Below are 144,179 nucleotides of genomic sequence, written 5' to 3'. Positions count from 1 at the left end.
GTAAAAAAAAAAAGTTCAGAAGTTATAATTTGAGCAGAGGTGGGCAAAGACACAAACCCTGTAAGAATAAAAGTAGAGATCCAGAGGGATAATTGCAGTTCTCCATTTACAGATCCACTCGAGTAAAAGAACAAAAATGCAGGGCTTGTTATTATTAGCTCACAGGAGGCTTTTTACAGTAAAAGTAGGTTCACAACAGACGTGTAGTTAAGTTAACGATGTTTGTTGTAGTTTTAAAAATTAAAAGTAAAGTACAGAGAAGTGAGATATTATCTTAAGTCCAGTTATAATGTAAATGTACTCAGTTGTTTCCCATCTATGAATTTCATTTTGTTATTTCTTACACGAGGTGGCATCAAAAAGTTTCAAGATTAGCTCTGTTTACAAGGAAGTACTTCATTTATCTATGTTCACCAACTATCACCCTCAAAATAGTCTCCTAGCACAGCAACACAGTTCCTCCAGCGTTCTGGAATAATGTCCTGGAGGTCTTCTTTCTGAAGCAGGTCAAGCACCGTCTGTGATTTGCCCTGGATCTCCTCAGTGGTGTCAAAACGACAACTTCTGAGCTGAATCTTCATCTTTAGGAAGAGAAAGTCTGCAGGAGGGAAACCTGACGAGTAGGATGGGTGTGGAAGTGAGATCATGTTGTTTCCAGTGAGAATCTCATGTGTGAGGAATGCATCATGATCTCGGTGACAGAATGCATTGACATCATGGAGAATCTAACGTTGTGGTTTGTTCTCTGACGGTCATCACACACAAGTTGCAGAATAGTTTCGACATTTTCAGGGGTTGAGCCCAGTTTTATGAAGAATTTTACATTTGCTCTTTGCTCTAACTTGCTGTACATAATGTGATAACGCACATTTTCAGAATAGCACGCTGACTTATGAAGGTCGGTGCTCCCTGTGACTGTGTGTGCAGCCTTGTGCTGCCATCTGTTGGCGTGTTACAAAACTAGTCTCGAAACTTTTTGATACGACCTCGTACATCGACAAACTGCCAATAATGGCAATTTTATTAATGAATCAAAGATTATTCAGCAAGAAGCCTAACATTATTTAAGATCGTCATACAGAATACATCATATGCTATACAGAAAACATAATTGATCGAGAGTATCAAACTTTATTCATGTTGTTAAATGTCCACTAAGACAGAGTCTGACCGCATTACATCTGTAATTACTGAAGTTTATAACAGAGTGCAGAAATCCTGAGTCAAGAACATGGCAAGAACAACATCACATGCCTCTCGTGTGTTTACTACACAGAGTAATTGTACAGTATGTCTCTTAGGTGATGTAGCGTTCGTGATATGAGCAGCAGCAGCGGAGAATGAGGAGCGATGTGAAAGTGAACAAAAGGTTGAAAACCAGTGAGTGCCAGTGCACAGGATTGAGGCATGTCACACTGTGCTGCTACATTCATAGTGCTGCTACATTCATATGGTACTGCTAAGTATCTACAAAACTGTAGTGTCATGGTGCACTATGTCTGGTGTCACAGGATGGATCACACTATTAAGGATTTTCCCCCTTTTGGCTGCTTACAAATTGAATGTTTTGGCAAATTCCATCCATCCATCCATCCTAGCCCTTAGTCTACTTCACGGTTGTAGTGGTAGCAGGAGAAGCAGAGATACCCAGACATCCCTCTTTTCAGGAAATGATTAAAGCTCCTCCTAGGGGACCCCTACCTCCTCCCAGGCTGGACCCCAGGGTCTGTCTGGCCCTGCCTGGAACACCTTCAATGGACGCCCTTATCAGCCTCAGCTGGCTCCTCTCAATGTAGAACTGTAGCAGGAACTTCTCACCTGGTCTCTGAGAGTAAGGCTGCATTTGCATGACGAGCTCCATCGCTCAATTCAGATTTTCTGGTCAGATCTGATTCGCATGTCATGATGTTACACATTTATAAGTGACTTTTATCTGACTCAATGTGGACACGTCTGTCCCCTAAAACGGATATGCACACATTGATACGTCTTTGCTCGGCCTATCCGGGCTAAAACATAATCATTTGTGTGATTGCTTATTAATTTTAAACACCAGATGTGATTTTAGGAAAGAACATGCGTTTCGTTTTGCTCTGGAGGACGGTGAGCAGTTAGTCGGCTGTAAGAGTTAAAGTCCAGACGAAGGAAGAGAGTCAGACGCCTCGCTGTAGCTGTTTTAGCAGCTGTTGCTAGCGCTGCTATGAAATACCTACAGTCGGTGTGAGCGTCAGTGAGCGCTCTATGCATTCGCTGAGGAATAAAGTTGCTTAAATTCTGATAAATAAAGTGTGAGGAGATCTCGTGGTACGAGATCTCGCGAGATCAGATTTGTCCCACAAGATGCGTCTGGTCTCGCGAGAACGTGACGATATCGTTGTGTTATTGGCATAATGGAGTGTAAGGGAGAAGTAAGGATCGCGCGCGACATTTAAATCGTTGTGGCAACATTTTGGATTCCTTGTGGAAATAAGACACGGCGAAAAAATGACAGACAAGACAAAGACAATTTGCAAACACTGTAGGAAATTAATACTGTACATCCCTGCTAACACAAGCACTATGCAAAAGCTTTTAGAAAACAACCACAGCTCGTTACTTAAAGCTGCGCCTGTGAAGAAAACGGAAAGCAGTTCAGTTCATTGTTTTGCACTCTGAGTTTTAAGACAGCACTACATTGATAGTTACACTAATTATGGTTAATTGCACATAAAGGGATATTTGTGTTGTTTATTATTTATTTTTATTTATACTATTTAATTTTATTGTGCAATTAATTGCCTGTCAGTTTGTTGCAAGATATTTAGCAGTGTTTACATGTTATTACTGCACACCATTCATCAAAATAGAAGTTTTATTTCAAAAAGTTGATTTCAAAATAGACATGCATTTTTTTGCATTTTGTGTTTTTTAGTTAAATAAATGCTATTTTTGCTATACAGTATATTTAAACATTGAAGATTTCTTTACAAAAAATGTCTAAAAGTCTCGTCTCGCCTCGTTCTCGTGAATCCAGTCTTGTGTCTCGTCTCGTCTCGTGGGGAAAGCGTCTCGTCACACCCCTATTAAATTCTGATCGGCCTGCTCTCATTCAAGTCACATGACCACATATTGGATGTGTGCTAGGACCATTTACGAAAGTGACTCTGATCTGATCTCAAACATCAGACTTAAAAAATACCAGTCTGTAGTGTAAAAAAAAATCTGAATTGAGTAACTTCAGGCTGGTGATGTTAACGTAGCCTTAACACATCAGCCCTACAAAAGGAAACTCATTTAGCTGCTTGTATTTGTGTCCTTGTCCTGAAAGCTCATGACCATAGGAGAGGGTATGGACGTGGAACAAATGATAAATTGCAGATGCCTTTTCTTTTTTCATATAATTGGAAAGGATTTTTGTAGTGCTGGTCAGTATACAGTACAGTATGTGCATTGACGAGCCTAGCAGCGGGTTCCCTGGTGGACCAGAGGTTAGCATTCAGCGCTTGCACTGCTGAGACTGGGGTCTGAATCTCGCTCGGGGCATCAGTTACAGAATGAAATAAAACAAAACCTGTTCTGGTTGAGTGCTTAAGATAAATATATAAAATAATAATAATCTGTTCAACAGTATCCCAACCTGATGTTGGTCCAACGTCTGTAATGCTGCAAAATCAACACTGTCACAATGTGTTGACAATCAAAAATTCCTACTGGGAATACTTTATTATTTTTATTATTATTATTATTATATTTTTAGATAAGGCTCTAAACCATTAAGGGCTTCAGCTCTGTTGCCCATTCTGAATCATTTGCTTCCCCAAAACAGATTCCCAAATTTAGGACCAGTGTAACATTAGATTTTAGCTTTAACATGATGGAAATATACTATAGATATACGTGACATGCTGTGAATAACTAAAAAACCTAAGGCCTTTTAAATGAAATAATCTAGAAGAATTGTCTCTTAGTCTCTTATCGTGTCTCTTAGATTTCCAAGTGAAACTGTAAAAAGTTTGGAGATTTCACACACAGTGATGTTACACACACTCAGGTACGCTCGGGTACGCTATTAAAAAGTTCCACTGTCATCGTGATCGTTGTCACAAGCTGTGACTCAAGATCAAAGACTTACAATTTACATTCAAAAGGATTTATTAATCTATAAAATCCAGAAGACGTGAAGCCAAAGCAGAGTTTTCAGTAAATGTAACGGTGGCGTGAGATGGTTTTGCAGGACTATAAGTTAACGCACGCTGTAGTACATGATGTGTTTCAAGACACAGCGCTGTTTCATGAAGGACAGGTTTGAAAAAAACAACAACAAAACCAACATTTTATTCCTGAGAACACTAGTGCAACATGTCAGGATAGTGAGAAGTCTAAAATAACATGAACACAGACATGCAAGAAGTAAATACACCCCCATGGTTTTATAATAAGCTGGATGCACCAAAAAGTGGTTTCCTTCTTTTCTCATGTCTAGAAGTAACAATTCCAAAGAAATATCTGATTTTCAAAGAGACCGGATCATTGATCAGGCTGAAGGCAGACTGTCCCAGACACAAAATCGCTAGGAAATCCTTCCTCCTGACCATCAACTGGAATAAAGTTCAGTTTAAAGAAACCAGCTAAACATCAGCAATCTACCCAAGCTGCTTGACTTTGGCCTTCTGAATGATGACATCATGCTGTTCTGAGGTCTGCTGAGGACGACGTCACTCTCATTCTTGTCTCTCTTACACCAGCTAAGGAAAACTCACAAAGTGTTAATCATGTATTAAAATCTAAACCTTACCCGCTCAACACCAGCGTTGGGAGACGTTACTTTTTAAAGTAACTAATTACGTTACAAAATTACTGCACAAAAAGTAATCAGTTACATTACAGCGTTACTTTCTGATAAAAGTAACTAGTTTGAGTACTTTTTCACTGCAGATAATGAAAACACCCCTTTGTGATTTCTTCCATGGAGTTGATGATGTAAGATTCATCATCTTTGTAATGTTTGTAATGCTATCCTTGCCTGATGATCTTTAACAATTTGCCTCTTAGATTTTTTCGTGGCAAGTCAGTGTATAAAAAGAAAAAAAAAAAAACTCTTCTCTCCTGAAGATCCTGAAGAAAAAACTCAAATCTATATCATCATCTATGACTGTTACGATGCACTGACACTGGAGACTCCTTCCCTAAACATTTAATGAATCCACCGTGAAAGTCTCCCTGAATGAGGGGTAACTATAATGAACTCATATCAATTTATGCTTGAAATGTAAATCCCACCTGATGTTTAGATGAATATCACATCCTGAGTAATAAACGTGAATCTGTGCATTGTAGGATGAATAGAGCTGAATAACTATAAAGCTTAAAGCACGGTTATACGCAGGGTTTTAGGAGTGAAAGAGGCTTCTCATGACTGAATCCTGGCCAAGGACAGAAAAATCTGTGAAATCTGTGAACGTGTGAAGTCTCGCATTTTTAACACTGATTCGGATTCCAGAAATGTTGAAGGTATGGAGCAAGTACCAGGAACCGGAGTGTACAGAGCGAGCTAACGAGACACAGGAGTGTGTTATTATCAACAACCAGGGACAGAGAGAGGTGAGTCAGTGTGGACCAGTCAGGAGCTGCGAGACATGCCGAACAAAAAGACAGGGCACAAACACAAACACAAACAAATGAACAAACAAAAACAATGACTAGTTTAAAAAGTTTACAATTTCACTACTGTATAGAGTTGAGTACAAAAATTTTAAAAGAAATTCAAAGCAATCAAAAAGACAAGAACAAAACATCAATTTAAAAAGTGTGTTTTAAAATTTCCTTCCTTTCTATCTATCTATCTATCTATCTATCTATCTATCTATCTATCTATCGATCTATCTATCGATCTATCTTAATATTCAGTTTCATTCATATTTCAAGCTTTAAATTTAGTTTTCACCTACATTGACACGTTCACATGGACCACACTGGAAGTTCAACAGGAGGTTAAATCATCTGGATTTCCTGAAGCCCTTAAAGAAGGAAAGTGAAATATTTTCTTATTATTTCTCGCAGTTTATTTTCTGGATTTTTGACATTTTCATATCGACTCGTGAGGTCCCTTTGAAATCACAGCACTGTTACCCAAATTACCGACTGCAAAGACATGATTAATTACAAAATAATGTTTTATACAATTATGTAAATCATTAAAGCATCCTGATAACATTAGCATGCATGTCTAGTTAATCAAATTTAATGTATTTAAGAATTTTATGATCAAAATCTTAATCCTGTTACTAAATTAAAATCTCTTGTCAGCGAATAAACCTCGGCCACGAGCCGACACGGGCAAAGCATGATAAATGGATAAATGATTAGATGATTTTTTTTCTCTCTCATTAGCCTCACGGACAGATTTTTTTCTTCTTGTTTGCTTCTTAACATTCCAGAGACACTTTGTGCTGTTCATCTTCAGCCCATGCTGTCTGGGGGACTTTTGTCATTTACACTCTCTCTCTCTCTCTCTCTCTCCATGTCTGTCTCTCAGGGAGCGTCTCCTGTTCCTCCTCCAGCTGTCCTCTCTGAATATTTAACATTCTGTTCCTTCTGCTCGCTCTGCACGCACAGCCAATGACACGACTCCGCCGCGGGAGGACGGGGAAGGAGACGGAGTAAGTGCTTATCCCGCGAGGTGACGGGTTTACTTAATGATTCATTAGTCTTCATTGTGTAGAGTTAAGGTCGTGGACATCAGGGACAGAAGGTGCTTGCTGATGTATGAGTGTCGGCATTAGAGACCTCGCTGCTCTCAGGGGGAAGAAAACTCCTGCTGAGGTTTTGACTTTAAACAACCAGGTCACATTTGAAACCTCACCTCCTGTTTGGGCAGAAACCGCCCTCTTTTTCTAAAATGATGCGATGTTGAGCGTTTGTTTTAGGACCAGGATCGATTCATTTTCTCAGACTAATACAGAAAATCAGAATTAGTCATGACTGTACACAACTTCACTACATCAGTAAACAAATCTAATTATGCAATTAAAGATCTCCGCATGGTGGACAAATGTGACATATTATACTGTAGTTGATTTGAAAAGCAGACTAGTATTAGATACAGTGGTACCTCGGCATACAAACACCCGTCTCACAAAATGTTTGCCTTAAGAACTGAAAATTTGCATCGGCATATGAAGCGTTTTCAGCATACGAGCGACCGAACCGAGCCAAAATGATCGCCGGCTAAGGGAGCGGTTTAAAACTTGTTCATGTCAGTGGAAAGCCAAGTGAAGCGAGTTTACATAATTTTTTTTATTTACCATTTTGTGTAAGATTTTGTGAAGATGTAGCACCACATGGGGTCCTGAGAATTTCATCAAGGACGGTAGCAAGAAGAAAAGGGAGCCGCTTTCAGTTTGGTTTTTAAAGCCGTCAGTGCCGAGAGGAATCATAGATTACAGTAAGGTTCAGTGAGGTTTAATGTCTATTTATTTCATATTTTACTTCATTTTCATGTCTTTTTTAAATGTTCTGTTTGTTTTTATATGCACAAATATGATTACTGATGGAACCTGGTAACATTGGTCATATTTTTGGGTGACTGAAACGGATAGTCTAAATTTACATTATTTTAATTTAATTTAATTTTATTTGTATAGCGCTTTTAACAGTTGTCATTGACAAAAAGATGTGAATAGAAAGAAACCTTTGACAGGTACTGTATATATATATATATATATATACTTTTTAAAGCAACTTATTACAGTACAAAATTACTGTCTTTAAAAAAAAGTAATCAGTTACATTACAGCGTTACTTTCTGATAAAAGTAACTAGTTCGAGTACTTTTTCACTGCAGAAAATAAAAAAAAACTCCTTTGTGATTCCTCATGCATGTTGTTTTAGTCAAGACCTTTATAATTATTCTACCATCCTCACTCAGTGAAGTTCGGCCCATAATCTGTTAACTACTAATACCCCTATCTCACACGCAAAAATAACGGATTGGGAATGACTGCTGTCTGGCTTATGGATTACATAAATTGTTTGAATAATGGATTAAATAAAAAAAACTAAATAACTGAGTACTTAAATGGTGACCGAACGCGTTAGATTACTCGTTACATCAAAAGAGTAATCCAAGTACTCTAACGTTACTTTGTAACACCTTACAGTACATCCAACACTGGTGACTGGTGTGTGAACTTAATACCCTTAATACCCAACTAAACCAGTTTGTGCCAACTTGTATGTCATCAGACCAAACATTAAAGGGTATGTAAGGGATTTTGAGTGATTTTAATTAGTGGTATGATTTATATGATAAATGGCTTCCCCTCAGCATAAAAAGAAATATATATATACAGTGGTGTGAAAAACTATTTGTCCCCTTCCTGATTTCTTATTCTTTTGCATGTTTGTCACACTTAAATGTTTCTGCAAAAACGGCCTGCATGGCAGATTTCCAAGGCGCAAACCACTTTTAAGCAAAAAGAACATTAAGGCTAGTCTTAATTTTGCTAAAAAACGTCTCAATGATTGCCAAGACTTTTGTGAAAATACCTTGTGGACCGACGAGACAAAAGTTGAATTTTTTGGAAAGTGCGTGTCCCGTTACATCTGGCGTAAAAGTAACACAGCATTTCAGAAAAAGAACATCACACCAACAGTAAAATATGGTGGTGGTAGTGTGATGGTCTGGGGTTGTTTTGCTGCTTCAGGACCTGGAAGGCTTGCTGTGATAGATGGAACCATGAATTCTACTGTCTACCAAAAAATCCTGAAGGAGAATGTCCGGCCATCTGTTCGTCAACTCAAGCTGAAGCGATCTTGAGTGCTGCAGCAGGACAATGACCCATAACACACCAGCAAATCCACCTCTGAATGGCTGAAGAAAAACAAAATGAAGACTTTGGAGTGGCCTAGTCAAAGTCCTGACCTAAATCCTATTGAGATGTTGTGGCATGACCTTAAAAAGGCGGTTCATGCTAGAAAACCCTCAAATAAAGCTGAATTACAACAATTCTGCAAAGATGAGTGGGCCAAAATTCCTCCAGAGCGCTGTAAAAGACTCGTTGAAAGTTATCGCAAACGCTTGATTGCAGTTATTGCTGCTAAGGGTGGCCCAACCAGTTATTAGGTTCAGGGGGCAATTACTTTTTCACACAGGGCCATGTAGGTTTGGATTCTTTTTCTCCCTAAATAATAAAAACCATTATTTAAAAACTGCATTTTGTGTTTACTTGTGTTATCTTTGACTAATAGTTAAATGTGTTTGATGATCAGAAACATTTTGTGTGACAAACATGCAAAAGAATAAGAAATCAGGAAAGGGAGCAAATAGTTTTTCACACCACTGTATATATACTTTCTTCATGAGTTGCTTAATATTTGACAAAATCTGCCAGGGTGTGTAAACTTATGACATTACAGTATTATGACATTCGAAATCAGGATTAATAGCATATTTATAAATATCCTTTAATTTCGTTAAAGTTAAATTTGACTGAACATAAAACCCAAACATTTCTGCAGTTCTTCCAGACCACTCTGTGATGTAACACACATTAGGACTCGTATGTGACCTCCAGCTGAAACACTTTCTCTGTCCTGCTTGAAAATAAACACGGTCTCTCTTGTTACTTTGCTGATGAACCCTTTTTCACCTCTGCGGGGGTGCTCACACATAGTAGTGTTTTTATTTTGCGTCTCAGAAAAAGACCACTTTGTTATTTTATTTATTTATCGCAACCAACAATTAGCAACAATGTTCCTGGTGTGGTGGATGAGTGATGGGCGGCGCTGCATTTCTGTCTGATGTACGGGACTTACGGCTGTGCGTGACATCTGCCTTTAACTGCACCCTAAGCTGTTTTTCTGGAATGGATAGTTTTCATTTACGTTGGTGCTTGGCTCGAACCGGGCACTTGTCGTGCTGATGTATGCGCTGGAATGGAACCCATCACGTATTCGTATCAGTCAGCGATGGTCGACTGCACATCAAGAAATATACAACAAAGGCAGTGCTTTAACACCGGGACGCATCAGAAATTCATCCTCCTGATGGTGCTATTTACTGGAAATGGATACATGCCAATGTAAGCCTAATGCGCGTCCCGAGACAAGAGATGTAAGTGTTTCCTTTGGATTTATTGGTGCAAATGCAGCAGTGTTCCAAACAACACGGGTGAAAAATAGTGATAGCTATCGAACAGGCTCTGGATTACTGAGTTCTGCACCAAGTGACCTTGTTTGAAGACATCTGTGAAAAGTGAAGGTTTGCTTTAGAATGTAGTCCCAGAGAACTGACTGCCAAGTTTCTTCACTACTGGTTGACCTTGTCTGAGGACACTCCAACAAATGGATTTTTTTAAAGATTACTAGAAGAGTTTAAATAGATAAGGATAAAGAATATGATGGATAAATAAAGGATATGAAGACAAAGTGACTTTGTTTGTGAAATGTACAAGTAAATTTCTTTCTTTCGCTCATCACCTAAACCACTTTATCCTGTATTTAGGGTGGCATGGGGCCGGGAGCCTATCCCAGGAGACTTAGGGCATAAGGTGGGGTACATCCTGGATGGGGTGCCAGTCCATCGCAGGGTACACACACACTATAGGCAATTTAGGAAAGCCAATTAGCCTAATCTGCATGTCTTTGCACTGTTGGAGGAAACCGGAGTACCCTGAGAAAACCTGCTGCTTGAATAGCTCGAGATGTAACAATGACATTAATCACTGGTTAACTGATAAAACGCTTCCACACTCATTATTTTTCAGCACAGAGAATAGCCATGAGTCTCTCTCTCTCTCTCTCTCTCTATATATATATATATATATATATATATATATATATATATATATATACAGTACAGGCCAAAAGTTTGGACACACCTTCTCATTCAATGTATTTTCTTTATTTTCATGACCATTTACATTGGTAGATTCTCACTGAAGGCATCAAAACTATGAAATGAAGTTATGTACTTTACAAAAAAAGGTGAAATAACTGAAAACATGTTTAATATTCTAGTTTCTTCAAAATAGCCACGCTTGAAAGCTGATTACTGCTTTGCACACTCTTGGCATTCTCTCGATGAACTTCAAGAGGTAGTCACCTGAAATGGTTTTCCAACAGTCTTAAAGGAGTTCCCAGAGGTGTTTAGCACTTGTTGGCCCCTTTGCCTTCACTCTGTGGTCCAGCTCACCCCAAACCATCTCGATTGGGTTCAGGTCCGGTGACTGTGGAGGCCAGGTCATCTGCCACAGCACTCCATCACTCTCCTACTTGGTCAAATAGCCCTTACACAGCCTGGAGGTGTGTTTGGGGTCATTGTCCTGTTGAAAAATAAATGATCGTCCAACTAAACGCAAACCGGATGGGATGGCATGTCGCTGCAGGATGCTGTGGTAGCCATGCTGGTTCAGTGTGCCTTCAATTTTGAATAAATCCCCAACAGTGTCACCAGCAAAACACCCCCACACCACCACACCTCCTCCTCCATGCTTTACAGTGGGAACCAGGCATGTGGAATCCATCCGTTCACCTTTTCTGTGTCTTACACAGACACGGTGGTTTGAACCAAGGATCTCAAATCCAAATTTGTCTATTCCTTGTGTTTCTTTGCCCAAAAGAAAGAGAAATCTCTTCTGCTTGTTGCCTCTCCTTAGCAGTGGTTTTCTGGCAGATATTTGACCATGAAGGCCTGATTCGCGCAGTCTCCTCTTAACAGTTGTTCTAGAGATGGGTCTGCTGCTAGAACTCTGTGTGCGGAGATTAGTGTGTGTATTTTTAAATAAATGCCTTCAATATTGTTTTACAGTCTTCCTTGTCTTCCGGCTGTTTCCTTTCAGGGGTCATCTAACCCTATCCTCTGCTTCCTCATCTCTCACCCCAGCTAACTTCATGTCCTCTCTCACTGCATCTATAAATCTTGATCTTCCTCTAGACCTCCTGCCTGGCAGTTTCAACCTCAGCTTCTTTCATTTTTTTTCTAATTTTTTTTTTCATGTTTGTGAAGCTGCTTTGAGACAATTACCATCTTTAAAAGCACTATATAAATAAAATTGAATTAAATTAATATGCTCACAATTTCTCCTGTGAACATGTCCAAACCACCTCAATCTGGCCTCTCTAACTTTATCTCCAAAACATCTATCATGGGTTGTCCCTCTGATGATCTCATTCTTGATCCTATCCATCCTGGTCACTCCCACAGAGAACCTCAACATCTTCAGCTCTGCTACCTCCAACTTTGCCTCCTGTCTTTTCTTCGGTGCCACTGTCTCTAAGCCGTAGAGGATCGCTGGTCTCACCACTGTCCTGAACTTTCCTTTCACTTTCGCTGATACCTCTTTACCTCTACTCCCTGTAGCCTTACCATTCCACTTAGGTTCCTCTCATTTACACACATGTATTCTGTCTTGCTACAGCTAACCTTCATTCCTCTGCTTTCCAGAGCGTATTGTTCTAGATTTTCCTCCATCTGTTTCCTGCTCTCGCTACAAAGCACAATGTCATCTGCAAACATCATAGTCCATGAGACTCCTGTCTAACCTCATCTGTCATCCTGTCCATCACCATAGTAAACAAGAAGAGGCTCAGAGACGATCCTTGATGCAGACCCACCTCCACCTTGAACTCTTCCGTCACCACTGTCTTAGCGCTCTTATACATGTCCTGCACCACTCTAACATACTTCTCTTCCACTCCAGACTTCCTCATACAACACCACAGCTGCTCTCCTGGCACCCTGTCGTACACCTTCTCTAAATCTACAAAGACACAATGCAAATCTTAATTACCTTCTCTGTACTTCTCCACCTGCATCCTCAAAGCAAATACTGCATCTGATGTACTCTTTCTAGGCATGAAACCATATTACTGCTCACAAATGCTCTTCTCTGTCCTTAACCTAGCTTCCACTACTCTTTTTCCAAAGCTTCATTGTATAGCTTATCAACTTTAGCAACGTAGTTGCCACAGCTCTGCACATCCTTCACTTAATCTTCTTTAACATCACTTTAACATGCTGCACATCCTTCCCATCTCTATCTCTCTGCCTTGCCAACCTATACAGATCCACCTCTTCCTCCTTACTGTCCAATCTAGCATACAAAGTCCTCATATGCTCTTTGTTTGGCCTTTGCCACCTCTACCTTCACCTTACGCTGCATCTCCCTGTACTCCTTTCTACTCTTTTCAGTCCTCTCAGTGTCCCACTTCTTCTTAGCTAGCCTCTTACCCTGTATATACTCCTGGACTTCCTCATTCCACCACCAAGTCTCCTTGTCCACTTTTCCCTTTCCTGATGTACCCTCCTACCTGTCTCACTGATCACCTTAGCTGTAGTTGTCCAGTCAACTGAAAGCACCTCCTGACAACCCAGGGCCCGTCTTAACTCTGCCCTGAAAACTTCAAAACATTCTTCTTTTATCAACTTCCACCACTTTGTTCTCTGCTCCGCCTTTGTTCTCTTCACCTTCCTCACCATTAGAGTTATTTTACACACAACCATTCTGTGTTGTCTGGCTACACTCTCCCCTACCAACACTTTGCAGTCACTGATCTCCTTCAGATTACAACATCGACACAAGATGTAGTCTATCTGGGTGCTTCTGCCTCCACTCTTATAGGTCACCCTATGTTCCTGCCTCTTCTGAAAGAAAGTCTTCACTACTGCCATTTCCATCCTCTTTGCAAAGTCCACCACCATCTGTCCTTCTACATTCCTGTCCTGAAGACCAAACCTACCCATCATGTTTTTATCACCTCTGTTCCCTTCCAAAACATGTCCATTACAATCTGTACCAATCACCACTCTCTCACCTCTGGGGATGCTCTACATCACTTCATCTAACTCACTCCAGAATTTCTCCTTCTCTTCTAACTCACATCCTACCTGTGGGGCATAAACACTAACAACATTGCACATCACACCATCAATTTCCAGCTTCAGACTCATCACCCTATCTGATACTCTCTTCACCTCTAGAACATTCCTTACAAACTCCTCTTTCAGAATAACTCCTACTCCATTTCTTTTCTTATCCACACCATGGTAAAACAATTTAAACCCTGCTCCTAAGCTTCTGGCCTTGCTACCTTTCCACCTGGTCTCCTGGACACAAAGTATATCCACCTTCCTTCTCTGCATCATATCAACTAACTCTCTTGCCTTCCCTGTCATGGTCCCAACATTCAAGGTCCTTACTGTCCCTACTTGCCTTTCCTCTTCTCTTTCTTTACGAACACGACTTGCTCCTCTTCTTTTGTCGACCAACAGTAGCCCAATTTTCACCAGCACCCTGTAGGTCAACGTAAGTGTGTATATCTTTTCATCACAACTTAATGATATCACTAGATAGTAAATGGCTCTTATGGGAAAAAAAAGCAGTGATAAAGTTATGTGTGTGCAAAATGTAGGTGTTTTTTTTCTTCTAATTTTTAATTGACTATTAATTAACAAGTTGCTGATGTAAGTTTAATGTGCTCTTGTAAAGGAAACATCATCAAGGTTTGAAGGATAATCAGATTGCTTATGCTCACAGGCACACTTTCAGTCCAATCATAACTTTCATTAAAAAATAATAAGCAACAGCTCTGATGTCCTTACTGCAGAACAAATCATTCCACTGACTTTTAAAGTAAGAAAATGACTAAATACGTCGTAGACGTATATTTCTACCTTGAATGTTGCTCACTGTTTATTTTTTTTTCGGGACAAAAACATACATACATATACTGTACATTTCATCATGACATTATTATTGTGTCAAGCTGTCAGTCAGCGGTTCTTCTTCTCACGTGAGTCGATATCACGCACGCAAAATTTCCAAAGTTGAGCGTTGCTGAGACACGCCCCAAGTCTAGACAAACTACATGTATCAATATCTCTAACGTCTGATTATAGCCCAATGTAAAAGCTATACATTGTAAAAAACAACACTAAACCACACATTTCAATCATAACATGTGAAGGGACCAAAGACCACATGTGCACAAATTCCCATCAGCATCAATCCTTCTTTAACTGTGTTTCACATTTCGGATTTAGAGCCGTGTTTATTGCTCGCTCTTGAGTTTGAAAAAAAAAAAAATCACATCCATCATTGTCCAGTGCTGGGATTAATCGTTCATAATACAGTAAAAGTCAGTGATCCAGGCAGAAGGAATGTGATTTAAATGATTCCCGGCATTGCAGCTTTGGGCGAGGTCGCCACTATTTATCGATCATTTACGCATCAGCGTTAACTCTAAGTGTTTCTGTAACTGCTACAAAACCCCAGCGGCAGCCATGAAGCAGAAATCTTCTCCGGTACTCGATGGAGGATCGTAGTGTTTTATAATAATGTCCGCTCTGCATTCTGGAGATGCAGGTTCACGACCTCGCGCTCTAATATAGATTGCTTGAATCTGCAATAAGCTCCAGGCTGCAGGTTGAACCAATAGCGATGTTGGTTTTTTTCCCCTTCCTCACCAGCTTCCTCTCTCTGCGATTAGTTATCCTTGGCTCCTGAGCCTCGGTGGGAGTCGGCTGACAGCATCCATTCATCCTAACAGCAGAAAGCGAGAAGTGTGCAGTTTTTCGCCACGTGCGCGACTGTACACCGAGCTCCCTGCAGGCGGCTCAACGGGTTTTTCATGAGAATGAGGATGGGTTTAAAATATGTGTCTGCCTCGTGGAAATATTTTTAAGCTGCTTTTTTAAGTTTTCTCTCAAAGCTAAACAAACATCGGCTCTCCACATGTGGGAAAGTTTTTTTACACGTCGCAGACAGAAGCACAAAAAAACATTTCTCGAATGCACTGCTCTCCTTCTTCTTTTTTTTAGTTAAAACAAGATTCGCATGATTCTCCAAAATAATTCACATCTCTTTTTGCTCCATTTTTTCACTTGACATTTCACTTTTCACATGATTTTTAAATGATAAATTGTTAAATACGTACAATTCTTTTAAAATATTTCCTCTTATGCATTTTTTCATGAATCATTGATATTTCTTTTTTTTTTCTAATATGAATGATTTAAACTTTCTACACAGGATTCTTCCACCAGGTGGCGCGGTGGTGAAATCATTACCACTGTGGCCTTTCACCTCCAGGGTCAGGGGTTCGATTCCCACCTGGGTTTGTATGTGTATGTGTGTGTGTGTGTAAAGTTTGGATGTCTTGGTCAGTTTCCTCTCACAGTCCAAGGACATGCACAGGTTTTTCCAGGTTGCCCAGGTGTGTGTGTGTGTGTGTGTGTGTGTGTGTGCCCTGTGATAGACTGGCAGCCTGTCCAGTGTGTCCTGTGTACCCTGCCTCGTGCCCGAGGCCTCCCGCAACCCTGTACAGGATAAAAGCTCTAGAGAATGAGTGAGTGTGAGTGATTTTCCCACATGATTAATTTACTCTGGCGTGTTAATTTTTCATGATGAATTATTTCTTTTCACAAGGTCATTTTTTCCTCCACATGATTTATTAAAGCTCATATATAGTTTTCTTATTGATTCGCGGTGCACACGATTTTATTTGTCTATGTGCACATTTTTTTTATTGATTCATTTATTTTTGTTCCATATGTTTCACTTTTTATTAACAGTAACTTTTCTCTTGTACTGTTCATTCATCTTCATCATGGTCTCAGGAGGCCTGGAGTCTGTCCCGGGAGACTTTTGGCACAAGGCGGGGCACACCCTGGACGGAGTGCCAATACATTGCTTGGCACATACACACACTACATGCAATTTGAGAATGCCAATTAACCTAATCTGCATGTGTTTGGACTGTGGGAGGAAACTGGAGAACCCAGAGGAAACCCACCAAGCACCGGGAGAACATGCAACCCCCCCCCCCACACACACAAACAAGGTTATTGTGTAATAGACTATGATGTTTTTATCTCATTTGTGATTTTTTTTTTACATTGATTTATTTTCACGTCATGTCTCTCAAAATTTTCCCTGTAAGTGATTTTTTCACAGTTTTATTTTAATTTACATTTTCATGTTAATTTTACACACTGGTCAGTTTTGTCAGACGCAAATTTCTCACCCACATGCGTCATTTTACAAAACGCAATATTACTTGGATATAAAATGGCAGGTTTAATTTTTTCCTTGATGGAATGAATACCGTATTCACTTTTGTTCATGCAGCGTTTCTCATCTTAGCAAGCGCTCGCGGTTTTTGCTAACTCAAGCCCTTTTGCTCGTCTTTGATGTACTTTTCTAACACAGCGTTCTCTCTCATACCCTCGGGACGTGTCCAGTTTTAGGTGACACCGTTTGTAGACTTGTGCGTCCATACAGCAGATTTGACTTCCTCACATCCTGAGACAGAATGTTAGACGGAAATGCTTTAGCGCTGAAACTTGCTGAGTAAGACCTCCGCCACGCTCACGTTTCACAGCTTTATTATTTTCTACTCAGGATGTGAGGAGAAGCTGAAGAAATCCTCAGATGGAATATTTTTCACAAGTTTCCTCACCTAAACGATCTATTATTCAGTATCACATCACAGTACGATGGTGCGATTGGAATGTGATTGGTCAGGAACTGTTGATTGATTTTCTAGATTTGCTAGAAATCACAGGTTTATATTAATGCACTTCTAATATATGATTGTTTTTTTTTCTGTAAGGAGGAAAGTGCTTACGTAGCATTTACAGTATGGAAGGAGTCTCCAGTGTCGGAGCTTTGAAACAGTCAGAGGTGAAGCTGCAGCTTTTCCAACATCTTCAGGAGAGAAGTTGTTTTTAAGAGAGAGAAAAAGAGAAATTGGTAAGGGAATGAGTGTTTATAGCTTTTATAACACAAGTAAGAACAATGTTTAACATAACTAGAACCCGACAAGATAATTTTTGGTTTTGTAAAGAGTTAAAAATAGAACCGTTTGATGAAGTGCATCTGACTTCCATAAACAATGTGATGTACTTATTAAGTCCATGGAGGATCACACAACACTGCTGAGGCTGTGATTGGACCGTATCCAACAAACATCTAATCTAAACTCTCTGCAGAACTCTTGAAGAGGATGTACTACTTCTGCTCTATTTCTTATAAATTACCATCTTTTCAGGCTAGGTGCAGTAGTATACATCATTAGTATACATACATACATCTGTATAAATGTTTTTTTCTTTTTGGTAAAGCATAGCATGAATTACTATATGCTATTAAAAAAATGTGTTGAACTTTACCTGATTGAGACATCTCTACCAGTTGGTTGAGGTAGGATATTCTAAAAAAATCCACACGATGTCACTGTCTTTCAATAGCATGCCTTTCAAATTGCTTTGTAGCATACCATAGCAAATACAGTGGAGATAATAATAATAATAATAATAATAATGTTTTTTGGATAAATATATTTGACAGTTTTACCATATTATGAAATTTCAACCATTCAATCTACATTAGGTTTAGAAATAGAATGATTGTTGCTTATAATGCAAATAAATATTGTTCTTTTTTTGTGAGGATGTTAAAGAGTTTATTAATTTGTTTTTAATTTGTTACTCATTTATTTACACTTGAACACATACAAGAACAAACAACACCTAAACAAAGATTATTCAAATATTGAATATACACCTGTTTTCTGCAGTGATTATTGTCCTATTTGTGTCAATATTTTGTTTTGCACCTCATTCCAGATGATTTGAATTTCTTTTTTTTTTGTCATATTTATGAAATAATATTCTACAGAAGAGTTTTAACAGATTGTTTCCAGACTTTAGTGTTTTTTTCACATTAGTGGTGTAAGACCAATTAATTTGTCTACAGATAGATTTTCAATATCTATTTGATATCCCGCAGCTCAAAATAATTGCTTTAAATGTTGAAGAGAGAACAACGCTCTCTGGCTGCAGGCCTTCATCTCTCAAAAAGTGATAATGAGGCAAGAGCTGATGAGCAAATGAAGCATCTCTGGAAACAAACACACAACACTATGAATAAATCAGCAAGCAATTATATACACCCTCTATCATTTGTAATGTTTTCTTTGATGCAGTTTTTTTTTCCAGCCAAGTCTTGATGCAGCATTTTAGCATGTGGCTAAGCCCTATGAGAGGGCTATCAGAAGTCTTGTGAGTGAAGATGCAGATACTGTAGATGTGTGCTGCTCATGGAGAAGGTTGATACTGTACCTGAAACTACAGATTTGGCACAATTGTGACTTTAGGGTTAATTAATGTCAAGTGGCTGTCATAGACAACCGGTACAACAGACAACGTTCATCCAGAACCTCCATCCAACATAAAACAACCCAATCCTACATGGAAGTGGCATTGTGGATGAGGTGTGTGGTGCAAAAATCCATGAGATACACCATGCTGGTTTTCTTCCTGATCCACTTTAAGGTCTTGCAACTCAATTTCCAATCCAAGCACTGATTTAGATGCTCAGGATGCTCTCGATAGTTCCTCGTGCTAAGTGATTAAGATAATGTGGAGGAATGTGGTGTGTTTGCTATAATGCCTCTGTTGAAGGACCAGCTGAGGTTCTTACCAGGTAAACACCTTGGAATTTATCCAGTAAGCTCAGCCGATGTTCAATGCAGAGTGGATGTCGTGTGCTCTCCTTAAACAAAGAACCATCTTTTAGTTTTAGTCCATGTTTAAAGATAGGTTGTTTGCTTTACATCAGTCATTATTCTCCGTATGCTTCCTTGTTCTTGCTTGGTGGGACACACCACAATTATTTTATCAATAATCTTTGCTGATGTACTCCGAGCTGTGCATTGCTACACAGTCAAGTGTCAGTAGAGTGACCAGAAGTGGACTGAACACACACCGTGGGTGTTGTGGTCCGCGAGATGCTGCTCCTGATCTGGACTGACTGTGGTCTACCAGTCTGGAGGTCTACAATGCAGTTGGGATGGTGCTCCAGCTTATCAGGCTAAGCTTTCCAAGCAGATGCTGAGAAATGATAGTGGTAAAAGCTAAGCTGACCTCATCAGTGCACTTCAAACATATGTGTCCTGTTTGTCCAGGTGAGTGAGTGTGAGATGGAGAGTTGTGGCCAGTTCAGGCCAAGCCAATTCCCTCGTGTCTTTAGGGCAGATGCTACCTCCATATCTTTTGAAACCCATGTGATGTTAATGGGTGGTGTAATATCCTCAGACGAAATCTTTATCTATGCCATTACATTTGTGTGAGCCCCAGATGCTTGGAGAGCTTGGAGCTCAGCCAAACTGCTCCTCAGACTCCTGGAATCAAACGGTTATAAAATCACCCTGTAGTCAAACCCATAGTTTTCGGGTGATATGAGGAAGACTTAGGAGCCTAAGTATTTATTAATAAATTAAACATTTTAATTAACTGCAATTTGCTGCTATATAACCAAAATAACAGCTATGTGCCACATCACCATCGAGGGTTGTTCATTGTTTCTGTATAATTGCATAAAAGTTGCTAATTCACCCTTATAACTTTTCAAATGCATAAACTGTTGTTAAAGTCAGTTCTTCTGTTTAGTAGCATATTTATTTAATAAATATTGTACTCAGGTTTTATTTATTCAGAATTTTAAACCAGGGTCAGATATAAAGGGGGCAAAAGATGAGCAAAGGTTCAGAAATCAGAACACAGTATGGATATTATAAATAACTCACAACACAATTGTGAATAAATAATCCATTATATACTCAGCAAAAAAAGAAACGTCCCTTTTTCAGGACTGTGTATTTCCACAATAATGTTGTAAAAATCCAAATAACTTTACAGATCTTCATTGTAAAGGGTTTAAACAATGTTTTCCATGAATGTTTAATTAACCATAATCAATTAATTAACATGCACCTGTGGAATGGTCGTTAAGACCTTAACAGCTTACAGAAAGTAGGCATTTAAGGTCACAGTTCTAAAGACGCAGGACACTTAAGAGACTTGTCTACCGACTGTGAAAAACACCCAAAGAAAGATGCCCAGGGTCCCTGCTCATCTGCGTGAACGTGCATTAGGCATGCTGCAGGGAGGCATGAGGACTGCTGATGTGGCTAGGGCGATAAATCGCCATGTCCGCACTGTGAGACGCCTAAGACGGCGCTACAGAGAGACAAGAAGGACGGCTGATCATCCTCGCGGTGGAAGACCACGTGTAACAACACCTGCACAGGATGGGTACATCCGAATATCACACCTGCGTGACAGGTACAGGATGGCCACAACAACTGACCGAGTCACACCAGGAACACACAATCCCTCCATCAGTGCTCAGACTGTCCGCAATAGGCAGTCCATGAGGAGGAGATGCACTGCAGTACTTCAAGCAGCTGGTGGCCACACCAGATACTGACTGGTACTTTTGATTTTGAGCCTCCCTTCATTCAGGGACACATTGGGAAACATTTTTAGTTTATGTCTTATGGTGTTGACTCTTTTAGTGTTCATACAAATATTTACACATTAAGTTTACTGAAAGTAAAAACAGTTGAAAGTCAGAGGATGTTTCTTTTTTTGCTGAGTATATAATCCATAAAAAAAGAAATCGAACAGGAAGTGTAAGTGCATGTTGCAGTCCAGTGTTCAGGGTAAAAGGACCCCTGCTGGTGTCAGGGTGATATGACATCTTGATTTTCCATCAGTGAAATTGTCAGGGCTGCACAGTGGCGTAGTGGTTAGCACTGTCGCCTTCACCTACAGGGTCCGGGCTCGATTCCCGTCTTGAGGTCTGTGTGCATGGAGTTTGCATGTTCTTCTCCTGCATGGTGGGTTTCATCCCAAAGACTGCTGTTCCCAAATTGCCTGGTGTTTAGTGGCTTGCGAGAGGGCGTGTTTTCTGTTTTTACATTCACATTTTGCTCAAATTTGTAATTGGATTAAAATGCTATTTTCTTTGACAAGATATTTAATTTCAATTAAAAAATCTATTTAATTATTAATTTTAAAAAATATATAGTTTTATTCCTTGATTGCTAATTCAAATCATGTGTTGTGTTTAAGCTACAAAGGATGACAATCAGATATGAGCGTTTAGATTTAGGACAAATAATCAGATTTTTTTTAGATTTAAAACATTTGAATGCTGATCTTAAATGTTAAATAATCTGATATGATTTGTACAACAATATCAATTCTAAAAAACAAACAGAAATAATTATGTCACAATTCGCAGGATTCTTCAGTTGCTAGTTTGTGAGTCCAACCCTAGCAATAACGAGGTGTAATCCAAAGTATTCTGAGGAGTGTATGGTTCATATCTGTGATGTAAATGGATGCGGAAAGGCATCAGATGATAAAGGTAAAAAATTCTCTGTCATAGCTGTCTGACTCACAGGAGCTAAAAGAACAGAGGAGCCATGAATGACATGAAAGGAAGAACTTTTAGATTTTATTTGGATCACTCTGGAACAGGTTGTTGTTTCTATTTCATTTAAATCCTTATTGTATTATATATTTTATTCATTACTCCATCATCTACAGCGTTTATCTTGTTTATAGCCCTGCACCCATATTAAGTCCCATCCCAGAAACTTAGGGCACAAGGCGGGGTACACCCTGGATGGGGCACCAATTTATATCAAGGGCAGAAGCACACACTCACACACCACAGGAAACCCCAATCCCTCTGTACGACTGTGGAAGCAGTCAATAAACGCAGTGAGAGCAGAAAATCTCCAAAGTGGTGAGCTGACAGTGCTAACCACTGAACCACTTTGACCCCCATGTTGTATACTTTTAATTCTTTATTAATCTTGTCTGGTGGGGCAGGGGTAGCTCAGTGGTTAAGCTGTTTTACTGCTGATACGCTACTGTGCAGTGAATTTCTTCCTTTGAAAGCCCAGCTTGATGTCTGGGGTCCGACTTCAGGGTTAGCCATGATATGGCATTCCTGGGGCAGACAGGTTTAAGGGCTTTGCTTGCCCTGTTGGAGCTGTAGCTTGAATGACCAACCTTCTGATCAGTAACCCGGAGCGTTAATCAGTTGAGCTACAGGGTGCAAGATCCGACCCCATCTTCTGAGCAACCACAGCCTTTGCTTAATCCACTCTTAACTACTCAGATATAATTATGCATCAAGCTCTCAACCTGACCGTGCCACTATAATAAGAAATAGCTCACCTTTTCTCACCTGGGGAGCATCTACAGTATCTTTTGACATGCCCGATAGCACGTGGATGGACGTAGATCTTACCCCTAAATCTCCTTATTACCTGGTTAAAATGCTCACCTACAGCCTGGCTACCTAATCTACAAACCTTAAAACCTCATCCTAAGCTACCATAAGGGAGCCTAATGTAAGCAATGAGCAAAGGCATGAACAATTACACAGTACTTGGACTTGGAAATCCATCTATTGATTAACCCAAAGGATGGCGGTGCCAAAGGGAATAACAACGGTCCATTGTGCCAACGTTAAAAAATGGCTTAATCACTGCATTCAATAACTTGATTTATGATTAATATGTTTTCAATACTGATAGCGCTGTTGCTCAGTAAAGCTGCAGAGATGTTCGAAAGTTGTCCTTCATTATGATATAATATACTGAATTTGGAAAGTCCTAGGTTCAAATCCTTGAGCAAGGCCCTTAACTCTCAACTGCTGAGACAGACTATAAGTTTTGCGTCTGGCAAAAGCGGTAATGTCACTTTACTGTATACAGTGTTTTCATGAGTGTTGCTGCAATCGTGAATTATGGAGTGGAGAAGAGTTTAAACCCTGTGATCTTAAAACAAGTCTGGATTGGTGAATCTGTGGCCTGAGTCGAGTCCACTGGAAGCTCGCTCTTGATGGTTTGAGGTTTGATTGAGACAGATCAGCGATAACGACAGTATTGTACTCGCATTCGTCACACCCGTCGCTGGGCATAAAAATAGAACTGTGAAAAAAATCCTGCAGAGAAGCGGACAGGCAATCGACTCCGAAACGGCAAGATGGAATGCATTCATCATGCTTTTATTGCATGACCTCCGTCTCTTGCACATTCTTCCATCATTCTTCAGTGTTCAGATCACACGGCGCTGAGGAGTGGACGACCTCAAACCGCCTTGTTACGCCACCGTTCCTCCATATCGTTTATTCTCTTTGTAGACAAAAGGAGTGGGTGAGAGACAGGAGGAATTTGAGATCAGTGCCTGGGAAAGAATAATGTCCTTCAGAGATATCATCTGTTCATCTGTTCATCTATTCACATTCAGTTTATTTCATGACCTGAAGGGAAAGATGGGGATGAAACTACAAAAGGAAGCTTGCAATATTATTAACGATGTAGAAGAACTCAGAGACACAGAAGGCGAATTGCTCTGAGAACAGATGTCACGACAGGAACCTTGCCTGAAAACACAAACGCCGAGCTTCTGAACCTGTGCATGTGTTTTCCTTCCATCTGCATTTCGTTAGTTCTGCATTATTTCAATGGAATTAAAGTGAGATTGTATGCAGTTTAGTTTTTACAAGTTGAAAATTCTGAAAAAGGCTAACCAGTAAATGAAATAATAAATATAAAAATATATAATGCCAGCATCTAGACAATAGCATCTAGTCTGGGGGAAAAGATGATGACTTCAGTGATACACAAAAACATGACCAACGTAGCATCAGTGGCACTCTTTGGTCAGTTCTTTAGGCAGATAAACATCAAGTTCCAGATAGAATTCCAATGGGAGATGAGGGAGGAAACAGCAGCTTCTCGCGAACACAGCATGTGTATCTCATGACACGCATCTCTTAGTATTCTAATGTCACCTCTCTGTTTCATTTTTTTCAGAAATATTACTGTAAAGTGCATCTTACCTTCCAAATTACTGTAATATGGTGTTTGTACAGCATCTAGAGTGCATCACATCTGCTTTTTTTCACATCACTCAGACCTTAAGCAGGCCTTCTTTACTCTTTTGGCTGCTTTCCAATGGGATTTTTTGTGGATCTTGTTGTTATGTATTGACTGAGTGCCAATGATTAGTTGGGTAGTTTTCACCTCCCTTTGAAGGCCTTGATGCTCCTAAGCAGTGCAGTTGCTGTACCACACTGAGATGCAGGTTGTAAGGATGCTCTCAGTGGCACAATGGTAAAGGTTCTCCAGTATCCTCAAGCACAGGTAGTACTTTTCATGTTTTCTTAGAAAGTACAGACGCTTTTGTGCCTTTCTGATTAGGAAAGAAAATTTCAGAGATCAGGTGAGGTCCTCAGAGATGTGGACTCCAAAGCTGAGTACACGCACTACAACTCCAGTGATGTAAATGGGAGCGCGAGGCTAAAATCCACAATGACCTTGTTCATCTTCTTGGTGATGAGTTTCAGGTTGTTGTCTCCTCCCTGTAAGTTGTCTGATTGTTACCTCTAATCAGGTCCACTACCATGGTGTCGTCTGCGAACATAATAATGCTGTTGGGGGCCAGGGGTTCCGCATTGAACTACGGTTCGGAAGATCCCAGGTTCAAACCCCACAACCACCAATTTGCCACTGTTGGGCCCTTGAGCGCGGCCCTTAACCCTCAACTGCTCAGAGGTACAATAAGATAAAAATGTAAGTCACTCTGGATAAGAGCGTCTGACAAATGTAGATGTAAATGTTGGAGGCATATTTACAGTATGTATGCAGTCATGGGTGCGAGGGGGCAATACTTATCTGTGAGGAACTGAGAGTGAGACTGTCCAGTTAAACAGACTGTGGTCTGTCTTTAAGAAAATCCATGGTGCAGTTACAGAGTGCTGATCAGAAGCCTAGCTGTTTCAGCTTTAAGACTAGCCCTGAAGGACTAACAGTATTAAGAGCTGAAGTGTGTTTGCCTTCTCACCTGGTAATAGCTCTGCTTTGAGCCTGGGCTCTATGTAATGTTGAATTCTTCATTCTCAGTTCTGATTGAGCTAAATTTTGCTGTGTAAATATACTTCTGGTGGCACAGTGGTGTAGTGGTTAGCACTATGGCCTCACACCTGCAGGGTTGAGGGTTTGGTTCCTGCTTTCTGATTTACTCCCACAGTCTAAAGATGTGTAGATGAGGCTTATTGGCATTTCCAAATTACCCATAGTGTATGATTGATTGTGTGTGTGTGTGTGTGTGGACGTGCTCTGCAATGGTTTAGCACCCTGTCCAAGCCTAAAGGCCCCTGGGATAGTATCCAGGCTTCCACAACCCAGTACAGGATAAGCTCTATAGTGGATGGATGAACTAATAAAAATACAGTAAGTCCAGTAAGTATACAGTAAGTATGAACAAGTTTAATTCCGAGAGCTCGTTCATAAGTCCAATTTGTTTGTAAGTCCAACAAACATCGTCTAGGTACTAGGATACTAACAATCGGCAATACACAGTATCTTGATCTTGTCCTTGTTCTTTGGAATCATGCCGATAGTTGAACGGTCCATATTAAAAAGACAAGCGATGTCTGCCATCTTTTCACCTCGCTCCATTCTCTAAATTATTTTGTCTCTATGGTTATTGCTTGGTGCTTGTTAGCAGTACCAGTTTCATTGCTGCTGCTTTTAGTCTCGCTTTTGGACGTTTTGAGATGCCATGCTACATGCACAGGGGACAATGTGTGCTGGACATGTGATCTAACTACTGTGATTGAACACGCACGAGTGCATATTCGTATCTTTAAAAGTTCATAACCTGAATGTTCATATGAAGTTATTTCTATTAATAATTTATTATCTCATGATGTAATAATGTAGGTTTATATGATACATAATAAATAATAAGACAATTGGAATTAAATAGAAACAAATTCAAAACAACAAATGATTGTAATAAGTTTAAAGTAAGAGGTAAAAAAAAAAACATCATTTCATTTAAAAAAAATAAGTTTCTATTTAGTGCTTTTATTATACTCATAGGGAAAAACATAAAATACAGCCTTTTTGATCTATTTTAATGATTATTTTTATATTTATTATTTAATTTGGGTTTGTTTCTGTTTAAACCCTTACAATTTTGTTAACATGGTGAGACTTTGTTGCTGCTTTACTCTTGAACACATTTATATTTTAGCTCTGCTTTGAAAGATTGGAAGGAAATTGTGTCCAAAATAATGTGTGTGTGTGTGTGTGTGTGTGTGCAATCTGCTTCTCAACCTACAGGTGGCAGCGACTTATTGTTTAAAGAGAGGAGTGGGTGAGAAGTGCTGGTTATTACATTTATTATCAGGTTTAATGATTTAATTACACAACAGGAGCGAGGACGCAACGCAGATCAGCTGCACAGAAAATAAAACCTCAGACTCATAACCACCAGCAAAGGTTCCGTCCTGTTGGAGTGATTATTTCCTTATTGTGGGATTCGATTTTTAAATCTTTCCTGATGTTTTTTTAGGTTCTCCAGCTTGCAGTATCAACCTGTTTCAGTCATGTGACCTTTTTCTCAGAGCCACAATGTTTATGATGTTTATGACCAACAGCAGAAAAGCAGTGGTGGAACATCTGGAGCCGTATCAGTCCTGTGAGTTCTCATCAAACTGTGTGTGTATAGAAATGCTCTTACTTTCACTATTAAACACAGCTCCGATTCCTCCTGGACTTAAATTATGACTTTTGTTTTTTCCAGGTGGTCTTCAGGTCCCTCTGCATATGAACGCTTTGCTTTATGAATTTTTTACTTAAAAACTTAAATTTTGCAATAAATTTGGCACATGAAGCATTTTCAACAAAATGTTGATTTATTTCATATTTTACCTTATTTATTATGTAATTACAATCATTCTGTCGAAGAAAGACGACCTGTTTAACCAATGACTGAAAGTTCACTACTGGTATGACATCATGTACATGGTGAGTTTACAGTATGTACATTTCTGAGACCACACTGAAAATCTGGAAATGTATTCATTTGTTTTTATTGCTATTTTATTTAATAAATTGATTTTTTAAATCATTTTTAACAACAAAAAGAAAACTGCTAAATGGTTTAAATAGTGAGATTTCTGCACTTGTTCTGGTTCTCTATTTTAAGATTGTAATTCAGTGGTGTCCAATCTTCTCCTTTGTGTGTGTGTGTGTGTGTGCGCGCAAGGTTTTATCCCATCCAAGCAGAAGCCACACCTGATTCCTCATGTTTAATTAGCTGTTCTTGGCTTTGAATGGACTATCAGGTGTGTCTTCTGCACCTACACACACACACACACACACACACACAGAGCCTGTTTCTGGCGAAGTTTAAACATTGCTGCTGTAATATAATATCAGACATCCCCAAGTCTTCTCCTTTTTACTGAAACACACATTCAGTCGCCCCTGATCTAAAGTCCACGCCAGACTGAGTGAAAGCTGTTGTTAAAGAGAGATGTTCTCAGAACATGTTCTCAAAAAGCGCCCCAGACCGTTGCCCAAAACGGTGTTAGAGTGTGATCCAAAATGTTCCCAGATAATTGAACAGTTTAACTTTTTAGGAAGCAGAAACCAGCACGTTGTAAGCCTCATTTCTAAAGATTTTCTTTTCACTCACAGTTTTGCTGACTGTCAGGAAACGGAGGCGACGGGACGCAGGTGCAGCCTTCTTCTTATTAAAGTACAAAACACACACACACACACACACACAGCGTCAGGGACTAAACTAAGCTAGGGCTGGGAACTTGAGCTTGAGCTAAACACAGCATAAAACAGAAGCCTGGAACTAAAATAGAGAGTAATGAGAGCACACAGAGGAACAAACACAAACCAGGTGTATGGTTATCATGGGGGCGGAGTCTAATCAATGTGACATGTAGTGCATGCTGGGAATTGTAGTCCAGCTCCATCTTTGGCTCGCTGCAGCGTTACTGTACCTGAGGATATCATTTGGTTTGAATTGAATATTAAAATGTTAAACACTGTAGTACCAGTAAAGTCCTCGGGTTCTCTGATTGTTAACATTTCAAATGAACCACCGGACCCATGACTCGTACAGTGAGGTTCACAGATAATAAACTGATCACTGAGGTTAATAAAGCGGCTGTGTATGGTCACGCCAAAGAGACTGTGAGTTACGTCTAAATGAAAACTGTTTGTTTCTTTACGTAAAATAGTTCACTTTCTTAGTGGGATGCTGGGAAATATTTCCTCTTTTACTCTACAGAGTGTTTGTATTGTTCAGTGTTTGTTGTGTCTTAAACCTGGATCAGTGTTAATAAGGAGGTTAGAAGTCATGAGAGGGCGCTCTGGCTAGGAGAGTGAGCGGGTTTGGCTGAATGATTGAATATTAATGACTTTTATTCCACTTTTAAATGTAATATTTTATATATCAGCGATATAAGATATAATCTGGATGTTGTAGACGTCCTGGGGTTTAGTGCGCATTAAGTCGTCGGTCTTCACTGCAACAACATCGCGCGCTGCGCTTTGTCTTCTGCATGGAAATCGATAAACTTTAATTTCTAAAATCAGGTTTGTTCCCAACCCCGAGGGGAAATCCAATCCCTCGACAGCACGCTCCTAATGTTAATTTGGATGATGTAACTTTAATTAAAGCCACCGGACACATTAAAGGAGGCACACAGACGGTGGGGTTCTTCAGCAGCATTCTAAAGGATGAGATGTTTACAGTCAAACACACATGCTCTAACAGCACCATCTGTTCGTTTCGTTTGAGTTCATGATGTTTTTTTTTTGCATCTCAGGAAAATCACACTGACCCCGGGTCAGCCGCGCTCTCCGAGCGAGACGCTGTCGAATGTGCTACAATCACAATTCCGTTATTTTGAGATGAGATGTGTATAATAACGCAATCTGAGCAGCGCTGATCTGCTGCACGTCCGAAAAAAATGTTTTCCTCAACAGATTTTTGTAACCTGCAGAAAAAAAATGAGTTTTTTTTTTTTGCTTTTAAAAAGGTTCTCTTCGATATCTTTTCTAACATTTTCTTTTGCATTTTTTCATTGGTTTCGGCTCTCAATGCTCTCACTGCTTAGAGACTAAAGAAGACCACGATCCACTGCAAACATCAGTCCTTGTCCTCCAGGACCTACACCAAGGCTGCTTTCTCACCAGGGACTCGGGCATGGATCAGAAGACACTTGACCCCACATTCCGGTACATTTGTGGAGTGTCAACGCTTCATTAGGCGCCTGGGTTTGGATCTGTCTACAGTCCTGAAGTTTACTCGAAAAGACGATCTCGGGTACAGTACGGTGCACTCGGGCACGGGTCACATCAAATATAAAAGCTGTTTAGAACGCAACGTCATCAACTCCACCAGTGTTGTGTGAAACATGACTGATTGTGTTTGCAGCCTGCACTGATCTCATCTTCTGAACCTCATGGACACCCCTGATAAAACATAGGGCTCCTGACCTTGCCTGCAAAACATCATTAATATTAGGCTTGGCATGAAGGGTGATGTCCTTGTCCTTGTCCTTGTCCTCTTCTCCTCTTTCTTTCTGTGTATAAGCAGATTGCAATCCAACTAGGTGCATACTGCCATCTACTGTATTGGAAAGTGTAAACTCCATAGACTGCGCAAAAAGAACTGGACAAACCCTCCCCCACTGGGGAACTGAACAAATAACCCACAGGTTTTCCGAAGAACAGTTTTAAAGCTCCACTGTGGGAGCTCTGGTCATCACCATCCTCCCAGGACCGGGTAGGAGGTGGTATCCAAATGTTTTGAGGTTAGCTCTGTTTACAATGTAAAATACAGCTAATGTCAAAAAAGACGATGAGCATGCGCTCGGTCGAGTTGTGAACCTGCCTCGCCTTTTTCAGTTGTGGAGATGAAAGGCACTTGCACTGTAAAAACCTTTGTCTTACCTTAGGGTCTTAGGGTCGGACGACGCAAGTTTCATCACTGGTAATAATTCTCGACATGAAGGGCGGGTCATTCACAGCACGCTGGTGGAGTTTTTGGCAGACTTCGACATGATGCTCCTCGGCCAGCAGCCTGGGGATGAACTTGGCAGCAACATGGTGCATGTTCAAATCCCACATGAGGATCGCCTGGACTGTTTCGTGTGACACACCGACAATGGGAGCAATGTTGTGGATTGATGGTTGTCAGAATGGTTTCAACATTTTCAAGGGTTGAGCTTGTTAAAGCTCTTCCTTATCTCTCGTCGTCTACCAGTGACGTTCCTCCACTCTTGAAGCACACATGTCACTCCAAAGACAGCGGACGACTCGTTGCAGCATCGCGTAAACTTCTTAAATCATGTCAAATGTCTCTGTGGCAGATTTGCCCAGTTTCACACGGAATGTCATGTCTCGCAGCTGCCTGTCTTTTGGCTCTCTGACTTATGAAGGTCGATGCTCCCTGTGACTGTGCGTCCAGACTTGTGCTGCCATCTCTTGGCAACTTACAAAACTAGTCTCCAAACTTTTTGATACCACCTCGTCTAATTTTAACTTACTCAGCCCCTGTACAAGTGAAATCTAGCTAGCTGGTTTTTGTACCAGAATGTAATCATGTTCATTTCTGTTCTGGGAATTTTTTAATAAGAAGCTCTATGGGGGTTGACCCCCCCCAGGGGTCATTTGAGGAACTGCACTTTCATGTAAGATTGTTTTTCAGAACTGGAGGTTGCCCCTTGGTAATTGCTCTGGTATAAAACAGTATTACTGATGTAAAAGCTTTAAAAATTAAATAATCAAATACATTAATTACCTTACTAATTAAAAGGTAAACATAAAAGGTAAAACCCAGTATTGTGGAAATTAGCATTATGGAGTGTTACTGAAACATTGTTGGAAAATGTTTAGATTTTGAAAGATCTCATTTGGTACTTGGCTCCTGTCAGGGAGCTGTCACACACACACACACACACACACACACACACGCACACGCACACACACACACACACACCCCAGAATGCTGTACAGACATTAAACCTTTATTTGTCACATATACATTACTGCAGGTCGGGTTAACGACTTTGCTCACGGGTCCAACAAAGGCAACCTGGTGTCTGACTCGTGCCTGTTCCTCGACTCTGACTCACTTGATTTCGCTGTTTATTTTTCTACCAAATCTTATAAAAGTTGTTGAAGCCACATATAAACTAGAATCATCATTTAACCAATATCGAAATATCATAGTCATAAACCATGGAGTTGATGGGCAGCATGTTGGTGGGTTTCCTCCGGGTTCTCCGGTTTCCTCCCACAGTCCAAAGACATGCAGATTAGACTGATTGGCGTTCCTAAATTACCCGTAGCGTATGAATGAGTGTGTGAGGATGTGTGAGCGTGTGTGTATGTGTGTGTGCCCTGTTCAGGGTGTACCCCACCTCGTACCCCACTTTGTCCCGTGTGATAGGCTCCAGTCCCCCCGCGACCCTGAATACAGGATAAAGCGATACAGACGATGAGAGAGAGAGAGTCATAACCTTCTAAGTTAGCTGCTAAATTAGCAATATAGCACCCCCTTGTGGATTACCAGGAGTTATGAGAACAAGACCACGAGGTGCTTCATGAATGATTAGAGCCGATCGCAGCTGCATTGGCGATGACATCATTCATCATTCCTCCTTTCTGTCCATCTCTTTCTGTGTGTCTCTGAAAAACACCGCCTCACTTTTATTGTTTTTTAAACCTGCCAAACCTCACACTCACACACACTCACACACACACACACACACACACACTGATCGAAGCTGTAGAGCGCCTGCGTCGAGAGCAAGCAAGCGAGAGAAGGCGAGATAGCCGAGGACGAGAGGGAGGAGGGAGAGAGAGAGAGAGAGAGAGAGAGAGACGAGGAGACGGAGGAGAACAGAAGAGAAAGCAGAAACACACACACAGGGAGAGAGAAAGCACACGGAGAGCAAAAGAGCGAGAGATGAAATTCCTCGGGGCCGTCTGCGTCCTTCTCTTCCTGACGGATTTCAGCCTCAACAGCAGGTCGGTGCAGATTTAAAGCTTCTTTGTGATTTCTTTTTATTCTTTTGTTGCGTTCCTCGCTTTCCAGATCTCTGTCTGGGGTTATTTTTTTTCATACACACACACACACACACACATACGGACACACACACACACACACACACCAGCTTTGTGCTGGATGATGATGATGATGATGATGATGATGATGTTTGATTCCATTCATCTCTGAGCTGTTGTGGAATCGGACTCCCAGAGAGACGAGCGATGATCAGCGTCTCAACTTTTCCTTCCGGATTTTATTCAGACTGACAGATTGAAACTGTTTGTTGTTTTTGGGTTTTGTGTTGTAAGTTTTGTTCTTCTTTGTGGTTTGCGGCACTAATCGATGGCTCTGTGTTACAGTGTGTGTGTGTGTGTGTGTGTGTGTGCATGGATATGCGCCTGTCCTCCGATAGAACACAGACAAGGGTACATCCAGAGCGAATATCTTTCCCCTCTTTGCTTTCACAGCCTGATGAGTAGCGATTAATTAAAGCGTTCTTCTTCTCCGCTTCTCCAGAGGATGATTTATCGAGACGAGGCCGCTAATTAGACAACCGGAGAAGACTTTAACGTTGACTTCGGTCCTCTGGGACGCGCCGTGTCCTTTACTGGGACGAACCCGAACGAGTGAAAGACTGAAACGCTGCCTGTGAACGCGTTCTGACCGGTGTGAGGGAGGGGTCGGGAATAAAGACGATTTATTAAAGTGGAAACGCGTCTCGGCCAGCGATCTCAGCTTGTTTGTCTTTATTATTTTTTTTATCTGAAATATGAGTAATGTGGAGGCAGCGGTGCTGTCCGAATCTCTCACACAGTACTTATTAATCACCTCCATGATGCAGTGCAATTCTCCCCAGTGGTTCTGCACTCAAGTGCAGGCTTTTATTCAACTGAAATATTTAGGATGTGTTTAATTTTTTTCAGAAAACCTGAAGAAATGCTAAAACAGATTATGATATCTTTTAAGGGGGTAAAATGTATAAATAAAAATAAACTCTTCGAAAAATATTCTAATTATTTATTAAGAAGCAGAAAGAGAAATGGTGACCTATTGTATAATAATAATAATAATAATAATAATAATAATAATAATAATAATAATAATAATAATAATGCAAAATATAAAATAATAAATAAATATGTTTTTGAGACATGGGCTCAATGTAAAGTGTTGTACCTTGTTTTATAAATTCAATATTTTTTTCACCTAAAAATGCTTATTAATATTATTATTATTATCATCATCATCATTATTATTATTATTATTATTATTATTATTATTATTATTAAGTTCAAACATAAGCAAATAAATAAATAAATAAATAGATAGATAGATAGATAGATAGATAGATAAAGCATATAAATAAATAGCACATAAGCAAATAAATGAATAAATAAAAAATAAGTACTGTATGTAAATGCATTATTGAGAACCGAATAATAATAATAATAATAATAATAATAATAATAATAATAAAGTTCAAACATAAGAAAATAAATAAATAAATAAATGAATAGATAGATAGATAGATAGATAGATAGATAGATAGATAGATAGATAAAGCATATAAATAAATAGCACATAAGCAAATAAATGAATAAATAAAAAATAAGTACTGTATGTAAATGCATTATTGAGAACCGAATAATAATAATAATAATAATAATAATAATAATAATAAAGTTCAAACATAAGCAAATAAATAAATAAATAAATAGATAGATAAATAGATAGATAAAGCAGATAAATTAATGGCACATAAGCAGATAAATGAATAAAATAAACAAATAAGTGCTGTATGTAGACGCAATATTGAGAAACAAATAATAATAATAATAATAATAATAATAATAATAATAATAATGTGCAAGTTCAGAAGCTTCTTCTCACAAAAGGACAAATTATATTTCCTTATGAATAATAAATTATATTTATTATCTAATGAATTAACCCTTGAGTTTCTTTGATCTCAGCTCATTCTCAGACGTTCTACTGAAACAGACACAACAAAAGGTTTATTTATCTGATTAAGTTATCAGACTCTCGAGCGAGACAAGCGCCCGGTTGCTGCTGTAACGTAAGAGAGATGAGGAACTCCCTCGTTTCACCGACATAATGGGAATAAAACACTTCAGCACTTCCTCTCATACAAAACTAATTTGGTGTTTTATCGCTTGATGGGCGCTCACACACGCTCTGTTAATCCTTTATGGAGCAATCCTTTATTGATATTTTAGTAGAAGATGAGCTCAGGAATGCTGAAGTGTGTTGGGGGGATTGGTGTGACTGCTGGCACCGAGCCAGAGCTGTGACTTTAACTCTGTGATGTCCGTAACGGAGAGCGACACGTCCTGTACATGCACGCTTTATAACAACCGTTAGAGTCGTTAGAGTTGTTAGAGTTGTTATAACATCACCGTAAATGTGGTCAGGAAAAATAACATGAGTTTATAATTGAAGCCTGGTTATAAAGCTTTTATACATTAGTAATAAAGCAGTAGTAATCCATTTACAAAACAAATATAAAGTCATTTAATAAAGACGTACAATTAAAGTTTAAAAAGGATAAAACTTGAACCCTGAAGTGTTTCCTTCAACCAGCAGCGTGTCACGTTATTAATAAAGTGCAAAAACCTTAAGATTAAAACAGATCTCCCTCTTTAATCAGGAGATTAATCTCTCCCTGCCTGTGTCTCACATGGTTATTATACAGAGCAGCAGGTTGAGTTTCAGCTCAGATGTTTGCCTGTGGTTTACTCACGGTCATGGCCTCACCTGCACAAACACATTCTTTTTCAATCTTTTTCCTCTCTGTCATTTATCAGTGTTTGCTTTTGCTGTGTCCGTACCTCCTTCACCACCGGCACCGCTGTTATTTATCAATTTCTTCAGTTTAACAGCAGAATGCGGCGACTGTGCACACCCTGTAGTGGATTATTTCCCTCTAACAGCATGTCCCCAAGTGTTTGAGTCCTTTTACACAACAGCAATTTATCACATATGACACATTTTTCTTCATTAAAGACTGAAACAGCATGCTTTTTGTCTGAAAATAATAAGATACAAATAAACACATTTAAAAATCCTGGCTTAGAAACGGTGCTGAAGGTGTCATAAACTTTAAAGGTCCCATATTTTACACTTTCAAAAAACTAATTTTACAGCTCTAATAACCCTTAGATTTGTTTATTTGTTCTTTGAATGAATCATTTCACTGTTTATGTAAATGAGTGACTGCTAGGCCACGCCCCTGAAGAGAACAGCATCGCTTAACAACATATCAAGGAAGGGGTTCTTCTTCTATGAGGTCACTAAAGTACCCCACAAAGAATGCATTTATTATCTACTGAAGAGAACGGCAGAGCTGAGGAACTTGCCAAGGATTCTTCTTCTATGAGGTCACAAAAGCAGACAGAGTCTAATCTAATTGGCTTGTTTAAGTCCCGACTAATAAAATATGACAGCAAGCGGATACCGATTCTGGTCCTGATGTTTATTTCTTGTGTACACACACTGAAGACTCATCTCAATGTCTAAACATGGGTAAGAAGTCAGTTTTGAATAAAAGGTCCCCTTTAAAGTTGCAGCTTTATCTCTGGCTGTAAGGAAAGCGCTGACACTGGAGACTCCTTTAATTAATGTTACTGTACATAAACGCATCGCAAACAAACACATTTAATCCGCTTTTTATTAGCGAACACATAGTAACCACTTTTTCCATGTGAAAGAGTGGTTACTATGGAAACCGTAGTATTAAAACGAGCGCATCAGAGGTGTGGTTAACCACTTGTGCCAATCAGAATGCAGAATCCGATGGTCTGAAGTTCTCATGTAGAGCAATGACACTGAGTAACCTCTGTCCCGCGGTGATGATCCGTCCAGGTCAGAACTTTTTTTTTTTCCTTTTTATTCAAATATCTCAGGCTTGTCATCGGCATTGTTCGCCCTTTCCTCCACTTCACCGTTTCACCTGTCACCACTTTTTTATTTCCACTCGCTCGCACGCCCGCAGCGCCTCCCGTGGGATCTCGCGTTCTCTGTGATGACTCAAGCTTTGATGTAGAAGAAAACTTGGCAGCTTCCTCTGGCAAAAACCTCCCGCTTCAGTGGATCGCTTGTCAAAATTGAAATGGAATATGAAGCGATATAGATGTAGAAGGCTACAAACTCAAAAGATGAACAAGAGATGCTACTTCATGGGGATCCATTCCGTTGATCTGATTTCCAGCACAGGTGTCCAGAGACGCAGGAATGCACGTCCTCGGTGGTGGGAATGAGCCGGAGCGCCCGTCATCGCTACGCAGACGGGTGACGTTGCGCTCGAGGTCACATGTCACTTCTTTATAACATTGGGACGTCTTAATTGTCTCAATATTAACAATAACGTCTTTAAAGTTTGACGAATTGCTTTGCTTTGGCTTCCGACAAACATTGACCTTGGTGCGAAGTTTTATAGTGGTGGTAGAAAAGGCGTGTAAATGTCTGATTAGAGCGGCGAGTACCAGCGAGTGCCGCTTCAGCAGGAGCGTTCGCTTCGCCAAAAGCATCCAAAAGCTGAGCGAAGGGACTTTTTTAGCGTTTCTAAGATAATTAAAACCTGGCACGGACTCGTGTTCAGCGCTCCTTTGAGGAATCGCTTTGCGTACCTTACCTGCTCAGGCGCTGTTTACACACTTCCACACTAAATTTATCCCATTTTTCTTTCTTTATTGGATTCTTCTTTATTTTCTCATCAAACATTTCTTATACATTTTTGTCACTTTTGTGTCAAAATAAAAAAAAATAACTTCTTGAGATGAAATTAAGCTCTACAGCATGGAGCACGTCCTGAAAGACATTTTCTATAAAATATTGCTCAGTATTTCATACAGAACAATTCAACCAAGCAGTTCTCTATTGGAAAAACACGTTTTTATACTTGAAGACCTCTTACAGTTTGGACTGAAATAAAGAGGAGGAAAAGGTCCCTGCAAGAAGTAAAACTTTTTCTGGAAGTTTTAGAATCGTTAATTATCTACTGATCTAAAGAAACACAGCAGAAAGGGAAAAAAAAAGATTTTTCCACTTTCTTTTTTACTTTTTTACTTCATGGTAGTTGACACACTCTTGGAAATAAAAATGTTTAAATGTTTAAGAGTTACTTAAGAGTTTGTTGTCTCACTACTGGGTGTTCTACTTCTCATAGGAACCTTTTCTGATAAGAGAACATCCTGATCCAGGGTTTTTCATAAAACCATTAAAACAGGAAGTCCAGTTCATAATATTCATAATTCTTAATAATAAACATTCCATCTCTTAATCGGTTAGGTCTAGGACTTACCCACAGCAGGTCACCTGATTATTCCTTTGGTTGACCCAAAATGTCTCCCGTCCCCCTCTACTGGCTGGGAGCAGTACTCTGAGTGACCCCGCCCATTTTTTAATCCTAACTGCTGGGAAAACTTTAATTAGAATCATTTCTTACCCACAAATTTGGCCTGCAAAATTAAAGTCACGTTATCAGACATTTACAGAGTATCGGTCTCTATGAGGTTGTTATAGGAGAAGTCAGGACACGGACATGTTTGGGTTTCTGTGTGTGTATAGAGTATCGCCATGACCGTGTTTAGGTTCTGTGAGCAGAGAAATGGGGTGAGATGCAATTGTGCGCCCCCTACTGGGTGAATAATTCCCACCGCTCCAGAATAACACTACTACAGGGATTAAACAGCTGGGATCATTAATATAATTAATATAATTAAAATCATTTTGTTTGATAATAAAACATTGCATGCAAATAGCACAAAAAAATATTTTATTTAATACCTAGTAAACTTGGATAATAAGAAAATACCAAGAATTCCAATTATTTTTGTCCTCTTGTGAGGAGGTAATTTTCATCTCCAGGAATAAATGTCATGAATAGTGATGTGACATTTCTATAATTTCTAAACTTAGACTTTGTGGCGTCTATATTTTGGACTTTCCTTTCCACAGTAATTGTACTTCTGATTATTGTAAGTTAATTGGCGATTAATAAAAGGGCGTGGCTGATGCTGTAAGCGGTTCTATCAGCAGGGGATTTTCTGCAGTTTTTCTGGGATGTTGCCCTCATGGTGTCTAAGCTGTAGCTCATCCTACTGATAACACAAGTGAGAAAAGGGCATGGCGGCACAGACCAAGGCACTAGCTACATTTCATAACACTGCAGGACCTTTAGCAAGCATTCTCTTTATTTTTTTTACCCAAAGGCTCTGATGGAACAAGTGGCGCATAAAAGATGTGTATCTCACCGCAGGTGTCAGAGAGAGAGAGAGAGAGAGAGAGAAAGATTGTTATCAGTGTGTTAAATGTGAAGACTGACTGCTGGGTGATGTCACAGGTGATGTGGCTGATGTTTCAGGACGTCAACAAAACAATTAAATAGTATAAAAAAGTGCACCTTCATAATAATTGGCACCATTCAAGTGGAGAAACTTTCTGCTTTTTGCCCAAGGCAATTACATTTTGCCCGTAATGTGACCTCATAGGAGTTAAACCCCTCCCCCAGCTTGTTGATCAGCTCTGCTGTTGTCCCTGGGGGCGTGGCTCAGCCATAGCTTATTTAGCATTAAGATTTAATTACATGTCTAATGTGAAATGAATTTTTTCTTGTTTTTTTTTTTTTTTTCATTAACTGTTTATTCCAGTTAGGAAGCTGAGTTGTGGTCAGGGCACAGGGTCAGGCAGGATACGGCGCCCCCTAGAGCAGATAGGGTTAAAGGTCCTCATAAAGAGATCGATAGTGTCAGCTTAAACCTCTGACCTTCTGATCAGTAACTTAGAGCCTTAACTCTTTAAGCCAACATGGCTCCTTTACATACAGTAGACATTACAGGAGGAGTGAAACAGAGCGATTTAAAGAGAGTTAGAGGTATAAAAATATTGATCATCTGAGGCTCCGTTAAAGAAATAGTTGAATGACTATGAGCTCATGCAAGCGAGTGTATCCCCTGAGTGTGATACGCTTCTTCCATCTGTGCGTAAGCGAGCAGTTCGAAAAGATGTGGTCGGCTGGTTCAAAGGAAACTGACTGACGACTGAGTGGTAGTAGAGGCCTTAATGTTGGAGCGCCCCTAGTGACAGGGAGGATTTGACTAAATTAGGGAGAAAATCGGGGAAAAATCCAAATAAAAAAACGGGGAAAAATTCAAATGGTAATAAAAAATGGTAAAACAAGCAACCGATGGCTGAAAGCAGACACCCATAATGCCCCGCCACCTAGTGGACATAGACCGAACTGCTACTATGGACCATTCAGAAGGCGGGCTTATACAACCTCTCCACATTGCCGATTTAGGAGGAGGACGAGCTGGAGGAACTCGTCCTCTAGTTCTTTTAGGAGACAGCAATGTCTGGGCATCTCCGCTCCTACTGATAGCACCTCCTCTGGCCTAAACTGTATTGATAATGGATTGGTACAAACAATAACAAAAAGAAAAATCATATTTTTTCCTTTATGGTAATGAATGACAAAGAGGTTTGTTTGCGTTTATTGAAAATGTTCTTTAAGAATTTTGGTACATGAAAAAAAAAGTGGTGCGTCTCATCTGGTCTGGTTACCATCATTTGATGTTAATGTTGTGCTAATTATCTCAAGATCACTTTCAACATGTGAGACGTTCTTACAAGCTGCCTGCTGCTAAGATCCAGGGATTAGTACAGTATGAGATCATGATTTACTGAAATTTTCTTTAAAAAGAAAAAGGGAATTCCTTTTCTATTCAGCCCACAAATACATCAGTAAGTCTGAGTTGGTACTTTATAAGGAATAGCATATAGAATAATATAGAACATTTATACACATGAGCGAGTGTGTTCATTACATGTTTAGGCTTCACACTTATCTAGGAGGATAATTGTTTTTTCTTTTTAATAATGGTTTGACACTGGAGTATCATATTCAGTCAGGATGTCTGTTTCCTCATCAAATATATATTTTTTTCACTTATGTGTTCTTTTAGTCCATGCGTTGGTGCTCTGATAAAGTGACTGTTACAATCATGAAGTTGATTATTTTCCTGTAACATTCGTCCCCAACGTCCCCAAATGTCTCCAAGTGTTTTATTTCTCTTAAATACACAATAACGCAAATTTCTTATTATTACAATATTTTAATTATTTATTAAAAACCAACAAACGATTTTATCATTTTTAAAAAATATATTAAAAAAATAAAAATATGAAGCTATTTTTTTTCTCACTTAGATTATAGCAGCTAACTGTTAAAACACATTAGCACTGGAGACTCCTTCCACGAACGTTACGATAAGGTGAATAACTGCATACAGTTTTTAATCTGTTTATTCCTTCAAGTCTCTTAGAATACGCTGTTATTGTAGAATCGATAATGTTTCAGAACGAGCATGTTAACTTTCTACAAAACCCGCGATTGGACCAATCAGAATCCAGAACTCTCAGCCCGTCCTGCTTCTGTTTTCTACAGTTTCGTTGCTCTGTATTTATGAGAACAGCATCATCTAGAAATGTTATTGTGAGATTATATGAAATCATATGGTTTATATTTCTACCCATATTAACTCAGTACCCCTGGGTGAGACTTAGCGGGGGACCGGAGGACTCGGTGTCATTACCTCCCCATGGTCCTGATCATTAACATTCAGAGGACAGGCTGTAATTAGAGAACCATGGCAACACTGTGGAGCGACACAGTCACGTAGCGAATTAACAATAAACAGAACCTTGAGTTTGACAAAATACAAAACTAATTATAGACCTTGGAGATTTGCGATGACAATAACAGGCGAGCGTCTGCTAATGCAGTTCCATCCGAGCGAAATGTCAATATTTCCACTAGTCCTTTTAATTAATTAAGCCTTTCTGCATGCCAGGGCGCACATTTCTCTCCTCATTCATGCTCGCAGAGAACGTTCCCCGTTTTTTCTCCTCCCGTCTCATGCTTTAAAATGCAGCAACTATTTAACACACATCATCTCTTCCTCTCATCGAATTCATCACGCCGCTCACGTCGATCACGTCACGCAAAAAATATGACCGGGTGGCGCGCGAAATCACCCGCGTGATATTTATAGCTCCGAGCCTTAAGCCAGATCGATATACATTATAGTGTGGGATTGTGTTCTGTTTGCTGCTCTGTATAATAAAGTCTCTAATAGGATTTCGATGGAATTGCATGAACAGAGAAATAAATAGACCACAAGAGAATGAGGATCACTAGAGCAAAGTGAGGTGGGGGGGGACTTGCGGAGGAAAAAAAAAAAAGGAAATTTCACTTTTCGGTTTCGGATGTTTGTTTATAGTGATGAATTGAAAAGTTTGTGCACCCTTATTTCCTAATGCGAAATGCTGGTGAATGTTATGTTTTGGTTTGTTTTACTTTTTTTTCACTTGTATGGTTTTAACTACACATAAAATAATTTTATTAGATATTAAAAATATTGTTAGAATGACACTTAAAATTTACAAGGATGATGTACGAGGTAGATGTGTTCTCTACAGTGTGCTTCGGTGGGAAGAATTTTAGAATCTTTTCTGAGGCTTAGAGGAACTTTTATTCACCTTTTGGTTCTAGGTGCTTTTAGGAGAATTTGAGCAGTTGATGGACTGAACATTGTTCTTAAAACACTCAAAAAAAAATAAGATGGGATATGTAAAGAATAAAAATTAAAATTTACTGTGCAGAAATGAATATGTGATGTACAGTATAAAGACTAAACTTGAAAAAAAAAACTTAAAAGATATTTCTACAACGATAGTTTTTAATTATCATGGTCCTATAATCTTTAAGAAGTTTTATTATAATGTTTTTTAAAAAAAACATTAAAAGTGAAGAAACTTTCAGTAGAACATATGTTTCTGGACATTATGTTTCTTATGAATTTTAGGAAAAAAGGTTCTAAATGTCACAGTTTTAGGTCATTTAAGAATAACTTTAGAAGAAGTGTTAAAGGTCTATAAAAATTGAGAGAAAAATCATAAAACCCTTGTATTTCTCAGTGTAAGTTAAGAAGGTGGTTATCTGAACATCATGCTTATGGTGACATCTACTGTAGCAGAACTTTCAGGGGTTTTATTCATGAAATGTTTTGTTCAGGGAACTCTTAAATGTATTTTAAGGGCACAATTTCCAAATGTCATCATCATGTCAGAACTTTGAAAGTTGGAATGTTTGGACTGTAATTTTCTAGAAGCTTTTTGAAAACTTCAAGAAAAATGTTTCTGAATGTCTAAACCTTTTTTATTTATAAAATTAATCTAAATATAGATAAATATCATTTCATTGTTCCTCCACACTTTGCCGTTCTGTTTCTGAGCTCAATCAGTTACTTTTCCCCTCTTTGTAAATGTTCTCCTGAAGCACTTTGACATTTTGTCTTTTCTCTCCAGCTCTGCTGAAGGATGTTATCTTCAGGTTTGCAGCGTGCGAGAGCTGCTCTGTGAATTCCCTTTGACTTTAAACTCAGCGGCTTGAGACTTCATTATTAGAAGCCTTAATCAGGCGCATTTCACTTTCTTTACAGTGAGCTACATTTAGGATTAATTATACAGTATATATTTCTAGTGTTCAGTTCCCATCCAACAGCTCCGTGTGCATCCCAGTTGCTAGGTAACCGACGTGACAAATGATTAATGACTAGTTTAGGATGGGATGTGTAAGGAATAAAGAGCAAACCAAAGAACAGAAATGTATGGCTTAAAGAGTTTTTTTCCTCTTATACAAGACAACGATTAAAAAAAAGGCATTTGTTAAACAATGTATAATCACTTTTAATGTGAAGCGTCGCTTGTGTCCCGAAGATATCAGAAAACTTAAACCTATTTACAGATTGTCTGACTGTTTTAATGCACTGACACTGGAGACTCCTTCCTCTAAACAATCACATGAACACATCACAAAAGAAAAAAAAATAAACAAAATGAGTTCATCCTGTCATCCAGAGAACCCAAGATCAAATCTCAGGAGCCTAGAGAGAGCTGACCAGCTGAGCTCTTTTAGAGAAGAGGGATGGGAGTCAGTTCACGTGGTCGTCCGTGAGCTCAAACAAGCACAAGGGGCGGATAACGCTGTCCTCCGAGTTTGTTACGCCGCTCCCAAAGGTGCATGAGCAGTCAGTTCAAAAAGACGCATCATGCGGCTCAGAGGAAACACGTGATAGTCTTCGTCCTTCCTGATGGAAGGTGGGAATTGAACATGACTAAATAAGGGAGAAATTCATAAAAGGGAAAAATAAAAACGTGATTGTTTTTAATTAGTTTTTGCGGAGCGTCCATTAAACACATCCTTATGAACGAGCTGTTACTATGGAATTCAAAAGATACTGTATGAGCTGGTTGGGGAAGTTGTCAAGAACTTTCTTTTATCAAACATGAAATTAAAAACCTTTTGAACTTGTCCTAAATGACTGCAAATGAAACTTTATATTCAGGTTGAACCTGGCAAAAAGGCAATTTGCAGCAAATGTGGAGCTGATTAACCTCATCATCAAAACCTCTTTCTGGCTGATGATTTTTCAGTTCTTTTTTTTTTTTTTATCAACCTGAAAAATGTTCCAGCAGCAAAGAGCTTTGTTGGAGTGACGGAGTCCTGATTTATCATTCAGCACACAACAGGTTCTTATTTTCATGGGCAGGACACAAGGACGGGGTTTTCTTGGTACTTTCATGAACAGAGGAGGAATACATTATCAAGCGGCCCAGGAGTATTTTAGGAGAAGGTTTTCTGAATGGTGCGACTCTTGTAACCTTGAGAAGAACATTATTTAAACAACACAGTGGCATGATCTCAGGTCTGATATCAGATCTTCTTTTATTTATTTTTATTTATTTATTTATTTTTTGCTGTTGACATAAATGTCTTAACACAAGGTCAAAATTTTGTATCCTATTTAAACAACTTGAGTAAACGTGGCTTATACAGTTAAAACCTTTGCATTACGTTCTCATTTACCGCATTTCACTAAGTTTTTTTGTTGTTGCATTGGCCACGCCCCTAGTTTAAATTCTGGGTAGTTAGCTTGGTTGAGAAACGTCTAAGCCAGTTTGATGGACGATACCAAAACAGTTGTACATGCAGTACAGTAAGGACACCTGAAAGAACCTCACTGGTGTAGTGGGTCAAAGGTTAAGGCTCTGTATTGCTAATCAGAAGGTCAGTGGTTCAAGTCTCACCCCTGCTGAGCTGCCACTAGTGAAATTCTTCTTTCCCCCCACATATCACAGGACAGGTGGGGTCAGAGTGCAGGGTCAACATACATCATACATCTGGAGTACCCTGGGGTTAATGGCCTCGCTCAAGGGCCCAAAAGTGGCAACCTGGCGGAGCTGGGGCTCGAACCGCTGACCTTCCGATCAGTAAGCCTCTGAACCACCACCGCCCCTAGCGTGATTGAACCACTGTTATTAATCCACCAAGTCCCCTAACGCTGTCTGCTCCAGGGTCACTGTATCATCCCTGACCCTGAGTCCTAACCAGCTTGGAAAGGTATAAAAATAACTTTAATGTGCTGTAATAAGTGCCTGTGAAATAAATTATAGTGGAAACAACGCTGGCTTTAAGTAGCAACTCCTCAGGCGGAGTCCATTTTATTTAAATTTGTGCATGTCCCCAATATAATATAAAATTACAACAAAATTCCTCAATGCTTTAAAAAATGCTGCTTGTCAGGGTTTACAGTATTAGATTGTTGTTGAATTGAATTTTGTTGAAGCAACAACAACAAAAAATGTTTTTTCGAAGATACATTTTCTTAAATATGTTTAAAAATATAATCAGTTTTTTAATTTTTTTATTTTTTAAGGCATTTAAAGGAATAAGTGAGAAAATAAACAAAATGTAAAATGTAACGGATTAAACATGCTGGTGTTTGTCACCTCCTAATGCCATCATGAAGAATGCCAAAGGCACGTCCTTGAGCAGAGCTGGCCGAGATTGAGTCGAGATTGAGTCATGAGGGGGGTGAGGCCGGGTCAAGACCGAGTCCAAATGAAAGTGAGAACACCTTAAGATTGAGGCCAGAAACCACCAAATCCTCTTTGATCCTTTACTTTAACTAGTCACATTTATTCATGTTTTGCTTCAGTCATGAGACCGTTCTCCAGGAGAAGGAATTGTGAATGCAAACTGAAAGAAAAGGCAATAATAATAATAATAATAATAATAATAATAATAATAATAAGAAACAACATTGATAATAATAATAATAAACAACAACAACAACAACAATAATAATAATCATAATAATATTAATAATAATAATAATTGTTATTATTATTATTGTTATCTCAAACATTTGTTTGAGACAAATATCATACATACAGTGAATACATGCAAATGCTGTATCAACCAACCAACCAACACACAGTTAAAAAACAACAACAACATATTGAACATTTTTTTAGATAAATATCCTTAAACTCATAACCTTCACATGCTCTTATCCGCTTCTTGAAACGTTTTGTTTATAAAATGTTCTCGTAAAAGTTCTTCATCTTAGTGCTTAAAAGAAGAAGTAGTGGGAAGCACAGATTTAGTTTATTAAAACTAAACACCACAAAACACAAAGACCAAGAAACAGTAGAAGGAGAAGTGCATTCAAAAGACACAAGACAATTTGGCTCCATGGTTCGGCTCCTCTGGATCGTTGGTCTGTATCAATTTTGTTAAACGTTTCCTTATAGTTTGTGCAGCCATGAAACATTCTCCTAAAAGCTTAAAGCTTTAAAATGACTACTGTTCAGGAAATGGTTCTTCCAAAAAGGTCGACATGGTTTATAAAATGGTCTCCTGAAAGTTCCTAGAAGCATGACGTTTAGTAAAACTTCCCCTACAATGTTTATGTTTACACACTGATGATATTCATGATATTTGCTTTGAAAAAGTTTTCGTAACAGTTTCTAGATTTACACAGATATGAAACTTTCTCCTCTAAAAGTTCTTACTCTTTATTAAACAGGTCTCCTAAACTTCTGCTCAAAGTTTCTAAATTAACACGGTCCATAAGTTCTCCTAAATGTTCCTAGAAGCCAGAAGCAAAGATTCTGCTAAAAGTGCTTACAGCCATACAGACACGTGTGAAAGTTTCTCTGAACGTTCTTGGAAAGTTTTTGGAAATTAAGGTGTTCAAGATTCCTAGATCAGTGTGGTCCATGAAAGGTTCTCCTGAAAGTTCCTTTGCCTCTTAGTCAATGATGGTGTAACAGGAAGAAGAAACCACCTTCTCCACTTTACCTCTAGTTTCAGTGAGGACTCCAACACAAGATCACGTCACACACAAAGAGATCTTTAACATTTCTCTGCATGATTTTCACTCTGAAGACGTTTTCTCGTTGCTACAGCAATATTTCTCGCAGAAGTTCATGTGAACACACACACACACACACACACACACACACACACACTTACACATATAAACCATATGGAACACAATTTGAGATCAAAATAAAATATATAAATATGACGTTATGTAATAAATCCTTATACGAGTCGCCCACACTGATGTTCGCGCTTCCTCTCAGCAGCCGCTCTCACATCTTCACCCCCAACTCCTCATGCTAATCTGTACACCATTAAAATATCATTTCCAGCAGAAACATGTGACCTGTGTAGATTATTCTATCGTAATTCCCGTGTATCCAGGTAAAGCCAGGCATGGTGGCAGGATACGAGACAAAATAAAGAAATAAAAAAAGGAGCGATCTGCTTTATGAGTCTATTTTTTCCATCACCAAATGATTCCTTTCTAGTCTGCAGGGTGTACTCCAGTTTGAAAGGAAATCACAGAAAAACTTGGCAACCGCAGTGGTGTGAAAAGCACGCCGAACACGCCGCTCTGAAACACAAGTTAATTACCTGCATGATTCTCGAACTTAAGATGCGAAGCTCGGACTCGGCTCACAGCGAGGTGCGAATCAGGAGAAGCTGCGAATAATGTAGAGGATAATACGCCTGCGCATTTAATCCATTCACAGATTAGATTTTGGCACAAATGAGTGTGAGAGAGAAGAGAAAAAACTGTAGTAACCCATTATTATACTGAACATCCATCACTACTGAACGTGTTAATTAATTTTCTATAACAACTGCTTTGATAACGTGCAGGTGAAAAATCACAGGCTTATGGCAAAAAAACAACAACTAAACGATATTGTGAGAAATTCTATAAGGAGCCTCCAGTGTCAGGGGTAGAAGCTGCAACTCTTTTTCAGGATATTCTACTGATTAATTGATTGATTGATTGATTGGTTGATTAAGAGCCTTGAACTTTTCAACCACAAACACAAATGTAATATTATGTGCAAAGTGTCAAATGATTATGAAGTGGAAGGAAAATTATAAATGGATTTCAAAATGAAAATGAAAGTAAGAAGATCTGAACGGTGTGGTGTGATATTAATGTGTATAATAATAAACCGCCTGTTAACTGGCTGGACAGTAAACCTGTATGTGCAGTTTTAGGAAAGTAACCGCCCCCCTGTGGGGGGTGGTGGTGGTGGGGGGGGGGGTGTCAGGACCCTCAGGCCGCGCTTTATTCTTTACTTTAATAATGACTGGAAACTGAACACTGGTTTTGGTGGGAGAGCTTTTATCGTAAATAATTGTGCGCCAATCAAACTGTCAGGGTGCTGTTATATATTTATTTATCATGTGTATGAGCATGGCATGTGTGTGTGTGTGTGTGTGTGTGTGCGTGTGTGTGTGTGTGTGTGTGTGTGAGAGAGAGAGAGCTACTTGTCATGTCATCTCCAAGTAAAATAGAGCAGCAGCATCTTCAGCAGCAGTGTTCTTGTCATTGTCAATGTCACCACACGTCAGTCTCAATTCATCCCGAAACTCCGCCCCCCCTCTCTTTCTCTCTCTCTTTCTCTCTCTCTTTCTCTCTCTTTCTTTCTCTCAGGCCTGATTAAAGCTGATGACATGATTGATGGTGGAATAAAAATAACATAAGGCCAGAGTCTGACCACGGGCCTCCAGAGTCCTCTCATGCCCTTAAATCCACACACACACACACATACACACACACACACACACACACACACACACACACACACACACACACGCTTTCTATCTGTTAGCCTTGATCTGCCAAATGTCAGCTTCCAAAGACAGCGGTCTGACTGACAGACACTGATTTATTCTCTCAGACCAGAGCCAGGACTATTTATAAGGAACCGTCCACACACTCCAGTCCTGCAGCGCTCCACTAAATGTTCCTGGAGCCACATTGTTCAGAAAAGTGTTCCTTAAATGCCTTGTTCGGAAAATCTTTTACTTAATTTAGTTTTTATTTAAATCCGAGCTTTACGTACACAAGTGGGATTGGATGAGATTCTGTTAAACACGTTCTCACCTGATCTCTATATAACTGCAGAATAAACTCAACTCATTGTTCTTTAACACGTTTACAGAGGTCTCAGAGCTCACCTAGTGTGTGTGTGTGTGTGTGTGTGTGTGTGTTGATGCCCCAGCTGAAATATCTATCAGATGATAATTTTTTTTTAATACCTTAAACTCCTTCTTCTCCATTGTCTATATAAATGAGCTACTGCTGAGCCACGCCCCTCTAGGACCAACACGCATCCAGGAGACGGGCTTTTCTTATATGAGGTCACAACAGGGGAGGAGATCACAGATGACAGTTTTTTTCTGGTGGATCGGACCAGGCTGGCTGGCGACCGTTGGTGAGCCAAACCCTCGGACGCCCATCATCTTGTCACCAGTTTACTGTATAATTGGTGATCAATGTTAATGTGCTAATGTTATTGTTGATCGGTATATAGCGAAATAAAAATGGATGATGAGAAACAACCTCAGAATTGATCTGTAGATCCTGGAGCAACTAAGACACCAGACTACACGGTTTTCAGAACGTAAACCCCGAACCAGCAGGAATTTTTGGAATATAGTAACTGATCTGAGCACAGCTAAATGGAAAGTCATTAACATGGTGTATGATCGTAGCTGTTAGACTCGTATCACTACACCTAGAGTGGTGTCACTACACCCTAGAGCGACCTGGCTGATCTCAGTGTTTTCAAGAGCGAGGGATGAGTGGAGGGAGCACTTCACACAGCGTTCTGCTCGGCTAGGAGTACCGCCGCTGACGTGGAAAACAAACCAGCTCACGCAGCAGCACTTCACCGGAAAGTAAGGGTGTGTTTAGAGCAAATTACGATCAAACCGGTGCTGTTTATGAAGAACTCTGCCTGTCCGATCTGATATTTCACAGACCTCCTGGCTCTACAAATGTTCTGGAGACCTTTAGGAGAATGCTTGTCAGACTTTTAAAATGATAGATTTAAGAGACAAAAAAGAAAAAAGATTCCGACTGAGCGGCATGGACGAATTTAAAGAATACACAACGAGTTTAGTAACTCACAGGAGACCACGTCACTCAGAAGCTCTTGGATGTGAGTGTGACGATGTGTGAGGAACCTCAGTGAGAAAGAGAAATCTACTCTGACGTTGGTTCGTCTGATCATGCACTGATTGTCTGCACGGATCCATCATCCGCCACCTGTGGTTGGGAATCATTGTTAGAGTAACAGAGGAACAGAGAGAGGAACAGAGAGATGATGATGATGATGAGATGATGATGATGGTGATGAAAACCCCAGTGAAGCGTGTCCTGGCATTTTCTGAAACAGCTGTCTCTCCATCTCCAGCTTTTGTCTTGCTTTGCCACGGTAATGGGCTGTAATTGGTCTCCCATAGAATGGGGAGAAAAACCTGGAAGGGCGTGACTCACGGATGATTAGGGAGATAAAAGGCTTGCTGTGGAGACGAGGTCAGACCCGAACAAAAGACAGCGGAGATACAGCTGATCATGGAAGATGAGGGACTCAGGCGTATGGCGGACTGCAATTTAGATAATTTTTGAGGGATGGGATCCATGAGCATCACAATCCTGTGTGTGGATCAGAGGACCGGTGGATGAGGTGACCACAGGGGCAGCAATCACTGTAAACATGCTGAAGTGCACTGGGAGGTCAGGACAGGGGAGAAGCTACTGTAGACGCAGAGTACGAGGAACCGCGCCACAAACTAGTGGAGTCCCGGCTTTATTTCTTTTTGTCGAGAAAACGCAGCCAAGCACCAACAGCTTCTGGTTTTCTATAATTTCCTATAAAGCAATTTTCTAAATGAACTCTTTTTAAAAGTAAATAAATTATGTTTCATATTCCTCCGTCTCTTTTACTTCATGTGAATTGCATTTGATTCAGTGAGATTTAATTGCTCTTTATAGCCTGAGCGAAAATAACGTTGGTTTCTTGTCTTTATTAAAAAGTAGAACGGCTCACGCTGTGATTGTACCAGCTCGCCACCGCCACCACTCATCCTGTTCACACCAAACATTCTGAGATTACTGAAAAGCAGTGTTCAAGCAGACACTTTTATCTGTCCTCAAAACATTGTTTTGTTTCTCCAGGGAGATTTTTATTTAATCTTCATGGAAGGAGTTTCCAGTATTAGGGGTAAAGCTGTACGTTTTCAGGACAGACCTTTTTTGGGGGGTTAAATGGTGAGAAGAAAAGAAGAACCTGGAGTGAGAGAGGACGGATTTTTATAGCTGCTATAATATAAGTGAGAACAGGAACTACAGTATGTTTCATACAGACTATACACGTAAGCCAAGTCAGTTTCACTTCTATAGCACATTAATATACCAGGGTGTTCGGGTCAAACCGGGATTGTGATGAAATGTCTGGTGAATGAAGGCGTAAAAACGGTTGACATTTACAGAGGATTTCCAGCTCAGTACGATGGTGAGACTCTTAGCCGCGTAAAACATCTGTTTGGTGCGAACCATTTTAACGAAGTAAGGTAGGTGGCCCAGAGCTCACTGCACTCATCAACATTTAGCGAGTGGAGCGTCTGATCCTTAAACACAATCATACACCAACACCACTTCCACGGTACCGGAACCCGGCTGGGAGACCCCTCGAGCCTCGCAATGGAAAATACTGCAGATGATCTAGCTGTTATTTAACCCTAACCAGTAAATGTAAATTCCCAGAAGACATGTCCTGTGGTCACGGTGATAATCCCACATGGTAACACATGCCATCACTGCTTTAAAACATGAAGCTCAGCCACAAAACACATCAAACACTCTGGTGAGGAGCGTCACAGGAAAGCAAGACATCCTATAGATCGTTTAGTCTCAGAAATCACTAATTAACCAACAGCACGTCAAACTCGATTCCAGGTTAACGCACTCCAGAGCGCAAGCAGCGGAAACATCTCAACATCACCTGTTCAGAGAACAACTCAGTCTAGACGCCTTTAGCATCATTGTTCAATGTAGAAAATAATAACAGTAGGTGTGTCTGAGCTTTTGACTGGTAGTGTGTGTGTGTGTGTGTGTGTGTGTGTGTGTGTGTGTGTGTGTGTGTGTGTGTATCATTGGCACATGGGAACGGATAGGAACAGTAACTCCATCACACCAGCCAGTTGTATTTTATTTTCCTGTAACAGATTTCACATCCACACGGCTCTGAGTTTATCTTCTCCTCCACCTTTTATTTATTTATTCATTTTTTCCAGTAATGTCAAATCCGCCACTTCTGCCGCTCACCCGAGGACCTGAATCCGTTATCAGAGCGCCAGCTTCGCGCGCACGCTCAGGCCCGTGATATTTTTAATCTAATCTCCCTGAGCGTATTCACACAAGAGCACCGCCTCGATCTTCTCAGGCAGGTGAGCAGCTCACATTAGAGACGTATCTCACGGGGGTTTCGCCCTCACACCTTTACCTGATACCTCATGTGTGCAGGAATACACCGAGTGTTTTTCTACTGATGCATTTTTAGTAATAATTGAAAAAAAAAACTGGCAAAATATAAAACAGCTAGTGCCGTAAATGATCCTGCAATTTTATTTTTATTTTCTGGGATAATATTTTATTTCCTAAGATGGTTTTCCCTCTGCAGACTCAGGAAACATGTTTCCGCCACACTGAGCGTGTCTAGCTTCTTAGCCCGGTCTCGTGTTTATGGGGAATGCAGGGAAATTGAGAGAAGCCGAGCAGCAAATGCACTTCCACGTAAATCCAAACACACACACACACACACACACACACACACACACACACACACACACACACACACACACTCCCGCGAGCATTGTTTTTAAATTGGAAAATATTACATGAACCTCTGCATAAAAGCCGAGACAAGACCTGAGCAGTGGCCGAAAATCACCGGGCGAAAGACGTTCTGTGCGTTTTTTTTTTTTTTATTTAAGCAGAGTTAAGTGAATATTTATTGCAGTTGCGTTTATGTTTATTCACTCGATAGACGTTTTTGTTCAAAAGGCCTCGCCAGGTGAGACAGAGTGAAATTCGTGCACATATCTGTTGGACAAACTGACAGCGAGGGCAAGGCTTCAAAAACAACGAAGAAATAATAAACAATAAAAATAAAAAAAACGACATCAGATACACACTTAGAAATCATTTCAGTAGAACCCTCTAAAAATCTATTAAAAATAATGTTTCTATATATATATATATATATACACCCACACATACACACATACATTACATACATTTTTTTCTAAGAATTTTTATTTTAAGAAATGAAATTGCATTATTAAACATTTATATATGAAGTAACAAATACAGCAGATATTCAATATTTATAAATTTATATTTACAGAAAGTGCTGATGGAAAGTTCTCAAACCCTTCCCAGTTTTCCATTTTTTTTTCACACTCATCTTAAAATGAATTTAAATCCCTTTTTGTCCTCGTCACTCTACATGCAGGTCTCCACCATGACAAAGTAAAAACGTGTATATTTATGTTAATTTATTAAACTAAAGATCTACAGAATTTAGTAAGTATTTAGACCCATGAATGACAGCCTGAAGTCTGCTTGTAGGTGATGCTACACGCTTGGCGCACGTTTTTTCTTGGCAGAATCAACGTCGGCAATTTTCAGGTCTGTCCAGGTAAGGGTTCGGGTCCAGACTGGGACACTCCAGGACTCTCACATACCCCTTTTTCCACCAAGGTGGTTCTGGTGCTAGTTCGGAGCTGTTTGGAAACTTTTTAAAGTGCAATGAGCAGCACAAATGCTTTCTACAGTAGTTATGTTGGTTTGATCCCAAATTAGACCCATGAAGCCAGAAGAACCGCTCACAAAATGTTGGAGTTTGACAGTTCTGTTGTTATTTGTCGTTAGCACTTTAGTGTTTCCTACGAAAGTAGAGACGTACACAGATGTATGCAATGATGTAATAACATGACTCTCTAACCCAAAGCCAGTTTTTAGGAACTAAGAGGGGACTCATTTAAATTGGCCCTAGGGTTTTTCATTGCTTCTCTGACCAAGGCCCTTCATCCCTGATTACTCAGATTGGTTGGGTTGGACCAATCTGGGAACGCTGTTGGTTCTTTAAAATCTCTCCCATCTGGGAATAACAGAAGCTGCCGTGCTCTTGGGTGTTTTTAATGCTCCACACGGTCCTGAGATAGTTCCCTCACCCTCATGTGTTTGTTTTCACTCAGACGCACACCATCTACTGTGAGCACGTATACAGACAGGTTCGTGCCTTTCCTAATTACGTCTAATAGACTCAGTTAGGTACAGGTGGACTCTGATCAAGTTGTAGAAGCATCTCAAGGAGGAGCACTGATAGGAGCAGGAGCACCAGAGCTCCATTTCAAATCCTACTGTATAACAAAGGGTCTGTTCGCTCTGAATGAATCCACAACCTTTTTACACATTTGTAATGATCTTATTAGGCAAAATTACCAACAAGCAACCGAGCAAGTGAACCTATCTTAAATTTATTAAATATCTCAAAAATCCAGGGACATTAATATATTATTTCCTTTAATAAGATTATATAAAAATATTAAATTATTGCACTTACTTTTTTTAAGCTAGACATGAATGTTTACAATTTTGCGAAGTTATCTGCTATTAGAATAAACACAAAGTGGGGCACAAAGTGTAAAAATAGTAAAATTTGTTTAGAAATAATTGTAATAATCTTGTAATTGTTTTTTGTAATCTCATTAGAATTTGTAAATTATTTTGACTAGATTTAACATATCCACTGTTTATCTACAGTAACTAAAATTTTAACATTTATTTTAAAAAAAGGTAAAAAAAAGAAAATTATCTGCCAAAGGAATAAGATATATTTATGCTAAGCTAAAAAAAGAGAGCAAACAATAGGCAAAACATATTATACTCGCTTTGTTTTAATATTAAAATAAGAAATATCAGATACATTTGATGTTTTTTTTCGCAGTGAAAAGAGTCACACCTGAGCAGAAAAAAAATGCATCAGATAAACACTTGAGCGCTAAAGGAGATGATAATTTTGTCTTGTTGTTTGACACGTTTAGCCCTAATTACCACCCGTAACCATAGCAACAACATCAAGGGAATATTAAAACCTTATTTTATACTAATTAGAGATTTGTTTTTGAAAAAAAAAAAGAAATAAAAATACATTCAAAACGAGAACGTGATTAGATATGATTTGCAGTGTGTGTGAAATGTAATGACGGTGATTTGTGTTCACTGAAGTGTGTAAAGTAAGTGTTGCAACACGAGTGTGTACTGTAGTAGAATCGCTAAACGGCAAAAATGCGCTTTTATAAAATGTAAACTTTTTCTCAAAAAAAATTTAAAACAAGAAGTGTTATAAAATATTACAGAAGCTTGTTGGTACATTGAGTTAAAGAAGCTTTTACTGTTTTTTTTTTCTTCTTTTTTTAAAAAAAGGCAAATTTTTACAAAAGTTTCTTTGAAATAAATACAATGTATTTATTAATTCATTTTACTTATTTATTTTGTTTTTCATCCATCGTCTGTCATGTTGTTTATGTCTGAATCTCATTTTTGAATTGGGTGTTACCACATGTGTGTGTGTTTGTGTGTGTGTGTGTGTGTGTGTGTGTCCTTGTATTTTAGTGTGTTTTATGTTTATGACACTGTGTCCTCTGAGAGCACTACAGATATGAGATTTTCTCGCTATGTGTGTGTGTGTGTGTGTGTGTGTGTGTGTGTGTGTGTGTGTGAGTGAGAGAGAGAGAGAGGCAGGCCAGTTGTTTTGTTGCTGAAGTCCACCGCTCTCATTTGCCTGTGCTGTGTGTGAGAGCGCGCTTGGCTGAGCTCGGAGCGAGTGATGCTGCTGACAGGATGACAGCACCGGTGCACTGCGCTGAATGGCAATGGGGGATTGTGGGAGAGTGCAGTTTCAGGGGACTATACACACACACACACACACACACACACACACACACACACACACACACACACACACACACACACACATAAAGCAACCCCCCAGAACCATAATTACATGTTCATCTTCTCTTCTCTAACAGCACTCATTCATTTACCCTGTGTAAAGGAACATTATTATTATTATTATTATTATTATTATTATTATTATTATTGTTGTTATTATTATTGTTATTATTATTATTATTATTATTATTATTATTATTATTGTTATTATTATTATTATTGTTATTATTATTATTATAAAAAGAAGAAGAAGAAAATCACATATTCACACTTGACAACAGCAAATAAACCATGGAGGTGGTGGACGGTCCTGTATATTTACACTTATTACACTTAAGAATATCAGCTCCGTTAACTTCAGGGTTCTGGGGTCGAATCTCAAATAGTGTTAAATAAAAAGCTAGCGCACTTTATAGGGTGTACAATCCCTTGTTCAACACTCCAAGTAGTGCCATTCGTCAGAGGTTCGAGTTCAGAGGTTCGTGTTAGACACTAGTTAGCTTTGCAGCTAAGCGTTAGCCGTGAACAGAACGACGCGGGCGGTTCCGAGGCGATTCAGAAGGACTTAGTGATTAGTGCAGAGACGGCGTGTTGTTTAAGACGCCATAACGTTATCAGATGTGTGTTCTTACTGAAAGTGCTTCTGTGACTGGGTGTGAATGTGGGTTTAGTCAGACAGCTGCTCTCTCCTCAGTACTGCGGACCGTACAGACCTACTCTCACCCACGCTGAGACACACAGTTAGTGTCATTAACCACTGGACAACACCTGGGACACGCCCACTCACACAATAAAATCCTTGTCATTGCTCTTGGTCCTGATGTTCTCTATTAATCACCTTAAATTAGTTTTAAAGCAACAAAGTTTCTATATTTTATGCTGAAAGATAAAAAAGATAAAAGAAAAGAGCCCTGATCCATGAGATTAGGAAATAAATGCAGAAGAAGAAGAAACTTAAGCAGAGTTGAGGTAAGGTACAGTTTATTATAGAAATGCTAATAACATACTACTAGTGGTATCCATCCATCCATCTATCCATCCATCCATCCATCCATCCATCCATCCATCCATCCATCTAGGAACCCCTCCTCTACAACTAGGGACTGTGGAGGCTGACAGTGAGTATTTATTCCCATTTGTATGACTGTGGTATGACCTCCGCTAAACACTCACACACTATGGTCAATTTGGGAACGCCAATAAGCCTAATCGTTGGATTGTGGGAGGAAACCGGAGAACCCAGAGAAAACCCACTACACCACCGTACCACCATACAGTACATCTATCGCACCATTATGTATCGAGCTCATTCAGTGTAGGGTGGTCGGGGTCCTGGAGCTCTGTCATCCACACACACACACACACACACACACACACACACACACACACATGCGGTTAAGTCGTGTCTCATTTCGAGGGCTAAATAATCTCTGTTCCTTTAGTCGGCTATAAGTGAAGCGTGTTATCATAATGAGAGTATTACCCAGCAGCGCGGCGAACCCCTAGCCTAGCATGGTATTAATAATCTCGTGGAAGTAGCAGGATGTAATTAGCGTGGCATCACAGCGTATAGGTGAAGAATAAAGACTAGTAGTTTGCCTTTGATTGATTTCATTTACTTCGTTGTGCTGAAACTGAAGCCTCATCAGGAACCATTGTAGTGATTAAAAAAAAGGAAAGTAACTGTTTTTTTGGTTTTATTACTTACCACTAGTTGGCGATACAGAGATATTCTCTGTGCCGCTGAGAGACTACAGGGAGCTTTTAAAGGGATAGTGCAGATTTTTTAAGCATCAGCATTCAACGATTCAAGGCGATGCTTATGTTTGTAATTGTGTCAGATTGTTCCATTATTTATGAGCCAAGGTGTGTGTGAAAATGGCTGAATGGTTAAAGCCACACCCTGGTCAAACCCCTTTGAATTGAAAATTGAATTTAAGTTTTGATTTTGACCTTACGAGTGTTTCATTTAAAATCCAGTGTTCTGGTGTACGGAGTTCAAATGCTCCCCAAAACCCTTATTGATGTTCCAATATTTATGGACCAGACTGTAAGTACATTATTATTTGTATAGCGCTTTTAACGATTGTCATTGTCGCAAAGAAGCTTCACACAATCACGAGAATTATTTAAGTTCGTGTAAAATGTGAATTTGCATGAATCACAATAGTGAGATCGTCCCTGATGAACGAGCCGAAGGGCGACGGTGCTGAGGGAAAACCTTCCTGAGATGGTAACAGGAAGAAACCTTGAGAGGAACCAGACTCAACAGGAAACCCATCCTCATCTGGGTGATTACGGATAGCAGGGATTGATCTGCACTCATCCTGTGTGTTAGGAGTTCAGTATAACAGGAGATGTGGAGAAGTTCATATGGAGTCCAGTTTGTTATTGGAGGCTCAGGTAGACTGTAGGAAACTCCAGTCTTGAACTATCGAGCCACTGAAGTCACGAGTCCTCAGAGAGACAGCTGTCTGCATCAGCCGGGGACAGGACCGTCTTCATGGTAAAGTGGAACCGTCCTTAGTCACCACAAGCATCCCAGACAGACCACACGGGGCGTCCATGTGACCAGATCTCCAACCAGAAGAGGGACACCAGGACGAGTCAGACAGGTCCAGAGGACAGAGGGGGTCTTAGATAAGGGGCGGAGCCAACTGAAAGAAAACTGGTAAAGCTTTGGTTTTAAAGCTTTATTGGTATGAACCATAGCACAAGTGTGTGTGTGTGTGTGTGTGTGTGTGTGTGTGTGTGTGTGTGTGTGCGTGTGTGTGTGTGTGTGTGTGTGTGTTCAGGGCTTGTTTTCTTCTGATCAGTACAAACACTCACACAAACGAGTTAATGACCATAAGGCTGGATTAGTATGAGGAACACACAGTAGGTCAGGCTTATAAACACACACACACACACACACACACACACACACACACACACACACACACACACACACACTGTCCTTTACTGTGCTGTAAAGATCAGAGCTCATTACTATTCACACCACAGTCACTTCACAGCTTTTACTGAGAATGTGTACTTCATCCACCTCACACTGAATCACTCGCAGCTGTCTCTCTGTCTGTCTCTCTCTCTCTGTCTCTCTCTCTCTGTCTGTCTTTCTGTGTCTGTCTCTCTGTCTGTCTCTCTCTGTCTCTCTCTGTCTGTCTTTCTGTCTCTGTCTCTCTCTGTCTGTCTCTGTCTGTCTCTTTCTCTGTCTGTCTGTCTGTCTCTCTCTCTCCCTGTCTGTCTCTCTCTCTCTTTGGCTGTCTCTCTCTCTCTGTCTCTCTCTCTCTCTGTCTCTCTCTGTCTGTCTCTCTCTCTGTCTGTCTCTGTCTGTCTCTTTCTCTGTCTTTCTGTCTCTCTCTCTCCCTGTCTGTCTCTCTCTCTCTCTGGCTGTCTCTCTCTCTGTCTCTCTCTCTCTGTCTGTCTCTCTGTCTGTCTCTCTCTGTCTCTCTCTCTGTCTGTCTCTCTCTGTCTGTCTTTCTGTGTCTGTCTCTCTCTGTCTGTCTCTCTCTCTGTCTCTCCCTCTCTGTCTGTCTCTCTCTCTGTCTGTCTCTTTCTCTGTCTGTCTGTCTCTCTCTCTCCCTGTCTGTCTCTCTCTCTCTCTGTCTGTCTCCCTCTCTGTCTCTCTCTGTCTGTCTTCCTCTCTGTCTCTCCGCTGTCTTCCTCTCTGTCTCTCTCTGTCTGTCTCCCTCTCTGTCTCTCTCTCTCTGTCTCTCTCTCTCTGTCTGTCTCTCTCTTTGTCTGTCTCCCTCTCTGTCTCTTTCTGTCCGTCTTTCTCTATCTGTCTCTCTCTTACTGTCTGTCTCTCTCTTTCCCTCTATGTCCCTGTCTCACTCTCTCAGTTTCAGTTTCATTATTTATCTTAGACACTGTCTTTCCTTGTCTTCCCCTCTCATTTTCAAAGTCTCTCTTTTACTGACTGTCCCTCTCCCTCTCTCTCTTCCTCTCTCACGCACTCTGTCTTCGTCTCTCCCTCTATCTTACTCTATCTTTCTCTGCTCTTTTCACTTCTGTTCCCTCTCCTTCTTTCTCTTTCTTTCTTTCTTTCTTTCTTTCTTTCTTTCTTTCTCTTTCTCTCTGTCTCTCTGTGTCTCTGTCTCATTGCCTCACCCATTTGTCTTACTCTTTGTCTCTCTCTCTCTCTCTGTCCATCTCACTCTCTCTATCTCATTCTTTGTCCCCTCTGTACCAGTCTTTTTATGTTTATGTCTCCCTGTATCTCTCTGTCTTACCTTCTTCCTCACCTCTGTCCTGTCTCATTTACTACCTGTCTCATTCTCTCTCTCTCTCTCTCTCTCTCTCTCTCAACACCCACACATTATAATTTTTCACTCCTGCGTGTTATCTGAAGGGCACAGAGCTGTGATGGTGTTTTTATAGATGAAAGAAGGACAGACGGAAAGAAAGGGTCAATGCGGTTCAAGCCTGAAGTTTACAACAATAACAAAAATAAATGTAAACAAGAGCCAGATGTTTAGAATTCTAAACAGAAAGACTGTACATTCGAAATGCTGATGATTAGAACAGAGGTGGAGAGAAAACGAGAGTCTGTTCATCCGCCCGTTTATTCCTGCAGAAGATAAAAAATCTATTAAAGTAGCAAAAGATGTGTTTATTTTATAACTTTAAATTGTGTGTGTGTGTGTGTGTGTGTGTGTGTGTGAGAGAGAGAGGTGCTTGTGTTGTGTTTGTCATGGTGATAAAGGTGTACAATATTTACTCTGTATTGACCCGAGCGATGCCTGAGGTTTTCTGTTTGTTCTGCGTGTGAAATATCCGTGTCGGGGGAAATCGCCGGAGTGGACAGTCGTAAAAATTGTATCAGTCTGGAGGACAAAACAAAGAATTGTGTGTGTGTGTGTGTGTGTGTGTGTGAGCATGTGACATGGCCATCACAACCATACACACGGCCTCCAAATAATGTTCCAAATAAGGATCTGAGTTCACGTTGGAGCGGTACTGAAGGTACAGTAACAGTCGGTTAGAGTGTGTCTCCTCCGTCTCTCAACAAATGTCTTTAAAATACTGTTCATCAGTCACTCGTTCAGACGGACATCCAGGAAAACCAGTTAGTTTGTAGTGTACTTACATTTAAGAGCAACTTAAGTAAAAAAATAAAATGAATTGTTACTTCAACGTGTTGTGGAGTACACTTTTAGACAAGTACTTTTACTTGAGTGTTGAGTTTGTGTTCTCCTGCACACACACACACACACACACACACATGCAGCTTTTCTACTGACCACACCCCGACTGAGCGTGTGTCTGTTTAGTCGGACTGGAGCTCACTGAGCAGCATGACGCCTCTTGATGGAAGCTGAAAGCTCGGTCTCGCTCCGTCACAGAAATATAACGGAATTAGAAAGCCGAACTTGCTGAAGTGTCACTTTTCATCTTTTCACCCCAAATATGATCTAAGCTCGACCCGACTCTCCAGGCCGCTCTCCACCACAACGCTGTTTAACCTCAGTGTGAGAAGGTCACACACACAGTAACGCACGCATAACCCTAAATCTGTTTGCATTATTTCACTGCATTGATTAGCTTTATTAGCAAAGAATTTTTCAACTGATTATTTAAGAAAAGAAAAATTAATCAAACTTTTTTAGGTTAAAAAAAACTTATATATTACAATATATATATATATAGTACACTGCAAATATTGATTTGTTGTTATTTACTGGCTAAACAGATTTTTATTCTAATAATAATAATAATAATAATAATAATAATAACACTTTAGTAAGTGATTCAAATTAAAGCCACAACATTTGCAAATGTAAGTTACTAATAAATAATAATAATAATAATAATAATAATAATAATAATAATAATAATAATTGGGAGGACTTGAGCATATACCTAGAGCAAGCTCTGCTCACTTTGGTGTCTTTTTATTGTCTTCTTTCCCTCTGTCTTTCTTTAGCTTGTAAATCTTTACTGCAGACAGGATTGTTCTCTTGGAAAACTTTCCTACACAACAATCAACACTACCGGCTGAATTTAATGATGACTCCAGTAAAAGTGCACATGAAACTTTCTTCACCTGCATTAACATTTGAGTGGCGTTTTGAGCTTTTGTCTCTTTGCGTACGAGTTTATGGACGTTTCTTTCTCTAAGCTAAAACACTTGGTGTTGAATTCTGCACCCGTAATAAAGCGATTCATCAGGGTCGATAGTAATTACCGCTTCGCTGTTGTGCGTCAGATGCCTGTGAAAAGACGCTCTTAATTTAGGAGTGAATAAGGCTAGTTATGGCCGTCTCAGAGGGGACATCGACAGAGACGAACAGTGTGTACAACAAGTTTACAAGCACACAAGGAGTCGTTATGCTTAACTATGAATAGGACAAAGGTACATTCGCAGGATATCTGAGGGTTTAATCTGCACAAATGACTGTATTAATTCCATAACTGCCTATAAACTGCACAGGCGTAATTACCCTTTCAAAGATGGGATTTGGGGAATTTAGGGTGCCAAGACTTATGGTCACACCTGTGAGTCCTTTGGCTTTAACGGTTTGAATGTCAATTCTTCGGATTAACCCCAACAACCAGCTCTGAAAGCAGACTTTATTGTAGAAAACTTCTGGATGTTTACATACAATCTGTATAATCACCAACAAATATATTTATATTCTGTTACAAAGTATCTATAATGCATTCTCCACATCCTTATACTTATTTATATATATAGTCAGTTATGTTATAGCGATGTTTACCACAAATTTATAAATTGTAAAAACAAACATGTATGGGTAGAAGCCTGTAGAGCTTACATAACTGTTTATGATTCAGACATTAATTGTTAACACAATCTGTGATATTTACAAAATCCAATGTAAAGATTTGTAGCTGGGTGTAAAGTTGTAAAGATTTCAAGAATGTTGTAAAGCTCATTTGTTGTATCATATTTTAAAGTTCCACTTTTATAGGGAGGTGTAAAGTCTTAATGTTCTTAAGTTCTTCAGTATGTTACAGTATAAAGTTTCATAGTATATTGTTAGTACATCAACATAAATATTCTTTAAGTTCTATACTTTGATTTAAAAGTGTAAAGTTTTTTCCAGTTTTTAGTACCTAAAGTTTGCACTACATTGTTCAGTACTAAAGTTTTATAGTTTGTTGTTAAGTTCTACTTGTAAAGTACACTTTTAAAATTTATACTTTCAAAGTTTTCAGCATGGTGTAAAGTTGTAAAATTTCATAGTATGTTGTAAAGTTTTATCTCATGTTAAGCTTTGTAGTTTGTTGTAAAATAGCAAGTTTAATGATATGTTGTAGCGATATAAATATTAACAGCAAGTAGGTTACAGTAATATTAAATATCTTTTTATATCTTTTTTATATCTCTATATTTAATAACTAAAAACACACAAAAAAAACAATGATATATCACAAATTTTTAGTTATTGAAAAAATAAAGTAAAAAAACATGCATATGCCAATTTTTTTCTTAGTATTAGATCAATTATACATTAAATCCGCAGCTGTATCAGCATAAGTTTATCAGCTATATGAGACAATATTTCCATGCTGTATAATGTCCTTTCTGTGCTAATAAACACGATGTTTAATAATAAATGAAGATCCAAAGCCTGGCAGGAGGTGTCAATATCCACAAGGTGTTATTGCATTAGTAACTACGGACCCGGCAATGCATTATAGAGCCTCCATCACCCATAATCCCTGGGAGGGCCGGACTCTCTGTAGTAGAGGCTGCTAACAAAATGGTGTGAATCTCATTATCGTAATGGATAGGTCTAATAATAAACCATTACCTCTTTGTGGACCAGATTAGCAACGATTGTTTTCAATGATTGTCCGGCTAAACCGCCTGTCCAAAGTAATGCCATGCAGGAAAACTCATTAAGCACTTTATTTTCTTCCTAACCGTAATAGAGAGAAAACGTTCACGAGTTTTATTAAAGATTAATTAGAAATTTGGTTTAAGGACACTATTTATGCTCACAATAAAAGTCTTAATGAAATAATCCACATATATGAATCGGCGGCTTTGTCATGGGCAGACAGTGGCATAGCGTAATTGGACCAAGTGTGGTAGAGTGTCCTATATGACATGTCTTTTTTTATGGCTGAACTTCATTTATAAGATGTAATACAACACAGTAGGGCAGTTTTATGAGTGCACCGGCGCTGTATAGTGATCTTTAATATCTCGTTAATGGTTAGCTGGTCTGCCTTTGTGAAGGTTGACAGTTGGGGAATTACCAATCACACCATCTGGGTACCAACACCTATTTCTTTTCATGGATATTCTGAAAATGCTAAATGTCAGCTCTGCATTGAGTTTTTATTTTATTATATTTTATTTTTACACACGATAATTCAAAATGCAGCTGCAAAAAAAGTAGAAAGTTTTCATTTCTGTTGGTATATATACACTAGAAAGAGGGGAAAGTGAGAAGTAATACAAAATCTGGCTGCAGTTAAAAGGCACCAGAACCCCAGTGCACCACAGCCCACTGTGAACTCCCCAGATCCCAATCTGATCAGGCCCATGGGATGCACCACACATGTCTGATCCATTGAGGCAACGCCCCACAACCTCCAGCACACAAAGGATACACTGTCGATATCCTGCTGCCAGACATCACAGCACACGTCTTTAGGTTCGGCAGAGCCAGATGTAAAAGAGCCCACTGACTCCGCCTCCAACCTCCCCAGATCCCAATCCAATGGGATGCACCAGACAATCGAGTCTGATCCACCACCAACATCCTGGCGCCAGACATAAAGCACCACCGAGCCGCCCGGGTATCACAAATATAACCGACACAATATTAGGCATAAAGTTTTGTGTTGTCATTTTATGGCTGATCGATTTATTGAAGTGTGTTAATCTCTCCAGGTCACTTTCAAAAATCAAAACCACTCCTCCCGAAACGCGTCTTATATCACAAAACGAACAGGCAACCATGTGAGAACCAAAACTCATCTCATTCGATCCGTACAACAAATTGGCAGAGGTTTTTCTACTGGATGCCCTTCCTGATGCAACCCTCCATTTGTTACATCATTAATAAAACTCACCCTGACGTTATACTGTAACCAAAATAGTTTCTAAAACGCATCTGAAAATGCAACGTCATTACTCACACAGTCCAAGGCTGAGACATTGCAGCGTTTGATATGACAGTGATCTATCACACCTGAGGAACAACACGTTTATTGTTCTGGTTTGATCGTTACACACAATCCGGTGATCTGATGGCAATCTGATCGAATGCTGAAACCTTATCGTGCTCCAATCCAGATGCTTTCATCTAGCCGATGTAAACTGGGTAGAGTTTTATAAGAGCAGCGGCAAATTAAGACTACTAGACTCACGCTAAGGAGAAGAGATGAATTGCTCGGCTCATTAGTCAGATAAATTAAAACCAAAAAAAAGTTTTAATGATTATCCATTAACCTTGAATATGTAGGAAACGTGTGTACTTCTACCTGTCCTTGGTTATTCATCCTGTTTAGGCCTAGAGTCAGTAATGAGTGTTTTTTTTATTCATTTATTTATTTATTTACTTATTTTTTACTCAGTGTGTGTTACTGGAGGCTGAGTCGATGGAAGCTTTGTTATGCACGTAAAATTCTGAAAAGACTGAAGGCTTTTGTATGTGGATTTGTGTAAGTGTTTCATACTTTAGTGTCGGAAAAAAAGAAGCAGCAGCTCTGACACCATGCTGCTACCTGAGTCACCGGTCCACGGTTTGGCGAGAGAGTAAACAGGCAGACATATGTGCTACTTGGCGGGGATCTGGAAAAGTCAATGCATGCCAGGGTCTTACTCGGCGGGGGAGAGCTTTTCAGGTAGCTGGATCCAAAACGAGCCCAAGGAAGGAAATGCCACACCACTGACAGCCAATGAGAGAGCAATCAGGAAGCACTGAAGGCTGCAATCAGCTGTGAAACGCGAAACAACGATCCCGAAACTGGCAGAAATGCCTTGAAGTTTAAGATATTTGTCTGGTGGACTATAAATTGTTGTAAAATGATTTTTTTTTTTGTTTTTAGGAAGTTCTAACACCAGCATCACATTTAAACATTTTATTCCAAATCAGCTTATGTCCACTGATCATCTTACAACCTGATTTACTAATGAATAAACACTATTTTTGACAAATTATATAAAATCATATATTAAACTAGCTGTGGTGCCCTTTAATGGGAAAAGAGTTTGGAGAAATAGTTAAAGGTTTATCGTTTCTAATTAATATCTATTGGTGCAGGTGTTTGTTTACATTAAGCACGTAGCGCATTAGTAGATTATTATAAAGTAGATTATTAAATCCCACACATAACTGTTCATAACATCACTTTTACTCAACATTTAGATTTGACTTATGGTGCAGATTAAACGTCAGGTATCTAAGGACTGCAGAAGATTCAGTAAATTCTGTCCAGACAAATTTGCGTGATGCTGCGACAAAATCTGGCTGGACAGACATACAGTGGGAAGATATACAGTGGGAAAAAAATACTTAGTCCGTCATCAATTGTGCAAGTTCTCCCACTTCAACAGATGAGAGAGGCCTGTAATTGTCATCATACTGTAGGTATACCTCAACTATGAGAGACAAAATAAGAAAAATGAAATCCAGAAAATCACATTGTAGGATTTGTAAAGAATTTATTTGCAAATTATGGTGGAAAATAAGTATTTAGTCAATAACAAAATTTCATTTCAATACTTTGTTATATCCAATTTGTTGGCAGTGACGGAGGTCAAACGTTTTCTGTAAGTCCTCACAAGGTCTTCACACTCTCTTGCTGGTATTTCGGCCCGTTCCTCCATGCAGATCTCCTCTAGAGCAGTGATGTTTTGGGGCTGTCGCTGGGCAACACGGACTCTCAACTCCTTCCAAAGATTTTCTATGGGTTTGAGATCTGGAGACTGTCTAGGCCACTTCAGGACCTTGAAATGCTTCTTACGAAGCGACTCCCTCATTGCCCAGGTGGTGTGTTTGGGAACATTGTCATGCTGAAAGACCCAGCCTCGTTTCATCTTCAATGCCCTTACTGATGGAAGGAGGTTTTCTCACGATACAAGGCCCCATTTATTCTTTCCTTTACACGGATCAGTCGTCCTGGTCCCTTTGCAGAAAAACAGCCCTAAAGCATGATGTTTCCACCCCCATGCTTCACAGTAGGTCTGGTGTTCTTTGGATGCGACTCAGCATTCTTTCTCCCTCCAAACATGAAAAGTTGAGTTTTTACCAAAAAGTTCTATTTTGGTTCCATCTGACCATATGACATTCTCCCAATCCTCCTCTGGATCATTCAAATGCTCTCTAACAAACTTCAGATGGGCCTGGACATGTACTGGCTTAAGCAGGTGGACCCGTCTGGCACTGCAGGATTTGAGTCCCTGGCGGCGCAGTGTGTTACTGAAGGTGGCCTTTGTTACTTTGGTCCCAGCTCTCTGCAGGTCATTCACCAGGTCCCAGGGTGAGATCTTGCGTGGAGCCCCAGATGGAGGGAGATTATCAGTGGTCTTGTATGTCTTCCATTTTCTAATAATTGCTCCCACAGTTGATTTCTTCACTCCAAGCTGCTTACCTACTGCAGATTCAGTCTTTCCAGCCTGGTGCAGGTCTACAGTTTTGTTTCTGGTGTCCTTTGACAGCTCTTTGGTCTCAGCCATAGTGGAGTTTGGAGTGGGACTGTTTGAGGTTGTGGACAGGTGTCTTTTATACTGATAACAGATGCCATTTTTTGGAGACTGGTTTCGGGTTCTCCAATTTATGAAACATGAAAGATATCATTAAGAGCGCAAGTTCTGACTAATATACAGACAAAATTTTTCTGTAGATTTACGTTTCATTCAGTTTTTAAACAAGTTACTTAAGATTTGCTTTGAAGTTCTTAGAGAAAAATTTTTCTTCCTAAAAAAGATTAATGTTAAACATCTTATAGTTTTAATACTGAATAGCACAAATTGACTCTCGCCATGAAAGGAGTCGTAGAAACTGGCATGGTGTTAAAAAACAGGGTGTTATTGTTATTTACTCATTTAGCAGTATATAAAACTTGTCTGTACAGACATGTAAGCTCTATGTTTTGATGATGATGATGATGATGATGATGATGATGATGTAACAGAGCAAGACTAACGGACAGTTTTTTTCTAGCTAGATTTTATTCTCTGGATGTTCAGAATGAAGCTGAGGTTTCGTACATGACTCCCGCAAGAGACTGTATTAAATTTAGTGCTGCTGTCTTAGTGTAATAAAATTGTCTTAGTGTAATAAAATGAAACATTCGCAAAACTACTAAGGAATGTTATTGAGTATGTAAAAAAAAATACGAACATATATTTGGTTTACATGAGCATCCACTGAGATTGGTGTTGATGAGTTCTCTATAACAGCAGCTCTGACAGTTGTGCAGGTTTATTCGGTTTGAAGGTGCTCTTTCTAATACGCGATGGTTTCCATAGTAACAGCTCATTCACAGAGACATGGACTTCGAGAGCTCGATATAAAGTGATTCGAATAAAGTCATTGCTATGATAAAGTTTCCTTTAAGGAGAAATGTTTTTGTGTAGCATGTATGGAAGGAGTTTGTAACAGTCAGAGTTAAAGCTGAGAGATGTCTGAGTTTGCGCTTCTTTGTGGTTTCTCAATAACAAAGGAGGAGAGAGAATAAAGAGAGACACTGGTGAGGATACAGGAATGCTTTTCAGCATTAAAAGAAAATATGATATATACATCATCTCTAATTCTATTTAATGCTGAGAAACATTCCTGCTTCCTCACCAGCCTCTCTCTTTATTCTCTCTCCTCCTTTGTTTAAGTCAAACTGGGACTTTTGATTGTAAGGAATAACACGACACAGTTCTTAGAGTAAAAACTCCCTTTATGTCTCTATATAATCCCCTGCTACACTAATGCACTTATCCCAATAGTGCTTGGACTCCATCAAGGTAGAACGTTCTCTCAGTACACCGGAGACATGATCGGACTGCCTGTCTGATTCACGTCCGAAACGCCGGCCTCCCAGGAACTCCTTTAACGACCCGAACATGAGGAAATGACTTGGAGTGAGATCAGAACTGTATGGGGAACGTGGCAATGACTCCCAGCTCAGTTTCTGTAATGTTGGTGAAACGTCCCACAGCGTCTCTTCCGCAAATTGCTGATGTTGATTTTCAAGGATCGTTCCACTCGCTGAATGTTCAGGGGCTCCGTGATTAAATGTCAATCACTTTAACGCCTTCATTTACTATTAATAAATGTTTTTTACGTTAAAACCACCGGCTTGTGAACATGTTGTAGGTTGACATTGTTTTGAAGAGTTAGTCCACTGCTTTTTATCCTCGTTGTTTTTTCCCCCTTGTTAATTACACTGAGGTGTTGGTTCACTGGTGCCTGCTCGTTCCTGATATTCCTCCCTGTAACGTCTTTTGCCACCAGACCATCCATCTTGATTCCTGACCATCTGTACGTCCTCACAGGTAGCCGCAGATTTTGCCAGATAGCGTCTGAGCCAAAAGGTGTAAGCTCCCACTTCAGCTCCTTCAGATGATTCCACTGATTAGATGAAGAGATCCAGTGTGAGATCTTCTTCTGGAGCTTGAAATTCAGACTTCAGCTTTTAGTAAAGATTTAGTGCTGGTTTTATTAGACAATCACCTTGAAGGATTTGCTCTGAAGTAATAAAAACAGACAGAGTCGAGCCATTTGTCGTCGCTGTACCTGTACAGCTAAATGTTTAAATTGAATTTTACTAATAGACACCATTCTTCTTGAGATGCTGCAGTTATCTGATGGAGGCAGAGGAGAGGGAAAGTGTTATTAAACCACAGCACTGTATTTATTTGACATGCAAAGAACAAAAATATGACTTTAAATAGAAATGTGCGGATCCTGATTTCCGAAATATAATAAATCTTAAAAATGATTTTTTAATTTTAATGCTAGTTGTAACACAGATGAAAGAAAAAATGATATTTTAGTGGTTCATATTTAAAAGAAACAAAATAGAATAGTGAAGTCAAGAAAGGAACCATCTGTGCACCATCTGTGGTTCTGTTATAGGAAAATAATCATCATTACAATGGTGTGATGAAGCAGCGTTACGGTCACCAATCTGACATTTATTTATGTTTTACAATTTAATTCCTCTAGTACTGCAGCAATTATTGTTGTTTTTATATAATTTCTTATATAAACAATAAAAATGTTAACAATTTATAGTTGCATTCAGTATAACAAGTGATTATTTGGTTTGTATGACTATTTTTTTCATGTAAATATGAAATAGAGCTGTTACAGGGTGTTTGATAAGAAAAAAAATAAACACAATACAAGCAATAAACACATATAGATACAGTTTAACAAACAGACAGATAAAGAAAAAAACATAACAAAGCATAACATATAACATTACATACTGTAACATGACAAAACTTAACATATGACATGACACGACAACATAACAAAACATAACACAAGAATATAACATGACAATCTGATCTAAAAAAAACAAAAAACATAAAAAACATAAAAAAAAACTTTAGTGAAGTTGCACAGCTTTTTAAAGTTGTCCAAACAAAATATTTTACATTATTTTACATTTTGCTTAGCTGGCACAACGTGTACCCAGTTCAAAATCTTAATTTGATGCTGACTTGTAGTTCAGCTTTGGTAATATTGCATGTGGGATCAATTAATTATATTTCTCTGGGGTTGACTTCGCTCAACTTTTCTACTCAAAAAGTAAGTTGTTTCTCATTATAACCCACTCATGTAGTTGGTCCGAGTGATTGTTTTTCTATAAAAACAAACTGGCCTAACAATACCCCGACAATTAAAACACAAAAACATTGGTTAAAAAAATAAAAATAAAACCGTTATTCTTCCAAAACTAATCAAGTAGAATGTCTCTCCAAGTCCAATAGAAACGGTTCGGATTGCTTCACAGGGGTCCATCCAGTCCTGTTGGAATTCAGTGTTCAGAGCGCAGACCTGAGCGAACATCACTCCTAAAGCTGCTGCACAGTCACGCAGGCCCTCAAGGACGACTACAACTTCATCAGCTTGTTCACGCTCCTCCTGAAGATCCAAAAGACCAACCGTCACCCCTCTGACCCTCTGACCTCTGACCCTCTGACCCCAGTCCTCCACACCAGAGCTCTGGTTAAGTAGAACAAAAGGAACCTTGTAAAGACAAAGATAAAAAGTTTCACACTCATTTCTAGTTAAGATAAAAATGAAAGATATTAATACGTCTATACAACACAAGAGAGTGAAAACACTGTTTCTGGAATTCTAATGAGAAGTTAAAGCTATCTAAAGCTTCATATTCAAAGGGTTTTATATTTTTAAGGGTTTTACTTTGACATTCTCAGGAGTAACTACATGTTTGCAGTAATGTTTTAAATTAAACAGGTATTTACTAGATTCGGTTTTGATACAAATAAGTTAACTAATATAACATTTGTGGATGAGCATTAGCGACTCTGATGCTAACACAGACATTTTTATATCCCTAAATTACCGAGTACTGAAGCGCCGCTCCTCCTTAACTTAGAAATCAGGGCAAAGTGGAGAAAAAGACAGATACGGTTATGGATGATTAGCTCGCTAACTCATTGTCACATGCGGTAACAGTGTAGCAAAACTTAATACAGCAGGACATGACATGACATAATGTGACATCATTTGACCCAACATGACCTAATCTGCTATAATCAACCTGCTCGCGTTTCCCATTTTGTTCCCTTTTCATCTGTTTTCAATTATTTTTTAAAGTCATGTTCCACACACAGCGATGTATTGATTTCCTGTCTGACATGGCTTCTATAAGATTGGCTTCTGTTGTAGATTTTCCAGCCTCCATTACAGGCTTAAAAAACTACAATAAGAGGGAATAAGTAATAAGAAGATGAGACTCCTGTAGTGATGGCTTGACAAATCTCAGAAAATCAAAAGCAGCCGACGTCATTATGAATAACCCCGAGGTCAGCGTAACACCACGCTGCTCGAAATGAGGTTTCGAATTTAACAGAAGGTTGTTCATAAAGAAGGAGTAATACTTCATTCTCTTGTCAGTGTGTGTGTGTGTGTGTGTGTGTGGTGCTGTGATGGGAAAATAATCAACAACAGAGGGTGTGACATGGCGTCGAAACAGACACTTCTGGAAGAGTTTTATTTCATTACGATTATTTTATTTGATACATTTGAAGTTAAATTTAATGCTGTGGAACGACAACGAAACAGGTTATTACTTCCAAAGACTTGTCACATTGCCAGCTTGCAATCTCATTATTTTCTCTTTGCTAAAAATTAATATAAGATAAGTATGTACAGTATGTGTTTAGTATATAATTAAAATCTATATTAAAATCTTTGTTCATGTAAATTGAACTCTGAAAAACAAAAAACAAAAAACAATTCCGAGCCCCAATCCCGGAGGCTTCCTGCATCAACATTAAACCAACCTGTTTCTCCTTCATTACACCCTTCCTGTACAAGTCATTGCAAATTATCTAACATCAGAACAAGAGCAACTTAGAACGAGCTAATTAATAAACCATTTCATTATAGCGCATTAATTAACACCTCCTGACCAATCAGAATTCAGAAAAGATGAGTTCTATTTAAACTTTAATTTTCTTTCGTCAGAAGTTAGGAAGTTGGCTGCAGTCATTAGACATGGTGTTACACTGTACTGTATATGCGGTGTAAAGGTTTCACCTCGTGCAGCCTCAGAAGAAAATTTAATGAGGTTCCCCTCTGTGTGCCGAAGCGGCAGAGAGAAATAAACTAGTAGAGCGAGGCGCAATGTTTATAAGAGAGTTTCTCATCTATTTTGTTTCGTGCAGGATTATTCATTGTATCTCTCCACCGTGTGAAAATGCATCGTGTCACGTTCGGGGGTTTAAATGGAACCCGAAACACTGCACTCGTCCCTTTCCTTTGTTTCATTCCAGGATTTTGCTTCTTTAATTGGGGAGCTGAGTTAATTACTCCCCTGCTCCGTGTTGGCAGCAGAACTGCAGCCTGTCTGGAGATGGTATACGCTTTCCTGCACCGCCTGCAGAACTTGGGAACGGCTTATTCAGGGGAAGAAAAAAAAAAAAAAAAGCTGTGAGGTTGTCTCATGGACGTGATTATGCTGATAGAAAGCTCTGGCAAAGGTTTATTCCAATTCTGGTGTAGTTAAAAGAATCCATGTGGTGCACCAGCAACCAGAATGAGGGGGAGTGAAGTGTACATGACTGTCCTTCCTTTATTGTGTGTTTGTTACTGGGGAACTCATTTACAGTACCAGGAAAAAGTTTGGACACGCCTTGTAGTTTAATGTCCCCCCCCAAAAAAAAAAAAAAACTATGAAATGACACACGTGACATGAGATAATTAAGTAACAGCACAATAATAGTTCTTATTTTAAGACATGAAGGTCAGCTGTTCTGGATCAGTTCTCACAAGAACGGAGTGCGTTCGTAAAACCCATCATGATGAAACTGTCTCTCATGAAGACCTTCCCAGGAAAGCAAGACCAAAACTGAGCTCTGCTGCAGAGGAGAAGTTCATTTAGAGTCACCAGACTCAGAAATCACAAATTAACAACCAGCACCTCAGATTAGAGCCGTTATGAAGCTTTACAGAGCTCGGGAAAAAAAAAATCAGAAAAGACCATGGAGTTGTGGTAGTGTGTGTCAAGAATAAATTACGGGTGGAGATAACGTGGAAAAACACTTAACCAAATCAAAAACTTGATACAAGATTGTTTACAAAACACAGCAACATTCAGTAAAACAAAACATTAACTTAAAGTAAACAAAACATCAACTTGTAACACAACATGTTTAAACATAACTTTAACTGAAACAAAACATTAACTATAATACAACAATATTAAACACGACATAGTTAACAGAAACATCACACAACAACTAACAGAAACACATCATCAAATCAAACACAACAACAATAACGGGAAACACAACAATAGTAAACAAAACACAGCCATAATACAAAGATCATTGAGTTAATGTTGTGGTTTTGAGTTGTTGAAATGTTTTGCTCGATTACATGATGAGTAATAATAAAATATTTTTAAAGAATTTAAGATAAAATAAAGTAAATGTACACGGTTTGTTTAAATTGTATATATTTTAGCATTCATCAAAGCAGTCTTTATCAGTTTATAGTTAAATGTTAAGTTGTGGAGGATCAGTAAAGCTACAGCAGCTACAGTATTAACACTGGCTCGCCGGATGTGACGTCTCTCAAAATAAACAAGACAGGAGAATAAGCTTGGCAGCTTGTCATGCAACTGAAAACAACAAATAAGAAAGCGTTAAAGTCTTAAAGTTCCAGCTTTACCCCTGACTGTTACAGAGCACTGACACTGAAGACTCCTTCCACTGATGTGACACAAACATCTGAAAATAAGCTGTCACTATAGAAACAATGACATGTTACGGTGAGCTGCTGTGACAGTAAACTAATCAACAACCTCTGACCAATCAGAATCCACGTTTCCAGAGTCTATAAGCTCTTTTATTTAGATCTCAACACTGTAGAAATAAGTAGAAAACTGTACGCGGCCTGCTGGGAGGACGGCATGGTTAAACTCGTTACGGATACTTACTAATTAACTGTAATCTGAATTAAAAGTCTGTCCAGAACTCAGAGCACTAAATCACGCTCACGAAGGATGTTAATTACTATAATTACACCAACCTGTGAGCACTGACTGAATACTGAGGCGTTAAACGCAGATGAGGGACAACATGGAGATTTTCTCTGCCTTTCCTTCACATATTGATGATTTAGTGAAATTTGTTTGTGAATAATAATACTAATAAAAAAAAAACTGGTCCTAATTACAGCATTTGTTAAGTTAAAAATGTGATAAAAGCTTCGATACGCTTTCTATTCAGGAGAGAAACTAATACTGTGGAGAATCAGAATGTTCTTTGGTTTATTCATCAAACGAAAGATCGATATACATCCTAAACCAATGTCCTGAGTAAAGACAAGGTAAATATGTGGTCCCGTCACCCCCTCATCCCCCCATCTAGGTTGCACAAGCCATTCGCAAAGAAACAAAGAGGAGGAGCATGCTTCCAGCATTCATCTGGAACATGGAAAATTATCAGAAGACACCAAAAGAACTTCCATCCATCTCTTGTTAATACTGCTTATTGGTTATTTGGTTGCAGGGCCATGAAGCCTGTCTCAGGAACCTTGGGGCACAAGCCAGAGGTTCACCCTGGGGTACCGCTCCTCTAAAAATAGTGCCACTACTTTAATACAATACTTTACAAACCACAAGCGAAACAAACAAATAATGCTCTCCTGCCATGTGGGATTTTTGAATCCTTCCTCATTAAATCCGATTATTTGTCGTTACAAATTATGTTCCTGTAAACCACTGGTGCTTTTGCACAAACATTGTGATTAAGCCCAGGTGTTAATAATTACCAGCATCACAGCGCCAAATAATATCCCAGCGTCAGGGGGGACGTAATTATCGCGCGTTGTTGAGGAATGGGTCCAGCACTAAGGGAGGAACAGTAAAGCCTGCAGAGCGATTGCAGCACCGTATCCAGAGGCATCATGTTCGGTGTGACGGCCCGAAGCGGGGAGGAGGATGATGATCACCGTCTCTACACGGATTATTACACACAGAGACAGAAAACGAGAAATTTATCCTGAATGTGAAACAAAGACGACATCTATCAAACAAATCACCGCATGGCTGGAGGTGTGCAGTACATCTCCATCAGATACACTGCTCAGTGATTCCTGTAAGGCGCTGTATAACAATGACATTGCACCGTAGCGCTGCAGTATTCTGCATTCTGATTGGTCAGTTGGCGTCCATTCATTTTGTTTAATAGTAGTTTAGCTGCAATTCACAGGGTTCTAGAGAGGCATTACCAGTGGAAGCACCAGATCTGATTATGTGGCTCCTGAGCAACCTGATCCAGAAGACACAAAGACAAAGACAACTTGATCAGCTGGGAGCCAACTTGGGGCAACACCCATGACTTAATTTGAGTGGGGTGCGGGGGTTATTACTGGTGTGTTCCCAGCAGCTTCGCCAGTAGGATGACTTCTACAACAAGGTCCAAACCAAAGGATAAAGTGGAGGCCTCTATTTCCAGCCTTATTCGGCCCCAGAGGTCAAAACTGATTGCTGGAGTACGGCATTTTGGCTTGCCATGGGCATCACCCCATCTTCCCCATCATCTGGCACCACTGAGGACATCAATCCATCCCTCTGCCCCATCTGGACGTTGCTGTCTCACCTGGTGCCACTTTAGATGTTACTTTATCTTCTCACAGTGGGCATTACTTGGTTTTATTGCATTGCTGAGGACCCCATTTTTCTTCCTCGCTCAACTTTGGATGTCTCTCTGCCCTCCTGCACCACAGAGAGTGTTGCTCTGTTATTTTTCACTGCTGAAAATGTCACTCAAGCAGCCTCCTCAGCTCAGGACATCACTCCCTCATCGCCTGCTGGTGGTGTTGCTCCTTTTTCCATTCTGCTTCACACCTAGATCCTCTTACACAGCTATCCAGGACCACCTCCTGACTTTGTTTTGCACATCAGGAGCTGAACGGGGTCGAGGTAGTTCCACAGAGGTGCCGGACCACACCTCCTATTAACCCTGCACACAACATGCCCTCCATCATGTCCACCTGTGTGTCAATGTCTCGTTAGGTAACATTCTTCAAGTTCAGCTTCACTGTGTCACAGTTTACAGTTAAATTTTTAGGATTCTTGTTTCTTTCTTTGCGGTAGTTTTCTAAACTGTAAAAGAAGTGCCGTGACATTTTTTTATACCTTCATCATTTTCAGAAGACTTTTTAACAAGAATTTCTCCTCGAGTGTTTATTCTTTGCCACAAGAGTCATCCGCTGATGTCTGACCACAAGGGCTTTTCTGGTATAACAGCACTAAAACAGTCTTTCAGGGAAAATCAGTGTGAGGAAAAGATTGGTAGATCGATAGTGACAGGTCTTCTTCTGAGAATGGAGAAACATTCTCCTGGCGAGCGTGACATTTCCACCAGATGCTCTCACAAAAAGGAACAATTTCCAGGAGACCGAGGTGTTCTAGCACGAGCAAACAAAGAACCTGACCCTGTTCCGGCGCCACCAAAGCTGGCATGCGAGTTAGCACATTCATTTCAGGATGGATTCATGTCTGCAAGTGGCGCGCTGCGAAACCGCAAAAGCGTTAAATCGTTTTAAAATGAAAAAGGAAGCGTTAATATTTTATGCAAAACGTTTGGCTCTGTCTAATTTTCCTGCCAAGCCATAGGGAAGATAAATGGCTCCTGTGCGACCTGAAGGGCGGTTAAGCATTTATTGATGGATCTGATGTGAACGGCAGCCGTTCCATTGTGAGGGCCGGTCTAACATTGTGCCGTTCATGCAAACTAGGGCACAACCTATGGGTTTGTTAATGTCCTGTGAACCTGAAGCATCTGAACATTTGAATCAAATACACTAGAGTTATACACGTGAAATTCAAACTACTATAATTCAGTACTTGTTTTGCAAGCTGTAATACTTAATAACTTCAGAAGACCTGCACTCTAACCAAAGTAAATACAAGAATACAAGAGTATTGTTTTAGTATTTTTTTTGCGTTATTATGTTCGCTTAATAAAATCAGGTTATAATCAGGTTATTGTTTTTTAATTAAGCATACCATTAAATAAATATGTAGAGAAACAAATTAATAATAAAAATATATATTTGGATATGCTACAAATATTGACTTTTTTTTTCCAGACCCGAACAGGAAGCCAAGCTCAAGTGCAGCTCATCAGAATTTTATGAAAACTTTGTGATCAAACCCAACACAGGTGTGAAACGTGAGACAGGTTAAGGTTGTGACGTCTCAGGAACAGGAACATGAACGCGAGAGCGGAAATGAGAGAACAGGAACAAGATTAAAACTGTGACATCAGCAATAATAAACAAGACTCATTAAAGACATGAAAGTCATTGATAACAGGGCAGTGTGTGTGCACGATATAACACCAGCGTGGAAATGAACGTCCTTTTATAGTGTGTGTGTGTGTGTGTGTGTGTGTGTGTGTGTGTCACACGGTTCTTTATAGGATGCAGTTCATAGATATCAACATCAATAACTTATTAACATGATAATAAATATGCAGCTTTGAATATCATTTGGTTTCTATTGACACACACACACACACACACACACACACACACACACACACACACACACACACACACTCTTCCTCGTTAAATTATCTCCTTTTATTTGAGTCGAGCAGCTAGGTGTTTATCCCAGTAATGAGATGTGGAGATTTTAAAAGCGTAGTTAAAGCACATGACGGACATCTGCCTGCTCTTATCCATCACTAAGACTCCGGTTTAATTAAACCTTAAATTTCAGAATACTGAACTGAACTGTTTATATACATTTTTTTTCCCTCATCGCTTTTTTTTTTCTTTTTTTTGCAAATTTCTGGGCTCTGTGGAGCTTTTCCAAACACACACACACACACACACACCATGATTAGATTTTTAACGACAGGATCCATGCGCACATGATTACAGCACACACTGGTGCATGATTTTATCACAGGCCTGTTTATGCCGATCCCCGAGAAGCCGAGACAAGAACAAGATGAGAAGATTATACTCCTGATTCCATGTTTTTTTTTTATATATGCATATATAATATATACTTTAAATCTTGAGAGCTGTGAGTGTGAGCGTGTTGTAACAAGATCAGTTCAACACACAGCTTCTCCTTCTGAGAATATAAGACAGTGAAGCAACAATGGCTATAAAGACACAACCACGGCTGGGGTGGCTTAGTCAACAGCGCTGTCCCCTCGCTCACACCTCCAGGTTTAGGGGTTTGTAGGTCGCCTTTGCTTTGTGTGGGTTTCCTCCTGGTACTTCAGTTTCCTCCCACAGTCATGCTCAAAGACATACACTGTAGGCTAATTGCTGTTTCAAAATTGCTTGTAGTCTTAGGTAAGTAAGTGTAGGTGTGTGTGTGTGTGTGTGTGTGTGTGTGTGTGTGGTTGTGCCATGTGTTGAGCTGGCATTCCATCCAGTGTGTACCCCCCAGCGTCCTAACCCTAACCCTAACCCTAACCCATCCACACACAGGATAAACGCCATGGAAAATAAACAGAAGGATGGATGGTTATTTGTACCGTATACCAGATTATCGATTACAATCACGTGAGTTTATGATAAATAACAAATCACAAAGTCCTGGAGATGTTGAAAAATGATTTACTATTTTTTTTCCATTTATTTTATTTCATTCGATCACGCACCTGTGAATGAGCTGTTGCTATAGAAACGGTAAAACGAGTGAGATCTGCTTTCATAGAAAACTGTTCCGCACCTCCTGTCCAATCAGAATCCTGCAATCTGCAGACAAACAGCATAATTTCTTCCCCACTTTGTCTGTCATTTATCCTCCACCGTAAGGAGTGTGTTTAGTGTGTTTGCTAAAATCCCATTCAATTATAATCTGGTCGAATTCCTTAACCGCAGGAGATCAATCCACAGGAACCAGTGCACTTAAATTGCTTTACAAGATTGCCTGGTATAAACGAGATCGACAGACGTTATTATTTCCTCTCAAATCATTTATATGGCTTAACTACATAAATATGTCTGTAGTACAAACTGGGACGGGATTTACGGACACTTTCCACTTTCGATCGTTGTGTTAAATTTGGCGGTTATGAGATGCAAAGTTTATTTGAGCGTCTATGTTAGGAGCAAACTGCCATGTATGATGACTATTAGAGTATAGTATTGTAATAAATCCAATAGCGTGCTTTTTTATTTAAGGGTAATGATGATTTAAAGGGGAAACATGATCGCAGGTATGTGTATTTAGAGTCAGGTTTTACACATTTACATTTAGGCATTTGGCAGACGCTCTTATCCAGAGCGACTTTTTAAAAATCTCATTACACATCAGGGCATTTAAGGGTTAAGGGCCGCGCTCAATGGCCCAAAAGTGGCAACCTGGTGGTTGTGCGGTTTGAACCTGGGATCTTCGGATCCATAGCCCAATGCCTTAACCACTGAGCTACCCCTGGCCCTTGGTACATGGGTACCCTGACACATGGGACACTGACACTCTAGGCTTCTGGCACCAGGGCGCTGGCAGGAGATCCTTTGGGTTATGGGTTCTGGGGTTTTCCATGGGTGTCCAATCGAACTGGAATCTGAAAAGTTTGGAGTCCTGTCACTGGAGTATAAGTGATAATCAATGTGCTGATGTTACATCATGGTAACTGCATGGCTGATTGGAATCCTTGGGGAAGGCAATTTGTTCTTAAGTAAAAGCCACCAAGATTTTGCACTCCATGCACACAGACCCAAGGAGGGAATCAAACCTGGACCCTGAAGGTGCCACTGTGCCACATAGATACACTCACTCACTCATTGTCTATACCGCTTTATCCTGTATTCAGGGTCACGGGGGGCCTAGAGGCCTATCTGAGGAGACTTAGGGCACGAGGCAGGGTAGACCCTTTACCGGGTGCCAATCCATCTCAAGGGACACACACATACACACACCCATTCACACACTATGGGCAATTTGGGAACGTAAATTGCTGTACACTAACCTGCAGGTCTTTGGACTGTGGGAGGAAACTGGGGTACCAGGAGGAAACCCACCAAGCACGGGGAGAACTTCGTGCAAACTCCATGCACACAGAGACGGGAATCGAACCTGCCTAGAATTCGAACCTGGACTTTGGAGGTACAAGGTGACAGAGCTAACCACTACACCATCATGCCATGCTTAAACATGCACATAATTATATTATCAAATGATACATTATTATATAAATAAGATATTAAATACAGGTTATTTAAATGTAACTGTTTAAACGTTAAACCTGTGCCATAACTTACATCAAATGTGTATTAGAAGGGAAGTTATGAGCAGTTTTGTGCCCTGTTCCGTCGCAGCGGCCATCGCTTTTGGGACGAATACAGCACTTTTGCCCCCAAAGTGGGCGTGATTATACGCATCACTCAACTAATCCATTCAATGCGAAGTTTACGGTATATATACTGTATATAATGTCCCTACAAAGCACCCAAGTCCTCACAAGACACCAACAACCAGCTTACCTTTAGCTTTAACTGATGAACTCTTTCTAAAATCTCTGTCAATGAAGGGTACTTACACTAGTCCCTGAATAAATGATGGACGCTAGCATAAACTGGCAGCGATTAGCATTGCTGAGGTGGAGTGTACCGCTGGGATTCAGGTCAGTTGACGGCACTTTTATTGGAAATGAGGCTCAGCAGTCGGGAGTGTTCCTGTTTGCAGGGTCTGAGGCGAACAGCAGTTTTTTTTTTCTACGGATCAGTGGAGCCGAGTGCCGCCTCTCTGCCCTTCCTATGAATTTTACATGAGATCAGATGGCTAAACTGAAAAAGAGAAGGTTATCTGGTTTATCTGTTTTCTTCTTTTCAGAGTTAAATGACTAATTGTCTGGTCAACTGCAGTAACGGCATCCTTTAAGAGAAAGGCATTAAGCATTGCTTTATTCACCTACAGCAGGTCCAGAATAATGCAGAAGAGCCAAAAAATACCAAAAACAAAACAAACAAACAAACAAAAAAAACTAGTTAAAAACCTGTAACGATACGTCCCATCCTGCAGGAAGACGGAGCTCGAGGTGGACATGTTCGTAAGCCGTGCTACAGTCGTCCTGTTTAAGAAACACTTTTTAATCTCAAAAATTGGCAACAGTTTATGTAGTGAAAAATGTGTTTCTGTAGCATGGAGTCTCCAGTGTGAGCACTTTGTAACAGTCTGTGGTGAAGCTGTAACTCGAAGACAGAGGAGTTTATGATGTCTCTGCTGCGCTGCTTTTATCTCATGCTCATTTCCAGGAGAGGAAAAACAAGGAGAAAGTTACTGCTGTGGTTTAAAGATATTATTAATTTCACAATTGCTTTGTTTTGATAATAAAGGAACGTCTGTAAAATGTCTCGCTGCTATACTCTAGGTTATTTTGCACTCGGGTTTTGATAGCTGATTCTGCTGTGACCATTTAAGTGGTTGTATAATGGCAGAGATAAACACATTTGGTACTTACTTTATCTGCCATATGTTTAGAAATCACTATTTACAAGACATTTGTGGAAAGGAAAGAAAATGCAATAACACACTCAACTGCAGGCTGAAGTGTTTCAAATTTACTTCCAGTAATATAAATGATGATATGAAGCAGAATCAATGCGGAACTTTCTACATTAAATTATTTAAAGTTTAGCTCAACCCTGGTTATTAAACCCTCTGAGATGTAAATTAAATTCAGCTTCAACTTAAAGTTTTACTCAAGCAAGAAATAAATACAGTAGAACCTTGGATTACGAGTATTGCGGTTTGCGAGTGTTCCACAAGACAAGCAAAGATTTTTAATAAATTTTGACTTAAAAAATGAACAAGTCTTGGTTTACGAGTACCGAGTATCATGTATCACACATACGCTTCTTGTTTTGACGGCGAGCGTCACATGATCACAACAGAGCCAACGGTTTTTCTCTCTATTGCTCTGCGGAATTGTGGGTAATCGTCTCCCCTGCTGGGTCTTAGTGCGCGTCTCTTACTGGTATAATCAACATCCGTGCACGCGTGTACTGTTTACTATAACACTGTAACCACGTGTGTGTGTGTGTAAAGCATATTTTATTTTGTGTCTGTATGCGTGTCTCATTAAAGAGGTTAAAGATCCATTTTCTCTCTCTGTATCAGATGCTCTTTAGAGAGATTTCTTGTTTATTTTTCTGATAAAACAGTGTTTTCATTGTGTGTGCGCATGTGTGAAAAGAGTGGAGGAAGAGTAACTGTGTAAGATGTGAAGTGGGAGACGCGAGTTACTTTAGAATCACACACACATACACACATACACAGCGCCTGCGTGCACGAACGGAACAGAAACACTTATCTGTCTGGATTTAGTTTTACTTTTTCTAACGTAAAGTGCAGGTTAATTTGTTTTATTTTGACTTCAAATTTTGTATTAATTTTTTTTATAAATTTATTATTTGCGGCTGTAAAACGAATAATTGGAGTTTCCATTATTTCTTATGGGGAAATTCAATTTGGTTTACGAGTGTTTTGAAATACGAGCCTGCTTCTGGGATAAATTATGCTTGTAATCCAGGGTTCCACTGTAAATAAAAGTAGCGTGAAAACATTTACAGATATAATTGCAGAAGAAAAATACTTGCACTACTTAAAGACATTCACACATACTGTATTTTTGCTTTCTAAAGACAAAACATTCTCATTTTTAACCTTTAATGTCAAACAATGTAAAATGAATTATAGCAAGCTATTAAAAATATTTTGTGCATGGTTCATTTAAAAAACATGTAATTTTTTTTATTTTTTTTTATTGTACATTAAAATTGCTTTGGTTCCAGCAGTATGAATTTTGCATTATTTTACAAAAGGCTATAATTCCACCTACAATAGGATTGTCCAGGAGTGAAGATAGTTTTAAATTCTTACTTGTATGGTAGGTAGTACTCCTACAGGATAAGCACTGTAGAGAATGAGAGAGTGAGTGAGTGAGTGAGTGAGTGTAATTACACAGTTATAATGAAAAATCACAATATTTTAAAGCAAGGCATAAAATACTCAGCCATGCAGAAAGTTAAGGGCAGCACTAATTGTTAAACAAAGTAATAAAATTAGGATAATGTGTATCTTGGCATCTTTTAAAACAGCCTTAAATGAATAATTCACAATTGCTGACACCATAAACTGACCTGTAGGCTTCAGAATCTGCAGGAATGATGTCTCAGTAATTACTTCAGAGCTTTGATGTGAAAGCCAGTGGGATTCTCACCTGGGTCCTTTTAAATTACTTTCCCCAAATGGCAACTTGATAGGAATCACCCCATCTTTTAAAAGGCCAACCCAATCATACATAAAGTGACAGAAGTAATTCCCTGTGCGGCGGCGGAGCATCTCGAGGCACCTGGCCAGCTGCCGAGGCTCAAACGTTACCCTCGCTTGATGTCTAATTTGACAAAAGCGTCTTCGCACTGAGACACATCGCGATTAAACGAGGAGATCTTATTTTTTCGACATGTGAACTTTGGCATCTGGTTTGTGGCGCTCTGAGTAGACAGTGATTGTTTCTCTGCGCAGTCTTCTGCATCTGTAACAGGGTTTCAAGCTCAAAATCAAAAGCTCAAAATTCTTTTGTTTTATATCCTATACATTGTTGCATATTCAGAGGTTTGTATATTTTATATGACAGTTTCTATTAACTGTGATTATATTCATAACATGGTATAATACAATCCCTGAATAGTGGGTCTCGTGCAGCAACATTCTCTTAAATGTTCCTTTTCTAAAATATACTGTAGGTGTAGGTAAAGTCAGGGCCACTAAATGTTTTTAATTATCCCGATCTGCTCTTACGCAGATGTGCTGAGCGATGAATCCCACTTGATCTTACGTTAGAGGCACATAGACTTAGTATACGATAAGCATGTTATTTACATGGGTAATACCCCCTTAACACTGTGTAAAGGTAGGTGTGTGTTGTGTACACAATCAGGCATAAGAAGTGCAGAGATGCCACCAAAGAAAGCTCATAAAAAGAAGAAAAACTTAGACTTATACAGTATGTTGTCTACTAACCTAGATAATTAAAGATTATTTTTATTATATATTTTACACTAACACATAAAATTAAAAGAGGGGGTACTAATTTTTGAACAGAACTGTAACTACTTATGTACCAACAAGTTCAGTTACATCTGTTTACGTCTGTAATGTGTCTATAAACGTTAAACGAGATGTTGCACATAACCTGAAGTCAAAATCATCAATTATACGTTTTTATTTTTTATTTTTTTAACGAAACTGTTCACTTTACGTAAGTAGGAGGAGTGTTTACATCATGACACCATGTAAGCTTTAGGTTTAGGTCCAAAAAAGCATTTAAGGTAATAATTTGGATTTGTCTCATTAATATTTACAACAAACAAACAAACAAACAAATGGAGCCCAGCTCTGGTACTGCCTCGTTCCTGCCAAGCTAATTATTTTAGTTATTAGACTTAGAAACTTTTATACTTCTTATACGTGACCCTGTGAGTTTCTGTTTTTCAGTCGAAAGCTTTTATCTTTTCTTTTCTTTCTTACTTTTTTTTGGAGATTGTTCTGTGCTCAGTCTTGGTGTTACACGCTGTAAGTGCCGGTTGTTTCAGGCCTTAGGGAATAGTTTTCCCTTTGTCCTACTGCTGCGTTTTTGGACAGTATTTGGATTACAATTCCAGCATTACAGAATGTTTTTTCTTTGATTCTTGACTTGACTAGTGTCAAGCTTGTTTCAGTTTATTTTTTTTCTACTACATGCTCTCCATAGCTACTGTAGGTCTAGGTCTACTCTTCTTATGTTATTTCTGCCTGTGTATCGGTTTAAGTCCTTATTTTGGGACTAACCCATGCAATTAATGCAGAATATGATTTAGCAGAGTCGTATGCATTTTCTAATATCAGTTTTATAAAGGAACTATACTGTATATACTGTAGCTGTATAAAGGTGCTATGCAGGACAGATCCCTATACAGACTTAATGAGACGATATGAGAACATGAGATTGACACAAAAAAATGACCTTTTAATTTGTCAGGGAAAACAAATCACATCACAATGTATTTAAGGAAAAGTAGATCAGAGTTTTTAATATGACCAGAGCGGACCTTTCTTTATTCTTCTGGACCTCGATAAATACAGCCACCTAACTGAGCGCCGTCCTCGAGAGCAAAACCCCAAGCAGAGTTTTACTGGAATCGCATGCATTGTTCGAAAAGAATGAGCAAGTCATGTAACCACAATCCGACCAAAACATTATGAATGAACAATGTGGCTTGTTACTGTGTGTGAACATAGTCTTACAGCCTTATTTTTTAAATCTGGATTTCATACATAATCCTGCTGAACATGGTACTGTAGAAAACAACAATATTGCAAAAGTCACAGTTACTACTCTTTGGATGGTTATACTGTAGTACAAATGTATTTTTGATTCTTACTCTCACTCTCTATACTGCTTATCCGGTTTACTGTTACGGGGGGCCTAAAGCCTATCCCAGGGTCCTCGGGGCAGTAGGCAGGGTACACTAGGCAGGGTACACTAGGCAGGGTGCCAGTCCATCACTGGGCACACAAGCACACACTCACTCCCACACTGAGGGAAATTTAGAAACTTTAATTTGTCTAATCTGCGTGTCTTTGGACTGAAGGAGGAAACCAGAGTACCCGGAGCAAATCCATCCACAGGGAGGAATGTGCAAACTCCACACTCAGACTCGAGGTGGGAAGCAAACCCCAAGCCACTGGGCCGCCCTACTGTGGATTCTGGATGGCATGAGAATGTTCACTAGTGGTACAGTATATCACCACTGTCGACTACCACAACATCTAAACAACATCTGTTACTGAACTAAAATCTCCTACTGAGGTTCACTTATGTACTCTTACTTTAATTAGCATTTTAATTAAAAAAAGTATATACATTTCTGCTATATGTAATACATTTACATTTACAGTATTTGACATATGTTTCATATCTAGAGCAACTTTCAAAAGTGCTTAGTAGTCTCTATTAAAATATATTAAAGTATATCCTCACATGCTAGTACAAGAACACGCCTTTGAGAGCCACCTGGGGACAGAAATGGAAAGATGTTCTACCTGTTAAGGAGAATACCATATGACTGAGTAAGAGCAGAAAATGATTGTTGGTTAGCTATCTCGAGGTTGTCAGATGTGATCTGGGACTTCTCGAGGGGATTATGAAATCTTGACATAGGAATGCATTTCCAGGTATGTACGACAGCGTGATTTGGTTGCAGTTTAGATGATAAGATGCCGAGCAGACGTGATAGGATCTACAGTTTGCAGAAGCACTGAAGAGGGATAGTTGAGTGTCATCAGCATAGCAGTGGTATGAAAAAGCATGTGAGGATATGACCCTGAGAAAGCAGGTAGAGTGGAAGAATAGAAGAGCTCTCCATTTCCAGGTGCTGAGGCTGCTGCTGAGGCTGGGTATGAAGTTACAGTATGAATTCTCCTTGATCGGACATGAGCAGCTTCCAGGATGGGAATGATGATCTCAGATATAAAGCCTGCTCATTTTGATGGGTCACGAATAGGTCTTACATATTGTACAATACAATACCATCTAAGACCTGTGCATCCTCTAAAACCTTTACCATTTTACGAGTAGCCAAAACTATTAGCCAGTTGTTTGCCAGTACTCTGGTTTCACAGATAGGGGCAAGTTGGTTACACTGGTAAATTTTAGTTTTTGTATGGTGCTCTGGGATGTACTGACATCATCTGTATTCCTTGGATACCCTGACCATGCATTTACTAAAGTTGGGTGTAGGAATGCCTTTCTGCTGATGGTTGCTATCAAGGCAAGGCTGTTAATCTGTTGAGCAAAATGTAAAATGTTCTTGAGCTGCACATTTATATATCAATTAGTTGTGATTGCAGAATCTAATTGGAATAGAGGTGTTCCACGATACAACGCCTAACAGCACTGAGACTTTTAACTATACTGTATGTAAGTAAGTGTAAAGTCACAGATGTACTTAAAATCGTTAATTACACTAACTGTACAAATCCCTCTCTAAGCCCTAGTGAAGAGCACTACTTGGTGTATGGAACAAGGGGTTATACGCCCTGTGTAGTGCGCTACCTTTCCATTTAATGCTATTTGGGAAACTCTGGAACCCATAAGTTAACAGAGCTGATATTCTAAAGCAGAATAAGTCTGAGGACTGTCCACCACCTCCATAGTTTCACTGTAAAAAAATGTTCGGAATTCTAACAGTAAAATACTGTATAAATGCTACAGAATAAAACCGTTTTCACAAAACTTGGGATAACCGTAGAATTTACAGTAGAATTTTGCAGAGTAAGACCTTAAATTTACCAGTCAAAAACATATTAAAATATGGTTTATTGCAGTAAAATTTATGATTTACTGTATTTATAAAAAAGGAAACTCTCAGAGAAGGTATTTGTTACTAATATCATGAAGCACCAGTTTATATTTTACTAAAGCTTTGTTGGTTTAAAAATCAGAAAAATATCTGCTCTGTAAAAAATAAATTTACCGTAAAAAATATACAACTATTGTTTGTACGGAATTGCACTCATTATACTGTATATTTTACGGATTTTAATAGTTTTTTCTACAGTTTATAGCCGTCTAATTTACATTAACCAAGGACTTTAAAGTTGTGAATGGTATTCGGCCCTTTGATGACTGTGGCAAGGTCAGCCGCTAGCACGCGCCACTTTGCTCGCTGCCACCGCTCACCAGCCTGTGCCCGCATGCCAGCAGGGCACTGCCCACCAGACCTGCACGTGCACATCTTTCCTTCTCTTTTCCCCTTCCTCCCTCCTTTATCCCTTTCCTTCCCTAAGTAAAATTACCCCTTTTTCTGTAAGACCTCGTCCGTGTTTGTTGTTGCCCCCCTTGTGCCAAATCCATTACAAAATACATGAACATATTCAACACCCAAGTGCAGTGTGCACTTAAAAACTGTTTTTATAACAACATAAAAACAATTAAAATCTGTAGAAAAATTTACGGTAAACTTCTGGCAACCACAGCTGCCATTTTTTTTCTTTACCGTAAAATTTACTATTTATTGTTTACAGTGTATTCTTTTCATCTTTTGGCTACATAGTCCCGGGTAAAGTTTAGAACTACCGCTGTTAATTACAATAACTGTCGGTCGTCAGGTCTACCAGTCATGGTTAGATATCTCCACCAGGTATACTGTAGAACTATTTAGGTTGATGTGTACGTAGTGTTTGTGGAACTGTTATATAAGAGCAATATCACACTCCCAGTTGTGCTGCTGTACTGAATATATTCAGCACCAAGTCCCTACCTCTCAGGTAATATCACTTAAATATAGAATGGAGATCATGTCCTCTAAAGAACAAACAAACTCCTCTCAGGCTTGAAGCTAAATGGGTCAGTGGTACAATAATGAGATTAAGAGGGAACCAGGGTAATTTTTTCACATGGTACTCATTTGCTTGACGTTGTGAGGTTATGCAGCACGTCTCGTACAGGTGCCAGCTGCTCCTTTTTTAGTTGCTCTAATTGTTATTCAACTTTTGTTCTAATTCTCTGTGGCCGTGTAAAACCATCCCAGATGGTCCAGAAACACATGTAAACAAATATATTCAGACCGAGCCACCATGGAGCCCTCTGTGAATTATAAGTGGCTTTGTGTAAAATAGGCGGTGATGACACACGGAACGCAGCCATGAGCGACGACGTGGGGCACTTTGCTTGAGAGACCAGAGAGGCTAGAGTTGAGGCAGAGCGTGGCTGATTTGGACTGCAGATCTTGAGTTAAGCACAAGCCTTCATCAGTTAGACCTGCTGAGAAATGTGGAATTGAGTTTTAGCCTGTGTGATTTCAGCCGTCCATTAAGATGATAGTATGAAAGACTTGGTGATCATTTCGGATTGTATGATGTTATCCTTTAACAACAGACCTGCAATTAAGGAGAATCACTATGCTGTGCTCACATCACTCTCATCAGTCATGGCTGATGGAATGTAAGGAGCTGATGTGCAGCTGGGTGGCACTGTGTCTGAGCCGTTAGAACCTTCAGAGTGGGAGTTCAGATCTCAGTTCTTGTTTTAAGTGCATGGAGTTGATGAGATGTTTTTCCCACGCTTGTTTTTCCCATGCTTGGTGGGATTCCTCGAGGTTCTCTGCTTTCTCCCACAGTCCAAAAAACATGCTGATTCACGGTTCCAAATTGGCCCGAGTCTGTTATTGTGTGTGTAAGGATGTGTCCTTGTGCCCATCAATGGGTTGGTGTCCCCTGCCTTGTGTTTCTTGGAACAGGCTCCAGATCCCCTTTGACCCTACACTGTATAATTGGTGTGACAAACGGATGGATGGATTTGAAGCTGTCTTTTATTTTTAATCCCACATTTATCTAATTAAAATGTTTGGACTGTGGTTGACCAAATTCTGTAATGACCAATTGTTTGTAAAAGAGCAGATTTACACTGTAATCGTACAACACCGTTTAATCTCAGACGGTCAAATTCATCTAGTTTAAACAAGATTCCAATTTTATCATAGCTGCTTGTTTCCGGACATGGGGATCCATGCTGTGCACCTTATGTTTCAGAAGCAATGATATTACAGCCCATGTTACAAATCAGTAAGCTCCTTAATAACGAGCCACTGCGTTCTTTAAAACGTTCACGCCGTTCGAATGTTTTACTGCAGCTAAGAGTCTCATCAGCGTCCTGCACTTGAAGTCTTCTGTAAATGTCAATCGCTTTAATGCCAGAAATTTCATCCCTATATGATTTGAACACTCCTCATTTTTTCACAACAATTACAGATTTTATTCTTGTGTTTTTTAGTTCAGGTGCCATAAAACATTCTGCAGGGATTTTTCCTTCCCTTTCTAAAGAGGTCCGGCTCATCTGTCCATGCTCATGTTTTATGTTTTATTTGTGGAGCATGAGTCAAAGCAGGTATGACTGCCTAATGGAAAGGAATTGATTTTTAATGTTCCACCTTGTCTCTTCATCCTGAGAATCCATGTGACATAATTATACTGGCGAGTCAATGTAGAAATCCATCACCGCTGTCCAGTTTCGGAAGGATATAACCAGTCATATAGAACGTGAACAGATAGGGAGCAGGGCTGGTGCATAGATGATTTCATTCACACCAAACTTAACAAGAGCACTCTTAATCAAAAAGCACAAGGCAATGAAATGAATCCTTACTTGTGGAGCACCACACTTGATTACATAATTAAAAATAACAGGTGTCTTCTTGTGTGCTAATCAGGCCATCTCTTTGTCATTAATTAAGATTAATTAAAGATAGTTACCCAGTGTGATGACAGAATTGAACTGCAAAGCTTTTTACAAGCAAATAATGCATTATTTAAAACAGATATTTTTAAAATGTGCCTTTTCAAATGTGTACTCTGGGTTTGAAGCTATTAGCCAGTGTGGAGTACATGGCATGCTCTGCTGCATTTGATCAGGCTGCTGGAATGTTTCATTCTATACCAATGTGATTTTTTTTTTTTTTTTTTTTTTTACTGATTGATTACACTGCAAGGAAATGCATGTGATTTGTGAAGCTTTTAAACCATGTGTTTGTGTCCTCACTACTACCAATAGAAATAGATTTGATATAAGATTCAAATCCTCCACAAAATCTTAAATAAGTAACTGGGTTGACTATTAAGATCAAAATGAACACCTTTTATAAACACTAGCATCTACTCCATCAGTATGAGGACGGTAGGAGCAGTGAGACGTTCAGCTAACGAGATTTAATCTTTAATAAACCCTAAAACAAACCAGTACATTTTGGATGATGCTGTACATATCAGTGGTGATGGAGAACCCCAGGATCGTCACCCGGAGACACCCGACGTGTCTAAGTGGTTGATTTAAGGATATTACTGACTCTCACTGATGCAGGTGCTGTATAAAGCTGGACATGTTTATTATTAGTGAGCTGCAACCACAAAGCAAGACAAGCCCAAGGGACTGGCCTTTTTCTCTTCTCTTTCTTCCAGAGAGGATTATACTAGATGCTTTAAGCACCAGACTGCACAATAAATCCCACCAAATAAACCTTTCCCCAGAACTGATTAATTTTATAATGATATAAAAAATATCACCGAAGCATTTTTCCAAGACATATTACTTGTGTGTGTAGAAAGTTTGAAAGCAAAATGAGATACGCAATAACTTTATTTATTTATTTATTTATTTATTTATTTTTTAGAAAACAACACATTTACAAAAAAATATGCAACCTGATAAAGAATATTTTGTTCACGTTTTCTATTTTGAGTCACAAGGATGGTAAAAAGCACAAATGCCCAGTCGCGTTGTTAAAATAGTTTTTGAATTTTGTGTAATTTTGCAAAAAGCTATAACTCCACCTGACAGTTTCGTCCCTATTAATAAATCAGGCTGCAGTTGTGTTTGTAAAATGTAACTATTTAATTTACTATCAATAATATGTTAGCTGTGCTTAAATAAAAAAAAAAATGCAATTTAATTGTGGGTTTTTTTAGCAAAAAAGTTATATCAACGTGTTAAAAAAAACGTGTTGAGTTTTGTTGCATTGCAAACCATATTAATTAAAAATGATTGTTAAAGATTACTGTATGAAAAACGATCTAAACAATACAAAAACATCAGTTTATCAGCGTCGCCCTCTACCAGTTTCAGTTTCACTTCATGATGACAGCTTGGTCTCATCCGTTTAACATCCGTTCCAGGATCATGTCTAAAACATTACAGTAATAGACAGAACAGGATACAGTGACTTTAAACGCTTTCTAAACATACTGTGGCATGTGCATGTTGTGTGTCTTGTACACAAATAACAGAACGTATCGCAGACAGTAAGAGACACAGACTCACATCACGTGTAAACATATTTATTCTTTGCTTTAAAATTCACCAACATTCCACTAAACACATTTAGTTCACTCATGGCAGCTGCTTTTTTTTGCATGGAACATAGTTTTGCTTCACTGATCACGTGACAGAAAGAAGCAATAAGATTAGTTTGTTATGACACGTCTACAAGATTTTAAAGTAACAGTATAAAGCAGTTTTTATGTCGCACCTTTTGATACAGACAACCATTCAGAGATTAATATTTTTCCCAAATGAGCAAAAAAGTCTGACTGTGACATTTAAAGCATTTTGCTACCAAACTGTTTGTACACATTGCCATCGTAACGTCCATCACTCTAAGGGACAGGAAGAAAGAGCTCTGAGCTACATTAAAATGCCTTTAACATTTACACTGCATGCATATTTAACAGTGTAAACCCACAGGGACACAGATGGCACTGCAGTGGTTATGTCCTCTGACTCCGAGAGCATCGTGAACATTTTTCTACAGCAATAAAAAAAAAATGCATGTGCCTTTGAGGCAGGGCAAATCCAATCCCTCACGGCTGCAGGGTAATAATTACATTGTGCAACCATGGCTAGCAGAGAAACATAAGAGAGCTGCATGCTCAATAGCAGGAGAAAGTAAATGTGCTGTTAGTATGCTTCACTGTGCACTAATGCATAGTTGGATTTTTTCCCCCACTGTGACACCAGTTCCCTCAAGTAAACCCTCCGCGCGGTTCTATAGAATCAGTTATAACTCCCGTGTGTATCGCCACACTGACCAAAATCAATAAAGTATCCTTACGGATTCGTTTATTGTTTTCTTTTGCTTTTGCAACTTTAATTTGAGGCAATCCCGTCGCATAAGGATTATATTTTCTTTAAATTCTGTGATGCTTCATGCAAACATGTGTATCATGCGTCGTAATGCTGTTACATATTGATTGGATGAACAGGCATGTGTGCGGGTGTTCTTTATTAAAAGATCTACACACTTTATAACTCCAGCCATTGGGAAATATCTGGGCAATATTCTAGCAGAAACACCAGCTTCAGTTTAAGGAAAAAAAAAAAAAAATATATATATATATATATACTGCTGCCATATCTATAGTTTTTCTTCCCTTTTCCCAAAGGTGATCATTGTGTATTGTGCCTGCTGTAGTTTATCCGGTGTGGACCGTGCTTAAGGCTGTAACTCATCCCCGAAATGTAGGTTTTGTGACCTTTCTCCAACTGGGCAATACAGCTATACATATTGGATTTTTCCCCCCCACACCTCTGGTGACAAAACTCATCCACCTCCTTGGTGGCTAGAAAGTGAGCAAACAATTTATGGGTCCATTTTTGATAGAGAAGCATGTCTGGCTGTGGAAGAGGGAAATAAATAATATTGTGCACTGAGCAGCGGTTACCTGAATTTTCTCCAACATATAATTACACTGAAGCCAAGTTCTGGAAAATAGTACATAATTGAGCTTTGCACAGAGAATCACACTGCCTAAGATGGAGATTAAAATCCCTTCCCACTGTGCATTAATATTTTCCTTAACCGAACCTTTTAACAAAGGACTATCGGAAGAGAGGGATATTTATTTTATTTCCCCTCTCTTTGTTAAAAGATTAATGTTTGCTCTGAACGACTTTTACATTTACTCGAATTCTGACTGGTTATCATACATGTGTGTAATTGTTTGATAATTGAGATGTTGATTAACATATACTGTACAGAAGGAGTCTCCAGGCTCAGCGCTTTGTAACCGTCTGATGCATCTCTACATCTCTGAATCTCCAGGACAGAGGAGGTTACGCAGAAGTGTGTTGCAAGCTGTATTATATGAGGAAACAGAGAATGGCGATGGAATGATTGTTTATGAATGTTCCAGAACATTAAATCTAACTAGAAATGAAGTAAAAGTCTTAATACGCTGCTCAGTCATGGTTTACACAGACAGTTAAAGTTCACATATTATACTCCCTTTTAAACAAGTTAACACACACCAATCTGAAATCACATTAACACGACCGCCTGGTGAACTGAACAACATTAATGATCAATTATACTCCAGTAAACTGGGCATTAAAGTCTCACCCATGCCAAAGGCCAGCGGATGCACCAGAACACAAAGTGCCCCACAACATGGGGCCCAGCGGGCAACAAGCCCAACCACTGACCCGGCCCCGATCCGATCGAGCCCCATGGGATGCACTGTAGAAACAAGTCTGATCCACAGAGAGCCCCGTCCCACCCAAAGGCTCCAACGCCCATGTCCTGGTGGTTTTAAGGTTAATGGTTTTAATGTTATGGCTGAATTCTGTAAGCCTTAAAGGTCTCCAAAATGCCTGTTAATTATTTTTTAACACATTATTTCAGTGTCCAGAGCCTCAAAATAGACTTCCCTAAACACCCCTTTGTGCATTTCCTGACCAATTAAAACACAGAAACCAGAAATGGCTGCAAAAATATCCTTTTTAACCCACTCATATTGGAGAGATCATATTTTGTGTTTTTTTCCAACCTGAATTTCGGACAAAAAACAAAAAAAAACAAAAAACTGAACATATGGTTGCAAGCACCGATGAGCGGGCCCAAGCCCCCGGTGCCATCGCCACCCCGGGTCCACCACACAACCTGTGTGTTATTTGATCGTGTTAGGACCTATGGTCAAAACCATGAATAAAGTCAGAGGAGGGTCTTACCACCTTTTTTTTCAGGAACTTAGTGGACAAATAGACGTTTTAAAGAAAGTTTATGCAAACAAATTGTTAGTTTTTATGAATTCTAAATTATAACTTAGTAATTTTTATAATTGAGTTTTTATAACTCTACTGTTTAATATCTCATAGTTTTATTTACTGTACGGGGCAAAAGGCCTACTCGACTGGTTCTTCCTCAAACGTTCATCCTTTAGGAAATCGTCCACCTGTAGCATCAATCCTTTGTATTAAAGAATACGTTTCTGAGTACGAACCCTTGACATTTTGTTGACGTGTGAGAAACGACTGTGTGTAAGCGTGCTGCCAGTTCTCGGCTGGAAACCCCATCAGTCCTGAGGATCCATGAGCTCGATATAAACACGACCACATGCTGTTCTGCTCATAAAACACAGCTGTAAAAGCCACGAGCAGAAACCACACATCTGAAGTCAGAGGGACATTATTTTATACATAAAGATTGAGAAATGTCCCAATTTACATCCGACTTGGTACATTATTTTCTCATTTTTCAGTTCATCGCGTCCTTCTTCATCCCTGTAGAAAGATAATTAAAGTTACAGTTAATTAAAGTTATAATATATAAGAGATAATATTAATGCGGTGGTCAACAAACATTCAGAATTAATTCCTTTGGAGATTTTTTCCTTCCTTCCCAGGCAAGGTTCAATTCTACTGTACAGTATGTGCTTGAGGTTTGCATGTTCTCCCTGTGCCTTATGCCCCTGGGATAGCCCCCCCCCCCCCAAACCTGTATACAGTGGTACAGATGATGATGCCTTTTATCATTTTCTATTTATCAGAGTAAAAAAATGTTTCATACAAAGTTTTATTGTAGAAAATGTGCTTATTATTTTATAAACACAAAATTTCATACAGTTCGTCTTTTGTCATATGTGCCGTATATCAGGCTCCGTTAACACAACAGTTTGTTAGGAAGTTACAGCTTTACCTCCGACACTGGGAGATCCTTCCATAAATTATACATACACACGATTCGCCTTCTAGAAAACTATATAAACCATATAAACTGTTATTACGGAAAGAAGTTTCGACCAATCAGAGCTCCGAACTTCAAAGCCCTGTGATATAATCAGCGCATTAAAATGCAGGCTGGGTGATACTAGCACGAGCGTGACTTTCTGACACAGTGGCAGTATTACCCCATTTCACCTCTGACCTCTGACCCATGACACGCCATCACTTCATTCGTCTGATGGCCTTCAACTCTTTTTCATGTTTAAAAAAAAAAAATCTTTTAATAATGTTGCTGCAGATCGACCGGCTTGTTAATGAACATGTCTAGTGGCTTCTCTGGGACTCGTTTTAATCAGCAGGAAAAGTCTGATCGCGATAAGTTTTGATGGTGCAGAGAGTAGAAGTACATGCGTCTTATACATGTTAATGAAGTTATATTCTTACAAACATGCCAGATTAATTAGTGACCTTTTATGTGTCTTTGATGTCCTCTCATTAATTTGATACACTGAGACAACAGAGAGACTATTTTAACATATTAATGCTTATTAACAATTTTGTGTCTTTTAATCCTCCATCTTTGAAGCCACACATTATATAACTAAAAACTATGCACCATATACTGTACAGTGTGTGTGTGTGTGTGTGTGTGTGTGTGTGTGTGTGTGCGTGTGTGTTTGCTTAAATGTTAAAATACTGCATTTAAGCACTTTATGACTGGTGTGTTGACGAGTACAGCATCCTTTGAAACTTCGTGCTAAAACTATTTACCTGAACCATACACTCCTCACTTTTTATTATTTTGATTATATTTATTAAAACAAACAAAAAAAAACTAAATAAATAAATACATAAATAACTAATATAATAAAGCAGCTATGTATTGTTAGCCTAGCTAAAGTGCTAATGTTCATTACCTATTTTATCACTTTTATCTTTTACTTATTTTTATTTATTTTTAATTCTTGTTTGTTGATAGGATTGCTTTTGATCTCATTTTACTTACTTTTAGATGTAACTATTTGTGGACAGCTGGATCTGTGAACTGAATAGAGGGGATGAATAGACATCTGTCTGTCTGTCTGTCTGTCTGTCTGTCTGTCTGTCTATCTATCTATCTATCTATCTATCTATCTATCTATCTATCTATCATTAGCCATACAATTGTTTTCTTTCTGGCAAGAATACTAATTAATTAACTTAACAAGTTGTTTCTATTATTGTACTTATAGTTCTTTGTTTTTATTTGTTTTTTAAATCAATTTTTAAAACTCTTTTATTCTTTTATTTTTATTTATATTTTATTATTGTTTTGATGTTGCTTTAAAGTTTGTTTGTGTATATGTTATAACTTTTAACACTAAATGTATGTATTTCCATATTTGTCAACAGGTGAGACAAAAGTTTCTTCATGTACTGTAGCACATTCATACATAACTCAAAATGTTTTATGAATAAAAACAATGTATAAAAGAAAATGGTATGGAATGAAAGTCAACATAATTTTAAAATGAAAATGAAAATCAAATAATGTTGATAAAGAAAACAATGTCATTTAAAGGTTAAACAGAAAATATTATGTTTAACAACAATTCAGACATTAAGTCAGTTAAATAAATCCCTCTGCGCGAGAGCACAGCAGTAAAACTGTCAAATTGTATATAGTGTAATTATTTTTACTGTACTTTACAATAAGTTGTTGTGCTGTAAAAACACACACGACAGTGTGAATGCTACACATATTAATATCCTGGGCATGACCACAGTTAGCTGTTTGTCATAGTTTTTCGCGCTCGTGATTTGTATTCAGCGCCACAGCGAGAGAAAAGCGATGGCGTGATCGCGCGCGCTCTCTGGATTTCCCGCTGCTTTCTTGTCTCTTTTCATCCAGTGTGTTTGCCTTTGTGTGAATAAACATCATGCATAAAGGAAATTTGTTTTTCTCATTTTAATAAAAGGAAAGTTTCACGTCACATCTCAGGAGTCTGCTTTTTTTTGTTCCTGTTTGAGTTTGTCCACATAAAATGGAGACGTTACAGAGGCTAACAGACGCATTTTTATCTGTCAACGAAAGCTCTGTGGTGTTCGAGACAGGAGACAGTTTTGAAGTTTTTGAGTGTTGAAAGCTTTAAGCTTCTGGCTTTTAATAGTAAAACTCTTTGTGACGATATTTCTCAGAGCTGTTCATCAGAAGGTGTTGATTAATTAATGTATTTTTAATAAAAGGAGCTTTGACAAGAGCTGCAAATCATAGGTGTGTATGGATGCACATATTTAAATACGTTATAATTCCTGTAGTAACAGCTCCCTCAGGAACCTGCTGATAATAAACACATTCAAATTCAGTGTCATCACACAGCAAACATAACACCATGCACATGGACATTTTAGTCACATACATTTTGTAGGATAATAATAAAAAATAATTATCATTTTTTGCTTTTATAATAGATTATTCAAATGAAATATTATAAACTTCGAAATAAATAAATATATAAATAATAATAATAATAATAATAATAATAAAGCACCTTTAAGTAATTTATATTTATTATGTATACTTTTGTACTTATTTACATACTTATACTATGCTTACAGCATATATTTATTACTTTTTTAATTGATCATTATTATTTTTATCTGATTTTATATCATAATAAGTCAGTTTTAGAAATAAGCATAAAAAACAAAACACAAACAAGAACAGTAAGAAAATAAGTAAAACCAGTGGCGCGCTCCTGGCTTTTTGAAGTTTATTTCTGTCCATGTGTGTGCGTGCGTGCGTGCGCGCGCGTGTGTGTGTGTGTGTGTGTGTGTGTCATGAGACTTGATTTTTCTCGCTCCATGATGCTCTTTGAAAGCAAGTTTCTGAAGCCAAGCCACCCCACAGTGAGGCCACACACATGAAAAAGTAAAAATGTTCCTGCTTTTCGTTCTCTCTGCAGCTATGAAGTGCTGGAGAAGAAGCTGAAAGAGGCCTTCACAGAAAGAACGGGGATTTTACGCCAACTCTCGAAAACATCGAAGGAGCTGGACAGCATAAAGGGCAACCTGCAGGTGAGGACACACACCATGGAGACGTTCAGGAATCACGAGCCCCGCCCACCTGTCCATTACATGTTATATGCAAACAGCACATCCTAATTCACCCTGATATACATCTCATTTACATAACACACACCCTCATTTATCCAGGAATTTGTGCCTGGTTGGGATTTTACGAGGTCAGAATTTTTCAAAATACAATGAAATGAAAGAAAAGTTTTGTCTTATTTTTTACTCTTTTTTTTGGTTTTTCTTATAGTGTGCAGAGTTTGATTTCATGCATAATACATGTTTTCCTTCTTTTTCTTCTTCTTTAGTCTTTTTTTATTGTTCTACTTTTTGGTGGTTTGGATTTTCCCCCTGTTTTTTCTTCTAATTTAGTCGTATCTAATTCCTCCCCGCCACTAGGGGGCTCCACACTAAGGCTTCTACTACCATTCACTCACTCTCCGAGCCACGTGGTGCCAGCTGACCGCATCTTCCACCTGCTCGCTTTTAGTCTTGCAAACAGGACTGAAATAAAATTTTCTCTACAGTATAAGGAAAAATAATACTTTTGAATTTAATATTTTGTTTTATTGTTTATGCTAATGCAAAGAAATACATTTTTTTCCCAAATATTTCACTGGAAGTGTGTAAAAATCCAGCCAGTTCTGCTCATTATTCAGACAGCGACCTTTTACTGATTTGGATTTGGGATTCAGTGCTGAAAGTCGCTCAGAATACAAATCACAGCTCACTGTTTCAAAATGAACAACAACAAGATTAAGATTATATAAAATTCTAATATTTTTAGACAAATATAAAAATCTGGTTGTATCTTTAGTCTTTTTAGGTATGTGCTCAAAAAACATACATTATAAAGTAAATATAACGAGGAGATGGTTGTGGCTCTCAGGATAACCAGGACGCCACCAAACACAGTCTCAAACCTGGATGAGGAGGTGGAGGTGGTGGAGAACAACACACTGACAACAGCCAGGACTGGAAATGCAACACAGACGCTGTCTACAGGAAAGAAAAGAGCAGACTCAACTTCTTGAAGAAACTTGGGTCCTTTGATGTCTGCAGCAAAAAGGCTTGCAGATCTTTTATCAGTCTGTTGTTGCAAGTGCGATAGTCTTTGCTGCTACCTGCTGGGGCATCAGCAGCATCAGAAGTGGCGACATCGGAAAAATCAACAAACTCATCTAGAAGGCTGGTACAATATTGGGCACTTCACTGAAAAGAAGGACGCTGCACAAACTGTCCTCTCCAACATGGAGGACACCTCACCACCCCTCCACGACCTGCTGGCTGAACAGAGGAGCACTTCCCGCAAGAAGACACTTCATCTCCGCTGTGACAAAGAACGCTACAGGAAGTCTTTTCTGACGACTGCAATCTTCACAAGTCTCCTGTGTCAGGAAGAGGGAGGAAGCTGGCAGACATTCTAACTAAAATACATTTCTAAAGTTGACACTGAAATATATTTAAAAACTGAATGAATCAGATTAATTTAGAATAAAGTCTGGCTGTTGGTTTTCCGATAGTGTGACCCTGTTGCTTCCCTTCAAACCCTTCACATAGCAGCAGTGAATGGAAGCACACAGTCATTCATATGCTCTTCCTTTGGAATTGAGCTTTAATTGGCAGAGCGGTTGGATTTAGCAAAAGGTCTTGGCACGGCGCGGGACATGTTTGGATGGTGACGTCTAGTCAGAGCCTTTGTTTGTGCTTCAGCATGGGGCTTCAGCTCTTCCTCCTGAGTCACTGAATCTCTGGAGAACCTTCATCCAGTTTAAAAAGCCTTGAGTGTGTTGGGTTGGTATTTTTCTGGGACCTCGGCCAAAGTACTTATATAATCCGGAGACAATGATCCCTGTCCTGCTGGATCTGCCATAAAACAACAACGATCAACAACCTTTTAATCTAGATAAATGACATGCACATGGCCTTTTTGTAGCCTCTTTTCTTGTTTTTATTTTTTTTAAAAGAGAGAGACTGAGTTTAACTTATCATCATTAAACTTTGCTTGATGAGGATCGTAATGTTGGCACGGAGGCACTGCGGACTGAACTCTGAGCTTCCCTTTAAAGACACAATGACAGTTCCATCAGGATTAGCCACGACACTTGGTAACTTGGATTCTGATTGGTCAGATGGTGTTAATTAGTTTCCCAGGAGACTTAGTCCAAGTACACCCAATCCATTTCAGGGCACACACACACACTTACACAGTCATTCACACACTACGGGCGATTTGGGGACACCAATCAACTTAACCTACATGTCTTTGGACTGTGGGAGGAAACCAGAGTACCCAGAGGAAACCCACCAAGCACAGGGATAACATGCAAACTCCCTGCACACAAAGCCGGGAATCGAATCCGGACCCTGGAGGTGCAAGGCGACAATGCTAACCACTACCCCACCGTGCCGCCCACTATAAATTACATTCTTTCATAAATAAAAATTTATGTAACCCTAGTTAATTTGCTAACATATTTTAACATTTGCTGTAGTCAGTAAAGCTCTCCCCCTCGTTACAGTCAGGAGAAAGCCTAAGCTTCCCCAAATGTTTTAAACCATGGAAGAAGATTTGCAGTGTAGAAGTGCTGAGTTATTTGAAGGTGTATTGTTGGGGTTTGTAGGTTACACTGTGTCTCACTATACATCTGAAGGTTTAAAGGTCTTGCCCAAGGGCTTAATATTGCCAATTTGGTGGTTAAACCTGGAACCTTCCAATCAGCTGTCCAACATCTTAACCTCTGAGCTACACTTAACCCCCAGGGGTCTCAGGGGTCCAGTCAAGTCACTACTGGAAAACTTGGAAAAAAAAAAGAAGGAGCAAATTCATTAAAATGGCAAAAAGTGATGTGGCATGATAGCTTAGTGTTTAGCACTGTCACCTTACACCTCCAGGGTTCGACTCCCAGCTTGGATCTGTGTGCATGGAGTTTGCATGTTCTCCCCATGCTTGGTGGGTTTCCTTCGGGTACTCTGGTTTCCTCCCACGGTCCAAAGACATGCAGATTAGGCTATTTGACGTTCTGAGTATTATATAGTAAATAGTTATAATAGATACTCAATGCAATTACATTGTCTCATTTTATACAGTAGCTTGTAGTGTATGTCGCTGATGTTTGCCTGGTCCAGGCGTGTGACCTCACAGAACCATCAAGAAGATCATTTCGGGGACAGAGTCAGCTTCACCACCCTGTCAGTCATCATTTTACTGATACGACACAACACAACGTGGTTTATTACTCACTGAATGATTACATACAACTACGAAACACAATTAATTGTCACTTTTTTTTAAATGTAGAAGCACACAGTAGGTTATAATTCACATATCTTCATTAAAAAATCATTGGAATTATGGAAAATCACTGAAATTAGACACAAGAACTTTTAATTCCTCCATTTAGTTTCTTTCATGTCTAAATATTTATTAAATTATTTCTCCATCATTTCCTTTTGTTTGAGTCAGAAAGATGACTGAGATTTCACGACGTGGTGACAAACACCATGATTACACTTCTGTTCTCTCTCAGTCGGAGTCAGCTTAAGAAATCATTCGTATTTATTTAGCATCTGATCTGAATGCCGTCTGAACATCTCTCAGACAACTGCAGCAAATAACAGACGAGACATCAACAAACTTAATTTTTTTTCCTCATTTAGAATTCTTTCCTTTTGATTTCAGTCGATGAAGAATGACGACTCTGTGCCCAAAAAGGACGTACAGCGGATTCTGGAGCTGAGTCACAAACAAAGGTACAGAAATAGTTTGATCTATTTATAATAATTGCACAGTAGATAGTAAGCACTGTACCACAACACTGACAGACTTCGGATTCTGATTGGGAAGTCTGTCTCTATAAAGGAGCTTCAAAAGCAGCACGTTGTAATTGATGTACGCATTCTAATGCATTATTATTTCCATTGAAACAGCTACAGTAATTTGTAGAGACATTAATAGTGAAGACCACAAGTTTCTCTAAGATGGTATTTATTTTACACAACATTTATGGAAGCAGTTTTCAGTTGTAGCATTTTTTAAAAGTCTTTGCGTTTTTTTTTTGATAAGTTGTGTTTTTTTGTCAAATTAACTTAAAGAGAAGAATAAAAGCCAGGCTGATGAGAAAACTACTGTTTATAGCTGCTATATTGTAAGTGACAAGATTTCAGAAGACTTACTTTGTTCATGGAACAGTAAACATAACTATAAATGGATTAAAATATAAATTGCTGTAAAATAAGATAAATTAAACAGTCATGTGGTTCTGTTATAGGATAATAACTAACATTAGTGTGTCAACAGTAACCCCAGGTCCATCACACTATCACAATCTCAGCTACGGCTTGCTCGCTCGCTCACTCACTCACTCACTCACTCACTGTATATTCCCATAAGATCATGTGTTATATGCTGTGTGGGTGGAGCCACATTGAGGAACGCTTTGTTATGTTCTGAGTTGGATCATTTGGACCTGTTCTCCCTCCCTATTGGAGCTCAGACTTCAGCCTATGACTACAGAGAACTTATAGAAGCTTTTAACTATACATCACAGCCAACAGCATCTGGTTTGTGCGAAAGAACTCACAGTGTTTTTTGTTGTTGTGTTTTTCTTTTCATGTCATCAGTTTTCTAATGGGCCACATTTTTACTCTACAGAACCACAAACAGTGAGAAATAAGGCACAAAGCTTAAAAATCTGACCTTTTGTCTGAAGCGAAGTCTCTGTGAGTACTGCCTGATTTGCGTCGGCTCTAATGGCTGCTAGCAACCAAACACTGCCTGCCATTAGCTTACGCAGGCTTTGCAAATGGCTTTACGGTCGGATGCAAGTGCTGATCTTCTTTAATCAAACGATAAATAGATTTACGGCAGGAACACTAACAATGAACTCTGGGCATAAACGAAGCATGAACATGTGAAATAACAACAGATGGAAGCCAAGTAAAGACTAACTGAAAGTTAATATAGCACTGAAAAAGAATAATATGGAAGTTAGTTCCAACCGAGTGATCTGATTGGATGAGAACTGTTCCACGGGTGATGATAACAGACAGTAACAGTACTGTACAGGTGTAACTATCTGTATAAGTGGGCGTGTCCCAGGTGTTGTCCAGTGGTTAATGACACTAACTGTGTGTCTCAGCGTGGGTGAGAGTAGGTCTGTACGGTCCGCAGTACTGAGGAGAGAGCAGCTGTCTGACTAAACCCACATTCACAACCAGTCACAGAAGCACTTTCAGTAAGAACACACATCTGATAATGGTATGTCGTCTTAAACAACACGCCGTCTCTGCACTCATCACTTCTGAGTCCTTCTGAATCGCCTCTGAACCGTCTCCCTCTCTAACCCCTGATCAAGGGAACTACTTGGAGTGTGGAACAAGGGAAATCGACACCCTACATAGTGCACTAGATTTCCATTTAACACTATTTGGGAATCGACCCAGAACCTGTATATTAACGAAGCTAATAATCTGGTAAGTTTCTTGGGACGTTCCACCACCTCCATGTATTACAGTAAACTTCTCACCTTTAGGCTACATACATTAGTACCAGTAAGAGTTTAAAACTAATTTCTTCCCTGTTAATGGAATGCTAATGGAGCAAAATAACTGGTTAAATAAAGAAATTAATTATAATTTATTGATAATTGTCATAACTACAATAAAAAAAAAAAGACCTGCCAACACCAGTGCTCCGGCTCACGCACCCCTGAGACTAATTACTAAACACTGATAAAAGAGACTTACGCACTTCTGGTCTTTGCGAAGTATACGCCCCCTGTGACTGGTCCCACTGTCCTTACCAAGCCTTTAGATACGTGCATGTCCATTTCAGATTGATCATGGCTGATATCTTCAGTAGTCAGGCTACACATCACAGCTGTGCTGATATTCTGTACAACAGCACAACCTGTCATATTGCTTAAATAAAACACGTCTCAGGTATATATATATATATAAAGATTACGCATCATGAAGACCTACAGTACATCATTAGCTGAGATTTATGTTACGGAAGTGTACGCAACTGTTGGAAGATGGTATATATATATATATATATATATTTGTATTACCTTAAAATGACTTTGAAGAATGTGTGAGTTCATGTAAGCTTGTTTTTGATTGATGTGATTTACAGATTATGCTGATTGAGGCAGCATGTAATAAAACAATCTCTTTTAATCCCAGATCTATCATTTGAGGATCTTTATCATTGAAGCTGATCTGGAGAACACACACACACACACACACACACACACACACACGCACACACACACACACACTGTGACACAGAATTCATAATGCAGCCTAGATTTTATCGGAAAAAAAGTTAAAGACCAGAAATGCATATGAACATTCAGGGAGCAAGTAGTGAAGGACTTGTTGCTGAATTGAAATGAAACTTCTGCGTTTGCGGTTAGAGAATGAAGTAGACGAATCCTGTACTTAAGAAAAAGTAAAGATCCTCTAGGTAAAGTAGTACTCTCCAGTAAAAGCTCCTTTTACATTTCCGCTTGAGTAAAAGTACAAAATGTCTCATCTCCAGGTGTACTTTAAAATCAAAAGTTAAAGTGCTGTTTTATTCCGACTGTAATGTCAGGTTATTATTTTCATGATTAGACGCACGCTTTATCTCCTCATTGAAAGGCTCTTATGTCACTCTGGGATCAGGTCTGTTAATAGAAGGTGGTTAACTGAGTCTAAAAAACCATTCTCATGAGCGTTCAACATGCAGCCGCGTCATTTCCATTACTGAGATCTGAGTGGCTGTGAAATAACAGGATGTGAGAGAAAGCAAACTTTCCTTTTAGGATTGATTTAAACTGAACATCTCTGCACATGGCCACCATGCTTTATCTAGAAAAAAGGGAAAAAACCCGCAAAATGTAACCAAATATAACACGATATATAATATGTGTCCGGGGTGTAATAGATGTATTACTGTAGTGGATTGTTTGATAGTTTATCAGTGGTTATGATCTCAGCCAGAAAAAACTAAATCTCAGTTGAAGCATAACTCCAGTCCACCTGCTATCTGTTACAACATCGTTAACTACATGAAAAACCAATTAAAAGAGATTTTATTAACCAAACTCCAAGTGTCAACACTGAACGATTGTTATGTCATGATCTGAGAACGTTCAGCTGAGAACCTTGAAGCACTACATGCTAATGTTAGACAGATAGCTCGCTAATGGAAATGATAAAACTTCAGGTGATCACTAGATCCAGCTTGTTGTAAGGGGTTGTGGCGTTGTAAAGCTTCACTGCTCAAGAGTTACCAGTTACTTAGTTAACTATCCGGGCGAGGCTAAGAGGCTTTGTTCTTCTTTTCTACTTATGAATGAGACATAATGACAGATGCCACATAAAGTCATGGAGTAGAAAATACAATATTTTACTTGGAAATGGAACGAAGTAAAAGTAAAAACTCCACCATAGTGAAAATACTTAATTAAAATACTGATACTCAAAATGTACTGCAACAGCTTCTGTTTCCTTCTTTACTTCTTTGTGCATGTGAATGTAATTATTCACAGTACGGCCAACATTTTTTAATAGAGCTGCTGGAGGATGACGTCACACGCGAATTTGCACATTGATTGCATCATCAGGTAGTATTCACAATGAACAGGATCTATTAGTTGTCCTTCAAGCTCCAGAAAAGCCATACTGTTATAAACTGTTATAAATCTCTTAAATAAAATATACATAAAGTAATCAATTATATATTTGATATAGCATACAAGTAATTATATTTAATATTATTATTATTATTATAAGTTTTTTTTTTTAGGTATATAAAATCATAAAAAAAGAATCAGATAAAAAGCGTAAATACAGTGAATAGAAATAAAGAGGGAGGGGCCTAAGCAGACACACATCCTGTATTTATTCCTGCAGCTCCCAGTTTAATTGGCTGTACAAACACGGAGCCGCTTGAAGAAAATCAAACAAGTATGATGCTCCGACTTTCTGACTCTCCTAGAATTCGATCGAGAGGCAGGAAATCAGACCTTGTGCCCTTTGCACATTTATTGATTTTGTTTACTTTGACTCCTACAGATATCTGCAGTCGAGCTCACACTACGCTGGACTATAAATCAGGGCTCAATAATCAGAGCCAACCTGCATAGCGTTAACCAGGCTCTAGCACGTGTGCATGCGTAAAGTCTCATGTTCATAGATCGGATATCAAAAGTAAATCGTGATTTTTTTGTTTCTATAATTAATTTATCTGATAATGACTAATTTTTTTGGTTATTTGATTTCCATGGCAGCTTTTCAATCATTCGTTTATTCTCTATAGCGTTTATCCTGTACAGGGTCATGGGAGGCCTGGAGCCTGTCCCAGGAGACTTCAGTCACTAATGGGCTAAATCCTGGACAGGGTCCCAATCTATTGCAGAGCACACACACACACACACACACACACACACACACATTTACACACTACTGGCAGTTTGACAGTGCCAATCAGCTGACTGCACGTGTCTTTGGTCCATTGTTAATCTGATTTATTTATGGATCTCAAACTAAATTCCAGAATGACTATAGATGCAGTGAAGATAGGCAGGATTTTGGCAAACTCCAATTCCCCTGATCCCTGGAAAAACAGCACCGTTCAGTTTCCCTGATCGGTCCAGATCGCTGGTCAGATACTTGTTCCTGGCCTTGTTCAGACTGACAGCCAAAGATTGGATTTTTTGTCTTATGCAGATTGGAATCAGTCTAGAATCAGATTGTTTTTATATCGTCTTAACAGGAAAAAACATCCTAAATCTGATTTTTGCAAGGTTTTAAGTCCACATGATCACATGACCTGGGACATGGATCCATGGTTGAAAAAACGAGCAGGAAGATGCGAAAGAAATGAAAATACTTCTGTACAATAAAGCTGACTTTCCTTTTCTGGAAAGTTTCCACCGTGACCTCCTAAAGCTTAGCAATTTAACTTCCTATTGAGCGTCTGGCTTAAGAGCCGTACGGAAATGGCTTGGGTTAACTTAATTTAAAATTAAAATAAATACAACCTCGGTTTGATTGATAGTACTTGTAGTTATAAATATCTAATAATTGAATCTTTAAAGCTCTTTTGTAAGTCGCTCTGGATAAGTGTGTCTCCTAAATGCTTGAATGTAAACCTAAAATGGAGAACAACAGTCCCTGGACAGGAGACGAAGTAAAAATGTCTGATACGACTTTAAGGGGACGCGGCAATGCTGGAGGGAGGGTACAGAAACTGGGCGATATTAGGAAATATAGTCTGCTGCACGCGAGCCTCCAGCGGCGTTACCACGGCAACCGATGCAGACAGATCGACAAAGTGTCAGATTTGAGCTGCCGGACTGTAAATCCGATATGATTGCTGTCGAATACGCAAGTGGACAGTCAGTCCTAAAGATCAGATTTGTGAAACAGATGAAATTTGCCTGCAGCCTGAACAAGGCCGAACAAGGCTTTCCCAAGTCTCGCTCACGGTGCTCTGCTACTCTGGTTTTGTCCTCGACCCTGCTTCCCAGTTTGCCGATGCTGCGCTGTTTGTGCCCCGCCCTAACATATTTTTTAACCTTGAGCTCGTCTGATGTATTGGATGGTATGTGTGCTAAACTTTTATTAAACCAAAGCAACCGCATTCGCTCCCGCCTTTCGCTCTGATCTGACACCAGAGTCGATTAAATCCATGCACAAAAACATTGCAAAAACATCTCCTAGTAGTCTCTTAGGAAATGCATTTCGCTTCACCACAATCTTGCTGCAGAGTCGTGGATATTGGAAATGATTTATACAGACATTGTTTAGATATCCTTTCAGCAACGCCACTGAACTGATTTACTGACTGCCCAAAAACAAATACAATCTAAATAGGATTTAGCGTAGTCCTTTAATGCAAAAATCTCCTTTTAGTCACGTTTAGGTTTTCAGATCGATCTTCAGTTTGTGTGTGTATGCAAACAAAAACCGTGAGCATTAACACACTCTGCAGCACGGTGGCTTAGTGTTCCCTTCAGGGTCGAGGGTTCAATTCCCACCTCGGGGTCTGTGTGCATAGAGTGTGTATGTTCTCCCTGTGCTTGGTGGGTTTATTCCAGGTACTCCAGTGTCCTCTCACAGTCCAGAGACATGAAGATTAGACTAATAGTCATTCCCAAATCGCCTGTAGTATGTGAAAGAGCGTGTGCATGTTGACCGGTGGTCCTACAACAGTTGTAAAATGGCAGGAAATGTATATATGTAGTAAAAGGTAATCACCATTGGTCTGCACGGTCCCTAGTTGGACTATAGAGGTTCCTAGATGGATGGATTAACACACTTCGGAGGAGCTCTGAGAGCTGTGTTAACATGTTAAAGAAATAATCGAAGATGGGACCAGTGAAACAATTCCCTTTTTGTTCATCAGTTGTGTGAAAAGTACAACTTGTGCCATTCCAGGATAGTAAATAGATAGAGTTTTCCTGTCCATGTTGATGTTGTTTGTGCCGTGAACTTATTATTGTTTGATTGTGAAGATATCTTCTGCAGCTCTGTCTGGTTTTTACTGATTAAAAAATGTCTTTTCTCTTTAACAACTAGTCCGGGTATTGTTTACATTATATAACAGCACTCTTATTTTGTCAGTTTCTTGAAATTAATAGGACAAAAACCTAAACTAAGCACAGCTTATCATGTTACAGAGAAACCACAATGAAGTATAAACTGCTCTGTCCTGCTTGCTTTGCCAATAAAGTCCTCAGGCCAATGCTATGACCATGGTAGGTCCATTCCACATCGTAGAAGACCACATTAAGTTCATATTATGTTCTTCTGGTGTCACTTGATCAGTGCGTCTGTGTATCGGTCAGAGAATTTAGTATAAATACTAAAAACAATTCCTTCGACTTTTTCCATTTTGACCGACTGCGTTGTTTGATATTCATTAGATGCAGCGAGACCTTGATTGTCTTTGTTGACGGTGTGACAGCACATTACAAAACACTAACACTGGAGACTCCTTCCATCTAATACATCCATATAAACACTTTCATGTCCTTACAGAACCTTTGATCACTTGTAATTTTCATCCTATGCATTATAAGTCTCGTGCATGTCCCTCTGTTACTATAGAAACAATAATATATCGAAATGAGCACATTGATGTAAACCTTCATTACAATCAGAGCGGCTGTTATAGACAAATAATCAACCAATTATTCTGAATGGATTTCTCTTAAACGGACATAAAGGCTTTGCTCTCAGTAAGCTGTTTCTTATCTTCAGAAGTGAGTGTGTTGGGAGCTTAACCTCTATTTGTCAGAAGCCTGACCTGGATAGCAACAGAACGAGTTCAGGACTCAGTTCTCATGACATTAAGCAGGCAGTGAAATATCAGGTGTTTGGTGAAATGTCAGGATGTGAAATAGGGGAGAAAATGAGGCAAGTCGGTATTAAAGATGGCTTTTTCTTCTAAATTTCTGAACAGCATGTTAAATCCATGAAGGGCAATAGTAACTACTATTAATAATAATAATAATAATAATAATAGTAATAATAGTAATAATAATAATAATAATAGCAATAATCGTATTATTATTATTATTAATAATAATAATAATAATAATAATAATAATAATAATCATATTTATTATTATTATTGTTATTATTATTATTATTATTATTATTATTATTATTATGTACTTTAAATCTCTCTAAAAAAAAACACACCCCCACACAGACACACAAACACACACATACAAGTGAACAGCTTTCATTTTGTGGCTCAACACTGCAGGCGGAGTGATGCATAAGCTCTGGCTGGGTGAGTCCCCGGGTGCATATTTATTATTTCTGGCATGTTATTAGAGGAAAACAGACAGAAAGGAGGATGTTTGTGCTCAGGCATTTGTACTGGCCAGTGGTTCTGGTTGTGTTGGATGATTCTGGGAAGATAAACAGACAAAATATAGAATTCCTCCCAGTCAAACTGGCACGTCTAGACGCTCCCAGTTCCTGCAGCCGTCTTGTGTTCTTCCCAGATGAGCCGTCATGCAGGAGAGATAATTACGCTGATCGCTCTCCAGTCATGCGTGCTTTCCGGTGGCACGTCTTTTACTTTATATTCTAGTTTGTTCTTTACTTCATTGTCTGGCGTGCTGGCGCAGATTCATCAGCTTCTCAGTGGTGCCATTAAGAGAAGATCCTGATTCACAGTCGTTTGTACAGCATTGGGGATTTTATTACTGTTTGGTTAAACAAAGAAGATTTTTCATGTCGGAGCGGTTTCAATATTCTTTCCCCCTTACATTCCCATTTTGCTTTAGTGTTTGAAACAGAAACCTAGAAACCTCTACATTCATCATCAGAGCTGTGGCGCCTGTAACAAGAACACTGGGCATGAAGCCAGAGTGATACCTAGCCCCGACACCAGTCCTTTGCTTGAACATTTTTAGAAAAAAAAAAAAAAAAAAAAAAAAGAAAAATTAAACCAGAAACTCTGGAGCTGTAGAGCAGAAACGCAACCTGCTGCAAAAAAAATAAAAAATCATATATGTTGTTTTACCCCCAGACAACATATATTATAAAGCACAATAATAATAACACCACCTCGAGCCTTGCCTTAATCAGAGGCAACGCACCTGATTTAGCAGCAATCGATATTCACTTGCTATTCAGGCTACATTTCATTTCACCATAAAAGTTACAACACCCCTAAAGCTAAGACTGACTAAGCATATTTATGTATTTATTTCTTTATTTGTTTTAGTAAGACTATACTATATGGGTATACCACAACTGGGTCCCAGACAATGTTGCTTTTTATTCTACACTCAAAATAAATTGGTAATTAAGAGCTGCATAATAATAATAATAATAATAATAATAATAATAATAACAACTACAACAACAACAACAACAACAATAATAATAACAACAACAACAACAACAAGAACAACAACAATAATAATAATAATAATAATAACAATAATAACAACTACAACAACAACAACAACAACAACAATAATAATAATAACAACAACAACAACAATTAAAATAATAATAATAATAATAACAATAATAATGCTAGAATGATAAATTGTTTTACAGTCACAAAGGTTTATAACAATCACATCAATTTACCTGATCATGAATATGCAATAATTTATATTTCCATACTTTGTATTTTTTGTTAAATTCTAGATTGTGGTTTTTTTTAATGTCTTGATTATTTAAACACTATCACACTCAAGGTCAGGGGGCCAGGGGTAGCTCAGTGGTTAAGGCATTGGACTACGGTTTGGAAAATCCCAGGTTTAAACCCCACAATCACCAAGTTGCCACTGTTGGGCCCCTGAGCGCGGCCCTTAACCCCTTAACTGCTCAGATGTGTAATGAGATAAAAAATGTAAATCGCTCTGGATAAGAGCGTCTGCCAAATGCCTAGATGTAAATGTCATGCTGTTATACTGAGTGTGATGCTCATGATGCTTGGTTGTAGGCACGAGGGTGCACCCAGAGTATTGAATACAGTATATCACAAGAGTGCTGATATTCAGGACAACAGCACAACCAACAACAAGTGTAATATCGCTTTTATGCAACAGTTTCACAGACACCGTTTATTATCAACAGATTTCGTTATTTAACCAGTTATTTTGCTCCGTCTACGCTTCAGCGCCTGGTGGAACTAACTAACCGCGACTGGCAGAGCTGGCGAGTTAGCGTAATTAACAGGAGGTGAGTGTAGTGTTAAACTCCTAGCGGTATTCTGTAACCAAAAGGTGTACGGAGGTGGCGGACAGTCCTGAGAAACTCACCAGATTTACTTTATATTCCCACTTATTTCACTTTAGAGTATCAGCTCCATTAACATTCAGGTTCCAGGGTCGATCACCAAATAGTGTTAAATGGAAAGCTAGTGCACTATGTAGGGTGTACAATCCCTTGTTCCACATTTCAAGGAGTGCCCTTGATCAGGGGTTAGAGAGGGATTTGGGATTCAGCCTTGTGTTAGAATAGAAGCTGGTTAGATTTATAGACATCAGATTACTCGGTCGGAACTAACTGTCAGTGTGGTTCTGCGAGTAGTGCATGTTTATGTTAATACTCTTGTTCTGATGAGTTATTCTTTCCTTAGTAGACGGTAGGTGCTTCACATGATCTAATATTTGTTGCGTAATAAGATGTGTATCCTTCACCTGTATGGAAGGAGTCTCCAGTGTTAGTGCTATTTATTATTCAGGGGTAAAGTTGTAACTGTAGGTTTTCTGACATCCTCCATACGGATCAGTTTTATGCTACTTTGTGGTTTCTGAGCAAGATGACAAGCTCCATGTTTTCCATGTTGTTTTAGTTGTTGTTTTATTAACTTCACAAGCTGGAGGGAAAAAAGCGAGGCTGCAGAGGGAGCGGCTGTTTATAGCTGCATGGCCTAAAGGCATTTTCTGGTGTCGAGCATCTCTTATTTCCATTTTGTATCCCTGCAAAACAGTCACCTTGTGCAATCTCGGAGTCGCTGTTATAGAAAGTGACAGGTTTGTAGGAGGTTGCAGTGATGATCTTCTGCCCTGCACAATAACTCTGAAAATTTCCCGACATAGCAGCAGATGTGCTTTTTCATTTCACAGACGCTGAATTTCATTCAGCTGATCAGTACTTTGCTTAAGTATGTGACCACACACACACACACACACACACACACATTTTAACAAGGTCAAACTGAAAAATATCAGCACTCAAGAGCGTAAAGAACCAACAGTTTAATTTAGTTTATAATATTTTTATTATAAAGACATGGCATGTAGCTGGCATTAACAGACTGTACAGAACAACAAAAATGGAAATATCTTTAATTGTAACTGTAATATTTCAGGAGCCGGGTTCTCTACAGGGCTGTTATTAAAAGACAAGCAGTTAGAAGTACAGTAGATAAACGTCTGCAGTTACGGCAAACAGAGATGTTAGCTCAGTGGGGGCCATTGGGTGAACGATGTGTCAGGATTGTTAAGGATGACGTCAGTTTTCAATCTTTTGATCACGATAAGATACCAAAAAGTAAAACTGTAACTAATTAACAAGGTGTTCAAGCCGGGACTTGTGATGAAATTTCGGTAATTTCATTTAGAGAAGCCTCCAAGTAAAAAAATCAACGTCGCCAACTTGAGGAAGTGACACATCTGTCCGTGTGAACTGTACACACACACACTCATTTACCAGCACCACTTGCAGGTTACAGGATCTCGTCTGGACCAGGGTTTCAGATGTGAAGCAGGCAGACTTTCTACTTTTTTTCTGGAGAAAACGTTCTACCTTGATGGTGTCCAAGCCCTAGTGAGACACTGGGATCAGTGCATTAGTGTTTCAGGGGATTATATAGAGACATAAAGGGAGTTTATACTCTTAAAACTGTATTGTTATTTTTCACAGTCAAAAGTCCCTCTTTGACTTTAATGCTCTTTGTAATTTTTAATTAAACTTTCTGGCACTAACCTTAGAATTTGACTTGACCTTAAATTATTCTTAACCTCATTTAGATTCGGCGCAAAATTTATGGATGGTTGGATGATGTACCTGGTCAGTAGATCAGATGGAAGTTTAGTAAAAGTCTAGTAGTACAGTGTTGTTCCACAGATATTTAAGTGCTGACAGAAGGTTAATAAATAAATGAATGAATTTGGTCATTCAATTAATTAAGTCAAATCGGAACACTGACATTTTTCCAGAGAGGAACCGCATCAAGGAAGATTGCCTCTTGAGAAGCTTGGGGAATAATTCGCCCTGAACTGATACCAAGACATCTGTGTGCTCAAGTATTCTTCTGCCAGCGGTGTTCTCAATAATACTGTTTGGATTTCTGAGCATGATAAAGGGCACGGATTCTGTAAAGTGCTCTTCACAGACTACTTGCAAAATGATTGCTAGAAATTATTACATATGTACAGTACATTCAGTTATAATATAATATAATATAATATAATATAATATAATATAATATAATATAATATAATATAATATAATATAATATAATATGCATCATGCACTTGAGTATTTGGTGCCTTTGTTTTAAAAGGTACCAATGTCTTAAATTGGAAAGTAGCTTCTTGCATTCAATAGAAAGATAAATGACCTTGTGGTGCTTTACATCATTCTGCTCCTCTGTTACACTTGTTACTTCACCAGCATCATTATTTCCCCTTTTAAAATTAACAAGACAAAATGGAAACAAAGTTGCAGCCTCAGCTCTATTACAAAGTGCCGACACTGGAGACTCCTTCCAGTAAACATTTCCTTAAAGAAATCATCCCTTTAAATGAGCAGCTGAGGGTTCAACAGTGCTCTGGAGTTTTAGTTGAAGGAGTCCCACAGGGTTCGGTGTCACCCGTTTAAACTTCTCAAGAATTCCATTTTTTTTTTTGCAAACTTCTATGCCAGTGATCAGAAACGTATCCTCTTTTTTGCCAAGAAAAAAAAAAAAAAAGTGATATCATTACCAGGCAGGACTTTTAGAAGGCACTTCAGCCTGCACTTTATCAGTAGTAGAATATAAACACCTAGCGTGTTCGCGGCCCTAAACACCACAGGAATCCGTCTCTCGCCGTTCTAAGCTGTGTTTACTCTTGATTTCCTCGTTGCCTGGTTTATTAGTTTCCTTATCGCCTTGTTTGTCTTTACCAGACCTTCTGTAGCGCCACGTTTGCCAGGAAATCAGCTCCGAATGTTCTCCCGCACCGTATCCTGTATGAATATCCTAATCAGTGCTTTTCAATGAAAATGACCTCCATTATAACCCTACACTGGCAGAAATTACACTTCTTTCTCTCAAACACATTTTCTCTCTTTCTCTCTCCTTTTTCTTTCCTTTCAATATCAGAGAAGAGATGAGATCACTCCAGGCAGCCCTTCAGAAGCAACTGGACGAGGCGGCAGAGCGAGCCGAGAAACATCAAGCCACGGTGAGAGTCCTGAATAAACGGAGGTGTAACATGATGGAGCGTTCCTGCGCCAGGGTTTCGCCGCACATCTGATGCAGACAAAATAAATGTTGTGCGCATTTAAAGTCAGACGCACAGGGAGCTCATTTTAAAAAGTATTTTTAATGAAGGCTCGGACAGGGTCATAGACGTCCAGTGTTATTGACGTTCTCCCTCAGCACATTGTTGTCGACGCCCTTTCTGTGTCCTCTTCGCACAAAACTCATTATCGGGACTGTTTATTACAGCCGCAGAGACGCAGCGCACACACAGCACCCAGACGCGGCCCTGGCTATTCTGAGCCCTGACTTTTATGGGTACAGTGTGCTAATTATAAAAAAAAAAAGACACACTATTATCTGTGCGCTAGAACTTTTCTCTCCCACCCGCTGTGTTTTGAGAGAAAGAGAGCGTACACTCTGGGATATGAGGGAAAGGCGCTGTGTCTCGTCTAGAATAAGAATGAATCCGTGAGGGGAAAGAAAATGAGCATGGGGCTGTACTTTTCATTTCAGCTCAAAACCGAGAGGCTTAAATTAGAAACACAGATGACCTCATGACCTTTTGATGTGTAATGCCCATCCACTGTCTCTCGCCATTTACATGGATTACAACTCAATAATATATGTACCTTTATTTCCACTGTGTATACAGTGTGCATATAATAAATCTTACTCGTTATTTATCTTTAATTGTACTAATTATGTAATTATTAATACACAGCCACTCGCATGCAGTACATATGGTATACCTTTATATTTATACTTATAGTTAAAGACGAGGAGCGCTCAAGTCAATCTGATAAATGACGGTGTAAAAGCGATTGATATGTACAAAAGACTCCAAGCAACAGTAATGAGACTCTTCCATGCATCTACTCTAACCAGGACCCTCTGTAGTCCAATTAGGGACCATGCTGGCCAATGGTGACCATTTTACAACCGTGGCAGGACCTCCGGTCAACATTCAGATGGACTTCACCCTGGACAACTAGCGTTATTTTCTGGTAACCGTGAAAATAACATAAAATGCTCCGTCATTTTTGACAACATATGCATAAGTCTAGTACATTATTTATTCTGTAAAGGGTCTACTTTTACTTTTTCGTGAAATAAAGGAAATAACCACGATGTGCTCTCAGCCGCCTCAGTCTCCGGCAATATCTTTCTGAAACGCGTCGCTAAAATCAACTAACACTCAATGAATACTTTACACACTGACATGAGAAACATAGCTAGAAAGATCACAGGGGAAACAATTTGGGTAATCTACATACAGTACATGACCACGCCCCCAGGCTGAGACAGGACACGCCCACAATCCTGCCCGAGGTGGCTTGGAGCCTTGAAAATAATCGGATTTGAATGACTTGGACGATCCTCGTACCCACAGTATAGTTGCGTAACTATTGACCTCCACACCGACTTTTCGCTTATAATTTACTCGTATGTGATTGCTTCACTTCCCTTATTTACTTAATATATACTGCATGTATACTGCAAATGTTATATGTTTTAGGGATTAGTCCTTAACAAATGGAAATGAAACAGACAGACATGACATCTCACGTTGATCGACAAGTTTATAAATAAAAATGGGTTGCACCGGCTGCCATCTGCCAGCTCCTGAACTGGTGAAAAAGTTGGAGGATGTACAAGTGTGAATATAAAGGAGAGATTGTGTACACCGGATGTCATCCTGATCAGAAGTTCCCTGTTCTTTCCTCAGCATCCTGCTGGGACACAAAGGAGAAAACTCAGAGAGTCGGAGTGAATCGCGAGTACCAGGCATTAGTGTTTGATTGGTGTTGCGTCTCATCTCCTGGGCGATACACACTCCTGCTTGGGGTTTTTTTTTTTTTTTTTTGGCTCTGTGCAAAAAACATGCACAATTTCACAAAGCTGTCCCTATGAGAAGAGGATATTTCTGTGAAAAATCATGTCATCTTCATGCACCAGTGGCTCCACCGCCCGTACACGTGTTTATTTTGTTCCTCTTATGCATTTCAAGGAGGCGCTTTAATCCCAGGAGCAATTTCAAAGCTCTTCCGCATTGATTCATGGAATGTAGCGTCTTGTGGAAAATCAATCCATGAAATCCATAAAATATGTAATCTATGTATTGTTTTGTTCTTCAGATCAAGTTCCTGAAAATGGAAATGGAGAAAAAGACCAAAATCATCAAAGACCTGCAGCAGGAGGTATGGTTGGGAACAACTTCTGCTTCTAAGCCTGTAGAGATCAGGAGACTAGCTAATTCAGGTTCTTATTTGTCTCTCATAGTTTTAGACTGATGACACACGTACCAAAAACTTTGAGTTTGTTTGAACATCAAATATTTAACTGTTCCATCTGTTCATCAGGACCCAGGTTCAGAATATCTGGATGCCAGTAATGTAAATGAGGTGATTTGGTGATGATACCAGTCCCAGGGGTGTAACCATAGTAACAGTACACATGTTTCATTCTTCAGCAGAAGAAATGTTGGCAGGATTCAGAACCTTTAATCGACCCTATAAAGCATGATCTAAAGTACCATCAACCAAATTTGTTGTAATGTTGTAAGAATGAAGATGTTTAAAATTGACAAACTAGTAGGTTAATAGTTTATCTAATATTTATCTAACAATATAAATTTAGATCTAGCTCACCATTGTTCATTCCACCATGTGTGGTATTAGTGCCTCATTGCTGAGCAAGAAAAAAAAATATTTGGGCTTTCTCTCTCTTAACAGCTCAGCTGTGTGCTTGCTCAACTTGGCACTGAGCTACACACGTCTCATAAAAACCAGCCAATCAGAGACTGGAGGCTCATACATTCTGATTGATTGGTTTTATGGCACGTTTGTAGCGTCGAGCGAAGCCGAGCAAGCACACGGCCGAGGTGCGAAGCAAGCGAGAGAGTTACGAACATAATGCCATAGACTCCTCGATATCTGAGGATTGATTTGAAAGAGAAACATACTGTAAAGTGGACAATCAGTAAATGTATGAATTTCATTTCTGATTAACTAAGGCTGGGTGTTCCATGAGTGGGAGGTCCTGTCACGCCCCCCTCCATCCCACGCTGTGTTTGTACAAACGTCCACCTGTAAATTATAGGACATCAACATTCCATTCATTCGAAGCGAGTGAGCTGGACTACGGGCAGCAGAGTTGAAGCGTTGTATTTCACAAGTGTCTTGGCAGCGAGTGAATGAGGGGAATGTACAACATGAAACACTGCTTCACTTGAGTCTACAAATCTATCAGCTTCGCTAGGGAGTGAAGTGTTCGTTGCTTGGAGCTAACATTTAACTCTAAACACTGTGCGAAATGTTCTTTTTTAAAGCTGAGATTGAAGAAATTAAATTGGATTAAGAAAACATTAAAACACAAATCCTGTGCTTGAGTAAAAGTCCGAAAGTACTCACCGAAATGTACTTGGGTTTTAACAGTACAGTGCTTGTATTAAGCACGCGGTCACTTTAAAGTCATTGTAAATCTCTCTTCCTGCTGTTTTCACTCACTCACTCATCTTCTATACCGCTTTATCCTGTATTCAGGGTCGCGGGGACCTGGAGGAGCCTATCACAGGAGGCTTAGGGCACGAAGCAGGGTACACCCTGGACAGGGTGCCAATCCATCGCAAGGGGCACACACACATACACTCCCATTCACACACTACGGGCAATTTGGGAACATCAATTAAACTTACATGCATGTTTTTGAAATGTGGGAGGAAACCGGAGAACCCGGGGGAAACCCACCAAGCACGGAGAGAACATGCAAACTCCATGCACATAGAGACGGGAATCGAGCCTGGCCGGGAATCGAACCCAGACCCTGGAGGTGCAAGGCGACAGTGCTAACCACCACAGTTATCCATCATAATCAAATACTACACACCACTGTGGCTGGGTAACGCAATGGAGTGCAGAAATGGAGTTGAAGTAAAAGTAGAGATATTTTCTAGACTTTTGTGTGGAGTAAAAGTAAAAAAAAACAAAAAGTATCCTCGAATGAAACTACTTAGGTAAAGTACAAATTCCTTCTTCGCATATCCCAGCGTAACTGGGGTCAAAATGCATGATACGGCGCCCCGGGAGCAGTTAGGGTTAAGGCCCTTGCTCAAGGGATCAACAGTGGCAACCTGGTGGAGCTGGGGATCGAACCGCCGATCTTCCGGTCATTAACTTAATGCTGTTCAGTAGAGCCGTTGTATGAAAGGAATACAGCAGTCGTGGTCATGGGGTTGTTAAGTTTGTGTCTCGGTTGGAAGGCGTCTCTGATGATGCCGTGTGCTCTGAGATACTGAGGCTGAGCTCTGCTGTGGTGAAGGTGTTCAATAACAGATGGTTGGGTGCCAATGAAGTGCGGGTCGGTTGGCACCAGCCTCTGTATAGGGGTTCCTTTCTGACACCTTTGGTACATTAAATATGGTCTACCAATCTAAAATAAATAAATAAATAAATAAATAAATACAGAAGCGCTTAGTTGTTCTGACAATTGAGACATATTTAAACTCTTTAATATTACAGAGATTTAATGATTGAATAAGAATAATCTCACTTAATAACATTAATCAAAGTGGCAAAGTCAACATTTTCTCAGTTGAGTTTAAAAGCTTGGAGAGGTGATGGATGATATTCTTCTCACATACAGATGGATTTGTTATGCAATTCTACCTGTTTATGTGTGTAGGAGTTTTGTATTCTGTCATAAATAATAAAGAATAAACAGTATTTCACTGATTCTCTTTTCATTTCAGAATAAAAGCTTGAAGAATAAACTGCTTTCTGGAAATAAGCTGTGTGACATACACGCAGAGGAGGTACATGTGCTTCAGCTACAGTGTGCACACACACACACACACACATACATGCCCCCTACACACACACACACACACAAAGACCACCACACTGAATTACAATATTCAGTCAAGCCTTAACCTTAAACTCTTTGGTCTAAAGGAAATATTTTCCCTCACATGAAGGAGCAAAGTTCTTTGACAGGGTCAAAACCGTACTCTCATCATCATGAAGGAAAATACATGACCACACACACACACACACCCAAGCAGGGCTGTTGAGGTTTAAAAGATCAAAAGATCAGTGTATATGCATTTGCTAAAACAACTGTCCAGATGTGCGGGCTGCTGCTGGTGTTAAAGGTGATGTGAGCGTTTTTACTGTTAACTTCACGTCCCACATCGAAGCCATTCTTTATTTCCTCCTCCTCACAAGTAATACATATTATCAGGAAAAATAAAAAAACCTGCAAATACATTTTTTTCTAACTTATAGCCCATATTTTTCTTACCTTTGATTTTTTCAGTCTAAAAGAATCCAGGCCCAACTGAAGGAGCTGAGATACGGCAAGAAGGATTTAATTTTCAAGGTAAGTGTCTAATTACAATAACACGCCATAATTAAACCCGAGCAGGAATGCACTGGCTCTTAACTCATCTTATTAAAAGAATGATTTTACCTGAACTGTTCTGTTAATTGAACACCTGAGAGGATTCATGCAACAAAAAAAAAATATTAAGCCTCTTTTATAGTTTAATGTTTTATGTCTGTAACCCAGAGAACCAGTGAGAGGATAGATTTATTGATGACGACTTTACATCACTAATGAAATTCACTCTGGACCACTTCTGTTAATGTAAATGTCTTAGAGGTCACCTCAGGTCAGACACCCTGACACGCCCCAAACTCCCACCTAGCTTCTCATGGGTTCTGTTTTGAGTTTACGTCCTCTCATGGTTCCGGTATCTCATTTTAAGCATCTTGCTCATTAAAGATAAACTGATGAATATAAAAGGTTTATCTGGTTTTGAATGTCAACGCAATACACATCCTCAGCAGCGACCTCATTTCCCCTCTCGTCTGTTTCAACCACCATCGTCCTGATCATCTGTCATCGTTTGCACCAGTTTCTCGCTGGTTCACGCCTTAAGTTAGATGAGTTTTTATTTATTCTTAACTATCCATAGGTCAGTGTGTGGCTTAACAAACAGAAAACGCCTCTGTACAGGGACTGGACTGAAAATGAAAGAAAAAGAATGAGAGCCAAAAACGTCCTTCAGGAAGCCTGGGAGAAATATTCCTCAAGACGACATTAAAAATGCAAGAATGTCTGTCTGGCTTTCTGGAAGCAAAATATGAAGAGATGATGGAGGCTCAGGACTTTTTCCCAGCACTATACAGTACAGTATGTCTAAGATTCCACTATTTACCTGTGCTCCAGCTTCCATTTTAAATCGTGGAGAAGAAGTATAAGGGAAAAAAAGCAATTTCCCTCTTCAGTCTGCCGTCTCTCTCCCTGAAGTCTTCCAGGCATATAGGCAAGTGTCTGTGTTTAAAGTTGCCAGTTTACAAGCCTCGAACTTTCCTCAAGAGAAATCTGGCAACCCTCACACCCAGAAATTCACTCTAAGCAGATGCGTGACAAAACTCGAAAAACGTGAAAAGTTTCCCCACTAACTTTCCGACTCTGTATACAGCAAGCGCTATATTATTTGCCCAAGCAAAGCAGCGTCTAACGTCCCCGGTGATCAGCTCCATGCTCCGAGCTTGTCTTTGCCGGAGCTGGATGCTTCCCTACATCATTTCAATTTTTACAGAGACTCGCCTTATTGTGCCGTTGAAGGTGTTGGAAGCTGGCTCAGAGTGTAACCATATAATTATCAGGTGTACTGTATTTATTAAACCGAGGCACCTTTTAAGGAAATTACATTGCTATGTGCTAACTGATAGTAGGATATTATCAGTGCAAAGTGATGTGAGCAGGGTAACACCATCTGTTACCCAGGAGCGCTGCCAGCCCCCTCCACTTTCCCCGACTTTCTGATCCACATGCGCCATCTGGAAGCCCTGAGTGTGAGGTTAGCATTGGGAATCAGTTGGTTAACCAAGAGCCTCTGTAAAACCCAAACGCGCACTCGATGTACAGTATTCCCACCGGAGTGTGTGTAGTGTTGGGAGTCACTGTGTATTACATTACAGCATGCAAATCGCATGCAAATATAGACTGTGTTGCAGAATCGCATGCAAATAGTATGCAAATGTATTTTTTTTTTTTTTAGTAGTACAGGATCTCCAATCCCAATAAGCTATTAATATCCCAGTTCAACCCCCAGTTTGTGGAAATTTGGCTGCTGTCCTTCAAACATATGTGCCTGTTTGATTCTGGAGGATGTCCAAAAACACATCTCACCCACTGGAGAGTTTCGTCTTTGTAAACCAAACACCGCTAAAAAGACACTGCTTTTTAACGGGACGTGCTAATTTCCTGAGTTTATTTTACCTTTTTTTTTTTTCTTTCTTTACTATACTAACTTACATTACTTAGGAATTTGATTTGATTCAGTCCATGGCAGTACACTCACTCACTCACTCACTCATCGTCTATAGCGCTTTATCCTGTGTACAGGGTCTCAGGGGCCTGGAGCTAATATAGTACAGTATATAATACAGTGCTAAAACGTATACGCAGCATGGTATAGTAGGTATAGTAGCGCAATAAAGCAATATTAAAAGAAAAAGAAAAGTAGTTCCTCAAGGACAATAATGAGTTCCTACTCAAAGTGCACATCAGCATTCGAACCTGAGATTCACGCGCTATTGGCTTGAGTAAGACAGCGATCGCATGTGTGTCATTCAAGGATAATTAACAATGAATTAAATTTTCTTTAAAGAAATGCAAGGAGCAGAAATGTCACTGTTTATAAACAGTTTTATAAAATAATTGAACTTAAGTATGATTGTTTATGCACAATATAAGACATGACATATCTAATGTAATGCTCGCAACTGTTTTGAGCCCAAATATTATAACGGATGTCAGACGAATCAGGGTTACATTAATTTACGACCTGAATTTGTAGCAAACGTTTTTCTTTTAAGGTTTTGCCATTTTTTCGATTGTATGTGTCTTAGATTGTTACAATTTTACATTTGTGACATTAAAACAGTGTCTGTAGATTCCATTTCTTTGATTTCTTTTTTTTTTTTTTGAGAACAGATGGAGGCAAAATATTTTTCCTGGATATGTTCGGTTATGCTGCTTAGGACAATTTGCTCACTTGTATTTCAACAAAGACTAACGAAAAGGCAGATGTATTTGTTCTTTGCTGCCCTGATTGTTGCATGAAAAAGTCAACATTGACCAACAAGCCAAGGTAAAACCGGTCTTGTACATGACTATTCAGGATATACAGTAGTTTAAGATCTTAAAATTGCAACAAAAAAAAAGTTAAAAGTTGGTGCCTAAAGATACAATAAATAATCTTTGTTTATGTAAGAACCTCAGCAGTGACATCATTTCCCCTCTCATCTGTTCCAACCCCTCAGCATCAGCATCAGCATCAGCAGTACACTAATCACCGTCCTGATCATCTGTCACCATCAGCACCTGTTTCTCACTGGTTCAGGCCTTGCTTGCTTACTTTGGTTCATGCTTTTTAATGCTTGAATGATTCATACAGTAGGTATCTGAAACTGCTCAGGTCCAGTACAGGGACGGGACTAAAAATAATAGACAAAAAAGTCCTTCAGGAAGCCTGGAGAACTATTCCTCAAGGCGGCATTAAAAATACAAGAAAGTCCGGCTCTTTAAAGGCGAAATCTAAAGAAATCAGGGCTGTGTGTTCCTCCTCAATACCTTCTTAGTTTTTTTTGTTACTTGTTTGGCTAGTTTTAGTCAGGGACAAATTAAGATGTAAACCCAGATCCATTACTCTTCCCATTCCAACAACACAGCGAGATGACATTTTCGACCGGTGACGTAGCCTGCGGCGATCCATGTTGTTTTGTTTTGCCTCGAGCTAAGACAGTGATGTAGGAACTAAAGGTGCACCTAATAAACATTAATGAAGCTGTGTGTCTTTTCTGAAGGGTCAGCAGCTCATGGACTTGGAGAACAAGCTGCGAGTGGCCAAAGAGGAACTGGAGAAAGCAGCACTGGACAAGGTGAGAAGAGAAATGATAAAATCTCTCTTGCACTAGAAGCTGTACCTATTTTAGGACCAGCCTGTCCTCAGATGCTCTGGCAAATTCTCTGTCTATTCTCGGGTCAGGATTCAAACTTTTGCTGGTTTTTACTCCTAAGGAATACGCAGAGGGAAGAAACTAGCTCGATATTAGAATATTCATCATGTTTAGAAACATGTCTCATCTCTGTCTTTATTTGTGTCCTGATTTGATTTAGGAGTCCCAGCTGAGGGCTTTGAAGGACACGGTCCATATTTGTTTTTCATCCGTCCTACAAACCCAGACGGTGGATTTACACAGACTGCCAGCCACGCCCACTCACTTGATGCGATACTCTCCGTTCATCAATAACTCAAGAGTCACCTTCAGGGAGCCGCACATGAAGGTACAGACTACTGTGGAAGTCTGCGCTCTGATTGGTCGGAAGGTGTTGATTTATTTTCTATTACAGCAGCTCTGGAAGGTTCATTTTAAAGCACTTATTCAAGCATGACATCATTTCTAAGCTTCTTCAGAGGGACTTGTTTTTATTTAAAGAGATTAAGGAACCTGTGTAATCATTTACATGTAAGGAGATGTTTATGTAGCATGTATGGAAGGAGACTCCAGTGTCAGCGCTTTGGACAGAAGGTGTCAGAGGTGTACGTAACTGAGGGCTTTTTTCTCATTAGGGCCCAGGATTGTGTCTGAGAACACCTGAGCCCAAAGTCTGGCTTCAAGTCCGCTTGAAGAGGTGGTCTCAGAAAGAGTAGAGTATTTTTGTAAAAGAAATAAACACTGCATCACGTACTGTAATAGAAAAATAATCAACATTATATTGAAGTAACAGAGATTCTTACAGTAGGTGCTACAGAAACATTATCGCTTGTCTATTTTCTACAACGCTTTTAAGAGTCTAATCAGGTGAAATCTCCCAGAACCAATGAGGATAAAATCCTAGCCTGAACACACACACACACACACACACACACACACACACACACACACACACACACACACACTGTTTGTATGAGTGAAAGATTCATTAGCATGAGCTTTTGGGGGAAAGTGTGAGTGGAACCCACTTCATATTTAACACACTTGGAGAAGAGATCGCTCTTGTGGCCTGTTAGTGCAACATGTAACTTTTACCAAAAGCTTTCCAGGTTTGTTCATGCATTTATTTTGCTGGAATATTTATATTAGCCAGGCAATTCTTAGAGACACACCGATTTCCAGGAAATTCCTGAACAACATAAAAAAAATCTGGCAGGTGCAGAGAGATAGTGGCTTCAAGATATAAAATATGGCATCCGCACCTTTACCCACTTGCACCTTTTACCCACTCGCACCTTTACCACTCTCACCTTTACCCACTCTCACCTTTTACCACTCTCACCTTTACCCACTCGCACCTTTTACCCACTCTCACCTTTTACCCACTCTCACCTTTACCCACTCTCACCTTTACCACTCGCACCTTTACCACTCTCACCTTTTACCCACTCTCACCTTTTACCCACTCTCACCTTTACCCACTCTCACCTTTACCACTCTCACCTTTACCACTCGCACCTTTTACCCACTCTCACCTTTACCACTCTCACCTTTTACCCACTCTCACCTTTACCACTCTCACCTTTTACCCACTCTCACCTTTTACCCACTCTCACCTTTTACCCACTCTTAACTTTACCACTCTCACCTTTTACCCACTCTCACCTTTTACCCACTCTCACCTTTACCACTCTCACCTTTACCACTCGCACCTTTTACCCACTCTCACCTTTACCACTCTCACCTTTTACCCACTCTCACCTTTACCACTCTCACCTTTTACCCACTCTTACCTTTTACCCACTCGCACCTTTACCACTCTCACCTTTTACCCACTCTCACCTTTACCACTCTCACCTTTTACCCACTCTCACCTTTACCACTCTCACCTTTTACCCACTCTTACCTTTTACCCACTCTCACCTTTACCACTCTCACCTTTTACCCACTCTCACCTTTTACCCACTCTCACCTTTACCACTCTCACCTTTACCACTCTCACCTTTTACCCACTCTCACCTTTTACCCACTCTCACCTTTACCACTCTCACCTTTTACCCACTCTTAACTTTACCACTCTCACTTTTTACCCACTCTCACCTTTACCACTCTCACCTTTTACCCACTCTCACCTTTACCACTCTCAACTTTACCACTCTCACTTTTTACCCACTCTCACCTTTACCACTCTCACCTTTACCACTCTCACCTTTTACCCACTCTTACCTTTAGCACTCTCACCTTTTACCCACTCTCACCTTTTACCCACTCTCACCTTTACCACTCTCACCTTTTACCCACTCTTAACTTTACCACTCTCACCTTTTACCCACTCTCACCTTTTACCCACTCTCACTTTTTACTCACTCTCACCTTTACCACTCTCACCTTTTACCCACTCTCACCTTTACCACTCTCACCTTTTACCCACTCTCACCTTTTACCCACTCTCACCTTTACCACTCTCACCTTTTACCCACTCTCACCTTTACCACTCTCACCTTTTACCCACTCTCACCTTTACCACTCTCAACTTTACCACTCTCAACTTTACCACTCTCACCTTTTACCCACTCTTAACTTTACCACTCTCACATTTTACCCACTCTCACCTTTACCACTCTCACCTTTTACCCACTCTCACCTTTACCACTCTCAACTTTACCACTCTCAACTTTACCACTCTCACCTTTTACCCACTCTTAACTTTACCACTCTCACCTTTTACCCACTCTCACCTTTACCACTCTCACCTTTACCACTCTCACCTTTTACCCACTCTTAACTTTACCACTCTCAACTTTACCACTCTCACCTTTTACCCACTCTCACTTTTTACTCACTCTCACCTTTACCACTCTCACCTTTTACCCACTCTCACCTTTACCACTCTCACCTTTACCACTCTCACCTTTTACCCACTCTCACCTTTTACCCACTCTCACCTTTACCACTCTCACCTTTTACCCACTCCCACCTTTACCACTCTCACCTTTTACCCACTCTCACCTTTTACCCACTCTCACCTTTTACCCACTCTCACCTTTTACCCACTCTCACCTTTACCACTCTCAACTTTACCACTCTCAACTTTACCACTCTCACCTTTTACCCACTCTTAACTTTACCACTCTCACCTTTTACCCACTCTCACCTTTTACCCACTCTCACCTTTACCACTCTCACCTTTTACCCACTCTCACCTTTACCACTCTCACCTTTACCACTCTCACCTTTTACCCACTCTCACCTTTACCACTCTCAACTTTACCACTCTCAACTTTACCACTCTCAACTTTACCACTCTCACCTTTTACCCACTCTTAACTTTACCACTCTCAACTTTACCACTCTCAACTTTACCACTCTCACCTTTTACCCACTCTTAACTTTACCACTCTCAACTTTACCACTCTCACCTTTTACCCACTCTTAACTTTACCACTCTCAACTTTACCACTCTCAACTTTACCACTCTCAACTTTTACCCACTCTTAACTTTACCACTCTCAACTTTACCACTCTCAACTTTATCACTCTCACCTTTTACCCACTCTTAACTTTACCACTCTCACCTTTTACCCACTCTCACCTTTTACCCACTCTCACCTTTACCACTCTCAACTTTACCACTCTCACCTTTTACCCACTCTTAACTTTACCACTCTCACCTTTTACCCACTCTCACCTTTTACCCACTCTCACCTTTACCACTCTCACCTTTTACCCACTCTTAACTTTACCACTCTCACCTTTTACCCACTCTCACCTTTTACCCACTCTCACTTTTTACTCACTCTCACCTTTACCACTCTCACCTTTTACCCACTCTCACCTTTACCACTCTCACCTTTTACCCACTCTCACCTTTTACCCACTCTCACCTTTACCACTCTCACCTTTTACCCACTCTCACCTTTACCACTCTCACCTTTTACCCACTCTCACCTTTACCACTCTCAACTTTACCACTCTCACCTTTTACCCACTCTCACCTTTACCACTCTCAACTTTACCACTCTCACCTTTTACCCACTCTTAACTTTACCACTCTCACCTTTTACCCACTCTCACCTTTTACCCACTCTCACCTTTACCACTCTCACCTTTTACCCACTCTTAACTTTACCACTCTCACCTTTTACCCACTCTCACCTTTTACCCACTCTCACTTTTTACTCACTCTCACCTTTACCACTCTCACCTTTTACCCACTCTCACCTTTACCACTCTCACCTTTTACCCACTCTCACCTTTTACCCACTCTCACCTTTACCACTCTCACCTTTTACCCACTCTCACCTTTACCACTCTCACCTTTTACCCACTCTCACCTTTACCACTCTCAACTTTACCACTCTCAACTTTACCACTCTCACCTTTTACCCACTCTTAACTTTACCACTCTCACATTTTACCCACTCTCACCTTTACCACTCTCACCTTTTACCCACTCTCACCTTTACCACTCTCAACTTTACCACTCTCAACTTTACCACTCTCACCTTTTACCCACTCTTAACTTTACCACTCTCACCTTTTACCCACTCTCACCTTTACCACTCTCACCTTTACCACTCTCACCTTTTACCCACTCTTAACTTTACCACTCTCAACTTTACCACTCTCACCTTTTACCCACTCTCACTTTTTACTCACTCTCACCTTTACCACTCTCACCTTTTACCCACTCTCACCTTTACCACTCTCACCTTTACCACTCTCACCTTTTACCCACTCTCACCTTTTACCCACTCTTACCTTTACCACTCTCACCTTTTACCCACTCTCACCTTTACCACTCTCACCTTTTACCCACTCTCACCTTTTACCCACTCTCACCTTTTACCCACTCTCACCTTTTACCCACTCTCACCTTTACCACTCTCAACTTTACCACTCTCAACTTTACCACTCTCACCTTTTACCCACTCTTACCTTTACCACTCTCACCTTTTACCCACTCTCACCTTTTACCCACTCTCACCTTTACCACTCTCACCTTTTACCCACTCTCACCTTTACCACTCTCACCTTTACCACTCTCACCTTTTACCCACTCTCACCTTTACCACTCTCAACTTTACCACTCTCAACTTTACCACTCTCAACTTTACCACTCTCAACTTTACCACTCTCACCTTTTACCCACTCTTAACTTTACCACTCTCAACTTTACCACTCTCAACTTTACCACTCTCAACTTTTACCCACTCTTAACTTTACCACTCTCAACTTTACCACTCTCAACTTTATCACTCTCACCTTTTACCCACTCTTAACTTTACCACTCTCACCTTTTACCCACTCTCACCTTTTACCCACTCTCACCTTTACCACTCTCAACTTTACCACTCTCACCTTTTACCCACTCTTAACTTTACCACTTTAATCTTTTACCCACTCTCACCTTTACCACTCTCACCTTTTACCCACTCTTAACTTTACCACTCTCATCTTTTACCCACTCTTAACTTTACCACTCTCACATTTTACCCACTCTCACCTTTACCACTCTCACTTTTTACTCACTCTCACCTTTTACTTGACTCTCTGCTAATTACAGATGCAAGATGATGATGATGATGATGATGATGATTATGATGAACATGATGATGATGAATTCGACCTTCTCCTGTTGCTTCTTTCTCATCTCAAAGTAAAAGTACAGAATGACTCTCATTCAAGTATAAAAAAGTACAGGGCTTGTGTTAGTTTGGAGTATCTTTAATTTTATAGTAAAAAACTCTCTCACCCATTAACATCGTCTCCCTCTCCCCTCCTCTTTCTCGTTCTCTTTCTCTCACCCTCTAACATCATCTCAATCTCTCTCCCTCTATCCCTCACCCTCTCACATTGCCTCTCTCAATTGTGACTATGCAGATTTTTTTTTTTAATAATATAGGAATACAAGATAAAGTGCTATAGACGATGAGTAAGTGTGTGAGTGATCATCTCTAAATAATAAAGCCTGTCTAGATTACAAGCTAGTGTAGATAACTCACCTTCGTACAGAATGTAAGCGTTGGTTGCCATGGTTATAATCACTGCTTTATTATTATTTTATCATCTAAAAATCATAAACCAAAATCCACTATTACATACCACATAAGTGATAAAGAAATGTAGAACTTGTGTGTATTACTCACTGACTTTTCAACAGGTCATTCACCTCGTCTACACTTCAGTCTAAGACTGGCAGAAGGCTGAGTTCGAACTCTATTATAACCTAAATGATATAATCTAAGTGAACTTTTATACTATATATATATATATATATATATATATATATATATATATATATATATTTATATATAAATATTTAATGCTATATCTTTTAAAATAACACACTGCAATGTAATTACTTTGTTTAGCAGAATTAGTCTATACAGTATACTGTAGCTGATAAACTGCACATATTGTTTTCATGCTGCGAGCGTTAACGCTGATTAATTATGCAACATAATTCTCTGGAAGTAGAGAAAACTGCTGTGTAAAATCCTTGTGATGGGAAATATGGGTGCTTGTGTTTAGTAATGAGCAATAAAATGAAGTTTAGGCTCCTTTTGCTGCTTTAAAACTCGTAAATAAGTACACTGTGTGATAAGGCCGCGGTAGAAGGCGGACAGGTGTGAGGAATATCCGTGATATCAGACTTTACAGATGATCGGATTAACAGCAGGATGCAGAAGGCTCAGCTTTCTCTTGGGCGGTACGGTGGTTAGCACCGTCAGATTGCACCTCCAGGGTCGAGGTTCGATTCCTAAACAGGATTGATTCCCACCTTACTGTACATGGAGTTTGCATGGTCTCTTTTGAGTCTTGGCCTCACAGTCTAAACAGTTTATTGCGCAATTTAAAAACGGAGACTAGCGATCAGGGAAGTGAATACAGTGCAAGGGTGTTAATACTACTAATTAAAACACAACTAACACCTGGGGTACCTTTTAAAATCACCATCAAAGATTTCAGTTGTTGCTGTGGAGACAGCTCGGGTGTGAGATTTTCGTCTCAATCTATGAAGACCAGATGATGCTGAAGACCTTCTCATGACCAGATCTCCAGAGTTTTACTCCCAGTTAAAGATTTTTTTTTCCACTTAAATATTCAACACCGCAAAAGACCAACACCTGGAATGTTTCTCACTCGATTTCAGATGCTGGTGTCTGAATTGCATCAAACACATCAGAATGGTATTGGTTTTAGCCAGCACACACAGAACATGGTAGACAGTATTACACTATGCTCCTGCTGTGAATTATAGATAGTGTGAGATCGCACATGTCGAATGAAACGAGCCAGCGGGAAGTCTTTAACCCATGGGCCTTGAGTCAGAAACATACATGAGATACATTCTGAACCCAAGAGCTTTTACATCAAAACTTATCCACCGGAATTGCCCGTGAACGCTGCGCTTTTGTTCCCCGCGCACAGATGAACTGAAATAAACCACAAAATAAAAAAAAATTAAAAAAAACAGTGGTACAGGTTGAAATGATTTTTAAGTGTGCAGTAAACCAGAATTGCTCCCATTAGGGTTAGGCGCTAGACAAAGGAATAAAACCGAGCTGATGAATACACTCTCTACACAAACATGTAGTCGTATTACTATACATACCGCTGTTCATTTTTAGGCTATAAGAGTGTGAAATAGTAGACTCATGCAATGAAACATCAGCAACTTAAGCCCAGTTCTGACATTGTTTTTCACAAATCACGATGAGCTATAAGTGATTCACAGCTTGCCATGACATTTTTAGATTTTCTGTAGGTTTATTAGGTTGCTAAAAGCTCATTCCTGGTCATTTAAGGGCTCAGATAGTGAATCGTGGGCAGCCATAGGGGTACCATGTCACATTATAGTGAAGTGGCATGCCATGTGCCCGTTACAGTCATACACACAATCATACACTCAAACTATCCTGTATCCTGTGAGTTATTGCCACGTCCCCCATACAGTCCTGACCTTGCTCCAAGCCATTTCCACATGTTTGGGCCATTAAAGGAGTTCCTGGGAGGCCGGCGGAGCAAGCAGTCCGATCACGGCTCCAGCGTACTGATGGTGTCCAAGCACTAGTGAAACACTGGGATAAGTTCATTAGTGTATCAGGGGATTATATAGAGACAGAAAGGAAGATTTTACTCTCAAAACTGTGTTCTGTTATTCTGTAGAATCAAAAGTCCTAGTTTTACTTGAACACCTGTGTTTGGACTGCAGAAGTCTTGCACTTACTACTTTTATGAAAAAAAAGTACGTGTCCGTAGTACGTGTAATATGAAATTTATGAAATGTGGGAAAATGGTGCATCAATTTAAATGGTATTAACTGAAATGATTGAAAAAAAAAGGACAAAACCTTATTCTAATAATGGTAGATAATCAAATGGTAATTCTTTGCCTGATGAATTCAGATTGTATGGTGGCATAATGTATATCATCATAGCAGGTTGATTCATATTAGAAATCAAATGTGTTGCTAATAAACTGAAATATACATCAGTATTATTATGTACTGTATATGACCTAATAATTAGTCTTAAACTGAAGATCTTTCAAAATTTGCATAAGATGCTCTTAACATTGTTCTATACACTTAAATAGTAAATAAGTGCAAAAAGTTTGATTCGTTCACTTGTAGTGTTTTTGCAATGAACTTTTCATGACTTCACTTTCAGGATATCCCGAAAGTTCCCAGAATCACAACAAGTAAATCTCCTGTGAACATGGAGATAATGAGGAGAGATGGTACAGCTGCCAAGGAATGCCCCATGGTAAAGGTAAATGTGTGCTGCTATTACATTTTAATAGCTTTTTTTTTTTATCCTAATAAGCAGCTCATCGGGTTTCAGGGCATCGTTTCAGCATCGGAAACCATTCGTGATTCTGCTCTGGATGCCAAACCCCTTCGCATGGATCAATACATGACTGATTACAGTAAAACCGCTCCAGTTCACAGGCAGCATGGGAAATGATCAGGGGTGGGAACAAACATGTATATTTCTGCTGAAAAGTTTGAGGGCTGATGGAGAACTTGTTAAAAAGACATTTGTTTGTAAGGGATGGTCACGGACACGGCTTGTGTTTTTCCGTTCGCTCATTGTCTCCGAGTTGACAAATCTCCTGCATATCAGCCTGACAGTGTGTGATATGAGGTTCCCTTGTTGGTGAGGCTTAAAACAGAATGAGAAATCTGTATCAATATGTCACAGTACAGACAGATACAGAGCGGGAGAGTCGAGAGACGAGTGGAGGCGAGGAACGCACCGCAGAGGAGATTCATCTCACTGAATAGTGACGTGACGTTATCAAGCAAACTGACAGAGATGTATCTCAGGGCCGCGTTCAGAGTCGGTGCATTAACGCTAATAAAGTTCCATGCAGTGACGTTCGGGTTACGCAGATGCTTGAGCTGAATTTCCTGATGCGCCAGTCTGGCTATGTACATGACCTGCATGTTGCCTCTGAGGTTGCTAGATTTCCGTCTGAGACGAGGATTTGCAACAGAGTCTAGACTGCAGAGTTTAAACACCGCAACTTGTGAGGAAAGAAATAATAATAATAAGACATAGGGAATGTGCACTGAAGAAGAAAACAATATCAATTCTTTTATTTGTCAAATGTAATGTGATGCAACAGAAAAGCAAGGGATGATTTATAATAAAAAGTCCGATATGACAAATAAGAAATCTAATGGTAGTTAAGTATACAGTGTGGCAAGCACCGAAATCTCCTGTTGCTCCTCGCTCACTCTGTGGTTCACTAGGTAGGTGGCCTCCCTTTCTGCAGGTGTGCCAGGGGGCGGGGCCATGGGAAGGGGCACTGGCTGGTGGCTAGTCATCATTAACGGGTCTCGGGCTTCTCCCCGCGCTATACAACACAGCGGGGAGTGAAGCTCGGGGTTTCTGTCAGGCTCCCTCTCTAGCGGTCTGTTTGTCTGGACCTGGAAAGCGACAAAGAACCACTGAGGACGCGAGAAGCATGAGGAGTGACATGTGAGTTGCTATGCACCCAGGACTTCAAAGTAATGAATGGAATGATGCCTTTGATCAGCGTTGAGGACGGGCACAAGCGCACTGCTGGAGCTCCTCCTGGCACTGGAACTCTCAAAAATAGCTGGATTCCGTGACCCTGCCGACGAAGAGGAAAAGGCCACCGTGTGTTCCATGAGAGCTGGGAGGGGCCGGTTCAGCAGATCACGACAGGTGCTGGTCGAGTAAACTCGCAGGAGAGGCTGTCCACATGGGCCCACTCTGCCCACCGCTCACCAGCCTGTGCCCGCATCCCATCCTGGCACTGCACACAGACCTATTTTTCTTCCTCGCTTCTTTTCCCCCAGTATTCCCACATTGCAACTTTGCAATTTTCATTAGTCGAATTAATAAAATAATGCAATTTATAGTTTGTGCTAATTGCATATACTCTCTTATAAAGAAGCTTGGAATTCATTTGGAGTCACTTAATAAATAAAAGCCTTGTTGCAGAAAACTGTAGATATTTAACAGTTTTTGTACGTGTGCTGTACATGCTGTTGTGAATGAGCTGTTACTATAGCGATGATAATGTGTTAGAACGAGCACATTAATTTAAACCTGTAATTTGCAGCCGCGGTTCTGCCGGAGCCGTGCTGTAGGAGCTGCATGGAGGAACATGTGCTGGTGTTCAAGGAGGAAAAAAAAGCTTAGTGTGAAAGCAGCAGTAATTGGACTAGCTTCACGAAGATTCACTTCTATATTTTTGTCACTTACCATTTTTACCAAGTAAACAGTAACCACACAGTGGAGGTTCACATACAGTAACCAGTACATACTAAGGGTTTCGACTGGAAAAAGGGATCAGGCACATTCAGGCAGTGTAGAGAAAATGAAAATAGATAAATTTGGCATGGTCGTTAGCACACACATGTGTGAATTTATAGCATTTTGAAGTTTATCTGTAAAAAGATACAGTGGCGATAAAAAGTATGGAAATCTTTTGGAATCTCATGGTTTTAGTTTGTCATTAAATGTGATGTGATCTTCATCTGAGTCAAGATATTTAAATATATATAATTTGCCTAAAATAATAACATAAAAAAAATCAATTTTTCGCATCTTTATTGAACAAACTCATGCAACATTCAAAATGAGAGTGGAAAAAGTAAGTGAACCCTGGGAAGTAATAACTGGTTGGCCCCGCCCTGTTGGCAGCAATAACCTTAACCAGGCGCTTTAGCTGTGGATCAGATCTGCACATCATTTAGGAGGAATGTTATCCCATTCTCGCTTGTAGAACTGCTTTAGCTCGGTCATATTCTTTGGACGTCTCATGGAGCATTGGACTACGGTTTGGAAGATCCCAGGTTCAAACCTTAAAACCACTTTGGAACCCTTTCCAGCTTGATGTAAATCAACAATTCTGGTCAGAGATCCTCTGAAAGCTTTTGTTGGCGAGGCGTTGCCCACATAAACATTCTCCTCTTGTGTGGAGCAAACTAAAAAGGTTTGTGTGGTTTTTAATCAGTCGGTATCTCTAGTCCACACCTGCTAACACCCGACTCCAATTAATGTTTTCGAGGTCGTTAACTGAGGGATTCACACACTTTTTCCACTAGCACTATGGGGATTATATGGTTGTTCACCATAAAGGCATAAAAGATTAAAATTTATTTGTGTTATTACTTTAGGCGCATTGTATTTGTCAATACCCTTACATTAGATGACAAATGAAACATGACAAATGTGATCTGATCTTCATTAAAGTCAAGGGTTAGTCAATTCATACAGCAAACTATGAAATTCCAAAAGGTTCACATAGTTTTTCTTCCCACTCTATTAAAATATTTAAGCATTCACACTCATAAAAAAAACACATAGTCATAATCTTGCACTAGTGAATTGAAAAAAAAAATGGTAATAATATGTTTTTTTTTAAAGGCATGCTGGAGAATTTATGTACAGTATATGGCTTACAATTAACTTGCGAGGCGACATCATTCTGTTTATGAATTATATCACTTTCTCTTTTAATGAAGGAGAGAAAATGAAAAACCTTAAGTTATTTTTATGGTTCGCCTGTATGGTTCATTCTGTAGTGAGAAATGATTACCTTAGACCTACTCCTTATGTCATTGGATGTGTTTACATGAACTCTAATATTCCACTAATAATGGCAATAATCACCTAATCAGAATGAAAACGTATCAATCGGGAGAGTGTGACCCCATCTCAATTGGGTCAATGGGAATAAGAGAGGAGTGTAAACTTTTAATAAAGTGTTTAGTGGGTAAATATTGATTCTATAAACACTTCATTTGATAATTTTTGTCTCGTCAGAATAAATATAATCTTAGTCCTACTTGGGGGTAACATAGGGGACGTCATGCGAAATGAACTTCCATTGCTTATGAACTCAGACGTATCTCTTTCAAGTCTTTACTTGTATTCACTGCGGCACTGGCTAAGGAGGGACTCTGAGTGGCTTTCCATTTCACACCCAGTAAAGTATCTAATCAATCGGGATCTACTGGAAAAGTGGGAGAAAAATACATCTTTTCTCTTCTTCTTCTTTTTGCTCAGACAGAACCACTTTGCTCATGTCAAAAAAGTTTATTCTAATTAAATGCCTAAAGCATATAAACACACATATTATCAGATTGGAGTCGTTTGAACACTGATGCCGTCATCTCAGCTCGACGTTCCTGTTTGAAAACATAGGCACCAGTACAGCAGCCTCTGTTTCTAGCTTATTGATTTCTCTTTTCTATATGTTTATTATCCAGTGTTTTGAGTCTATTAATGTGACATAAAAATCAATAAGCACATGTTTGAGTTAGCTAACATTAGACCGTTATATAAGATAGCTCAGTTTATAATATTTGTAACAAATACGACTAAAGGTTTCTTTTTTTTTTAAAAGATTAACAGGATTCAACTAAATTATAAAAATGCTGTTTTATTTTGTATATATATATATATATATATATATACCTAAAACAGATATGTGGCTCTTATAAAATCTTATATCTTGGTGTTTACCATAAAACCCTGTATCCTTTATATACACACCCACATTCTCTTCTTTTTTTTTTTTATTTAAATAAATACTTAATGAACATATTATACAGGGTGTAGAGCATAACTCTGGTCCTGAAGATATCACGGCTAAAGATATCTCGAGTGTGATATCGCTTTTATACAACAGGTTCACAAACGGTTTATTAATCAAATTCAAATCAAATTCAAATTTTATTTGTCACATACACAGTCATACACAGTACGATATGCAGTGAAATGCTTGTACGACCTCCAGTGACCTTAAAAGAAAAAAATAGTAAAAGCTTAGACATAAAAAATAATAGGAATGAAAGAAATACTTTAAAAAATAAAATTAACTAGTAAAATATGCTGTACAAAGTAAAATATAGGCTACTGTAATAAGAGAAATACGTTAGAAAATAAGGATAACTAGTGAAAATGTACTGTACAAAGTAAAAGTAAAATAAACTTTACAAATAAGAACAAGATATGTATAAAAAAGCAAAAAAAGCAAAATATCAATATATCAAAAGATTATCATTTGTTTTTTTATTTACCCAGTTATTTTGCTCCGCCTACACATAACTAACTAACCATGACTAGTGGAGCTGGCGAGCAACAGTTAGTGTAGTTAACAGGAGGTGAGAGTGGTGTTAAACTCCTAGCGGTACTCTGTAGCCAAAAAGGTAATGAGAATAAACCATGGAGGTGGTGAACAGTCCTGAGAAACTCACCAGATTTACTGTATATTTACACTTATTACACTTTAGATTATCAGCTCCGTTAACTTTCGGGTTCTGGGATCGAATCCCAAATACTGTAAAATGTAAAGATATTGCACTATGTAGGGTGTACAGTCCCTTGTTCCACACTCCAAGTAGTGCCCTTGTTTAGGGGTTAGAGAGGGATTTGGGATTCAGCCTTTGTTAGAAGCTGGTTAGCTTTGTAGCTAAGCGTTAGCTGTGAACAGAACGACATGGATGGTTCAGAGGCGATTCAGAAGGACTTAGAAGTGATCAGTGCAGAGACGGCGTGTTGTTTAAGACGCCATAACGTTATCAGATGTGTTGATGTTCTTACTGAAAGTGCTTCTGTGACTGGGTGTGAATGTGGGTTTAGTCAGACAGCTGCTCTCTCCTCAGTACTGCGGACCGTACAGACCTACTCTCACCCACGCGTATTATATCTAAAATGCACCATGTTCGTACCATGGCCACGCGTTAGGACTCTTTAGGGTTAGAAGCTCTAAATCTGCTGATCTGCTGAAGGCTTGATTCAATTTATTTAGAATTTAAACCCACTTCTACAGTAGGTTTAGCAGAGAATTAAATGCTCTGAAGGTGTAAATGATGGAGATCGCTCTGCATTCACAAATATATAAAGTACGTTTCCAATGCGACCTCAATTATTTACCAAGCACAAACACCATGTGTATGAGCGACTTTAATGCCTTCAGACTAAAAAGAGCTGACATCTGTATTAATAACATTGTTATGAAGAACCTGGTGAACTTTTTTAACCTTCTAAAATTAAATGTTTGTGATATATAGTAAAAACTAAATGAACTGTATGCATTATTTAGATACAGCAATTACAGGATCAATGTCTGACTAAAAATCAGATAAGCGAGGCTGTTCTTACTTTATAAGATATAAGATTTATGTGTTAAGCTCACATCAGTATTCAGACTCCAGATGTAACTACAGATTAAACGCTATGCAGAAGTTACTTGAGAGTTTCGCAGGCTGTCTCATTTATGCTCAAGTGTGTCCCTAAGTGTATTTATATCTTGCACAATTTTAGTTATATTTCTAATAAATAAAATATAATGATAAATATGAATTACTTCATCAATCAGGGTATTGGTGGCTCAGTGGTAGGTTTCTCACCTGCCATGCAGAAGGCTTGGGTCCGATTCAGATCCAATGCCTAAACCTCAGCCACTGGATAAAACCCGAGTCTGAATAAAATAGGTGGGTTGTGTCAGGAAGGGCTACCTGTGCCAATGTTGTATATTTAATGTAATTATGTGTATTTATTGTATTGCTTTACTTTATTTATGTTATTTTGTTTATTTCGTGGTTTCTCAGTTAGAATCATCATGTTTCCAATCTTACTTTTTTTCTGTTTAAAAGCAACTAAGATGCTCTATGACAATTGAAAAATCTGATTCTGAATTTTCTCTTTGTAGATGTAAATTTGAGGAATGAAGGTCAGTGCTCTGCCTATACGCCTTGATGTGTTTATTCTGAAATGTCGCACTTTTGCTGCTCAGGTTGGTGCTGAATGTTTCCAGAATCAAACTGAGAGAACATCTGGGAAGAAATCTGACCAACCTGCTCACCACCAGGTACACAACATCATCATCATCATCATCATCATCATCATCTTCATCATCTTCATCATCATCACTAAAACAAACAAACAAACATAAACACTTCATAAAGATAACATTTCCATATCACATTTTATAATACATAACTATATACAGTACTGTACAGTGTTGTGTGTTATGACAGTTTATGTCCAGTTGTTTTTTTTAGCAGTGTCATGTTATCAGTAATGCGCGTGGCACTCCCATGTCAGTGTTAATGATGTACAATAGTAATATAGTATTTTGCCTTGCGTACTCTTACGGATATGAATAGACGAGGTTACAGACAAGGATTTTCTGTATTAAAAATCGTGAAACAAACAAGGAAGAAGAACAGGACCTTGAGATCTCAAACTGTGATTTAGACCTGGAGATAATCACCAGTATGTGAAATATGACAACAGAACACAAAGTGCAAAACCATAAACTAAATACAAACAAAAAAAACAAACCAAAATTACAGTCAAGTGACATGCAGGGGCTGATGGGAGATCCAGCATCTCAGTGGTGCGTCTCTGACACGTAGTAAAGTGTTATATTTGCTTTTATATAACCTCATTAATCTGTTGCAAACTTTAAGATTTTGTTTGTGTGTCTTTAGCTTGACTTCATTTTATTGCCCCATAATGTTACTGAGTCTAGACCTGAGTAACTGATCAACCCCAGATCATAACACTGTCTCCAGAGGCTTGTACAGTGGACACTATGCATGATGGGAGCATCGCTTCATGTCCTTCCCTTCTCACCCTGACACGCCCATCACTCTGGAATAGGCTCAATCTGGACTCATCAGGTCACATGACCTTTGTCCATCGCTCCCAAGTCCAGTCCTTATGCTCTCTAGCAAACTAAAGCTTAATTCTAATTATAAGTGGATTTCTTATGGACACACAGCTGTTTAGTCCCAATCCCGTGACTTCTCATCACAGCTCCAACTTTCACCATTAAACATAGCTCTGATTTCTACTGGACATATTTTCGTTCAATTGTCCCCGTCCCCAGGTTGCTTTCCCGCGCACATTCCCCTTGTACAGTTGAGGTTTCCATCCTTCCTGTGTTTAATAACGTGTTGGACGGATGTGTTGTTCTTAACCTAATTCCAGTCGTTTCAGCTTTATCTCTTCATGGTGTGCCGCCAGTCTGAATTGGTGACAGACAGATTTAAAATGAGTGCATATTTTTTTGTTGAAAATATGCAATCATGTTTTCAATGCACTACAATTATATATTTTTCCAAACTGAGTGCATGTTTTGTTCCCATTCCTATGGATATTAATCTGAAAATCAGTAATCTCATTGACTGTAACCAGATGGGGTTATTTTATTCCTCTGTTAATGTTTCTCTGTGTAAATTTCAGCCATAAAGCATGCATGTGTCAAAGCAAGCATGCAATACTGTATGTCTTAATGTGTTAAATCGTTCTTTATGTTTTTTTAATTTAATAAGATAAAGATGTTGTGTTTCATTCCATCTTTTTATTAGCATGACATATTTCTAATATCTTCTTTTCATCCTGTTTCCTCTCCCCCACCATTACAGCCGAAGACTCTGGAACACACTGACGCACAGACACCGGGGGACAGCGGGAAAATGGAGGAAGGAAAAAAGCCACAGCTGGACAAACACAACTGAGACACGACTAAACAAGACAGCTGGACAAACACGACTAAAAGACTTTGGCAGATTTTTTTTTTTTCGTGTGGTATCGGTTTAATCGGTTTAACTCCCCTGACCTGTCACTTACAGAGAATAGAAAGCACACACACAGACACACACACACACACACACACACACACACACCATGTAAGTATCACTGTTCTTGTAGAGGAAGAACCCAAAACGTCTGAGTTTGACCTGAGATCCAGCAGATTAGTACAACGGCATGCACTATAGACTTTTAGGTTTGACGTTTATAACAGTACTGGTCTTTTCTTTCGTTTTCTTTACGTTTCATGATAACACAACTGTTCTTTTATCCTTTTAAGTTTTTTCGGAATTTCTTCAGCGATTGTGGACATCTTTTGATTTGTGGTGTTTGTAGTTGAGAACTTTGTGGACTTGCACCACACGCCGGAGACACACTCCTAATTCGCATCGCTCTCGGACGCGGCCCGCCGAAAGTCGATACCAGAAGCACGGATACGGATCTGACATCACGCTGGTTCTGTTTTAAACTGCCCAGTGCTAAAACTCCTCTTAAATTACACAAGGAATGACAAAGAGTTAGGATTTAAATGTAAAGATTTGGTCCTTTTTTGTGATGATGGTAGTTTTCATTTAATCTCTTCCCTTTTCTGTATCCTGTAACTCTTAGTATGAATCGAGTTAATTCAGAGTTGGCTGGCCAACTTTGATCACTGAACAACTTGAAAGCTTTTGGTGCGAAAATTTAAAGAGAAAAAGGAAAAAAAAAAAAAAAACAGACTCACAGTGAGTCGTCTCCCTGAGAATGATGTGCCATGCACTGAGGACTTAATCTACTGCTACATGTCTCGGTTTCTCTACCTTCCTGTGTCCTTTCAATAAAACCGTGATTTTCACTAAATGTGTGCATAAATGATTCTTTGTGGAGAAAAAAGAAAGAAGCGAGACTCATCACTTGTCCGATAGACTCACGCTTGTATCCACCTGTCTGTTCGAGCTACCTTTCCCTCTCACATTACGTGAAGCACAAAAACCTCCGTGTCATCCTGGGACGGGAAATTAATTAATGACAATGTAGTGAGATGAAGCAGAGTAACTGTTTCCAGCTGTTTAAATCCAACTTTTATTCTTCTTTTATAGTATCAGCTATATTATTTCAGTATTTCAGCATATTGTCCGTAATTCATTTTTTTATATTTATTAAAGTAAGACACCAAACTTTATATCCATTTATACCCACATTTACATTTAGGGACGTCTTAAAAACCATTCTTCTTTTTTTTTTAGACACTCTCAGATTTTTCCCTCTCTTAAGGTTGATAAGATGAAAAAAATTGCATCTTGTCATGTTCCTAAAAACGTCTCATTGTTCCTCAAGACGCCAAAGGACTTAAAGTGTCAGCTTTACACCTGACTATCGCAAAGTGCTAACACTGGAGTCTCCCTCTATCCACATTATAGAAATATCCTCTTACTCTAAGTGCACATGTCCCTATGATCGATCTGTTACTATAGAAACAATACATTTAGGCATTCGGCAGACGCTCTTATCCAGAGCGACTTACATTTATTTATTTTTTTTTTATCTCATTACACATCTGAGCAGTTGAGGGTTAAGGGCCTTGCTCAAGGGCCCAACAGTGGCAACTTGGTGGTTGTGGGGTTTGAACCTGGGATCATCTGAACCGTAGTCCACTGAGCTACCCCTGGCCCCCAAAAACCAATCAGAACAAGAGCTTTCATATACTGTAACCTATAGACCGAATAGAAAGAACTAGACAAACTCTGTGTAAAGTCACCTGTAGGTTCTTTTGAAGAACGGATTTGAAGCTCAGCTGTGATCTCTGCTCATCATCTCTTTAGCGGGAACTGACTCCACCTTAACTCTGTTCATCCATAAATAAGCAATTGAGTGAAACAAACAAAACAAAACAAAACTGAGTGCCGCTTGTT

The 144,179-nt window shown here is 39.3% G+C and overlaps 1 protein-coding gene across 1 annotated transcript; it reads left to right on the top strand.

The window, feature by feature from the left end:
- The first annotated feature begins 32,498 nt into the window (after positions 1 to 32,498).
- luzp2 (leucine zipper protein 2) lies at positions 32,499 to 143,127 on the top strand. The gene is made up of 12 exons (XM_053499850.1): positions 32,499 to 32,700; positions 99,130 to 99,241; positions 102,921 to 102,991; positions 116,085 to 116,166; positions 118,322 to 118,384; positions 120,934 to 120,996; positions 121,500 to 121,562; positions 125,063 to 125,137; positions 125,376 to 125,543; positions 133,870 to 133,971; positions 140,483 to 140,557; positions 142,122 to 143,127. Exons 1-12 carry the CDS (start codon positions 32,639 to 32,641, stop codon positions 142,212 to 142,214), a joined length of 1,029 nt encoding a protein of 342 aa, XP_053355825.1. The 5' UTR covers positions 32,499 to 32,638; the 3' UTR covers positions 142,215 to 143,127.
- Positions 143,128 to 144,179: the final 1,052 nt, after the last annotated feature.

This window comes from Clarias gariepinus, chromosome 7 (assembly GCF_024256425.1).
Source record: "Clarias gariepinus isolate MV-2021 ecotype Netherlands chromosome 7, CGAR_prim_01v2, whole genome shotgun sequence".
NCBI lineage: Eukaryota > Metazoa > Chordata > Actinopteri > Siluriformes > Clariidae > Clarias > Clarias gariepinus.
Note: the sequence above shows the minus strand (reverse complement) of the source record. Positions and strands in the feature narration are given on the sequence as shown.

Bases quoted from the DNA above. Each gene is read 5' to 3' on its own strand.
- luzp2 (XM_053499850.1), top strand. From the start codon at position 32,639: ATGAAATTCCTCGGGGCCGTCTGCGTCCTTCTCTTCCTGACGGATTTC. The intron at 99,242-102,920 runs GTGAGGACACAC...TTTTGATTTCAG, and splicing joins GCATAAAGGGCAACCTGCAG to TCGATGAAGAATGACGACTC. The intron at 121,563-125,062 runs GTAAGTGTCTAA...TCTTTTCTGAAG, and splicing joins AGAAGGATTTAATTTTCAAG to GGTCAGCAGCTCATGGACTT.